Below are 143,337 nucleotides of genomic sequence, written 5' to 3'. Positions count from 1 at the left end.
ATGGCAAGCCACTCCAGTATTCTTGCCTGGAAAATCCCATGGACAGAGGAGCCTGGCGGGCTGCAGTCCGTGGGTCACAAGAGTCGGACACGTCTTAGCGACTGGACGGCCACCACCACCACAGAGGACTTCCCTGGTGGCCCACTGGTTGAGAACCTGCCTGTCGGTGCAGGGGACATGGGTCTGATCCTTGGTCCAGGAAGACCCAAGTGCTGCCAGGCGGTTAAACTGCGCACTGGAACCACCGAAGCCTGAACTGCGGAGCCTGCACGCTGCAACGAGAAGCTGCCACAGTGAGAAACCCATGCACCGCAGCGAGGGAGCAGCCCCGACTCCTGGAGAACGCCCTTGTGGCAGCCCCGAGACCTGGGCAGCCGTCAGCAGGGATTAAAGGCTAAACCCCACACAGAGCATCAGCCGGGGCCCTCTCCCAGCCCACCCCCACCCCCGGCTTACAGGAACATGGATCTTCAGGGTAGGTGCAGTGGTCTCTGTGACCTCAGATGAAACGCATCAGTTCCAAACCTCGATGTCCATGCTCACACCCCACGCTATCCTCTTTTCAGTGGGAATTGCACCTTCTTCTGAGTCGGAGGCAGTGGTGTGCTGGCAAGTGTTGAACAACGAGCTGTCTGGGCAGGAAGCCTCGAATCGTGCCATTTGCCGAATTCCATGGTGGCAGCGCTCCCACCGCAGCCAACTTCAGGCTGAAACCGGAGGTCAGCTCTCCCAGCCCACTGTGAGCTGGCCCAGAACACCGTGGGAAAGGGCTCCAGAACCAAGAGACACACGTAGAGGGTGCCGGCCCGCTGTGGCCCCCTTGCCTGGCAGTGCGGTAAAGCCACTCTTCTCTACTTTCCCCCCAAGGCTCCCAAATGTGTTTCTGAGAGCTACTCCTAGAACTGCCTTCTCACCGTGCCTCCATTCCAAAGGCAGCACCTTCAGCACGAGGCTAAAGAGACTTTTGGCTTCATGAAAACGTCCAGGGATGTAGAGATCACGGCGTAAAGAACGCAGCCTTGGGACAAGGGTTATGCACACTTATTATGTGTTTTTAATGGGCGTCCCAGGTGGCACAATGGTAAAGAATCTGCCTGCCCATGAGAAGATGTAGGTTTAGTCCCTGGGTCAGGAAAATCCCCTGGAAGAGGAAATGGCAACCCACTCCAGTATTCTTGCCTGGAGAATCCCATGAGCAGAGGAGCCTGGCGGGCTACAGTCCATGGGGTTGCAAAGAGTCAGACATGACCGAGCACGCACGTGTGCATATATTTTCTTGATATCAGTCACCATAAGAAAGGCATTTGTGGAAATAAACACATGTCCGTGTCCATGTCCATGCATGTGTGTAATAATGGGATATTATAATACAATCAATTGATTGGAAATCTCATTGTTCCCGCTTCTCTCCTGGTTCCACCTCCTGACATTCGAGTTAGGAGAAAGAGGCTCAGTTGTGTGGGATGGAGGGGATCTCCGTGCTGCCGAGTCTCAGGTCCCAGATAGTAAGGAGAACACCTTCAATACTGACAGGTGTGCTCAGGATAATTTACAGGTAGAGCCACGCACTTTTAGTTACCCCCGATGGATGAGGACGACAGAAAAGTGTTTCAAGGTAGCGTTCAGAGTCTTTTTTTTTTTTTTTTAATTTTCTGGCCATGCCAAACACAAGTGGGATCTTAGTTCCCAGACCAGGAATTGAACCCGTGCCCCCTGCAGTGAAGAGTCTTAGCTAGTGAAATACCAGGGAAGTCCAGAGGCATCTTTTAAATCAATTTGATTGAGACTTGGGCTTCCCTGGTGGCTCAGTGGTGAAGCCACTGCCAATGCGTGAGCTACGGGAGGCCAGCGTTCGATCCCTGGGTCGGGAAGACCCCCTGGAGAAGGAAATGGCAACCCAGTCCAGTATCCTTGTCTGGGAGATCCCATGGACAGAGGGGCCTGACAAGCTACAGTCCATGAGGTTGCACAGAATCGGATATGACCGAAGTGAAGGGACTGTAAGCATTTTTGTGTGCCCTTAAGTTTTCTTTGAAGACACAGTTTTTATTGACTGTATAGTATTCTATCCAATATTTTTGTGCTAAACTATATTAAATTAGTTATGTGCACTACAGTCCATGGGGTTGCAAAGAGTCAGACACGACTGAGCAACTGAACTGAACTGATATTGAACTAATTCCCTATTTTCAGGCATTTAGGTTGTTCTTAAGTTTAAAATCATCGTGATATATGAAATAGATGAATAATAAGGCCCTACTGTGTTTAGCACAGGGAGTTCTTCTCAGGACTCTATGAAGACCTATCCAGGGAAAGAACCTTCTGAAGAACAGATGTGTGGATGAATATGACTGAGTCACTTTCTGTACACCTGAAACTAACTCAGCATTGTCATCAATAATGCTCTGATAAAAATTTTTAAAAATAAACAAAATTATCATGAAGAACTCCATGGTTAGTATCTTCATATGTGAATCTTCATAATGATTTTCTTTTTATTTTCTTAAGAGATAGCCCTAAGAGTGAGCGTGGCTAAATGAAGGAATGTGAATAGTTTAATTCAGATTGGCAAACTGTCCCCAGTGGCTTTGAGTCAGAGCTCCTGCTTTTCATATTCTCTACAACATTGAGTATTTAAGTGAAAACAATAGAATCTCATTGTTATTTTCAGTTCAGTTCAGTTGCTCAGTCGTGTCCGTCTCTTTGGACCCCACGAATCGCAGCACGCCAGGCCTCCCTGTCCATCACCAACTCCCGGAGTTCACTCAGACTCACGTCCATCGAGTCAGTGATGCCATCCAGCCACCTCATCCTCTGTCGTCCCCTTCTCCTCCTGCCCCCAATCCCTCCCAGCATCAGAGTCTTTTCCAATGAGTCAACTCTTCGCATCAGGTGGCCAAAGTACTGGAGCTTCAGCTTCAGCATCATTACTTCCAAAGAAATCCCAGGGCTGATCTCCTTTAGAATGGACTGGTTGGATCTCCTTACAGTCCAAGGGACTCTCAAGAGTCTTCTCCAACACCACAGTTCAAAAGCATCCATTCTTCAGCGCTCAGCCTTCTTCACAGTCCAACTCTCACATCCATACATGACCACTGGAAAAGCCATAGCCTTGACTAGACGGACCTTAGTCGGCAAAGTAATGTCTCTGCTTTTGAATATGCTATCTAGGTTGATCATAGCTTTCCTTCCAAGGGCTAAGCGTCTTTTAGTTTCATGGCTGCAGTCACCATCTGCAGTCATTTTGGAGCCCCCAAAAATAAAGTCTGACACTATTTCCACTGTTTCGCCATCTATTTGCCGTGAGGTGATGGGACCAGATGCCATGATCTTCATTTTCTGAATGTTGAGCTTTAAGCCAACTTTTTCACTCTCCTCTTTCACTTTCCTCAAGAGACTTTTTAGTTCCTCTTCACTTTCTGCCATAAGGGTGGTGTCATCTGCATATCTGAGGTGATTGATATTTCTCCCAGAAATCTTGATTCCAGCTTGTGCTTCTTCCAGCCCAGCGTTTCTCATGATGTACTCTGCATAGAAGTTAAATAAGCAGGGTGACAATATACAGCCTTGACATACTCCTTTTCCTATCTGGAACCAGTCTGTTGTTCCATGTCCAGTTCTAACTGTTGCTTCCTGACCTGCATACTGATTTCTCAAGAGGCAGGTCAGGTGGTCTGGTATTCCCATCTCTTTCAGAATTTTCCACAGTTTATTGTGATCCACACAGTCAAAGTCTTTGGCATAGTCAATAAAGCAGAAATAGATGTTTTTCTGAAACTCTCTTGTTTTTTCCATGATCCAGCGGATGTTGGCAATTTGGTCTCTGGTTCCTCTGCCTTTTCTGAAACCAGCTTGAACATCTGAAAGTTCACAGTTCACATATTGCTGAAGCCTGGCTTGGAGAATTTTGAGCATTACTTTACTAGCATGTGAGATGAGTGCAATTGTGTGGTAGTTTGAACATTCTTTGGCATTGCCTTTCTTTGGGATTGGAATGAAAACTGACCTTTTCCAGTCCTGTGGCCACTGCTGAGTTTTCCAAATTTGCTGGCATATTGAGTGCAGCACTTTCACAGCATCATCTTCCAGGATTTGAAATAGCTCAACTGGAATTCCATCTGGAATTTTTCATTTTCTCCTCATTCATTTTTAAGAGCTCTTTACATATGAAGGACATTTACTTTGTCATATATGTTGAAATATTTTCATTTTTAACCTATAGAATTGTACATATTTTTCTTTTTAATGATAGAAATTATTTTCTTTCACATTGAGAAATTTTACATTTAAAAAAGAATTGGAGTCTTTCACTCTGTCCATTACATGTTCTTAATATGTGTATACTTAGAAATGCTTTCCCACCTGGCCTTATAACTATTCACTAATATTTTCCCATTTCTCTTACCAAATTAAAAAGTAAATTATAAATGTAGGCATTTTTCCTTTTTTTTTTTTTTGTCTGCCTCTTTAAGACACTCCATTTTCTCAGTTGGTGTTTTCCTCCAGGACTACAATCAGGCTAGCACCTCCCTTGCAAACTAAACCCAAATCTTCAAAGGGCAGAGAAAAAGAAAGACCGCCTCCTTCTTATAGCAGCCAGTAGGAAAACTGGGGCATCAAAAGTCACGTCCATCTCTGGAGCTTCTCAGCCCAGCTTCTGGTCCTGCCGCTTCTACAGGAAGATGAAGAGTGGGCAATCCTGTCTCTCCCCGCCAGGGACGGCAGTTGGGGCTGACCAGAAGGTTGGGGCTGACCGCTCCCACTGGGTCTTAGGCCAGTGGCTTGTTCTCTCCAGTCACCACTGGCCCACCAGCCTCCCAGGTCAAGTCTCAAGCGGGGTAGCAGAAACAGGAGAAAAAGAGCAAGCGTGCTTCAAGCACTGTGTGACGTCCTTCAATCGTATATCCACCTGTCATCTGCCCTCTGTCTATCTTCTGTTTATGTCAAGTATCTATTGTCTGTCTACCATCTCTCAATTATCTATCCATCTATCTATATCTAGGAATGCCAGACCACCTGACCTGCCTCTTGAAAAACCTATTGCAGGTCAGGAAGCAACAGTTAGAACTGGACATGGAACAACAGGCTGGTTCCAAACAGAAAAAGGAGTACATCAAGGCTGTATATTGTCACCCTGCTTATTTAACTTATATGCAGAGTACATCATGAGAAACGCTGGACTGGAAGAAGCACAAGCTGGAATCAAGATTGCTGGGAGAAATAACAATAACCTCAAATAGGCAGAAACTGAAGAGGAACTAAAAAGCCTCTTGAGGAAAGTGAAAGAGGAGAGTGAAAAAGTTGGCTTAAAGCTCAACATTCAGAAAATGAAGATCATGGCATCTGGTCCCATCACTTCATGGCAAATAGATGGGGAAACAGTGGAAATAGTGTCAGACTTCATTTTTTGAGCTTCAAAATCACTGCAGATGGTGATTGCAGCCATGAAATTAAAAGACGCTTACTCCTTGGAAGGAAAGTTATGACCAACCTAGATCGCATATTCAAAAGCAGAGACATTACTTTCCCGACTAAGGTCCGTCTAGTCAAGGCTATGGTTTTTCCAGTGGTCATATATGGATGTGAGAGTTGGACTGTGAAGAACGCTGGGGGCCGAAGAATTGATGCTTTTGAACTGTGGTGTTGGAGAAGAGTCTTGAGAGTCCCTTGGACTGCAAGGAGATCCAACCAGTCCATTCTGAAGGAGATCAACCCTGGGATTTCCTTGGAAGGAATGATGCTAAAGCTGAAGCTCCAGTACTTTGGCCACCTGATGCGAAGAGTTGACTCATTGGAAAAGACTCTGATGCTGGGAGGGATTGGGGGCAGGAGGAGAAGGGGACGACCGAGGATGAGATGGCTGGATGGCATTGCCGACTCGATGGGCGTGAGTCTGAGTGAACTCCGGGAGTTGGTGATGGACAGGGAGGCCTGGCGTGCTGCGACTCATGGGGTCGCAAAGAGTCGGACACGACTGAGCGACTGAACTGAGCTGAACTGATCGGGATCTGTCTACTATCTATTGAGAGGTCGCCACTTTACCCGTGCCAGCACAGCTACACCGTGTGGTCAGCTATACCCAAGGCTGTGAGATGCTGGGTAAGATGAATGGACTCGGGTCTGGGAGGTCCTCAGACAGGACCAGTCCAGCGGAAGGATGCCCCAAAGAGACACAGGTGTGCCCGAGGGCAGAGGCAGAGGCCCAGGTGAGGGTGAGCGGTGGGAAGGCGGGCTCAGACAGGTCCATGGGCCTTGAGTGTCACTCAGCACCTCCCAGAGAGAGTGAACGAGGCAGGGGGAATGTCCTCCTGGCCCCGCCGCTTTCACGTGACCCAAGCCCTTTTCAACACTCACTTCCTAGCCCCCCACCCCCCAACACCAGGGGGTTAGGACCACTTTGGATAAGCCAGAAATCACTTCTCCCAGGAACAAAGCAGGGAGCAGAGGCTTGGGAGATATTGCATTGCCAGATTCCCACCGAGGAGTCGAATTCAAGCTGGTTTCCCTTCAGCGGCGAGAGGGACAGATGGGGGCTGTGGCTCGCTGCCTGAGACCCTAACGTCTTGTACCCCTAACTGTTGTTGTTCAGTTGCTCAGTCGTGTCCAGCTCTTTGCGACCCCATGGACTGCAGCATGCGGGACTTCCCTGTCCTTCACCATCTCCCCGAGTTTGCTCACATTCAGGCTTGTTGAGTTGGTGATGCCATCCAACCATCTCATCCTCTGTCGTCCCCTTCTCCTTCCCTCAGTCTTTCCCAGCATCAGGGTCTTTTTCAGTGAGTCGGCTCTTTGCATCAGATAACCATAGTTTTGGAGTTTCAGGTTCAGCATCAGTTCTTCCAATGAATATTCAGGGTTGATTTCCTTTAGAACGGACTGGTTGGATCTCCTTGCTGTCTAAAGGACTCTCAAGAGTCTTCGCAAGCACCACAGTTCAAAAGCATCAATTCCTCGGTGCTCAGCCTTCTTTAGGGTCCAACTATCACACCCTACGTAACTACTGGAAAAACCATAACTGTGATTCTGCAGACCTTTGTTGGCAAAATGATGTCTTTGCTTTTAATACACTGTGTAGGTTTGTCATAGATTTTCTTCCAAGAAGCAAGCGTCTTCTAATTTCGTGGCTGCAGTCACTGTCTGCAGTGATTTTGGAGTCCAAGAAAAGAAAATCTGTCACTGTGTTGCAGGAAGGGGCACCCATTTCAGGGCCCGAAACTGGGCTCTTGTCTAATGCTCGGAAATGAATTGTCCGAGGAGACACATGTGCTGACAAAGCAAGAGATTTTATTGGGAAAGGGCGCCCGGGTGGAGAGCAGGAGGGTGAGGGAACCCAGGAGAGCTGCTCTGCCGCGTGGCTCACAGTGTCGGGCTTTATGGTGATGGGATTAGTTTCCGGGTGGTCTTTGGCCAGTCACTCTAATTCAGTCTTTCCTGGTGGCGCACACATCGCTCAGCCAAGATGGATGCTAGCGAGAGGGATTCTGGGAAGTGGACGGACACGCGGTGTCTCCTCTCGACCTTTCCCGACTCTTCCGGTTGGTGGTGGCTGATTAGTTCCGTATTCCTTATCAGGATCTCCTGTCATAAAACAACTCATGCAAACGGTTACTACAGTGCTTGGCCAGGGCGGGCGGCTTCAGTCAGTGTGCTTCCCCGAACAACTGCTTCCACTGTTTCCCCTTCTATTTGCTGTGAGGTGACCAGATGCCATGATCTTAGTTTTTTGAATGTTGAGTTTCAAGCCAGCGTTTCTGCTCTCCTCTTGCACCCCTAACTGTGCGCACCCCTAACTGTGTGCACCCCTAACTGTGCGCACCCCTAACTGTGCGCAACCCTAACTGTGCTGGCTTTTACCTCCTGCAGCACCTTGCTTTGCTGAGGCCTCTCAAGGCTCGGAGCAGGCCTGGCAGGAGCTGCAAGCAGAGATGCTGCTTTGGGGTCCTCCAGCCCTGCTCCGAGGCGCGCTCTGTTCCCGGTGGGGCAGCCGGACTCTCATTCTAGGTCTTCCAAGCCCAGGGGCCAGACAGCTGAGCAGCCTCTTATTAAACCTCAAAGAGTTCTTTGTTCTACAGCTGAGGGCCGAAAATACAGGGCAGCATCTCTCAGCTGGTTGCTTGGAGGTTGCTGGGAGAATCCCTCAGCAAGAGAAAAAGGGGTTTGGACCAAGATCACAAGGAGAAGCCAGTTCTTCTCTGCTCTCTGTCCTTCGCCTGGAGAGAGGCTCTGGCCACTTCCATTGAAAGAAAAGAAAAAAGAAAAAAAGCTGAAGAAACAGAGCTTCAGCCTTGCTTTTGGTGCTCATCAATACAGCAGCTGCGGGGACTTTAAAACTGCCTGACACTTGGGCACCACCCCCAGGGACTCAGACTTAATTGACGTGGGGGTGGGACTCCCCCGGGGGATTTGATGTGCTCCGAGGTTGAGGGCCACTGCCTCGTAACTGTGCTTTTACTGTTTACCTTTAATGATGATGGTGGAGGGGTGGATACCCTTTTTCCTCCTTGGCGGGGTGGAGATCAAAAGTCTACCTTTGAGGCCCATGATCAAGGGGTCCTTTGACCTGCTCTGGCCCACAGCGGTTTTATTTTCTGTAATCAGCACCTTCCAGTGCAGGGCCCGAGGGCAGCAGATGCAAACCTAAGTCTCACTAAAGCAGCTGAAAAGCAGAGACATCACTTGGCCAACAAAGGTCTGTTTAGTCGAAGCCATGGTTTTTATCATAGTCATCTATGGCTATGAGAGTTGGATCAGAAAGGCTGAGCTCTGAAGAATCGATGCTTTCAGATTGTGGTGCTGGAGGAGACTCTTGAGAGTCCCTTGGACAGCAAGGAGATCGAACCAGTCCATCCTAAAGGAAATCAACCCTGAATATTCATTGGAAGGACTGATGCTGAAGCTGAAACTCCAAAACTTTGGTTATCTGATGCAAAGAGCCGACTCACTGAAAAAGACCCTGATGCTGGGAAAGACTGAGGGAAAGAGGAGGAGGGGACGACAGAGGATGAGATGGTTGGATGGCGTCACCAACTCGACGGACATGAGTTTGAACGAACTCCAAGAGGCAGGGAAGTCTGATGTGCTGCAGTCCGTGGACCGCAAGGAGTCAGACGCGACTGAAGGACTGATCAACAGAAGCGCCTCCCTGCCCCTGAGCTGTTGGTGGCTTTCTCTCCACTGATCACAAGCCCTAATTAGAACTTCCCAGGTGTGGGTCCTCCAGCCAAGCTCTCCTTGACCAGTCTAAAACCCCTTCCTTCCCCACCTTCCTTCCTCCAGGGTTTTCTCTGCCCTTCTCTGGACGTTTTAGCCTCCACTGGAGCCTCCATTGGTCAGCAGTCTGTAGGAAACAGAATCTCTTTGAGGCGGTGGGGGCCTTTCAGTCTCCCAGGAACCCTCCCAGGGCTCTTCACCAAGCATTCCTCCTTCTTTCTTTTTTTTTTTTTTTTTTGGCCAGGCCCTGTGGCTTCCGGGATTGTGTTTCCCCACCAGGGGTGGAACCCAGGCCCCGAGCCGTGGGAGCGCAGTCTTACCCACTGGGCCGCCAGGGATGTCCACACGCTCGGCATGTTTGTATGCGCTTGGTCACGTCTGACTCTTCGTGACTCCATGGGCTGCAGCCCGCCAGGCCCCCCGTCCGTGGGATTCTCTGGGCAAGAACACTGGAGCGGTTGCCATGTCCTTCTTCAGGGCATCTTCTTGACCCAGGGATGGAACCCACGCCTCCTGCGGCTCCTACACTGGCAGGCGGGTTCTTCACCACTAGCGCCACCTGGGAAGTCCAGGTGGTCACTGAACATTCTTCACTGATCTGATTCTGATGCTAATTTTCCTCGCGTTAATTGGCTCTTTCCTGCTTTAGTTTCCTTATCTGTAAACTGGGAATGACCCTCACTTTGAGGAGCTGATGCGATGAGGAAGTAAAACAGACAGAACACTTATTCCAGGCCATTTTCTCAGTGCTTTCCCTTATATATATATATATAATAGTATATATTTTCTTTATTATAGATTTATTGATGGATACTATATTATTTTATTTATTTAATATATATTATCTATTTATTATTGGAGAAGGAAATGGCAACCCACTCCAGTGTTCTTGCCTGGAGAATCCCACGGACGGGGGAGCCTGGCAGGCTCTCTTGGCGTATGTTATATTGTATATATACTTCCACTTCTTTATTTTCGGCCGTGCTGGCTCTCTGCTGCTGTGAGCGCTTTCTGCTGCTTGTGGTGAGTGGGGCGGCTCTTCCTCGCGCGGCGCAGGCTCCCTCTGCGGAACTTGGCCTCCAGACGCAGGGGCTCAGGGGCGGCAGTGCGGGGGCTCAGGAGCACAGGCTCAGTCGTGGCACCGCGGGCTTAGTTGCTCCCAGGAAAGGGGATCTTCCCGGACCAGAGGTCAGACCAGAATCTCCCGCAGTGGCGGGCGGATTCTTTACCACTGAGCCGCCAGGAAAGCCCCTAAGAGCTTCATTTAGATTCACCACCAGGCCCTCAGGTCCTGTCCTTAGCCCACGTGACAGCGTCTCCCTTCCGTCTTCCTCTGTCCCCTGAAGGACCGCGGGCATCCTTACCCAAGGCTGCGTTGTCAGCTGGATGGGGTGGGGAGGGCTTTAGAAACGGGGCCTCCTCCCTCCCACCACCCCTCCCCCAAGTCGCCCCATCTCGCCCTCGTCCCCGCCTTTCTGGATTAAGCCCGGGGGTTGCGCTTCTCTTCTGAGAAGGCTTATCAAGGCATCGCCAAGGGTTTCTGGAAACATCTCACCCGCGAGATGACACCTGCTCCCACCTGGAGCCACCTCAACTCAGAGAGGACGCCCGGGAGGGAGGCCCTTCCTCGGACCAGACCTGCCGCTGGGTTGGTGCAACCCCGCGCCCTCCGGCCCTCCCTCTCCAGCCCACTGTCTTCTGATCAGAAACTCCGATGGAGACACTCTGATCTGGGCCGCGGCCAGGCGGGAGGAGGCACAGGTCCCCGAGGGGCCACCACACCTCACGGGATCGGTGAACAGAGGCACTTGCCCGCGGCCCGGGGCACCACGAGAAATTCAGGAAAGGCTTCAGCGAGGTGTCACGACCGTGGGAAGCACGGGCAGACAGAAGGGCGGCGTCCGGGCTCAGCAAGGAGCGGGGACAAAGGCCTGGAGGTGGGAGGGCCCGGAGACCTTCAGGACACACAGGGTCTGCAGGGGCGCGGGGCTGCCAGCCAGGAGCGGCGAGCAGGCGGGAGACCCGGCCAGCGCCTCTTTATACGGGAATCTCAGCTATGATACAGATGAACCCCTCTGTGAGACGGAAACAGAATCCCGGCCTCCAGAACAGCCGTGGGGTGCCAGAGGCTTGGAGGGCGAGGATAGGGCTCGAAGACGCCAACTGTCACACACCGGATGGACAATGTGTGGCACAGGGGACTGTAGTCAATATCCTGGGATAAACCATAGTGGAAAAGGAAAATAAAGAATGCTATCAGTTCAGTTCAGTTCAGTCGCTCAGTCGTGTCCGACTCTTTGCGACCCCATGAATCACAGCACGCCAGGCCTCCCTGTCCATCACCAACTCCCGGAGTTCACTCAGACTCACGCCCATCGAGTCAGCAATGCCATCCAGCCATCTCATCCTTGGTCGTCCCCTTCTCCTCCTGCCCCCAATCCCTCCCAGGATCAGAGTCTTTTCCAATGAGTCAACTCTTCGCATCAGGTGGCCAAAGTACTGGAGCTTCAGCTTTAGCATCATTCCTTCCAAGGAAATCCCAGGGTTGATCTCCTTCAGAATGGACTGGTTGGATCTCCTTGCAGTCCAAGGGACTCTCAAGACTCTTCTCCAACACCACAGTTCAAACGCATCAATTCTTCGGCCCTCAGCCTTCTTCACAGTCCAACTCTCACATCCATACAGGACCCCTGGAAAAACCATAGCCTTGACTAGGCAGACCTTAGTCAGCAAAGTAATGTCTCTGCTTTTGAATATACTGTCTAGGTTGGTCATAACTTTTCTTCCAAGGAGTAAGCGTCTTTTAATCTCATGGCTGCAGTTACCATCTGCAGTGATTTTGGAGCCCAGAAAATAAAGTCTGACACGGTTTCCACTGTTTCGCCATCTATTTGCCATGAGGTGATGGGACCAGATGCCATGATCTTCATTTTCTGAATGTTGAGCTTTAGGCCAACTTTTTCACTCTCCTCTTTCACTTTCATCACGAGGCTTTTTAGTTCCTCTTCACTTTCTGCCATAAGGGTGGTATCATCTGCCTATCTGAGGTGATTGATATTTCTCCCGGCAATCTTGATTCCAGTTTGTGTTTCTTCCAGTCCAGCGTTTCCCATGATGTACTCTGCATTTAAGTTAAATAAGCAGGGTGACAATATACAGCCTTGACGTACTCCTTTTCCTATCTGGAACCAGTCTGTTGTTCCATGTCCAGTTCTAACTGTTGCTTCCTGACCTGCATACAGATTTCTCAAGAGGCAGGTCAAGTGGTCTTGGTATTCCCATCTCTTTCAGAATGTTCCACAGTTTATTGTGATCCACACAGTCAAAGGCTTTGGCATAGTCAATAAAGCAGAAATAGATGTTTTTCTGAAACTCTCTTGCTTTTTCCATGATCCAGCGGATGTTGGCAATTTGATCTCTGGTTCCTCTGCCTTTTCTAAAACCAGCTTGAACATCAGGGATTTCATGGTTCACATATTGCTGAAGTCTGGCTTGGAGAATTTTGAGCATTACTTTACTAGCATGTGAGATGAGTGCAATTGTGCAATAGTTTGAGCATTCTTTGGCATTGCCTTTCTTTGGAATTGGAATGAAAACTGACCTTTTCCAGTCCTGTGGCCACTGCTGAGTTTTCCAAATTTGCTGGCATATTGAGTGCAGCACTTTCACAGCATCATCTTTCAGGATTGAAACAGCTCAACGGGAATTCCATCACCTCCACTAGCTTTGTTTGTAGTGATGCTTTCTAAGGCCCACTTGACTTCACATTCAAGGATGTCTGGCTCTAGATTAGTGATCACATCATCATGATTATCTGGGTTGTGAAGATCTTTTCTGTACAGATCTTCCGTGTATTCTTGCCACCTCTTCTTAATATCTTCTATACATACACGTTAAAAAAGTAAGTTGCAGACTGGCTTCTTAAAGAAGACATACCGCAGGACTTCCCTGGGGGTCCAGGGTTAGGAAGCCACGCTTGCACTGCAGGGGCACAGGTTCACAGCCAGCATTAGAAACCACAGGGAGGAGAGAGCCAGCACATCGCTCGCGGTGCTAAGCACGAGAGTTTCCGTGTGAGTTTCATCTGCGGAAGCACAGAGCTGCAGGCTGGACGCCTCCACCCTGACCATGCACTTCCCGCTGGGGGTGGTCGCTGTGGGTGGGACGCTGCTGCGGGGTGGGGGTCCCTACGCGTGGAGGAGGGCCTGGGGTGACCCCCAGCTCCAGGTCCACTTGCGGCTGCTCTGCCTGGTGCAGGAGGCGGTGGGGGAAGGGGTGAGCCCGCCCTAGGCTGCTGGCCTTTCCCGAGGCTGTTGGCTTCTGAAAGCTCAGCTGCAGCCTGCTGGGCAGCGACTCTCGCTGAGTGCAAAGCAGGTTCGCGGGAGGGAGGGTGGGCGTGTGGACCGGCTGCTCAATTAAAACAGGGAGGGGCTGACAGGAGGCCCTCTGAATGTCTGATCTCTCACTCTGCTCACTTTCTAACTCGAGAGGGAAGACACCTCCTACTCTGCCTTCTCCCACCTCTTCTTTCACCAGCCTGGCAGGTGCCACTGGTGTCTGTCCGTCCTCCCCGAGGGCTCCCTTCCCGTGTCTGGGAAGTCCTGGATTCAGGGTGCCGTTTGTTGGGGGGATTCACCGCTCACCCCCTTAAATGATCGCGGTCTTAATCGTCTAAAGTGTTTTGAAAGTGTATCCAGCTTCCCTGCACACGACATGAAAGCATCCCACGGCAAAGTCTGGAAAACCTCTGGGCGAAAGTGGAAGCGGGGTGAGAGTGGATTGTCATTGGCTTCTCTAGCGGCTCTTCCCAACCCAGGGATGGAACCTGCGTCTCCTGCGTTGTAGGTGGATTCTTTACCACTGAGCCCCCAGGGCAGAGCTTCCTCTGCTGTCTGTCAAACCTGTGACCGATTTACAAGATCGTAATTGAAGCACAAGGGTTATCTCTCCTAGGGATATCTGTGCAGCGTGGGGGTGTTTCTTTAATTTTCTACTTTGGAAATAATTATAGATCCAGAAGAACTTGTAAAAGAAAGAAAGAAAGCCATAGGAGGTCCTGTGCACGTTCAGCCAGCTTTCCCCAGTGGCTGCACCTTGGATAAGCGCAGTAATATGTCAGTGTCAGGAAGGTGGCATCCGTGCCATCTGGGAAGCAGATCTTGCCCGTTTTGCTCTCGTTCTGTGTGTGTCCTTCTCTGCAATTTTTTCGCGTGCCTAGGTCAGTGCAGCCAGCGCCTCCACCAAGATACAGGCCCGCTCCACCACCCCAAGGCTCTCTGGTGTCCCCCCTTTACATCAAGGCTCACCCTCTGTCCCATCCCTACCTTCTGGCAACTAGTAATCTGTTCCCCATCTCTGTAACTTCGTTATATCAAGAGTATCCCATATAAACAGAATCGCAGTATATAACCCACTACAACTGGGAGTTTTCAGCTCAGCGTAATTCCCTCAAGATCCATCCAATCTGTTTGCACATCCATCTTTCATTCCTTTTTGTCACCGAGCTGTCTTCCAGGTGTTGGACATACAAGTCACCCATGGAAGGACACTTGGGTGGTTTCCAGCTTTGTGTTGTTACAAACAAACCTGCTATGAACTTCGTGTGCAAGTGTTTGGGTGAACATGATTTTCAAGTCTGAGTTGAACACCCAAAGTTATCACTGGTGGGTGGGATGTGTATATGTGAACAGGGATCGATGCCTGTGAAAGCCTGGAGCAAGGAGGTCAGACACAGCAGGGGAGGGGCAACATTTCTGAGCACCGGGTCCTGCTGGAACTTGTCCAATTACATCACGGGCTATGGACTTCATGAAGATGGTGGGAGGTGCCTGGAATGTTCCAGAACCAGGTTTCTGGAATCCCTGTCTTGGACCCTAAAACATGGGCCTGCTACTCAGGGGACCCAGCAAATGAGAGATGGAGGCAGCCCTCAGCCCAGCCCCTCTAACCCTCCCCACATCTCCGTTCATCCACACGGCTCTCGTTTTATCCGAGAAGGGCCCTGGCTGTCCCCCGGTCACCTGCTGGTCCCACCACCATCTCCGTCATCGGCTGCACCCAAGGCCCTCTCTCCTTCCGTCTCCTCGTCTGAATTCCAGCCCTCCCTCCTGGAACCCTGCCCCGTCATTCCCAGCCATTCCTGATTGCTCTGTGCCTTGATCTTGTACTGGAAATAGTGAGTGGCTTTCAAACATTCTTTGAGTCACAGATCCCTTTGTTCAAAGGAAATTGTACCCAGACATATACACAAACACACCCGATCAAGGCGGAGCCCTCAGATTAAAGCTGGTGCGGGGCTGAGGAGCCTCCGCTTCCGTGCACACTCCTGGCCCTCCTGCCCACCCCTCCTGCCCCTGGGAAAGCCCGGGTGCTTCGAAGCTTGCAGGCCACGCGGCAGCACATGGCAGGCAGCACGGTTCTAGGGCTTCACCCTCGTTCTGACCTCCGGCTCCTCCAGGACTCTTTCTCGGGCTTCTCCTGCTCAGACGGCAGTGTCTCTCACTGACCTCCTGTCTGTCCTGCTGGCGACCCGCCGTGCTGGGGTTGCTGGGTGAGCTTAAAGGCCGCTGCCAGGTGCCTGCAGCCCTCGTGCCAGGGCAGAGAGCCCCCGCTGATGATGGCTGAGGGCCCTGGGCTGGGCTCAAAACCTGCAGGGGCCTCAGTTGACCTTCGTCTATAACAAGGCACTTAGCTGAGGTGGTGCATAGTAGCCGTCTGGGGCTTCCCGGGTGGCTCAGCGGTAAAGAACCTGCCTACCGTGCTGGAGACGCAGGTTTGATCCCTGGGTCAGGAAGATCCCCCTGGAGAAACGAATGGCTACCCATTCCAGTATTCTTGCCCAGACAGAGACGCCTGGGGGGCTATGGTCTATAGGGTCACACAGAGACACGCCTGAGCACGGCACACAGAAGCCGTCCGCATGGGTCTCACTCTACTTTCACAAAGATGCATCGGATGCTCACTGGGCACGGTGCTGGAGGCGCATCAGGAGCTGGGCCTGGGGAGGAAGACGAGGCCCCCGCCCCAGAGGAAGAGGAAGACCGGCTAGGCTGCTGAGGCGGGGAGGAGGCGTGCCCTGCGCCCAGCGGTCGGCAGGAGGCCGCGGACCGACTGCAGGACCAGAGCAGGACGAGGGGCGCCGTGCCCCATGCCAGCCCCACAGCCCGCTGGTTCTCACGGCCCCACCACGCCGGTCCACCCCCGCCTGTGCCGAGCGCATCCCACACCTCTGCGCTTCACACCCTGCCGAGGGGACCCCATCCTCCCGGCCCCACGCGAGCCCCGCAGCCGGGCCGGTTCTCTGCCCCACCACGCCGGTCCACCCCCGCCTGTGCCAGGTGCGGTGCGCGCCTCCGCGCTTCACGCCGGCCAACGAGCACGGCCCTGGGGGACCACGTTCAGGGGAGAAGACGGAGCCTCAGCCTCTCTGAGCAGCTCAGCGGGAGCCACACGGGAGCCCTCAGCGGGAGCTGAGAGCCTCTGGGGCTTGACCTCCTGGGTTTCTGCCCCCGGGGCTCACACTGAGCCCCTGCTGGTGACTCGGGCTGACTAAATGGTCTTCATTGCTCCCTTTCCGGCCTGCTCACTCCGGGTGAAGCCTGGGCCTCTCACCCCCACGGCCCCACCCCCGACCCTTTCTGCAGAGTGTGAAGCCCCCACCAGGGCATCGCACAGCTGCTGCAGGAGGCTCCCGTGTCCGGCTCCCGGGCCGCCGGGCGTGTGCTGTTCCCGCAGTAAATCAGCACGGGTGGGTGGTCACGTGGGCAGCTCCCACACTGTCATCTGCACCCCACCCCGGTTATTTTTAACACGTTCTTTACCACTGTGGGCAACCCGGCTCACGGGCAGCGGAAGAGGTGGCGCAGGACGGGAGAGATGTGGGGAGGCGAACCTCGCAGGGAAGCCCTGAGCCAGGGCACCGAGCCGGCCTTGAGCCCTGACCGTCCTGTCGACCTGCAGGCTCTGCAGGCCCCGGGCTCGGGGACAGTGAGGCCGCCCTGGGCCTCCCCGAGGGGCGGAGTCAGGAAGCACAACAGACAAGACGGACAAGGGACTGCTTGCTGTTCAGCTGCCAAGTCGTGTCTGCGACCCCTTGGGCTGCAGCCCGCCAGGCTCCTCCGTCCAGGGGGTGCTCCAGGCAAGAACGCTGGAGTGGGCTGCTGTGTCCTCCAGAGGATCGTCCCGACCCAGGGATTGAACCCGCGTCTCCTGCAGTGCCACGTGGATTCTTTACCGCTGTGCCACTAGGGAAGCCGTAAGCAGGTAAGTACAGGCATGTTACAGAGTGCTGAGCGCTCTGGAGCCCAGAACAGACAGGCAGGATGGAGGAACGGGGTTGGGAGGGTCGGGAGGCCTTTGTGGCGTGACAGTGTTATAAAGGGGGGTCAGTTATAACATTACCGTAATGAATAAGGGAGGCCTTGTGCAGAAGGTGTCATCCGAACAAAGATCGATGGTGGTGGATGAGTTCATCATCCAGATTTCCGGGGAAGAACATTCTAGAAAGAGGGACCAGCCAGCACCGAGGCCTCAGGAACTCCTTCCTGATGGACTGGAAGCAGCTGGAGGGCAGGTCTGGCTTCCTCGCTGGGCGACCCTCCAGCCTGGACAGGGTGCCGGGTCCGGGGCAGGCGCTGGGGAGTTTGCTGGAGGAGAGAACCAGGCTCTCCCAGGGCCAGAGAGGAGCATGTGGGGCACGCAGGGAGCCTCGGGCTGGGGTCCCCAGAGCGCAGACCCCAGTCTGGTCCCCACCCCCCGGGCCCCCCATCCATGCTCTCTTGATCCCCTCACGTTGCACCTTCTGACTTGGAGCCTTATCACGTCGCCCCTGTGTGGGAGCCAAGCTAAACAAATCTGGGGACTCGTGCGCTTTTCTTCATATTTCCTCATGAGTCAGTCTCTCCAGCGTTTTAATCACTTCTCCCCTGTGAATGGTTGGCAAGGAGAGGGCGCCCAGCTCTCAGCTCCCGGCTGAGATCCAGCGGCCCGGCGGTACAGGGCACCCACCCCAGCTGCAGCTCCAGCGCCTCCTCCCAGAGGGTGCCCGCCGACCTCACAAGACGGTGAAACAGCCCCAGACCGAGGGTCCAGAGGGGTCCCCGCCAGGAGAGGGGGCAGAGGTTGTAAGATCAACCCGCTCCTTCAAAGCTCCAACCAAGGGCTCAAGGAGAAGCCGCAGAAAGCAGGCGCACAAACACATCTTTATGGTGCAAGCGTCCAAGCTCCAGGGCACCCAAGGAGGCGGCAGTGCCATCCGCCTTGCTGACAAGGGAGGGGGAAGGTCATGGGGCATCTTAGTGGGGTTAAGGGCTGCCCAAGGTGGTAAAGAATCCGTCTGCAAAGCAGGAGACGCCGGAGAAGCGGGTTCAGTCTCTGGGTAGGGAAGATCCCCTGGAGGAGGAGATGGCAACCCACTCCAGTGTTCTGGCCTGGGGAAATCCCACGGACAGAGCCCCCCCCCAGTGGGCTACAGTCCATGGGGTCGCAAAGGAGTCAGACACGACTGAGCATGCACAGTGTGGGGCTAAGGCAGAGGATTTGGAGATGGACAGACGAGGGTTCTGAACCTGCGGTTTGGATGGGGCTCCGTGAGGAAGTCCCGCCCCTGGTCCAGGTGGCGTCCCTGGGCTGGGTTTCACCGAGAGCTGGAGGATCCGCTTCAATGGTGCACTCAAATATCTGGCAGGCTGGTGCTGCTAACACCTGGGCGCTCCCCGGACCTGAGGACCAAGGCCTGGGTCCTTCTCCACCTGGGCCTCTCCCCGGGGGTCTGTTTCCCCAGCACAGCGCAGAGGCTCCACGGACGAGCGTCCCAGGAGGCAGAGCCACGTCGACGCCGTGTCACCTTCTGTGAACGGCTCTGTGCTGGGCTGTGCAGTGGAACAGCCACTGCCCAGGTGTGGCCCCTGTACACCTGAAACGTGGCTGGTGCGACTGCAGACGTGAGTTTTTAATTTTATTTGGTTTTAATTAAACGTGAAGAGCCACACGCGGCAGGCAGCTGCCGTACTGGACTCTCCTCATTGGAGTCGCCTCATGGACTCTCCTAACTCACAGGCCGTGGAGACGCTGCTCAGGTTTGGTCTCGGGTCTGACTCCATGAGCAAGACTCATCTCACCTCAGCCACGTGAGTAGAGAAAGAAGGTTCTGTGTTGGGGGGCGGGGAGCCCCCTGGCAGACGGGACTCCATCCTGGCCCGCCGCCGCGTGTCCAGGCCCCGAAGGAGGCTGCAGGGCTGGGGGCAGCAGGAAGGGCTGCTCATTCACCAAACGGCCATGCAGACCTTGGTTCCGGCACCGGGTCAGCTGCTGGGAACACACAGAAATCCTCAACAGCAAGGGAGGGAGACCGGCTGCTTCCCTGTCTCACAGGGAGGCTCCTCGCGGAGGCGCAACCGCAGAGCAGGGGACCAGCCCCCAACAGAGCCGGCTGCACAGCGTCAGGGCCGCGCTGTGCCTTAAGTCAGCGAGAGGCAAGCCCCGCTCTTCCATAGCTCGTGCGTTACTCGTATGCCAAGAAGTGACCTCTGTGTTTCCCCCTCCTGAAGGGACCATGAAGATATTGCTTCAGTTCTAGTTTAAAAAAACCAGGGCACAAGATCCCAGTCTCGGGACCATGAAGATATTGCTTCAGTTCTAGTTTAAAAAAACCAGGGCACAAGGTCCCAGTCTCGGCAAGGGGCCAGAGCAGGGCAGGCGCTGGGCGGGAGCTGTCTGAAAATAGAGAGGTGGCTGGTGGACCAGCGTCTCTAACGTTCCGGGGGGACTGTGCGCGCTCCTAGAGACTCGCTCAGATCCCACTTCCCCAAGAGTCTGGCTGCAGGCCCGCCACCCCACGAGTGGCCGGGAGCACCTTCTCCAGTCACGCCTGGCCAGTGGACGGCTGGTGGCCGCCTTGCCTCCTGGACCGCTCTCCTGTCCCGGGCCTGTCCGCTCAGCGCCCAGCACCCCCTTGGCTCATCCCGCCCAAGCCCTCCGTGGTGTCAGAGTGTGGGGTTGGCTCCTTCCTTCTCCCAGAAACCCGCCCTGGGCTTGGTGAGCCTGGATCTCTGTACCATGGGCTCCCCCCAGCCCTAGGCAGGGGGTGGTCCGAAGAATGTTTCTCCTCCTTGGGGGGTGTTTACCAACTCTGAACTGCGAATCCTCCGCAGGCCTGGAGGTAGGTCCTTGCTGGCCCCAGCTTATAGGTGGGAGAACAGAGCCGCTCAGACGCAGGGAGCTCACGCAGGGTCACGGTTCATGAGGGAGAACTGGGTCGGAAACCAGGCACTTGCCGGGTCCATGAGCCGGCCCGCTCACTGGTCCTAGCAGACCCCCTCCCTCCGGGTAGGTACGGTCTGAGCCCCGGTTCACAGATGGGGTCGGGGAATGTCTCCTGGTGTCGAGAAACCAGCGCCCAGGTGCGTGGGACCTGGAGCCCGGTCTGGGCTCTGCCCCTGCTGTGCCACGTGACCTTGTGAGGGTCACCCGCCCTCTGCACTTCAGTGGCGTCACACTCACCCTGCCTAACTGCGGCCGTTGCTTTTGAGCTTCTGCCCCACGTGGGGCCTGGCACTGCTCACCCTACACACGCTGGTACTTAATCCTCCAACAGCTCTGGGGCTGAGGACACGGGGTCCGACCCAGGGGACCCAGTTGTTTAGTCACTAAGTCGTGTCCGACTCTTTTGCGACCCCATGGACTGTAGCCCGCCAGGCTCCTCTGTCCAGGGGATTTCCTAGGCAAGAATACTGGAGCGGGTTGCCATTTCCTTCTCCCAGGGATCTCTCCGACCCAGGGATCGAACCCGAGTCTCCTGCACTGCCAGGCGGGTTCTTTACCACCGAGCCACCTGGGAAGCCCCGGGTACCCAGAGGACCCTGCAGGGCCCTGTGTAGCGGGGGAGTCGGAACGTGAACCCAAGTCTGCTTGGTTCCAAAGTCGCTCAGTTTACCTCCGTCTGACAGTGAGACTCTTGTGAAGGAGCAGGTCTCAAAACTGGAACCTGGCTGTGCCTCCAGGCGGGGGCAGTGGGGGGAGGGTGGGGCTCGACTCCAGTGCTCAGCCTGGGGATGCCTTCAGGGCTGCAGGGTGTGCAGAGCGACAGCCACCTAACCTCGTGGTCTCTCCCCAGTGAAGGCTAAGAGGTCTTTAGGGATGGGTGGGGGACAAAGGGGGGGAGTGAGGACGGAGACCCTAGACAGACCGTGGGCCCCGAAGCTGGAGGGGTGGCGAGACAGACCCTAGAACGGAGCCCCTTCTCGTCCTCCCCTACCCTGCGCTCCCCCACCCCCAGCTATTGCAGGGGTTCACGGAGCCCCTCTTGCCTCTTGGGTGATGGATGATGCTTTCTGCTTGGGGCCTACCCCTCCACCCTCCGATTTTCTATTCTGAAGCCCCTTCAACTGCAGAGAGAATTTACTTTATCTCTTGAGGACACTAAAACCTGGAACAAACAGTCTCTGATAATAAATGTCTTTTTTTTTTTTTTTTTGCAGAGGGAACCAAAACCCTCTGGGCACGTTCCCAGCATCCTGGACACCCTCTGGCTCCCCCGCTCAGCCTGGGGCGCTGGGCGGCTCAGGAGAGGGAAGCCAGGAGTGCTGGGCTTGGCCGGGGTGGGTCCCAGCCCTTCCTGGATTGATGGAGGTCAGTCCAGGTGATTGCCTGACTCAGAGCTCGAACCCGAGCCTCCTGCACCCCAGGAGGTCCTTTACCGCTGAGCCACTGGGGGAGCCCCCAAAACTCATCATCACCCTTCAGTAGTAAAAGGGGGGCGTTCTCATCCCAGCACGGCAGAGCAGCGCCTTGGTGACCGTGCTGCAGACACTGTTCCAGCAACCCCGGGCGGGCATGCCCTTACCACCTCCAGGGCAAGCTGAGGTCCTGCGGCAGTTTTTGAGGAGATGAGACTGGAACCCAGGCCCGCTTGCTTCCAAGTCCATGCTCAGCGTTGGCCAAGACCAAGACAGCCCTCCTCCCACCAGCCGTCCTGGAAGTGTCCTTTTCATCTGTGGTCCCTTCCTCCCGGTTGGTAAATCCGGGCGGCGCGCTTGTTCACACTGAGAACATCCGGCTTGCCCAGTCCTGTGCAGTGTGACCCTCAGCAAGTTTCTGTTTGATCCCAGATGCCTCATCTGTGAAGCAGAAACAAGTTCCGCATCCCAGGGCCGTTCAGAGGATGAAAGAGCTCGTGAGAACACAGGTCGAGCCAAGAGGCCCACATTGCTCAGCGGTGTTTGGAGTGAGCGGCCCTTTCCATCAGCCAAGCCTGTGCTGCCAACAGGACATTCTGGGAGGGGATCCGAGGGTGAAGGCCCCCTCACTCCCAGCCCAGAAGTGGCCGCTTGACCTCAAGTCCAGGTCGGCCAGCACCAGGGGGTGGGTGCAGGGGTGGGAGTGAGGGAGAGCCTGATCCTCGGGTTCTTAAATCCAGGGTGGGGTGGGGGGTCAGATGGGGGTTCCCCAGCTGAGCTGGAGCTGGGGCTCCTTCCCCCAAATCTGAGTACGGCCTTCTTTCTGCTTAAGTCGTTGCTGGTCCCTGGGCTTCAAGCCAGGGACCTTGTTGGGGTCCTTTCTGCCCCACCGGCCTTCCCCAGCAGAGCCTGGTGTACAGTGGGCACTCAGAGAGGATGAGGTACAGGGTACATGTAGAGGACGCGTGTGCAGAATGTAGGGGGCACCCAAGGAGGATGGCATGCTTGCTGCGTCACTCAGGGGTTGCCTCAAATCTCGGCCACAAGACTGCTGAGTGGGAGGGATGTCAAGGTAACTCAGCCTTACGTTGGGATTAAAATACACACAACACTATATATAAGCTAGATAATCCACAAGGACCTACAGCATTGCAGGGGAATGATATTTCACAGTCGATAATAACCTATATGGGAATGAAATCTGAAAAAGAACAGATGAACACAGATACACAGGCTACCCTGGAGGCCCAGTGGCAAAGAACCCGCCTTCCAACACAGGAGACGTGGGTTTAGACGGTAAAGAATCGGCCTGCAGTGCAGGAGAAACGGGTTCGATCCCATAGTTGGGAGGATCCCCTGGAGGAGGGCATGGCAACCCACTCCAGTGTCTTGCCTGGAAGATCCCATGGACAGCGGAGCCTGGCGGGCTGCAGCCCCTGGGGTCACAAAGAGTCAGACGTGACTTGACAACTAAACCAACAGCAATGCATGTATGTACATATAAGAATATACATGTAACTGAATCGCTTTGCTATACGCTGAAATTAACAGGATATTGCAAATCTAATATACTGCAATATACAATTTTTTTAAAATAATAAAATAAAACATAACTGCCCAAAGTTAAACAAGGAAAAGCAACTCAGGCTTACCTCGGGCCTTGGAGGACTCAGGGAAGCCTTGCTTTCCCCGCCCAGCTGTGGGCTTCACACCTTGATGAGCAGATGCTAATTAGCATGGTCGGGCAGGCACGACCTCCATGGCCTCCGCCCTCCCCACCCTCCTCCTCCGCGTTTAGCTTCCCCGGAATCCCGAGAACAAAGTGCCCCTGTCTTTGGTTGGAGAGCCCACTGCTCCGGCCTCCCGAGGGCAACCGCACCCCCCCTCCAGCCCCTCTGCAGGAACCCCCTGTAGAAGAGGCCTCCTTGTGACCTTTCACCTTTTGGCCTCGGGGTGAAGGACCATTAACTGGACTGCCTTCCCCAGTCTTTTGCAGACGACAGTCCTTTGTCTGGGACTTCTTCCCCATCTGTCCTCGGGGAAGAAAACCCGTGGAGACGGCTCCAATCTGCGTCCCGGCTCGGGGCCGCCGTCTTGGTTTCCCAGGGGCGCTGGTGGTGAAGGGCCCGCCTGCTGTGCAGGAGACCTGAGAGACGTCGGTGCGATCCCTGCGTCGGGAAGATCCCCTGCAGAAGGGCATGGCAACCCACTCCAGTGTCCTTGCCTGGAGAATCCCATGGACAGAGGAGCCTGGCGGGCTGCAGGCTGCGACCCCATGGGGTCGCAGAGAGTAGTCGTGTTCATTGCTACTATAATTGATCACATTCTTGCATGGGTGTGGTCTCCTTAGGTCTTCAGAGAGGTAATGTTTCTTGCCCAAGGTCACCCAGCGAGCAGGTGGCCGAGAAAGGACTGGCTGCTGGTCCTGTGACATTCTGGCTCATCTCCGTGTGTGTCAGCAGGCTGCCAGGTGAGACGCAGGAAGGGCTTGGGGACGACTCAGAGGGAAGCTCTGGATTTGCCCTGTTTCTCTCTCCACATTGCTTACTAGGCAGGATGTCTAGATGAAACTAAAGCGAGACAGTTACTATTTATGTGCATGGAGTTTCATCTTTTTCCAGACACTTTACATAAGCTATAATGTTGGTTACAATGTAGTCCTCATGGGAAATCTTATATATATATATATATACGTCTAAAAACTATTTATTTATTTGGCTGCGCTGGGTCTTAGTTGCGGCATGTGGGATCCAATTCCCCGACCAGGGGTTGAACTTGGGCCCCTGCACTGGAAGGGTGGAGTCTTATGCGCTGGAATCCCCAGCGCAGCTATTACTGAATCTCTTCTAACGTTCTGATGAGCTGGATCCACCACCCCAAGAAGCCAGAGCAGACTTGAGGAAGTCAGGATGCCACCCTCAGCACAAGAGGAGCCTCGCCCTGGGCACCAGCCGCCTCTCTTTTAAGTGCGGCCACTCCAGGCGCCCAGTGCCCTCACCACGCTGGCACTGGGCAGCGTGAGGAGAGGAGCCCCAGTCTGCTTGGCTTCTCTGCCCAATGAGAGCCGGGGGCCCAGCACACAGGCTCGGGGGCCGAGACCAAGTCCTCTCCTGAAGAGTGAGCCAACTCATCTGGGTATTCGAGCTGCTTCACCCGAGGTCACTTATCTCTGAGTTGGAGCAGCTGCCCCGCAGAGCAGAGGGCCCCGCGTGCTCCAGGCCTGGCTGGCGTGTCTGCCCTCGCGTGTGGCCGGCACTGCTGGCCCGAGTGCCTGGTTTCCAGGCAAGTCCGCGTGACTGCTGCTGGGCCACGTTCTTGTTCTGTGTTTCAGAGCTCTGTCCCGTCACCCCAAGTGTCGTGCAGCCTGGAGTGTGTGTGTGTGTGTGTGTGTGTGTGTGTGTTTGGAAGACATGAATTAGCTTTTCTCTCCCTAAGAAACCTAGTCCTCTGACAACTCAGCAACAAAAAGCCTCAAACAACCATATTAAAAATGGGCAAATAGATTAACATACACACACTATCATATATAAAATAAACAACCAGCAGGCACCTACTGGATCGCACAGGGGACTCTACTCGACACTCCGTAATGGCCTAAATGAGTAAAGAGGCTGAAAAACGCGTGCATGTGTATAACTGACTCACTTTACTGGACACTTGAAACTAACACAACATTGTAAATCGACTGGACACCAGGATAAAATAAAAATCAAATTATAAAAAGGGCAAAGGATGCAAATAGGTATTTCTCCAAAGGAGACATACAAAGAGCCAGCAAGCATATGAAAAGATGCTCAGCGTCGCTAATCGTCAGGAAATGCCGTCAAAATCACAGTGAAATACCGCTTCATGCCCATTCGAATGCTGTTACAGTAAAAGCAAAAACCACAACACAGAAAATGACTGATGCTGATGAGGATGGAGACAGATTGGGGTCTTGCGCGTTGCTTGTGGGAGAGTCAAATGGTACACTCGCTATGGAGAAGCAGTATGGTGGCGCCTCCAAAATTAAACAAAGGGTGACCGGATGCCCAGAAAGCATATCAAAGCAGAGACAACAGTTTGCTGACAAAGGTCGGTATAGTCAAGGCTATGGTTTTTCTAGTAGTCACATATGGATGGGAGAGCTGGACCATAAAGAAGGCTGAGTGCCCCAAAATTGGTGCTTTTGATCTGCGGTGTTGGAGAAGACTCTTGAGAGTCTTTTGAACAGCAAGGAGATCAAACCAGTCCATCCTAAAGGAAATCAGACCTGAATAGGCATTGGAAGGACTGATGCTGAAGCTGAAACTCCTCTACTTTGGCCACCTGATGCGAAGAACTGACTCATTGGAAAAGACCCTGATGCTGGGGAAGATTGCAGCCAGGAGGAGAAGGGGACGACAGAGGACGAGATGGTTGGATGGCCTCACCAACTCAAAGGACATAAGTCTGAGTAAGCTCTGGGCGATGGTGAAGGACAGGGAAGCCTGGCGTCCTGCAGCCATGGGGTCACGAGGAATGACACGACTGAGCGACTGAACAGCAATGGTCCGATAACTTTCCTTCCAGGCGTACAAAGGAGTTGGAAGCAGGCATTCGTGTGCCCGGAGAAGGCAATGGCAGCCCACTCCAGTGTTCTTGCCTGGAGAATCCCAAGGACGGGGGAGTCTGGTGGGCTGCCGTCTGTGGGGTCGCACAGAGTCGGACACAACTGAAGCTACTCAGCATAGCACTCGTGTGCCCACGTTCATAGCAGCGTAAGTCGCAATAGTGGAAACAACTCGAGTGCCCTTCGACGGACGAGTGAGCAAAATGCGGTCCGTACACACGATGGAAAGTCTTGGGAGGAATGACACCCTGACCTTGGCGCCAACACGGATAAGCCTTGAAGACATTCTGCAAAGCAACATGAGGCAGATATGGAGGGCCAAGTATTATAGGATTCCGCTTCCCTGACGTCCCGAGTGTAGGCAAGTTCACAGCGGGCAGAAAGCAGAGCAGTGGGCGCGGAGCTTCAGTCGAGGAAGATGAGAAAGTTTCCATCCTGGAAACGGATGGTCGTGACGACTGTACAACTTGTGGCTGTACTTAAAGCCACAGAACCATACACTTTTAAATGGCCAAAATGACCGTCACAACGTTGTAAAGCAGTTAACCTCCAATTTAAAAAACAGTAAAAAAAAAAAAAAGGCTAAAATGGTCAATTTTACGTTATGTGTTTTACCACATTGAAAAAAGAGCTGTGTGCTCAGCTGTATCCTACTCTTTGTGACCCCATGGACTGTGGCCCACCAGGTTCCTCTGTCTGTGGGATTCTCCAGGCAGGAGTACTGAAGTGGGCTGTCATTTCCTTCTCCAGGGGATCTTCCCCACCCAGGGATCGAACCCAGGTCTTCCGCATCAGCAGGCAGATTCTTTACCACTGAGCCTTAACCACTGGACGGCTAGGGAATTCGCTGGGATACTTGCTTCTTAACAGGAGTTCGTGAAAATCCGTGGTATAAACAGAGAAGAGTGCCCGGAGCGGCTCTGCAGAAGCGCTCCTCCACACCTGGGAAAACAACCCTGGGCCGCTGGCAGGGCCTAGAGGCGGCCTCCCAGCCAGGGGTGTGTGTGGGGACTCACAGGGGCTGTCCCCTGGCCGAGGTGAGAAATCTGACTAGTTGCAGTTGGTGCCCGAGGTCAGAGAAGACTCTCCGCTTCCAGGGAAGAGCAGAGAAAGTGTGCTGAAATCCCCGGGGGGTTGTCTTTAGTGGAATGAAATGGGTTGATGGGAAAAGCGTCAGGGCCTGGGCGCCAAGCCAGCACCTCACCCCCACTGGGAGCCCACAGGCTTCCCAGGGAGTCGGGGCAGCCCCCACCTCCACCCTTGCCTTTTGGAGACAAAAATCAAGTTCGGAAGGCGCGACTGAAGATAGAGCTTCCACAACAGAGTCATTTCTGAACGAGACTGGCGCGACAGTGGGGAATGTGCAAAGGGCTTCGATCTGAATTCCTCTCGAAGTATTCGGCGGGGATTGTTTTTCACTTTCTCCCACAAAAGGCACTTTTCAACTCCAGGAGAGCAAAAAAGATCAGCTGGGATCAGGACCAGGTAATTTCTTCATTGGGAGCAAAAGCTGCTTTTGAGTTTTAGGATCTAAGGCACTTTGGAGAATGAGTGTGAACATTCAGTGGGTTTGGGTTTTTTTTTCTTAAGAAAACCTGAAATCCTGTTCTCTGCGTCTGCCTGTCCATCGCTGCCCTGTGAATAGGTTCAGCAACACCACCTTTCTAGAGTCTGTATATATGCATTAATTTGCGATATTTGTGTTTCTCTTGCTGACTTAACTTCTCTCCGTAAAATAGGCTCTATGACTCAGGGAGCTCAAACCCACTGTTCTGTGAGCACCGAGAGGGGTGGGACGGGGTGGGAGGTTCAGGAGGGAGGGGACGTGTGTATGCTTATGGCTGACTCATAATGTACGGCAGAAACTGGCACGGTATTGTAAAGCAGCTAGCCTTCAACTAAAGGTTTTTTTAAAAAATAGTGGCAACTATGTCATCAGGTGGTGTTTGGATGGCCTGAGACAGCCCTTGTAAAGCCTTTGGGGCAGTCAGACCAGGTGGACCTCCACCGAGCGTCAGCTCTCGTCGTCACCACCCCAGGGGGCTGCCCCGCCCCGCGGCTCCTTTAGTGGTCCCCACTCTTCGCCCCCAGCACACGCCGCCTTACGGGACACATGGCTCCTGAAAGCTGGGCAGGACCATGGCTGGCCCCGCACGCCCGCGTGCATGCTGAATCTCTTCAGTCGTGTCTGACTCTTTGCAAACCCATGGACCATACGTAGCCCGCCAGGCCCCTCTGTCAGGGGACTGTCCAGGCAGGAACACTGGGGTGGGCTGCCATTCCCTTCTCCAGGGGATCTTCCTGGCCCGGGAGTGGCCCGGGTCTCAGGCCTCCTGCTCGGCCACCGGGAGGCTCCTTAGCCCCCTTACTCCCTCAGGCGCGTTTGCCTCTGTCCGTTAGCTGCAGCTCACTTGTGACACGTGGACCTCGTCTCCTGACCCGGGGGGAGCCTGGGCCCCCTGCGCTGGGAGCACAGTCTTAGCCACTGGGCCACAAGGGGAGTCCCAGCTAATTCTTTCTACATCAGCAAAACGTCTCAGCCCAGCCCGCTCGACCTCGCCGTGAATTCCAGATGAGAAGATCTGATCTGACGCAGTCTGATACAGTCGGGTTGCTCTGGACCGCTAGGGCCTCGGAGCATCTAAGTCCAGTGGTCCCTGCCCAGAGCGGCCGCCTCCCTTGTCCCTGCACAGCTGCTCAGAGCCTTTGCATCGTCCACCACCCAGCCGTGGTCGCTCACTGTCAGCAGACACGCTTCCCTCCGACTTCTTTGAGAAGATCCAGGTTACCAGCTGAGGTCTCTCAAAGGCTTGCCTTCGCCCCATGCACGCAGTTCAGCCTCAAGTTGCCCCCTCTTGCTCCCGTGGCTTCAGAAGGAAGATGCTCACGCTGCCCTCTGCAGCCTGAGCCCGTCCCCACCACCCACTGAGGGTCCTAAAGGTCTCTTGTAAACACACCCAAGCCTTATCGTCTTAAAACAGCAGCAGCCGCACCCCCAGGCTCCAGTCCGCCTCTCCGTCCACGGCTCCAGCTCTCTCCATCCTCCCCGCCGGTCTTCTTGAAAACTGTCCCCCCGCCGCTGCTCTGAATCACCTCCCGTCTCCGGCAAGGACCGCACCCTGGCCGCCGGCCCCACCTCCTCACTGAAACGCCCGCCAAAGGGGCCAGGGAATTTTCTGTTGCAAAATCCCATGGGCGCTGTTTTATGCCGATCCCTCCAGGTCTGCTGTCTTTGCTTTCTTTTTTTCTTTCTTTTTTAATTATCAAAGATTATTATTGTACAATATTGAGACGCATAGAACAAAATACAGTTATTGGAGGACACTTTCTCCCACCGTCTTGAGTATCCACCTCTCCTTAAGAAGCTTTCCCTTCCCTTCCCTTCCAGTTTCCCTCCCACTTTGGCTCCCACTGGCTCTCCTGGTTTTCTTCGCGTCCCTCAAGGGACTTCATACTTGCTCTGTCTTCCATTGGATCACTTCCTCCCAGGCCATGCATCTGACTCCAGAGCTCTCGCGACCGCACGAGTGCACCCCGCTCCTGGTGATCCCTGTCTGTCTTCCTGGCTCAGTAAAATGTCGCTCAGTCGTGTCCGACTCTTCACGACCCCGTGGACTGCAGCCTACCAGGCTCCTCTGTCCATGTGATTTTCCAGGCAAGAGTACTGGAGTGGGTTGCCATTTCCTTCTCCAGGAGATCTTCCCAACCCAGGGATCGAACCCAGGTCTCCCGCGTTGTAGGCAGACGCTTTACCATCTGAGCCACCGGGGGATTCAGAGTGGTCCCCAGGTCCTACCTTAGCGCAGCCTGCAGCCCAGCAGATGTCTCCCGTGTCCTGCTCGAAACACGGCTTCTCACACAGCTCCGCGCCCTCCTCCACGCGCCCACACCTCTCATGGGCCAGCATCACCAGCGCAGGCCCCCAGCGGCTCTCCACTCGCGGCCCCTCCCCTGCAGCCAAGGCCGTCGCCCCGGCAGCCCCATCCCCACGGGGTGACCCCGACAACTTCCCCGCCCTGCTCTCTGCTGGCAGACCTGCCCACAGCCAGCCCCCATCCTGCACGGTGGAGAACTCGAGTCTGTCCGCCTCAGAGCCCCGGTGGCCGGCAGAGTCTGGTGGCCTGATTCCTCGGCGTGCGTTGTCGTCCCACAGTCTCCAGGTTCCCGCCTCCCTCCTTCTCTCTGCTTCCAGTCCTCACGAGCACCCTTTCTTATCTCCACTCTCTCCTCAGCCCCCTCCTCCCAGAAGCCTTCCCGGGCCTCCTCCAGGCCCCGGTGCCGGCCGGGCGTGTCTTAACCACCGCACTCACCACATGGCTTTGCCACTGGCGACTCCTCTCTCCCACTTTCCCGGAACCTGTGTTCCCGCTGACACCTGAAGCTCGAGGGTCCTTTCACTGTTTCGTTATCTGAGCCAACGCCTTCCCGCTTTTGCTGAAGTCAGTATAAACTGGATTCTCTCTGATCTGAACTGAGACTCATGTGATCTGGCCCATGATGCAGCGAGGCTCAGCCAGGGAGACTGGATTCTCCCTTCTTTCTTTTTAATGCTTATTTTCAGGGAGATTGTGTTTTCAAGCCCTCCTATACCCGGTGGACCTTTCTGGTCTTTATGGAGTGGCTGACAATGGCAGAGTCTGTGCAGGTTCAGGTACCGATGACCTCCTCGATTATTTAAAAGGCAGGGTGAGCCTCGGAGGCTGTCAGGGAGCTCTCCTGACCCTGAGGTCCCAGAAGTCTGAAACGCTGCTCAAAGATGGTAATTTCATCCCTCCAATTAATGCTGCAAAACTCTCATCTGGATATGGGTCAACTGCCAGCAAAAGCTTAAACGCTGGCTCTGCTTTGGTGTCAGATTGTAAATTCTCCCCTTTCATCTTCCGCTGCCAGTCCGTCTGTTTTCCATTTCTCCTGATTTCTTTCTTTGGGCTTTTGATCTGTTTTCTATTGTTATCACTGAGGCATTTCATGCCTGGACTTTCCAAGTCTGTGTAATCCAACCAGGAAAGCATCTGGGATCCCGGCTCGTGCGTGGCTGCCATTGCCCCGGGGTGGGGACTGCGTGCTTGCGGGATTGCCCCACACCTTCTTTCCTGGAGGCCGGTCTTCCTCCGAGCCTTAGCCCCAGGATTTTCCAGGGAGCTTTCCAAGATGGGCAGGACGTGAGACAAGCTCTCCGGGCGTTCGCATCTGTCTCTTCTCTCCCTCGCTCCACCACCGGTGGTCCTCACACCCTTCTGGGCTCATGTTTCCAGATCCTGGAACATCCCCTCGAGCCACCCAGGCCTCGGAAGACCTGTGTCAGATCTGGCTTGAAGTCCTTGAATTCTGTTGCGTACTCATCATTGGCACCCACTCCCGTGCTCTTGCCTGGAGAATCCCATGGACGGAGGAGCCTGGTGGGCTACAGTCCATGGGGTCGCAAAGAGTCGGACACGACTGAGCGACTTAACTAACTAACTAACTCATCATTTAGTCATCAAGTAACCTCATTGCTGTCGTTAAGTAGCTCAGTTGTGTCCAACTCTTTGCGACCCCATGGACTGCAGCCCGCCAGGCTCCTTCACAGTAAACTCTTTCCCTGTCTCCTAAAGTTTGCTCAGATTCATGTCCACTGACTCAGTAATGCCATCCAACCATCTCATCCTCTGTCGTCCCCTTCTCCTCCCACCCTCAGTCTTTCCCAGCATCACGGTCTTTTCAAATGAGTCAGCTCTTTGCATCACGTGGCCAAAGTACTGGAGTTTCAGCTTCAACATCATTCCTTCCAATGAATGTTCAGGACTGATTTCCTTTAGGATAGACTGGTTGGATCTCTTTGCAATCCAAGGGACTCTGAAGAGTCTTCTCCAGTCCCAGAATTCAAAAGTATGAGTTCTTTGGTGCTCAGCCTTCTTTACGGTCCAGCCTCTCGGAGTGTCAGTTTCACTAGAACAAAGGAGGGATGATGGTTTTAAAGCATCGGATTGTTGTAAGGATCGAATTCAATACAATAATTCACAGAAAACACGGGCACCGTGTAGTAGCTGCTATCATGTTTGGGGTCAGAACCATTCGTTAGGTAGGTTCTTGGTACCATGTCATTTAGCCCCAGGAGCCCTCTCAGGAGTCTCATGACTCCCACGTGACAGATGAGAAAACCGGGGCTCCAGGGAGTCCACACCAAAGGGCGCCGCTCTCCTCTGCCCGACACATGGCAGACATGGACGCACGTCCAACGGAGGAGTGGATGTGACGCTGTTTCTCTCCTGTCTCCACACCCAAGAGGCTGCGGCCTTTTCAGGTGCGCTGTGAGCACCTGATGCTGAAACAGCAGCTGTTCACTCAGCCCCAAGATCCCATTTCACACCTGTGACAACAACGTCCAAAAGGAATGGGAACCGAATTAAAAATGGAAGACAGACGTGTGCCTTGGGTCCGGCAGCAGCTCTGGGCTCGGATGTGCCTTGACGCCTTCTCTCTCCACCTCTGTCTTGACTGCATTCTCTCTGTGGTGGCAAGATGTTCCTGGAAGGGCTGGGCATCCCCATCTTGCCCGACAAAGCCCAGGAGGCCTACTGGTCCTCCTCAATCAGGTGCCCGTCTCCAGGATGAGCAGCAGGGCCCAGCCGGGGCATGAGTCCCCTGGGCATGGGGATGGTGTCACCCCCATCCCACCCACCTTAACCCGGGTGGTTCAGCACCTCTGCCCCTCCCAGCTGTGTGTCCTTGGACAAGCTGCTTAATGTCTCTGTGCCTGTCTGTTCCCATCTGTAAAGTGGGAACAGTGATAACAATTCACTCCACAGAACGGCTTTGAATATTAAATGAATCAATATTTATGAACACTGGAATTGCACCTGGTACATGGTAAGCATTATACATTTGTGTTAATAGGGCTTGTGGTCATGGTAACTATAAGTCCTTATTGCAAATTCCTGGGGAAGAATTCAGATTGTTCATCATCACGTTTTATGAACCTCATTTTCATTTTTAGAAAGTCACAAATGTAACAATTAGGGTGCGTGTTCAGTCGTGTCTGACTCTTTGCAAACCCATGGGCTGTCTCCCGCGAGGCTCCTCTGTTCATGGGGTTTCCTTAAGCAAGGACACTGGAGTGGTCCTCCTCCAGGGGGTCGTCCCGACTCAAGGAGGGACACTTTGTCTCCCGTGTTGCAGCTCCTGAGAGGGCCACTGGGTAGATACCACTTTACACAAAATTGGTGCACGGAGGAAATTCAGAAACGCTTTCTTCATTTCTGATTAACCGTCTACGCTTCTCTGCAACCCGGACAGTCTTTCAAGTTAATAAAACACCAAACACAACTGGAAATGTTCTGAGGGGGTTCATTTCAAGGAATCAGGAGATGAATTGTTTTTTCTTAAAAGAAAGATGCACCTCACTTTGTTGGGTAAGTTTGTAAGCCCCTCTGCCCACGCAAGGGCCATTGTAGAAGCAGGGACGTTTCAAATGTGCCATGTGAGCAACAGGGAGCCCTTTCTAGAACATTCTCCTTTCTAGATATTCATTATCTAGAGATAATGAAACACTAGAAACATCATTCTTCTACCCAGGTTCCAGCACCAAGAACAGCAAAACCTCATTCGTGAAGACCCTCTCTTCGCGCGAGAGCGGCCGCCTGTGCGGGCCTGGGAGGAGCTTCGCTGTGTTCGGGTTTGGGTTTGGTTTTTCCACTTTGCGGCTGTCTCACCATCACTGTGAGCATCCATCAGCCTCTCTAACTCTCCTCCTGTCCCTCCAGAATCTTGACCCGAGCTCCTCACCTTGGCTGGGAGCCTCAGCTTTGCTGTCTGGACCTTGGACAAGCTCTGTCCTTAGGGCAGGGTCAGTACCCAAACCTGGACTCTGATTGCTCTCAGCCTCTGACGCCAAACCTGGGCTGCTTGCCCAAGGGGACACGGGGTTAGATCTCCCTTCAGGATGAGGGGGGCCCCAAGGCGGGTGCGGGAGGCCACACGGAGCCCCCTCCCTCCACAGGGCTGGGCCAGAGTCCCCTCTCCCAGCCAAGCCACTCCCATGATTAGGGTGCTTCAAAGGGGCTTGAAAACATTTCTATTTAACTCGAAAGCATCAAAAAAGCCATGTCCATAATCCCACTAATCAATCATGTACATTATTTACCTGAAGCCAATGCCCCTTCCATTTTTCATCCGTAAAAGTATTTGTTTTTTCTGCAGTTGTGATGGTGGAACATATATATTTCATTCAACATTATTTCCTGTATATTTTCCCCGGGTTCTACCTATAGCCCATCTTTATTATTTTTGCAGCAGCCTAATATACCACTGCATTAATTACCCTGAAATGTACCTCATGTTCCACTATAACTGGACATTTCTTTTGCTATTAATTCTTGCTTTTACGAGGAGGTAATAAACATCTGCGTAGACATAGCCCCCTCCCCTTTTTTTCTTGTTTTGAATTATTTCCCTCCAGTAAATTCCCAGGAGTGGGATTACTGGGTCAAAGGAGATGAACATTTTTATGGCTTCTGATATATAAGGCCGAATTATTTTCCAAAATGACTGTATCAGCTTTCAGAGGCCTGAGAGATGCGTAAGTCCATTTCAACGAGGGTGGGGGCGAGACTTCACATTTTCAAAGCGAAGCTTGTTACTTTTGCTTTTCTCCCTCCTGCGCAGAAGGGGGGGCTTTTAACCCACGGCCGTCCTCCGGCTTTGCTTCAAGTGGTTTCCGTTTACAAATGCTGTTTCAACATCTCTCAGGCTCTCGTTGGTTGATCTTTTTCACATGCCTCTAGTCTGTTGTCAGAAGGTCCGAATGTGGGCTTGGGGGTGGCTGGGCGGGGGTGCGTCTGGGAGAGAATGGCGCCGGCGTCCGTGGGCTGCGGTGATGCAGTCCACGTGGGGAGGACTGGAGGCTGAGACGGCGACGGCGCTCAGGCCTCTGGGCAGGTGCACGGTGGCGGTGCCTCGTAGAGACCGGGGCCGGAGGAGGAAGGCCTGGGGTCGGAGCTCGTCTTAATGGGAAGCGTGGCTGGAGGCAGGACCACCAGGTGGGGGGCGGATGGGATGTCCATCTCAGAGGAAGACAGTTAGCGACCCAGTCGAAGCCGACAGGACATGTTTTTTGTCCCTTACCTGCCATTCTATTCCCAACTCTGTCTCACCCAGGCTCTCACCCTAGATCCCACCAAGAACAGATTGAGGATTTCCCCAGCGGTACGGTGGATAGGCATCTGCCTGCCCATGCAGCGGACACGGGTTCGATCCCTGGTCTGGGAAGATTCCCCCTGCCTTGGAGCAGCTGAGCCTGGACGCCACGACTACTGGGCCCACAGGCAGCAAGAACTGAAGCCTGTGGGCCTAGTGCCTGAGCTCGGCAGCAGGAAGAGTCTCCGCAACGGGACCGTGATGGAGAGCGGCCCCTGCCCATCCCAGCTGGAGAGAGCCCAAGCAGCAGCAAAGACCCAGCGTGACTGAAGATGAGTGAGATCAATCAACTAAAAAAAAAAAAAGAAAATGACTTCTCTCTTTAACTGAACACCTCTCGCTCAGTTAAATTTGGAACTAGGATGGAGTCACCACTGCTTGTTCCTCCTCCGGGTGATGCTGACACAGGAGTGTTGTGGGTTTTCCCGAGGCAAATGCATCAGCTAAGTGTGCGTGCAGCTGCTGTGACCTTATTAACCACACTCCTGAAGAATCCCTTGGAACCTCGGGCACTTTTCCTTCTGTCTTTGGCCCAAATGAAGGTGTGTGAACAACTCCTTGCCTCTGAGCTCCTAAATGAGCCCCACAGCCTCTGCCCGCAACGCTGCAATGCTATCGAAATGGGACTTGTTCTCTTTGATCTCCGCTGGTTCCTAAATCCTGCAGTTGTATGTTGGAACATCAATAGAAATGGGGTTTCAAGCTTCCTCTTTCATTATCTTTCTCAAAGATTAAAAAGAGAGAGAGAAAGAAAAAGCAAAAGGGAGAAAGAGGTCCTAAGCTTTGTAGATGAGGCAACATTTAAGAGTCATTTCTTTATCTGATGACATCAGAGGACACGGTTGTTTAGAAATACAAGTCCATTCTCATCTCCCCATTTGAAAGCAGGCTTTTCTTAAAAATAAATAAGAAGGCACACACCTAAGCCTACCCTGCCCGCCCTCTCCTGCAAGGGCTGGCAGCCCCCGCTCCGTCCACGCTTGTGTGGACGGAACGTGTCTGGGTCTTCTCAAGCTCTGGAGGTGAGTCTGAGAGCTTCTAGGCCCAGGAGACACTCAATCCTTCCAAGGAACAAGCCTACTTTTCGAAAAAGGAACTTTCTGTTCTTGGCAGTGCAGGGAGAAGAGACTTCTAGATTAGAATAATTAAATATCTGACCCATGACTCCCCACATGCCTGTGCCTTCTTGGGCTTTGATGTGGGCAGCTTACTGTCGGATGGAAAAGTACAGATTCTTCTCAAAGCCTTCCGCATCTGGGAGTGAGGGCAGCTCAGAGGGAGGAACGCCAGGGTCTCTGGCTTGAAAACAAACAGACGGGACCCTGGCCTGAGTCTCCGGGCAGTGGGAATGTGGGAAGCAGGAATCTTAAGGCCCTAACGCCTTCCCTTAGTCCTTACATGGCTCATACAGCCTAACCGATGCCAGCCAGGGATCTTGGCCTCCTTAATCAAATCAATAGAAATTGATAAGTGCCCAGACAAGAAATCCAGGCAGTATAAGGGGAAATATGCATTTCAGGCGGTGATGGGTGCTATCATGTATTGACTAGTGTATGAATCGATGTTCGTAACTGCAACCAGCAAAATTCACCCCAGAGAATTTAAACAGAAAAGGTATTCAGTAAAGGACACTCAGGCTTCCCTGGCGGCTCAGACGGTAAAGAATCTGCCTGCTATGCAGGAGACCTGGGTTTGATCCCTGGGTTGGGAAGATCCCCTGGAGGAGGAAATGGCAACCCACTCCAGAATTCCTGCCTGGGAAATCCCATGGAGAGAGGAGCCTGGTGAGCTGCAGTCCATGGGGTCACAAAGAATCAGACATGACTGAGCAACTCACTCACAAAAGATATTCATAAAAACCGGGGTGGTCCAGAGACCTGGGCTGGGGGCTGTGCCCCGATGCAACGCCCACATGGCCCTCAGACAGCTCCAGGCGACTCCTGGCCCCTCCCTGGACGATATGCGGTGGAGCCCAGGCCTCCACTGCAGACGCAGCCTCTGCCTCCAGCAGCTCAGTGTCCAGGTGTCCACCCTGAAATCAGACATCTGCGCAGCCGGCCTGACCCCCTGGGTGCTGCCTAGCTCTTGGAGTCACTCCTCAACCTGAATCTCAGTTAGGAGTTTCTGACTGGCTGAGCCTAGGTCACGTGATCAGGCCTGCTGCCAAGAAGGCGGGGGGTTCTGTACCTGTACCATCAAGGGGAAAGCAGCCCAAAGCCGGGGCTATGTGCGAGGCGGAGAAAGTGGGGAAGTGTGAGTCACTCTGCCGTGTCTGACTCTTTGCCACCCCCTGGACCTTAGCCCGCCAGGCTCTTCTGTCCATGGGATTCTCCAGGCGAGAATACTGGAGTGGGTGCCATTTCCTCCTCCAGGGGATCTTTCTGACCCAGGGATCGCACCCGGGTCTCCTGCATTGCAGGCGGATTTACAATCTGAGCCGGGAGGGAAGCCCCAAAGGCGGGGGGTTGCTTAAAAGGGCTCCTGTCCATGCAGGAAGCTGCAGGGCGGTTAGGAGCCTGGGAGGGGCTCTGCGTGTTGTTAGGGACAGCTGAACGGAGACCCCTGCAGCCTCCCCAAGTACTCAGGGCTCGATTTGAGGGGTAGAATTCTCTGTTTCCAGCTTTAATGAAAAACACAGGACTATAGAACCAAAGATGAACTATTCTTTTTTTTTCAGACTCTAAATAGAAATTGTTTCCATCCTTCACCTTGTTTCTCACCAGTTGGCTTTGTTTTCCCTCTTGAACTTATTTTTAAAAACCAGACAGCAATAAACACACAGAGGAGCAGATGGGGGGGTGCGGGGCTGGGGCTCAGGGCGCCTCAGGCCTCCCCTCACCCTAGCACCCCGGCTCGAGTCTCAGCTGCTTCCGCCAGAACTCAGTACCTCTCTTTCCGTCAGGCAGGACGGTGGTGTGAACTGGGTCCCCGGTGGTGGCTGGGGCTGGGGACGAACAGCACAAAGCCGCGCTTCTTCCTGCCCAGCACACACCGTCAGGAGCACCGCGAAGGTCGGCGCTGCCAGCCCCATGAGTGCGCAGGGGGTGAGCGGTGGGGACCTGGGCAGCCCCACACGACGGAGACCTGGCATCCTCGCAAAGCTGCACAAGACAGAGCGTGGTTATTTGTTTTTGTTTTTTTTTTAATTTAAACTATCTATTTTTAATTGGAGGACAGTTGCTCTGTTGGTTTCTGCCAGGCATCAACATGACTCAGCCGTGGACACACACGTGTCCCCTCCCCATCCCACCCCCAGGCTGTCAGAGCACCGGATTTGAGCTCCCTGGGCCACAGAGCAAATTCCCGCTGGCTGTCTGATTTTACATACCGTAATGTATACGTTCAGCGCTTCTCTCTCCACGGGCCCCACCCTCTCCTTCCCCGCTGTGCCCACAAGTCTGTTCCCCAGAAGACAGAGCCCGCTGCTGAGCGGACCCCACACTGGGGGTGAGCACAGGGATGGATAGCACCCGAGCCTGGAATCTGGCTGCGGGCCACTGGGTCGGACTCACCCTTCAGACCCCATCCGTGCGAGAGCGAACAGCTCCGTCTGGGACGGGCTGAAGCAAAGCAGTGGAGGCGGGAAATGACAGACGACCTACAGCCCGGATTCCCTAGAGAAGCCTGCAGAGTCTGGAGGACACCCAGAAGACACTGTCAGAGCCTCACGGGCCGCACGGCCGCCAGGGAATGGTGCATGTATTCATTTCTTTTCCCCGGTTCGTCTCACGTTGGCCTGTTCATGACACCAAGGTCACCCCAGCACCTAAGAATGTGATGGGGAGTGAAATGGAGGGCAGAGTGGAACCAGGTAGTGGTCTTACAGCAACCACTTAAAAAGTTACTCTGGGAGGACTCCCTGGTAGTCCAGGGTGAGGTTGGGTGGTTGTGCTCACTGCCGAGAGCGCAAGATCAATCCCTGGTCAGGAAACTAAGGTTCCCCAAGCCATGTGTCATAGCCAAACACCAAACCAACCAACCAACCAACCAATGTGCATTGTGCTCTGAAAGTGTTACAGAATGTGTGGACCCAGTTCTAAGGCCCCTCTCGTGTAAGTGATGGGCCAGAAGCTAAATTCACACTGAAGATGGCTCTGACTTCATCACAGTCCTTCTCGCTGAACGAACCAGTTTGCCTGGGGCATCGCTCAGGACAGGGCCTGAGCCTGTCTTTTCCATCCAAAGGTGCCCCCAGCAGGTGCTGGTGAATGCTTTACAACAGACTCTGTGGGGGAAAAGCATAAATAATAATAATTTATGCCTGCGTGCTCAGTCGCTCAGTCGTGTCCGGCTCTGCGACCCCAGGCACAGTAGCCCGCCAGGCTCCTCTGTCCATGGGATCCTCCAGGCTAGAATACTGGAATCTTTCCAACCCAGGGATCAAACCCAGGTCTTTTGGATTTGCAGCTGGATTCTTTACCACTGCACCAGCTGGGAAGCCCAATAATAATTATATTGATATTTAGATGTACAGGAAATTCACAAAATAAATACTTTTTTTTAACTGCCTAATTTAAAAATATTTTTAACTTAAGTGAGAGAGAAGAGAGATGAATTAGAAGTTTGGGATTAACATATACACACTATAAAATAACCAGCAGGGCCTACTACACAGCACAGGGGACTATACTCAATATTTTGTAATAACCTATGAGAGAAAAGAATCTGAAAAAAACGAGATATGTACAAGTCAATATAGACACTAGCTATAGCTTAACCAAGACCATTCTGTCGTTTTTGAGATTGCACCCAAGTACTGCATTTCAGACTCTTTTGTTGACTATGAGGGCTACTCCATTTCTTCTAAGGGATTCTTGCCCACAGCAGTAAATATAACGGTCATCTGAGTTACATTCTCCCATTCCCATTCATTTTGGTTCACTGATTCCTAAGATGTCGATGTTCACTCTTGCCATCTTCTGCTTGACTGTGTCCAACCTACCTTCATTTGTAACATTTCAGGTTCCTATGCAATATTGTTCTTCACAACATCGGACCTGACTTTCACCACCAGACACATCCGCAACCATGTCGGCTCTGCTTTGGCTCAGCTGCTTCATTCTTTCCTTTCTCTGCCCTCTCCCAGTAGCACACTGGACATCTTCTGAGCTGGGGGGCTCATCTTCTGGTGTCCACATCTTTTTGCCCTTTCATACTGTTCATGAGGCTCTCGCAGCAACGATACAGCAGTGGCCTGCCATTCCCGCTCCCAGCGGAGCACGTTTCGTCCGAACTCCTCACTATGACCCGTCGGTCTTGGGTGGCCCTGCCTGGCACAGCTCATAGCTTCTCTGAGTTACACAAGCCCCTTCTCCATGACAAGGCTGTGATCCATGAAGAGGGGAGAAACTAGAAATGTACGTAAAACTGAATGGGGAATCAACTGTACTTACAAAAAAATGAAAAAGAATGCTCCTTATTTCTATCTTTAAAACCTTAAATAGCGGTTTTGTTTCACAGTGAATTTGCAAAACTCCTGAAAGTGTAGTAGTGGATGGCCCAGCTCTAGTGGAGGCGCCCCAGAGCTCAGCAGGGGGCCCAGTGCAGAAGACACTCTGAGCACGTGCTGCCTGTCACCCGGATGCCTTCAGAACGGGCTGTCTCTGCCTCTGAGGGCCTGGGCAGGTCACTTCCTCTCCTCTGCGTCTCCATCTCAGGCAAGAGGCTATTAGTGCCTACTTCTTAGAGGTGCTGGGAGACTTAATTAAGGCTCGCTAAGTGCTTTGAAATCCACGGATGAAAGGCCCGGTGGGGGAGAGCTGTGTTATTATTCCACATACCATCTTAAGGAGCGGATGTGATGATACCCACCTGGCACTTTTCATCTTCAAAGTGTCCCCCAGACATTAGCCGATTACACGTCACGGCTCCCTGCCCCGTCAGTGGGTGTCCCCCGGAGGGGGACCCCTCGGGGAGGAGGAGACCCCTTCTCCACCCCAGCCTCTGGGGAGCACCTCTGCAGCACCTCTGGCCCATCCTGGGCTGGCCTGCAGCCATGGCTCCTCTTCTCCCACGCAGCCTTTGAAACCACCTTGCATCTTTCACAGTGTGCAGGATGCCGCCCATCGAATGTCTTTCGTTCTAGGATTCGTTCCCTCCATCTGAGCACCTTGAAGTCTGTGAGCATCTCAACGTGTTCATCATTCAGGTGGAAGTGCTGTCCCCACTGGTGCAGAAAATAATAGTGTCACACAACCATCAGATGTCAACCATTGTTGAAACATGCTTTTGCCGTTCATTCCAGAACTCGTGGGCTTCCCTGGTGGCTCAGACAGCAAAGAATCTGCCTGTAATGCAGGACACCTGGCTTCAGTCCCTGGGTCGGGAAGATCCCCTGCAGAAGGGAATGGCAGCCTCCTCCAGAATGCTTGCCTGGAAATTCCCATGAACAGAGGAAGCCTGGTGTCACAAAGAGTCAGACATGACTTAGTGACTGAACAAATAGAACCTATAGCTTTGTGAGTTATTTCCTGCTAATTATTTTTACTTAATTCTTACTTTAATTGTCTTTTATTCTTAGCTTTTAAGGTGCTGAAACTTTTATTTCTTCAAAAATGTTTACCTAGAACATTTAAGTGGAATAATTTTATAGAATCACATAATTTTCAATATTTATGAGATTCATAGGAATCCAATTTAAAAATAAAAGAGTCAGGTTACAAGCATAAAATTCTAACTAGTGAAAATTTTTGGATTTTGCACAAAGACTGAAATTAGTAAATTTTCTAAATTCCTTATATAGTCCTTATATAATTATTAATATCCAAATTCATACTTGAAAATATATAAATATAAGCACAGGTTCATAGCTAAGTTACTTGTTTTGTAAATGAAGGAAATGGCAACCCACTCCAGTCCTCTTGCCTGGAAAATCCCATGGACGGAGAAGCCTGGTGGGCTACAGTCCATGGGGTCGCAAAGAGTCGGACACGACTGAGCGAGACTGAGTGAGCGAAAGTCTTTAAATTTAGTTTCTGGCTAATTTTTTATAAAAATCTCTCTGACCCCATTCTCACTATAACAGGAACAGAGGGGCACTGTATTAGGTAGAAATGCAGATAACTGAAATACAGAAACGGCAACAATGACCCTATGTCTCAATTGTCTGTGCTATTCACAGTATAATGGTTACAGAAATGACACGCTTTGAACTTTAAGCTGCGTCATCCGCATTTTCCCCCATTACTCCCTGAGTCCAGAGAGTCCAGAGAGCCATACACTTTGTCTGTAGCCTTTGCCAGTTTCCATGCTATAAACACGCAGAGATCAGGGCCAATAGCTCATTCCTGTATTTCTTTCTACACTTTTCTCCTTTCTTTATTGGAAACATTTCCTTCCTCTGACTATAAAAATAACTTATGCCCATGGTAGAAAAATCAGAAAGCAGAGAAACCAGGATAATGTAAAATGCCAGCTGTCAATAATCCAATTTGATCATCACTATAATCACAATGACCGCAATAACGCGTATGCTTCTACGTTACCTAAGTAAGCCACGCGAAGAGCCACCTGATGCGAAGGCTGACTCATTGGAAAAGCCCCTGGTGCTGGGAAAGATTGAAGGTGGGAGGAGAAGGGGACGACAGAGGATGAGATGGCTGGATGGCATCACTGACTCGATGAACGTGAGTCTGAGTGAGCTCCGGGAGTTGGTGATGAACAGGGAGGCCTGGCGCACTGCAATTCATGGGGTCGCAGAGAGTCGGACACAACAGAGCCACAAAAAAACAGCAACAAAGTTGTGTTGATTATAAAATATGGACAAAAAGAAGGGAAATGTCTACAGGTGACTTTCTGATGAATTTTCTGCTGTCACATATTGGTCTTTATTTCTGTCTGGAAATAGGCATATCTATGGCTTCCCTTGTAGCTCAGTCGGCAAAGAATCTGCCTGCAGTGCAGGAGACCGGGGTTCGATCCCTGAATTGGGAAGATCCCCTGGAGAAGGAAGTGGCAACCCACTCCAGTATCCTTGCCTGGAAAATCTCATGGACACTGGAACCTAGTGGGCTACAGTCCAAGGGGTCGCAAAGAGTCGGACACGATTGAGCGACGAGGCACATATGTGCTGATATCTATATACATAGAAAATTGGAAAAATAAGAGGGCGTGTAGTTCCTCCTGATTTTTAAGCTTAACTTGTGTGCATTTCAGCAGTGTTTCCGTAGCTCATCACCCCTCTGCTCTGTGACCTGGAAATCCCATCCTTGGGTGCCTGCCCGTATTCCTTTGTTAGGGCTGCCGTAACAGACTGGCACAGATGGAGTGGATGAGGCACCAGAAGAGTGTTTTCTCCCAGGTCTGCAGGTTGGAAGTCCAAGGTCAGGGTCGGCTGACGTGTCTCTCCTGAGGCCGGCCAGGCCCTTCTCCTCAGCTTGTAGACGGCCAGCTTTCTCAGGTTGCACCCTGAGGAAGTGGTAAGGCCAGGACGGGAAGCCCAACAATCTGCTTGAGAGGCCATACGCTCACCGCCCCGCTACACTGCTTCCCCTGCCAACTAGTAAGCGGCCCCCGGGAAGCAGGTTGAGGTTCGTTGTGTTTATCTAGCTGTCTTCCTGCTGCGGACGCTTCCTTAGGCACAAAGAGAGCGGCAGTGGATGCTTCTGCACGCCCATCTTTTCCTTTCCCTCAGTCTAGCACTCCAGTGCTCTTGCCTGGAGGATCCCAGGGACGGGGGAGCCTGGTGGGCTGCCGTCTACGGGGTCGCGCAGAGTCGGACACGACTGAAGTGACTTAGCAGCAGCAGCAGAGCCCAGAACACACTCTACTGGGTCCAGCCGTTGGAACACATTAAGAGCTCTTGCTCTAAATCACTAATCTGTTCTCCTGGTAGACCAAACTAGTTCATGCACCTGCAATCAGTTGCTAACATTTCTCCATAATTTTAATGCGTCCCACTTTTTGGCCATCCAGAAAAGTCCTGGTCCTCACTCTTTTTGTCGGCTGATTTGTGCTCTGAAAAATTAAAATGGAAATTCTATCTATCTATCCACTGTTGTGCAGTTGTTCAGTCATGTCCAACTCTTTGTGACCCGATGGGCTGCAGCACGACAGGCTTCCCTGTCCTCCACCATATCCCAAGTTTGTTCAGGGTCACGTCCACTGAGTCGGTGATGCCATTCAACCATCTCATCCTCTGTCGTCCCCTTCTCCTCCTGCCCTCAATCTTTTCCAGCATCAGGGTCTTTTCCAGTGAGTCAGTGATGCCATCCAACCATCTCGTCCTCTGTCATCCCTTTCTCCGCTAAATGTAAACGTGTGTGTGCACACACAGGAGATGTCCTTCCAGACAGGCCTTCTACCCCTGCTTCCAGTTCATCTTCGAATGAAAAGCCAGGAAATGACTTTCTGAATGATCAGCACCAGAATTCCCAGGCGTTGTAGTGGCTTCTTAGAACTTTAACAATTTGGTTCCAAGAGAACAATGGCCCTTTAGTCACAAGAAGACTTGATGTCCAAGGGATCTGTAGGTATTTTAAGGTACATTTTTTTCTAGTTGTTCACCTTCAGGCCTATCCTTCGAGGTTATCTAGTCTCACTTCTTGGTTAGTGAGACCCGAGAAACTCTTTTTTTGCTCACAAGGAACTTGCTTATAAAACATGTAATGGTGGCTGTGTGTACATGCTTTGGTTTAACACGAGTTAAACTTAAAAATCAGGAAAACACACTCTGTGTTTTCAGTTTTGTGTGTATATAGATATTAACATATTGCTGCTTAGTCACTTAGTTGTGTCTGACTCTTTACTGATTGTTCAGGCTTCTCATCCTGCTTTGCCATTTTCCTCCTCCAGAGGATCTTCCCCACCCAGGGACTGAGCCCACACCTGTGTCTCCTGCAGAGCAGGTGGATTCTTTACCTGCTGAGCATCAGAGAAGCCACAGTGGTGGCTGTATTGGGGTTCAAATCACACACAACAGATGCCTGACCCATCGAGCCACTGAATTCAAGAAGTTACATGTATACTAGCCTGTGCTCCACAAAGTGCCGAACAACTCTGCGGTGTTTTGTTCAGTCATGTATTCAGACACACTGACTGGTCATCCTCTGACTCTCGGGTAGATGATAAACAGCCAGTGGGCTGGGCTTCTCATCCTGCTTTGACAACAAACAGGTCCCAGAAGATGCTGGAGCCCAAGTGAGGAGAGGAACGGCCTGACGTTTGAGTGGGGAACATCAAAATCCCAGAACACACGACTTTCGCGGTAACAGATAATCACCCTATAAAATGCATTGTAAAAATAGCTGCATGCCGTCTTACCACCAGTTGCTTTGAATAAATAACACCTCTTTCTCTTTCCCAAGTTCCAAACTGAGAGAGAGACAGACAAGTCAGGGAGCTGGAAAGAATCTGACGAAAGCTGGATTAGAAGCGGAGGCCAGGCTTGGGGGCCACAACCAGCTTGCTAATCGACCTTCCCGCACTAGACACCGCCACCCACTGCGAGACCCCCACCTGCCTCGGCTAAGAGCCTTCTTGGGGGCGAGAAGGAAGCAAACGCAGCGCCCCTACCATCCTGGCAGAGGGGAACCTGGGAGGTGGAGCCGAGCACCCCAGGTCCTTGGCCTACCTCTCTGATCAGACCAGCAAGTCCTACAGCCGCTAGGAGGGGCCTGAGAACTGAGGCCTGAAGCCAGGGGGGCGGCTCCTCTGACTGCACCCCAGGGTGTTCCGGACACCGTGTTCCAGAGAGAGTCGTGACTCTTGTTTTCTTTTAATTAAAAAACATTAAAAAAATTTTTTTTCCCACTATGCGTATGGAATGTTAGTCCCCCGACCAGGGTTCAAACCTTTGCCGCCTGCAATGGAAGCAGAGTCTTAACCACTGGACTGCAGGGAAGCCCAAGGGTCTCGTGTGGGTCACCAGCCTCGTCAAACACATCAGAGCTGCCTCATTCATTGCACGGGTGATGCTGCTGCTTGGATCGACCTCTGAAAATACTTTACAAGTCACACTTTCTGATTTCCAAAGAGGTGTCTATATGTGTGTGTGCGTACGCGCATGTATACATGTCCTGGCCACAGCTATTGCCAACTTTCAACCATTTATCTAAAATTTATCTATTTACTTGTAAGAACCTTCACATCCTTAGGCCTCTGAGTTCCAGTAAATTCCTTTCTCCTTTCAGGGCTCTTTTCCACAAAGAGAAGTTGGTGGTGGTGCTGCTGGCCATTGTGGCCGGAGGGTCTTCCTTTATCATCTTCTTACGGGAAGAACTCCCAGAGGATGAGATAAGCATCGGAGGCTGGGCTCGGTCCCCACCCTCCCGGGACCCCACCCCTAGGCCGCCAGCATCACAAGCAGGATTCAGGCGTGCTCCTGGGTCACAGCTCGCACCATCCGGATGTCTCACGAAGAGCCGCAGCAAGAAACGGGACATCTGCCGGTGTCAAGGGTCGAGGGCAGGGACTGGCAACCCTTCCCAGCAAAGGATCGGAGAGTCAATCTTTGCAGCTTTGTGGGCTACATGGTCTCTGCCCCAGCAACTCAGATCTGCCGCGGCAGCGGGCAGTAGGAAGGCAGCCACCGACGATATGTAAACAAACGTGCCTGGCTGTGTTCCAATAAAACTTTATTTACAAAAACAGCCGGCCAGCTGGCTCTGGCCCGTGGGCTGCAGTTGGCCCATCCCGGCTCAGGCCCTGGGTGACTCTTTTCCAAGCACAGTTGACTGAGACTATAACAGCCCCGGCGGCGAGGGGGGCCAGTCCCAGCTCTGCCGCTGACCAGCGACTTCGGGGCAGTCACTGACCGTGCCTGGGGCAGCTCGGCTCCCCTCCTGCGTCGGCGTCTGCAAGCGGGCACACTCCGGGGCTGCGTCTGGCCCGCAGATGTGGGTTATTTGGCTCGTGTAGTATCCAAAACATTTTGAATTCGTTTCCAACATTTCAGATGGGGGAGATTTCAAACGAAAATCCAGATTTCTGGCTGCTCTTGAAATATCAGAAAATCTGGCACCGGGGCGCACATGCCCTGTGCCGGCCCTCGCCCGGGGCTGCGAGCCGGGTCTGGCTCCGGGAGGGTGTGCACCCTGGAGGGAGGCAGTCCCCGCGGGCCCGCCCGCCCTCCGCAGGCGTCGTGGTCTGTGACGCCCCAGGAGACCCCCGTGCCTTCGAGCTCAACAGTCTAGAGCTTGCTGATTAGCGCCACCGCTCCCCCGACCCCCGCCCCGTGTCTCCACTTTCCCTAAACTCCTTCGTCTCCGAGATCCACGCAGTGCCCGCCTAGACAAGCCTGTGCATCCCGGTTCGTCAGCTGCACCTCGGGCTCGAGGCCACGGTGTGCGCTCCATCAGTGCGGCAGAGTGACTCCCCGCCACACCGGGATCGCCTGGTCAGCCGGGCCCCCCTCCCTGGGGTCGGCAGGGGGTGAATTTTTCTGACAACGAGAGCCACCTATCCTCCACCAATGATGCCTGCCCAGTATGCGCTGCCCTGACAAATCACCAGGGCTGACTGATGAACAACAGCAACGGCTCTCTCGCAGTTCTGGAGACTGGAAGTCCAAGATGAGGGTCGGGCTCCGGGGAAGGCTCCCTGCCAGGACGCCATCTACATACATCAGTGTGGATCAGCCATACTATACACCTGTCCCCTCCCTCCAGACACTCACGCCCTCCTCCGGCTCCATCCCACCCCTCTAGGTTGTCACAGAGCCTCAGTTTGATCTCCCTGGTCATACAGCAAATCCCCACTGTTTTACATAAGTTGGTGTATATGTCTCCACGCTGCTCTCTCCATGGTCCCACCCTCTCCTCCCTCAACAGCCAAGGCTCTGTTGGACTTGACTCTGTGTCATCTGTGTTCAGTTCAGTGGCTCAGTCGTGTCTGACTCTTTGCGACCCCATGAATCGCAGCATGCCAGGTCTCCCTGTCCATCACCAACTCTCGGAGTTTACCCAAACTCATGTCCATTGAGTTGGTGATGCCATCTAACCATCTCATCCTCTGTCATCCTCTTCTCCTCCCGCCTTTAATCTTTTCCAGCATAAGGGTCTCTTCCAGTGAGTCAGTTCTTCTCATCAGGTGGCCAAAGTATTGGAGTTTCAGCTTCAGCATCAGTCCTTCCAATGAACATTCAGGACTGATCTCCTTTAGGATGGACTGGTTGGATCTCCTTGCAGTTCAAGGGACTCTCAAGAGTCTTCTCCAACACCACAGTTCAGAAGCATCAATTCTTTGGTGCTCTCCTTTCTTTATAGTCAAACTCTCACATCCATACATGACTACTGGAAAAAACAAAGATTTGACTAGATGGACCTTTGTTGGCAAAGTAATGTCTGCTTTTTAATATGCTGTCTAGGGTGGTCATAGCTTTTCTTCCAAGGAACAAGTGTCTTAATTTCATGGCTGCAGTCACCACGGCAGTGATTTTGAAGCCCCCCAAAATGAAGCCTCTCCCTGTTTCCACTGTTGCCCCATCTATTTGCCATGAGGTGATGGGGCAGATGCCATGATCTCAGTTTTCTGAACGTTGAGCTTTAAGCCAACGTTTTCACCGTGTTAGGGCTGTACCATCTCCCCCCTCGGTTCTGATGGGCAGACGCGCCTCCACCTTTGTACTTTTTGCAAACCACTGCCTGAGAATCATCAGCAACAAGTCCCATCCCTTCCCTGAATCCTAGGAACTCTCCAGTGGAGTGTAAGGGAGTGACTGGGTGTGCCCCAACCGTATAATGCAATCTCAACTTTTAAAAATTAAGACTAGTTTAAAACCTTAAAACCAACAGGCTGCTCACGGGCATACTCTTCCAAATTGCAACCTGCCAGAGACCACCAGCAGTGTCTTAGCTTATTGTTCCTGGGCCTATATTTGAACTTCTTGTCAATGTGTCGTTCATTAGAAGGGATGAGCTGGTCTTTTTCTAAATTCAGGCCTGGCAAATTGCTCACACAAAGCTGTGCAGAACTCCTGCAAACAGAGGCGGGGCGTGGGCACAGCTGCCGCAAGCATGTGCTTACTTGGTATTTACTTGTTTTCAGTTGCACAATAGTAAGTAAACTTCTAACGTGTCATCCTGACAATAGTGTACTATGGGTTTTTACACCTAGTCAAAGTTGAGACTGTTTCCTCTCTCGCATCTGTATCTATGACAAAGAATGGAAGCCAAGATCAGATCTGTATGTACTTCAAACTGGAAATGAAATTCCAACTGCTTCTTGTTTGAGTCTTCAGTTTAATCAAAGAGTATTTGGGGACGCAGCGGGAAGGAGAGGGCGGGGCGAACTGAGAGATAGCACGGGCACACACACTGCTGCGTGTGGAATAGTGGCCGGCAGGAGGCCGGGGCGCCAGCCGGGGAGCCCAGCCCAGGGGGCCCAGCCCGGGGGGCCCAGCCTGGGAAGCTCAGCCCAGGAGGTTGGCTCGACAGCCAGGGAGCCCAGCCGGGGAGCCCAGCCCGGGGAGCCCAGCCCGGGAAGCTCAGCCTGGAAAGCTCAGCCAGGGAGCCCAGCCTGGGGAGCCCAGCCCGGGGGACCCAGTCGGGGAGCCCAGCCAGGGGAGCTCAGCCCAGGAGGTTGGTGCGCCAGCCGGGGAGCCCAGCCCAGGGAGCCCAGCCCAGGGAGCCCAGCCCCGGAAGCTCAGCCTGGGGAGCCCAGCCCGGGGAGCTCAGCCCAGGAGGTTGGTGCGCCAGCCGGGGAGCCCAGCCCGGGGAGCCCAGCCCGGGGAGCCCAGCCCGGGGAGCTCAGCCCAGGAGGTTGGTGCGCCAGCCGAGCCCAGCCCGGGGAGCTCAGCCCAGGAGGTTGGTGCGCCAGCCGAGCCCAGCCCGGGGAGCTCAGCCCAGGAGGTTGGTGCGCCAGCCGGGGAGCCCAGCCAGGGGAGCCCAGCCCGGGGGGCCCAGCCTGGGAAGCTCAGCCCAGGAGGTTGGCTCGACAGCCAGGGAGCCCAGCCGGGGAGCCCAGCCCGGGGAGCTCAGCCCAGGAGGCTGGCATGACAGCCCGGGGAGCTCAGCTCGGGGCTCCGTGATGACCTGCAGGGTGGGATGGGGGGGCAGTTCAGGAAGGAGGAGATATATGTGTACCTACAGCTGATTCACTTTGTTGTACAGAAACTAACACAACATTGTAAATCAATTGCACTCCAATTTAAAAAAAAAAGTATTCTGGTTAAAAGTGCTGATGCGTTTCAGCTTTGTCGAGTGCTTCTTCTGCATCTATTGAAAGTTCAGTTCAGTCGCTCAGTCGTGTCCGACTCTTTGCGACCCCATGCATCACAGCACGCCAGGCCTCCCTGTCTATCACCAACTCCCGGCGTTCACTCAGGCTCATGTCTATCAAGTCAGTGATGGCATCCTGCCATCTCAACCTCTATTGTCCCCTTCTCCTCCTGCCCCCAATCCCTCCCAGCATCAAAGTCTTCTCCAATGAGTCAACTCTTCACATGAGGTGCCCAAAGTACTGGAGTTTCAGCTTTAGCATCAGTCCTTCCAAAGAAATCCCTGGGTTGATCTCCTTTAGAATGGACTGCTTGGATCTCCTTGTAGTCCAAGGGACTCTCAAGAGTCTTCTCCAACACCACAGATCAAAAGCATCAATTCTTTGGCGCTCAGCCTTCTTCACAGTCCAACTCTCACATCCATACATGACCACAGGAAAAACCATAGCCTTGACTAGACGGACCTTAGTCAGCAAAGTAATGTCTCTGCTTTTGAATATGCTATCAGGTTGGTCATAACTTTTCTTCCAAGGAGTAAGCGTCTTTTAATTTCATGGCTGCAGTCACCATCTGCAGTGATTTTGGAGCCCCAGAAAATAAAGTCTAACACGGTTTTCACTGTTTCCCCATCTATTTGCCATGAAGTGATGGGACCAGATGCCATGATCTTCATTTTCTGAATGTTGGGCTTTAAGCCAACTTTTTCACTCTCCTCTTTTACTCTCATCAAGAGGCTTTTTAGTTCCTCTTCACTTTCTGCCATAAGGGTGGTATCATCTGCATATCTGAGGTTATTGATATTTCTCCCGGAAATCTTGATTCCAGCTTGTGTTTCTTCCAGCCCAGCATTTCTCATGATGTACTCTGCATATGAGTTAAATAAGCAGGGTGACAATATACAGCCTTGACATACTCCTTTTTCTATTTGGAACCAGTCTGTTGTTCCATGTCCAGTTCTAACTGTTGCTTCCTGACCTGCATACAGATTTCTCAAGAGGCAGGTCAGGTGGTCTGGTATTCCCATCTCTTCCAGAATTTTCCACAGTTTATTGTGATCCACACAGTCAAAGGCTTTGGTATAGTCCATAAAGCAGAAATAGATGTTTTTCTGGAACTCTCTTGCTTTTTCCATGATCCAACAGATGTTGGCAATTTGATCTCTGGTTCCTCTGCCTTTTCTAAAACCACCTTGAACATCAAGAAGTTCATGGTTCACGTATTGCTGAAGCCTGCCTTGGAGAATTTTGAGCATTACTTTACTAGCGTGTGAGATGAGTGCAATTGTGCAGTAGTTTGAGCATTCTTTGCCATTGCTTTTCTTTCGGATTGGAATGAAAACTGACCTTTTCCAGTCCTGTGGCCACTGCTGAGTTTTCCAATTTTGCTGGCATATTGAGCACAGCACTTTCACAGCATCATCTTTCAGGATTTGAAATAGTTCAAATGAAATTCCATCACCTCCACTAGCTTGGTTCATAGTGATGGTTTCTAAGGCCCACTTGACTTCACATTCCAGGCTGTCTGGCTCTAGATGAGTGATCACACCATCGTGATTATCCGGGACGTGAAGATCCTTTTTGTACAGTTCTGTGTATTCTTGCCACCTCTTCTTAATATCTTCTGCTTCTGTTAGGTCCATACCATTTCTGTCCTTTATCGAGCCTATCTTTGCATGAAATATTCCCTTGGTATCTCTAATTTTCTTGAAAAGATCTCTAGTCTTTCCCATTCTGTTCTTTTCCTCTATTTCTTTGCATTGATTGCTGAGGAAGGCCTTCTTATCTCTCCTTGCTATTCTTTGGAACTCTGCATTCAGATGCTTATATCTTTCCTTTTCTCCTTTGTTTTTTTGCTTCTCTTCTTTTCACAGCTCTTTGTAAGGCCTCTCCAGAGAGCCATTTTGCTTTTTTGCATTTCTTTTCCTTGGGGATGGTCTTGATCCCTGTCTCCTGTACAATGTCACGAACCTCAGTCCATAGTTTATCAGGCACTGTATATATCAGATCTAGGCCCTTAAATCTATTTCTCACTTCCACTGTATAATCATAAGGGATTTGATTGAGATCATACCTGAATGGTCTAGTGGTTTTCCCTACTTTCTTCAATTTGAGTCTGAATTTGGCAATAAGGAGTTCATGATCTGAGCCACAGTCAGCTCCTGGTCTTGTTTTTGTTGACTGTATAGAGCTTCTCCATCTTTGGCTGCAGAGAATATAATCAATCTGATTTTGGTGTTGACCATCTGGTGATTCCATGTGTAGAGTCTTCTCTTGTGTTGTTGGAAGCGGGTGTTTGCTATGACCAGTGCATTTTCTTGGCAAAACTCTATTAGTCTTTGCCCTGCTTCATTCCGTACTCCAAGGCCAAATTTGCCTGTTACTCCTGGTGTTTCTTGACTTCCTACTTTTGCATTCCAGTCCCCTGTAATGAAAAGGACATCTTTTTGGGGTGTTAGTTCTAAAAGGTCTTGTAGGTCTTCATAGAACCATTCAACTTCAGCTTCTTCAGCATTCCTTGTTGGGGCATAGACTTGGATAACTGTGATATTGAATGGTTTGCCTTGGAGATGAACAGAGATCATTCTGTCATTTTTGAGATTGCATCCAAGTACTGCATTTCAGACTCTTTTATTGACCATGATGGCTACTCCATTTCTTCTGTGGGATTCCTGCCCGCAGTAGTAGATATAATGGTCATCTGAGTTAAATTCACCCATTCCAGTCCATTTTAGTTCGCTGATTCCTAGAATGTTGACGTTCACCCTTGCCATCTCTCGTTTGACCACTTCCAATTTGCCTTGATTCATGGACCTGACATTCCAGGTTCCTATGCAATATTGCTCTTTACAGCATCAGATCTTGCTTCTATCACCAGTCACATCCACAGCTGGGTATTGTTTTTGCTTTGGCTCCATCCCTTCATTCTTTCTGGAGTCATTTCTCCACTGATCTCCAGTAGCATATTGGGCACCTAATAACCTGGGGAGTTCCTCTTTTGGTATCCTATCATTTTGCCTTTTCATACTGTTCATGGGGTTCTCAAGGCAAGAATACTGAAGTGGTTTGCCATTCCCTTCTCCAGTGGACCACATTCTGTCAGACCTGTCCACCATGACCCGCCCGTCTTGGGTTGGTTTCACCCCACAGGCATGGCTTGGTTTCATTGAGTTAGACAAGGCTGTGGTCCTAGTGTGATTAGATTGGCTAGTTTTCTGTGAGTATGGTTTCAGTGTGTCTGCCCTGTGATGCCCTCTTGCAACACCTACCATCTTACTTGGGTTTCTCTTACCTTGGGCGTGGGGTATCTCTTCACGGCTGCTCCAGCAAGGCACAGCCGCTGCTCCTTACCTTGGATGCGGGGCATCTCCTCCCGCCGCCCTTCCTGACCTTCAACGTGGAATGGCTCCTCTAGGCCCTCCTGCGCCCGGGCAGCCACCACTCCTTGGGCGTGGGGTTGCCCCACCCGGCCGCCGCCCCTAGCCTTGGGCGTGGGGTTGCTCCTTCCTGCTGCCGCCCTGGCCTCGGGCGCTGCCCCTGGCCTCGGACGCGGGGTGGCTCCTCTCGGTGTTCCTGCTGCCGCAGCCTGCAGGTTAAAAATGAGCAAAGGAGGCAGGAAGAGTCACTGAGGCCTTTCAGCCACCGTCAGAAAGCCTCCAGATCTCCACAGTTTACTCATTTCTTCCTGTGGGCCCATGAGGGGTAAAGCACTTGATACGTATTATCTCAATCCTCACAACAACCCAGAGAAGCAGGTATCATTATGATCACTCCTATTTGAAAGATGAAAAGATTTGTGAAAATTTTCCTTCATTCTATTAATAGAGTGAATTATATTAATTAGTTTTCAAATGTTGAACTGCAATCCTGGACAAACCAGACTTCGTCAACACGCATTACACCTCTTATGTGTGTCTGGATTTTATTTGCTAGTATTGGATTAGGATTTCTTGTATTGACCTGTATGAGAAATAACTTTATGAAAAAATGTTTTAAATAAAATCTCTGTCAAGTTTTGGCATGAAGGTTATGCTTGCCTCAGAAATGAGCCGGGAATTTTCTTCCTCCTCTAGTCTCCCAAATAACTTATATAATAGTTGTGTCATTCTTTCCTTAAATAAATGAAAGAATTCAAGTAGTAACAAAAAAGTATCCTGAAATTGCAAGGGGAATTGAGTCAAAAAACAAGTTTCTATCAACCTCTTACTTGTGTAAACTTTTGTGTTACTGCAAAACCAAAATAAAACTGTGGAAATCACTGACACATTGGTGACTGAGGCTGCCTTATGAATGAATTGGCATCTAGATCACAGACAGGCAGACTTTCCCTGTGAGGCCAGGTCATAAATCTTCTTGTTTTGCGGGACATACGGCTTCTGCCACAATCACTCAAGTCTGCCGTGCAGCACAAAAGCACCCACAGACAGTGAGAAGCGGCAGCATGTTTCTGGGCTAATAAAGCTTTATTTGTGCACCCTGACATTTGAATTTCATTCACGGGGTTGGTCAAAACGTTTGTTCAAATTTTTCCATACAATGCTACAGAAAAACCCAAACATATTTCCAAAATAGTATTTTCACATGTCATTTGTTCTTCTTCTGGTTTTTTCCAACTGATTAAAAATGTAGAAAATAGTCTTGATCCATGAGCCGGTCTCATACCTGTAACTCTCAGCTCAGCATTGTTTTCATCTACTGAGACAGCTGCGTGACGGTGAATTCTAGGCGACAGAGAGGGTGTGATTGGAAAGGGGCGAAGGTGTCTGGACTCCCAGCAAGCTCAAGTTTTTGACATAGAAAGTGACTCACACAAAACACAGTCATTCTCACTGGTATGATGAGACCACTGCATAATGGTTGTATAATGTATAATAGTCATGCTATTAATTTGACTGTATAAAATAATTATACTAATTTTATTCAAGTGGCACTTTTCTTTATTGGATACACTGAAGGTTAATGCAAGATTTTCTTAGAGAAAAATGACTGCATTGCTAAAAACATTTGACACCAGCTGCCTCCTCAGTGCTGTCTGCTGAAAGCCTGTGCAGCAATCGGAGGAAATATTCTGTCTGCCGTCCCCGTGGCACTGAGGCTCCTGTATTAGACAGCACTCAGCACGGGTTTCGATTTTTTTTTTTTACTTGTCCTTCCATTTTGCAATTTGTTATTTAAGCATGTTTGTCTGGGTTCAATTCTCAGTTGCCAACGGGTTGCTGTGTGACCTTGGACAACTTACTAGACTCCTCTGTGCCGTAGTGTCTTCATTTGTAAAATGTAAACAACGACAGTACCTACCTTATGCTGTGGTTGAGAGGATTCAATAAGATGCGCGAGCGCCGCCCCTGGTCTGCACTGGGTACTCAGGGACTTTCCATGTAAATTGTTTCTGTCGGCCCAGGGTAGCCTATGAGACCAGGGATTGAACCCAGGCCCCGGCAGTGAAAGCCTCAAGTCCTAACCACTGCACCACCACTGGGGATTCCTGCCACTGTAATTTTGGACAACTTCATCTTCAGAGCGATCCTCCGAGGTTTACAAAACAAGAAGTCCTGCCTTCCGCAGCTCATAAACGGTGTGCGTGCATGCTCAGTCGTGTAGGACCGTTTGTGACCCAGGGACTGTAGCCCACCCGCCAGGCTCCTCTGTCTGTGGGATTTCCCAGGCAAGAATGCTGGAGTGGGTTGCCATTTCCTCCTCCAGGGGATCTTCCCCACCCGGGGATAGAACTCGAGTCAGCTGCGTTGGTAGGCAGGTTCTTATCGCTGAACTGCCAAGGAAGTGTACAAGGAAAGAAAAAGCGAAAAGCTCACCTCCAGTTACAGGGAAGCCTTTACGAATGGACATGGACCATTGCTGACTTTCTAGAACTTTTCCCATGGCTGGCTTTCTCAGATGGGAAGGACACTAGTCCCAAAGGCCACCCCAGAGTCTACACACAATGCGTGTACTCCTTGGCCTGCAGTGGGTGGGGTTCAGATCGAGGGATAAAGGTCTTGGGGGGTTGAGATGGATATTTATGCCTCTGTCTGTCCTCGCCGCCTTTGATCTGCTATCCTGAATGGACAGGGCAGCCCCCATTGTTTGTGGGAGGGACAGAGCTGGTGTTTTATCAGATTACTACACACAGAATAGAAGGGTGGAGAGATGACAGGGCAGGTCTGGAATTCGGATGGGCTGGGTTTCTGGCCTTGTGGGAATGTGTCAAGTTGGAGCTTTGCTGGTGGGGGCTGGAAATGGGGTCCGGGGGATGGGCAGGGGTCTTGTGGCCCCTCCTGAGCACCGGAGGCTCAGCTGTGCGATTCAGCTCGCCTGTAGCCTGGGCTCGGCCACACGGGGCTCCTGGCTGGGCCGTGGGGTCTCTGCTGCGGGCTGGAGGGCCCGAGGAGAGATGAAAACGGCTCACTCCCATCAACAAAGCCCGGGACACCCTCCGCCCCCCAGCTGCTTCCACAAAGAGCTGGAGGAGCTCGGCGGGCAACTGCTGGTGGATTCCGCCCCGAGCGTGGCCCTGGCATATGGCATCGCCCCAGCTGGGCGCTGACCCTCCCGCCCCGGCGCCTGGACCCCCGCAGCCTGTCGTGGCAACAGCTGGGGGGCGGGGGCGTGAGGATCCAGCCTGGCCTGACGAGCAAGATGGATGGTCATGGGCGACGTGCCAGAGGCTCCCTCCCCACTTCTGTCTGGGGTCAGCCGAGGGGCTGGGGTCAAGGCCTGGGGAAAAGCAAGAATTCTCACTGGAGGGGCTTGGAGCCGATGAACTGGGGTACTGGGGATGGGGGTGCAGTTCAAACTGCACATGCCCCCAGCAGATGCTCCCCGACCTACCCCGCCCCACCCCCACCATGGAGCAGGCCAGCCAGAAGCTGGCCAGGGAAAGGGGGTTTTGCTGAAAATGTCTTAGAGGAAGGACTGATTAAAGTGACCCCTTTGGCCCTGGAGGAGCCAGGCCCCGTGGCTGGGCGGTGGACTCCTCCCCTCCCTGAGCCCTCCTCCTCTGGTAAGGAGGGATGCAGAGACTGTCAGGTGGCTTGCAGAGTCTGGGAGTGGTCCTCTCTCAGCTGGGAGGAGAGAGGTGCCGACCTTGATGCCTGGCCCTGTGCAGGCAACGCCCCCTGAGTCAGTGGCCCCCAGCACCAGCCTGGGTGTGCCCAGGAAGAACCTGCCTTCTGCTGTCAGAACCTCTCCAGCTCATGACTGTCAAAACCCCATATATTCAGTACCCAGCAGAGAGAAGACTGGATTCCTTTCTCGGTCACTTTTCAACTCAGAAATACCAAGAGCCATTTTTGGTACCTATATCGGAAACTTGAAGGCTGCGCTTCTTAATAATAAGTAGATGGACCATTCCCTGGGGTCGCTCCCAAGTTCACGCTCTGGTGAAAAGCCGTGAGCTGATCTGTCCTAAGCTGTAGGACTTGGTTGAGCTGACACTCTTGGAGGCATCAGGTACTTCCACAGGCAGGTAAACTTACCTTTGCTTAGTTGCAACCCTGGGTGTAATGGCTGGGCGCCTTTCCAGACGCTGATCCGTTTTGGATTCTTGTGTTTATACGCACATATTTGAAATCAGGGCCTGCATGAAAGTAGGTCAACTTCTGATAAACTGATCACCTCCAAATTAGAAGCCTCTGAAATTAGGACATCAAAACAGCCCTGCAACTAACGAAGAGGTCCAGTTGGAAAGAAGGTACAGAGAGTCAGCAGGAGGCATGGGACGCTGTCGGATCTCCTGGACGGAGCGCCTTAAATGGAAATTATCAAATGGGTCTTTAAAACATGCACCCTTTGGTTTGATCAGCCTACTGTAGATAACCTTTATTAAACCTGATCTGAAATTACAGCCACGGCCAGTGCTTCTTTGATGCTGTGGCTGTTTCATTTCCTGTTTATACTATGATACACGTTGCACTCGGAGATAAAGCACTTCTAAAGGATATTGAGACATAAAAGTCCCTTGGCTATTTGCTGGCACTGTTTTGATGTTTTCTTGCTCCCTAGAAATTAGCATATCCTTTTCAAAGTCTTCCTCTGATGAGAGTAATCCTTTGCCACGATGTATTTGCTGAAAGTCGTCAGTGATAGTGTATTATGTAAAGAGATGACACACAAAAGGAACAATGCTAGATTACTGATAATGAGGCAACCTGTGTAACGGTGGCTTGTGGCTTTTCTGAAACATATTCTGACACCCTAAATACAATGGGCTTCTATTAATGAGGATTTGATTCTTCTGAGATTTTCAAGAAACTTGCACAGAACAACTTTTTGAAGAAAACACTAGTAGGGCAAAGTTGAACATTTGTACTCATTGTACCAAGCTATGTTCTGTCAAGACATTTCATGGCCTTGGATGTAAAAAATGATTGTAGACTTTCTGTGCTCCATTTTCAGAGCTGAGAGTTAATAAGTATGGATGGATGTTAATGAGAGGGATGGAGATAATCTGGAAAAAGAGGTTTGGCCACATACCTAGAATTTTCGTTTAAATAAACAGGAGAAGAGAGAATGAGAGGAAGACAATTAGGAAGAAAGGAAGAGAGTAAGAAAGAAACAGGAAGACGAAGGAAGGTGAGAAAGAAAGATTCCTTCCAAGAGAGGCAGCAAGGAAAGAAACAGAGAGAGAAGGAAAAGAGGCAAGAAGGAAGCAAGAAGGAAGGCAGGGTGCTTAGAAGGAGGGACCATGGGAAAGTAAGAAGCAAAGATCTGGGAAAGAGGAAAGGAGGGGAGGTGAAGGGAAGAGAAGAAGCAAAGAAAGACAAACGTGAAATAGAAGGGAGGGAGGGAAACACTAAAGACCAGGAAGGGAGGAAAGAGAAACTAGAAGGCTGGGACAAAGAAGCCGGAAGAGCAGAAAAGGGGCGGGAGGGGGAGGAGAGAGCTCTGTCGTGCAGACACCGGAGACATGTCGTGCAGACATTCGTTCCGGGCAACGAATCCGGCCAACTTCACTTCAATTCAGAGAACGTCTAGGAAAAGCATTTTAAATGAACCTTATCTGAATCAATCAGCAGGCTTATCCTTAATCTAAAGTTAGTTATTCTGGGAGTTTAAACTGAAGTTCACTGAGCTACGGTCTGCGGGGTCATAGCCACCTGTAGGCAGAGCCGAATCCAGACTTTTGCCGACAAGGGCAGTCTTGAATTTTATTCTCTCTGTGAGGGTTCCAAGCCGGGGGACACTTGTACTTCCACACACGCTGTGTGTGGTTTAGCCACTAAGCCGTGTGCGACTCTTGTGACCTCGTGGACTGTGGCCGGCAAGGCTGCTCTGTCCATGGGCTCCACCAGGCAAGAACCCTGAAACATGTTAAAGAGCAAAGCAGACGGTCATCCTCTGGCCGCAGTCATCTTTCTCAGATGGTTCTTCCCACTCTGAAGCAACTGCCAGTTCATATGCAGCAGATACTGAAGGTCCCCGCAGCAGGCACGTTTCCTTAGAGATTTTCACGCTTGCAAAGGCACAGCGTCCCGGGCGCTCAGCTTTCTCTCTCCTCCAGGCACTGCACGTGTGCTGGATTTGCAGTTTAAGAATGAAAACTCTTTTCTTAATTACAGGCATACCGTTCTGAACAGTGGTTTAGAATATTTCTTTCTTGGACGTTTGGGTCCAATGTGGTTGTTAGAAGACCCAGGGGCAATGGAGGAGGCCAAGTGAAGGGGTGGCGTCGGCTCTGGGTACTACACCTCCAGATGCGGTCAGCTTCTGGACACCCAGGGACTACATGGGCACAAACTCACCTTTAAAAATGCAAGCCTAGGAAAAACTCAAAGAAAGATGGGGGTCGGGAAGGTGGGTGTCTGCTTCTGCCCCCATTTTGGGGCTTCCCAGGAGGCTCTGTAGTAAAGAATCCACCTGCAAGGCGAGAGACTTGGGTTTGATCCCTTGTTCAGAAAGATCCCCTGGAGAAGGGCGTGGCAACCCACCCCAGTATTCTTGCCTGGAGAATCCCATGGACAGAGGAGCCTGGCGGGCTACAGTCCATGGGTCACAAAGAGTCAGACACAACTTAGCAGCTAAACAACAAGGAAGATGGGGACCCTCTCGTGCCCGCCTCCGCCACCAATGTCATCATGAAGCACCCCTGATACTTGTCCTAGAGGAAGAAACCAGTTATGGGCGGTCTCAAGTAACTCAGCGACAAAAGGTCTGACTCAGCCTGCTCTTTGATCAAATACAGAGCCTGAAACGTGTTCCGTAAGGAAGAGTCTTTGTCCTGCATAGATATTCCCAGAAGTGAGAAGCTGGGAATCTGGGTGAAGCCAAGGAATGAAAGGATTTGTCTACTCACAGGGTTCAGCAGATCCTTGCTTTAGACCGGCGAGAGTGCTAGTTGCTCAGTCGTGTCTTTGTGACCCCATGGACCATAGCCCACCAGGATCCTCTGTCCATGGAATTCTCCAAGCAGGAATACTGGCGTGGGCTGCCATTCCCTTCTCTAGGGGATCTTCCTGACCCAGGGATCGAATCTGGGTGTCTTGCATTGCAGGCAGACTCTTTACCGACAGAACCACCAGGGTTTAACACAGAGGATGGAGTCTACACCATTCTAGTTGCTGACCTGACACTTCCAGGGCAAGAGACTGATATTCCACTCCTCCCCACCAGCTCCAAGTCTCCCCACATGCCCACTTTCCAGCTTGGAAAGACTTGTTCACCCCGCAGGGTTTTTTAATTAAGAATTCAGGCTTCTCCACCCACATCCGTCCAGCAGCAACAATCCTCATCTCGAGAGATCGATGACCAAGGGTGGCCCCGTAACTAACGTAGGCGACAGCGGTGCTTCTCAAACTTCCTGTGACTAGTTTGGTTTTCCTGTTTTGTTTTGATTTTCAGCGCGTGGTCCTGCTGCACAAGCCTAGCAGACAGCTGTCACCACCGTGACTCACTGTGAGAGCTGAGCAGTTCCAGAAACGTCTGTACACGGTTTAGCGACACAGCCCACTGATCTTCTGTTTGGCTGTCTTGGCGACATTAAATTGCTATAAAGTTTCTCAGTGCTCACTCTCAGTTTCCGTACTTACCTCATCAGGAGAGTTAATAACAGTTCGTGAATCGACATCAGATCGGGGGCCACACTTTAGGGGCCCTGGTCTAGGGCAGGCATTCCAGACCTTGTAATTATTACTTTATGGGTCACCAACTACTTGGTTACTTATAATAAAATGCATGTCTAATGGGCTTCCCAGGTGGCACAGTAGGTAAAGAATCCGCCGGCCAGTGCAGGAGACACAAGGGAGGTGAGCTCAGTCCTGGGTCGGGAAGATCCTCTGGAGGAGGAAATAGCAGCCCACTCCAGTATTCTTGCCTGGAGAATCCCATGGACAGAGGAGCCTGGCGGGCTACGTCTGTGGGGTTGCACTCGTGCGCGCATGCACACACACACACACTGTTGTTGATGGTGGAGGCAGCTGTAATGGTAGGGAATGCAATAGTTTCTCATTTTATCAATGAATTTGTATGGATTCCAAGCCAGTCATGAAGTATTAATATAACTACTGATGTATCATTGAGAGCTGTGGCAATTGTGAATTACTATAATGCTTGTGGGTCGTGATTTTGATCGGTATAGTTGTTTTTTTGTTTCTTTTGCCTGTGAATAATATTTGTAATTAGAAAGAGGAGAAGGAATGAGAAAAAAAAAAAAGCATGAGCAAAAATGATGCTATTTATATTAATGTCACATTGAAAACAAGTAAATTCTATGCGTAAGTTTAAGCCAAAATGCTAAGTTTATCTTTGCTCATCCTTCAATAATAATTCTCGCCTGACTGAAATGATCTGTGGAGGAGGGATATGGGGGAGAAAAATCAAAACTCTTTTTAAAAAATATTTTATAGTCTGCAAAATTATGTTAGCTTATTTTGTTCATTTTCCCTTTTAATGTGCCCAGTTTTGATGTCTTTGCCTTACACTTTCTCTCTTTCTCACAGGATGTTTCTGTGAGTGCCACGCCAGGCCCCCTGCAAGCTTTCTGCTTCCTCCCCTAGCATCGTCGCACGAGAGTGCACGTGGGGCTGAGAACACGCGCATCCCGCACGGCAGTGTGCCGTGAGCTGTGTCACGCCGTGTCTGGGGTCAGGACGCAGCCCTGGTTTGCAGGGCAGTCCTTTCCCAGCCGTCTGGGGCCAATAGAAGAGTGGACACAACCTCAGCGCTCCCGTTCCTCCTGGGCTGCGTCAGCCCGGCGGAGAGGCGGGGGCCGCTGAACAGTCCTGCCGCTGTTCAGAAAGGGAGCTTCCACGGGGACACAGGAAAAAGCAGGAAGCTGGCTGGGCCTGGCAGCCACGTTCCATGGACCTTTTTGTGAGCCACATCCCGGAGGACGTAACTGCAGTGAATTCTGCTCTGAATATCACTGATACCATAGGAGGCATGAGGGGAAAGGGTCCCAGCTGGACATTCGAATTTGAGGAAGTCAGGCCCTCCTCCACACACCTGTTCTCTCTTCCACATACACAACATCTTTGGGGGATGTGGAAAGAATATTAATGAGCTTAGGATCCATAAAGGACTTAGGGATGCTAGGAGGTGTGTACAAAGTGCACTTAGTGACCTTGTAGGCTTATTGAGCGGATGTGCTAATTAATGGACCAGGAGGCTTTGAAAATGGAAAACGTGATATTAGAATAATTGGCAAGTTCCTTCAGCCTCCTGCTTCAGCTTCCTCGTCTGCAGAGTGGGGATAATAACACACATCTCACTGGGGTGTCAGGGAGCCCCACGTTAATTCTGACCTGCCCTGTGCTTTCATATTCAGGAGCGACATTTACAATGTGGTGCAACTTAAAATCAAGATGTACCTGTGGTCCAGACTTTTCATTGATGTTGCCCTTCATTGCGTAGACTAAAGCTTGGATGATCTCTTTGCTTTGACAGTGATGAAGGAGAAAGAGGAATACTCTTCTGAAAACGTTTTGAGTTTACACAAATTTACTACAATTGCTTGAGAATGCAAGTGTTACTTTTAGCCTCTGGGAAGAGGAAAATCAGACAATGCAGACCAGAGTCACAGAGTGAAAGCGAAAGCGTCAGTCACTCAGTCGTGTCCAACTCGGGGCGACCCCGCAGGCTGTAGCCCGCCCGCCTCCTCTGTCCACAGGATTCTCCAGGCAAGAATGCCAGAGTGGGTAGCCATTCCCTTCTCCAAAGGATTTTCCTGACCCAGGGATCAAACCTGGGCCTCCCGCACTGCAGGCAGATTCTTTACTGTCTGAGCCACCAGGGAAGCTCTGAGGACATCCCACTAAACCCCTGGGGAGATGTCCACCCAAGTGTCAGCATCTTCAGTGAGGGAGAAGATCGATTTCATTTTTCTCCATGAAGTGTGGAAATTGAATATCTACGTCCCATATGTGGTCACTCACTCCACAGACTCCTCCAAGCCTTGGACACTTCTAGTTCACTGCTCTGCCATCCCCTGGGGAGGATCCTGAGACCCTTTCAGGAGGTCTCTGAGACAAGAACTATTTTTATGTGAGACCGAGACGTTACTTGCCTGTTTACTCTCACTCTCTCAAGGGCAGGGTTTCTGGAGGCCATATGATATGTGACGATACTACTGCTCTGAAGACTAATGGAATATGCACTTGTGTACACTTGTGTTTTTATCTTTTCTGTTTTAATTTAAAATACTGCAAATATCAAGGAGTATAACTTACATAGGCGAAAGCTTTTTAGTGTTTAAAAGCCTAAAAGGGGGTTCTGAAGCCAGAATGTTTAGGACCACTGCCCTATGGTGTGGTCCTTGTCCTCATGGACCAAAAGTGTTGCTATGGCTCTGCTCATCATATCTGCATTCCAGCCACAAAGGAGGAGGAAACTCCCTTCCTTCGAGAATGTTCCCAGCATCAGCACAAATCACTCCCTGTAGCTCATCAGCTATACCTCGGGCAACTGCAAGGGAAGGCGTAGTCTCTAGGCCACAAGCCCCGTTTAAAAGGCGGAGAGAAGATCTCATGCTTAAGGGAAAAAAGGCTGTTAGCAGCCTCTGCTACAGGTGAAATGTATAGAAACAGTATTCCTGCTCTTGAGATGTGGACACACCATCTGCAAAGCATAGATGGCCTTCCTCCCACCCCTGACAGATGGTCCTGGAGACCCTCAAGTATCTCAGAGCCCTACCCACACCCCCACATCTGGCCGCCCAGGTTGCTGTAATTTTCACTGACCCCTAAAACTTGGCTTAACCTGTGAGATGCTCTTCAAAGTTGAGCTTGAGGAACCTCTGTGACTTAGGACACATCTGAGTCTCTCAAGCTCAGTAAGAGCACGAAAGGAACTGTTATTTTCCCAAAGGGGGTCACAACGGAGCTTAGGGAGAAAGACCCAGGAGTGAACATCCTTTTATGTGATCAAGGACCTAGAAGGAAAAAGCAGTGCGTTAAGTAGAGCCTGAACTGGTTAACTGGGGAGGACAGGGCTAAGGAGACAAAGAGGGAGGGCTGCCTCGGCCCAGACGGACCAGATTGTTTTGCTTAGACTAGGTTTCTAACCTTCATCAGTCGCCACCTTGCAAACTCACACGGCTGCTGTTTATCACAGGCAGACGGCATGGAGAAGCACGGATTGTCCAGGGCAACCTGTTCTCACGTGGGAGCCAGCTCCGAGTGCGGCCCTGTGCGTGGCGCGCCCGCAGCATGCTCTTCACCCTGACGGTTCCAGCAAACTGGAACGTCTGTTCCAGAAGTCACATGGGGCCACCAGGCTGCTTGATTCAGGTGACACAAAGCTTTGTGTGTAGAATTCTCTTTCTCCTAGTGGATCCATTCAAAGCCTGCAGTCCTTTGGCCTGGAAGAAGAACCCAGTTTTCCCAACTTTTTGTTTGTTTTGCTAATATTTTTTTTTGAGGTTCTCATGAGAAGTGGCTGAAATGGACACGGTTCTTCGTGTTACTTAGAGGACCTGCCAGCACATTAGGGGCACGTAAAAGGCATGCGTGGATGTTCAGTCGTGTCTGACTCTCTGGAAGCCCATGGACTGCAGCAATCTAGGCTCCTCTGTTCTCCACTCTCTCCTGGAGTTTGCTCAAACTGATGCCCATTGAGTTGGTGATGCCATCCAACCATCTCATCCTCTGCAGCCTCTTTGATGAGAATTTCGTATTTTGCAATTCCACCATTTCCCTCTTCTTTCTTTTTACCAAAAATGAGCCGCCTTCTCTGTACCTCTGGGCCCATTTCTACTGAGAGACAGTCTTCCAAGAACGGTCACTGGGGGTCCCAGCGCAGGGCAGGCTTTGCGGCTTTCTTTCCGTCAGCCCATCCCAGCGTTGATGGGTCCTCTGGGGTGGTTTTGAGCCAGTTTGTTCTTGTTGTTTCGCTTTGTGAGACTGAAGCCTTAGCCTCCCCGCAATTTGAGTGTGGGCTGTGTTGGGCTTGACATTAGAGAAGCAAAAGCCTAAATGCTTTCAGAAAAATCCAAGCTCAAAGTCAGACTCTCTGAGCAGCGGGTGCAGGCTGCAAGAAGCCAAAAAGAAGACAAAAGCAAGCGGTTTCCTTCCGGCTTCCAAAGGAATGGCAATTATAGCATGTGTCCCCGCCCTGCCCCCATCCCAATCACATCCGAACAGCTCAGGCGTCTTGCTCAGGTAGCAAGATTTCCCCCCACTAACCCATCCCCGACTGGAGTCTTCGAACCTCTTTCAGAAGTCTTCTTTCAACCCGGACCATTCAATCCTGCTTTTATTCCCCGGCTTTTATCCGTGTAACCATGGCAGTGCTCTCCGGAGAAGAGAGGAAAATCAATGGCTGACCTGCCTGCAAGCCACACTCAGTTAACCTGGCTTGAAAGGGAAGAGCCCCCTGCGTTCAGGCCCCCCTCAGCCACCGCTGACACTCCACTTCTCTCTGGAAGGAAAGATGCCAGGACTTTGCAGCACGGAGGGAAAGCCCTGGGAGCTGCCGGACCAGAGAGCGTTCCCAAGGGCCTTGGGTGCTTCGGGACACATACCCTCGGGATGACATAGGAAATGAGGTCAGGTCGATTTTCTGGGTGGCTGCAGCCTTAGGCTGGGCCTGACTACGGAACCCAGGGCCGGTGGCCTCTCTAAAGCGAAAGGCTCCTCTTAGAGATGGCAGCAGTGGGTGGTGTCACTCACTCAGTTGTGTCCGACTCTTTGCGACCCCACGGACTGTAGCCCACCAGGCTCCTCTGTCCATGGGATTTCCCAGGCAGGAATTCTGGAGTGGGCTGCCATTTCCTCCTCCAGGGGATCTTCCCGACTCAGGGGCTGCCAGTCCCTCCTCCAGGGCATCTTCCCGACCCGGGGACTGAACCTGGGTCACCTGCATTGCAGGCGGATTCTTTACCGCCTGAGCCGCCAGGGAAGCCCGGGCAGGCTCTGTGTGCTGTATTCCGAAGGCCTGAGTTCAGCGTCCAGCTCTGTCAGTCTCTAAATGTGGAACTTCAGACCAGGAATCTAGCTTCATGAAGGCTCAGCCTCCTCATCGGGGAAAGGGGCTAATAACAATCCTGATGTCACAGGTTTGCCATCTTACCTGGAGGACTCACAAAGCTTGGCCTGGCTCCATACACAGGCCTGGAGGCCTGGGTTGGGGAGACGAGTGAGATTTGGTTTGGGGGTGCGGTGGGGGTGGACATAGCCTTGGCGACCCCGCCGCTCCCCAGTCCCTGCACTGAGGTGTCTGATGGAAGGCCACAGTTCTTTCCATCACCTCTTCCTTCTTATACTCAGTACAGGGAGCTCAGCCCGGCGCTCTGGGATGACCTGGAGGAGTGGGAGGAGGGGTGCAGGTGGGAGGAAGGCCCGAAACAGAAAGGATATATATACACACATGGCTGATTCACATTGTTGTTCAGCAGAAACTATCACAACATGGTAAAGGAACTATACCCCAATTTAAAAAAGAAATAAAAATACCCTTGATGACCAAAAAAAAAAAAGCCTGCCAGACTTTTCTAAGAGGAGTCCTTACAAGCCCTCTTAAAGAGTTCTTGTCAAGCTGGCACAGAGTTCTAAACCCTGCACTGAGCTACAAGGCTGAGTGCTCACAGACCATCCTCTGCAGTCCCCCTCCCGCTCCGCCCCTCCACTGACCCCACAGCCAAACCCCTCTCTCCCCATGCTCCAGTTCCACGTCCGCAGCCTCCATGAAGCCACATCATTGTTCTGGGATGACAGTACTCCCCTCCATGAGAAACTCCTGAATGCCCCTGCTTCCAAGGAGCCCGCCTGGATTGATCCCTGCTTTTGCTCATCTAGTTGGAATTCCCTTCGCCGTCTGTCTGCTTCACACCAGCTTGGTTCTTTGCTTATGTTTTCCCTCTATAGAGTTCCTGCCCGTGTGTCTCAGATCGTGAACTCCTGGAGGGCAGAGCCTCAGCTCTGTAATTTTCTGGGTTCACCTTTGATGGTGGGGATAAGATGCTGTGGCCTCAAGGGGTGCGTGGCTTTTGATGAGTGAAAATGAAAAGCAGGGGTTTCCACGCCCACGGTTACTTCCGGTCAGGGGTCTCCACGCCCACGGTTACTTCCGGTCAGGGGTCTCCACGCCCACGGTTACTTCCGATCAGGGGTCTCCACGCCCACTGTTACTTCCGGTCAGGGGTCTCCACGCCCACGGTTACTTCCGGTCAGGGGTCTCCACGCCCACGGTTACTTCCGGTCAGGGGACCGTCCTAATCCGCCATCACGCCTGCTGTTTCTCCAGCACTATCTCATTTCTGCCTAATCACGCACCTTGAAGCCCCGCTCCTGGAGCCCACCTAGCCCCTCAGCTGCTGATGTGCGCCCCTTGCCAGAGTCAGCATCTGTCTCGGGTCCATTTTAACCGCCGTTCACCCTCAGCTCCACCGGCCAGACTGCACACAGGAGCGCTCTCGCCCTGCCTCTCGGACTCTGAAGTTTCTATCCACCCGCCTGAACCAAGAGGTGGACTGTCTGGCTAGGGAAGGTGGGTGTAATGATGCTATCAAAGGGGACCTTGCAGCAGCCGCGGTCTGACATGACCCCACCCCTTCGCTGAGGACCGAGATGACGTGGCGAGGCCCCTCGCTTTGGTCTTAGCGGGGGAGGGGCCTCCCTTTGCCCTTTAATCTGGGGCTTTGCTGCATCACACACTTTGGCTGATAAAACGTTAGAGAACGCGACACAAGCAGAGGCTGAAAATGCATTCGTGCGGCCGATACTGCCCTCTGAGCCTCTGCTCTCCACGTGAGAAGCGTGACCTCTGGCTGACCCGGGCCCCAGAATGGACACACGCTGAGCAGATCTGAGCCCAACGCACGGTGAGAAGCTGAGCCTCAGCTTGAAGGAGAGCATTCCCGGCCCGATTCACCCCAGGCCACTCACGCCCCAGATGCCCCAAGATGGCTGAACACGAATAAACAGTTATTGGACTTCCCTTGTGGTCCAGGGGCTGGGAATCTGCCTGCCAATTAAAGACACAGGTTTAATCCCTGGTCCAGGAAAAATCCACATGCAGAGGGGTAACTGAGCCCAGGCGCCACGACTCCTGAGCCTGCGCCCTAGACCGCAGGGTCACTGCACTGAGCCTGCCCTCTAGAGCCCGAGCTCGGCAACAAGAGGATCCACCGTAATGAGACGCCCGCCCATCACAGCTAGAGAGTAGCCTCCACTTCCCACAACCAGAGAAAGCCCACACGCGGCAACAAAGGCCCAGGACCGCCAAAAATAAACAAACAATTTAAAAAAACAATGAACCCTTCTTGCTTTAGGCCACCGAGTTTCGGGTGTCTGGTTGTGCATCACTGTCGTGGTGGTAGCTGGCTGAGACGGATGGCAGATAGCTCACCCTTGCACATCAGCTCCGTTCGGTTGGCAGCGACTGAGGAGGTGCTCCGCTGGGTGAAGAAGGGAGACCAGTCGGGGTTCAGTGTGAAAGAATTCCAGGATCGATTAGTGATGTCTGCCACAGGAGGGGTCACGGCACAAGGGCCACATAGCTGCTGTGGGTCTAAAGGCTTCCTGATGGCTCGCCCTGGGGCCTCCTGAAGACACAGCGGAACGTGGAGTGTGGCCTGGTGGAAAGTACGAATGCACACGGGGTAGGAGCAGGCAGCGCGCAGGCTGGCGTTTGCATATTCATCTTTCAGGCTGTCCTGTGTGCAGGGCGCCAGCAACACATTCAGCTTCTTAGGAAAATGTACCTCTCCTATATAGGTGCTGCCTCTGAGTTACCAACTTGGTGTCTCTCACGCTAGGCAGATGGCCCCCAGCCTGGGGTCCATGGCGTAACACACACACCGTTTGGGGACTGGGTTTCAGCCTCCATTTGCTCTCTTGGATGAGCACTTTTGTGCAGTGCACAAACTGTACTACTGTACATGGTCGGCTGACAGGCACAAATGGGATGGAGATAAAAGAAAAAAAGAGGAAATGAGATGAAGAGAGACAAAAGTCTACTTTTCTCTAATGTCACCCCTGCCTAATTCCTTTGCTCTGGGGTTTCAAATGAGTCATCTTAGCACTATTTGACCTTGCGTTTCAGGCCCAAAGTGCTTGTATATTCTGAGTAGTTGGAAGACTGGCTTAATTGAAGTGGATTAGCCTACTAGCAGGCAGACGTGTTGTATTCCAGAACACGAAACTTCCAGCCCACTCAATTTCCAGTCTGGAAATGCTGGAAACTGTTAAACTGAGAACCAACTCCTTTAAATCTTTTGCTCACTCCTGCTTGCCAGGTACCTGGGAAAAGCAAACTGGTCGTGTAAAAGGATCCTCTTCTGCAAGGTAACAGAAAACTCGAGTAAAGACTGACCCTGGGAATTAGATCGCTGGAGTTTGAAGAGCCAAATAAAAAGGAGTCGCATCTGGTTCCATTTTTCTTGTGAAATTATCTCACACTGACCAAGTAGGTCCTTTCCTGAGTATATAAATACAGAAGACACACACATGGTTGTTATCAAACAGTATTGTGCAAAATTAAATGGGCTACTTTATGGTGAAATGGAGAAGAATGGCAGGCATTTCAAACACATGAGTTTCTCTTCGTTGGGTCTGGAAGTGATCACTCATGAAGACAGCTACTTTATCTGCTCCATTGTGGAGCGTTCTAGAAGGGACTTCAGGTATTGGGTTAAAACCAGCGACGTGGTCAAGCCCGAAACAGACCAGGGGCACGCAGAGCCCTGAGTGCCCAGTCCCTGGGGGAGGGCGCCCGCGTGAGAGATAGAGGCCACGCCGGCCCTGTGTCCCGAGCTGCTGCTTTGGGCGAGGGCCCTAATGTGCTGACCATATGTGAACTTGGGGCCAAAGGGGACAGACTGCCTGGGGATTTTCAATTATCTTTTGGTCTCAGAGACTCGCTGCATTGTTGCTACCTGGCTCGCATCCCCAGATGGTTCCAGGGAACGCACAGTAGATGAGAAGCAGAAACCAAGGAAAGAGTCCCAGCCCTTGCTCTGGCTGGGCTGGAAATTGCTCCGCTTGGAGCCAGAGGGCGGAATGCGCCAGGTGGGTGGGGCTGAGTGTCCCAGCCGGGCATTCTGCTGAGATGATCACAGTCCAGCAGCCGTTCCCAAAGCAGTGAACACCCCCCCACCCCCACCACAGGAAGTTTCCCACAGGACCTCTGCGAGCGAAAGGGTGGCGCGGGGAGGTGGGGTGGGGGTGAGGGCGGAGGGGAGGGGCGGTGGGGTAGAGCGAGCCAATGACCTGTGAAGCCATAAAAGCTTACGAGGTTGGGAGAAAGCAAGAGCCCACAAAGCCGCTTCCCCTACCACTCCGCCATGGGATTTCCAGATGTTCTCATTTTTACAGGCTGACTTGGAGGGTCAGGAGCTCGCAGTAAATGGGGATCCATGAATGGCGTGTCGGTGGGTCAGAAAGGAAGGGCGCTGTGAACCGTCCAGGGAGGAGAGCTGGGTCCTTCTCCAGAAGTCCGTTCTTTCACTCTCCTGTTTCCAAGCTTACTGCCCTGGTGAGATCCAACCCAGTTCTGCACATCAACCAAAATGGCCCCAGGGTCTCACCCTGGGACTCTGGGAGCCCTGGGTGAATGAAGACACAGGAGAAAATGTCACCAGCCTCTCAGAGTATGTGCAATCAGGGTTGAAATTCAGTTCTTGGAATTTTTGCATATACTTTTCTGGAACATTCAAGAGGACTGTGTGTAACAGGGAAAAGCATTGGAGAGGTGGGTCTTTTCTTCCATCCCAAAGGATGAAGATGGCATCTAGTGTCCTCCTTTGACACAGAAGGCAAAACGCAGAAGTGGATCAGATAAGACCTAGGGAAAGCAGAAGGTGGCCCACAGCCTTAACTAGAAGGCGAGAGACAGGAAAAACCCCATTTGTTAAGAGTTTAGACTGTTCTGAAAGGGTCTGGTGGGGCATTTGAAAGAAGGAATCTGCCTCATGGGATGGAGTTTTCCATTTCCAATGGTTGAGTGGTGATGTGATAGGGGAAACAGTATAGATTTCTTTCTCATTTAATTTTACTTACTTATTTTTCCCGTGCTGGGTCTCTGTTGCTGCATGCCAGCTTTCTCTAGTTGTGATGGGGGGCTGCTTCTTGCAGTGGCTTTTCTTGTTGCAGAGCATGCACTTCAGGTGCGCGGCCTTCAGTGCTCACAGCTCTGGGCTTTAGAACGCGGACTCAGCAGTGGTGGCACTGCAGCACGTGGAATCTTCCCAGACCAGGCATCAAGCCTGCATCCCTTGCCTTGGCAGATGGATTCTCAACCACTGGACCACCAGGGAAACCCCGCCATAGATTTCTTCAGGTAAAGAAACACGAACTTTAAATAAATTAAATAGAGCTGAGGAGTGTCACTCTTCTTGCAAGCTGGCTGGGGTGCTTGGAAACGCAGGGGCTGACAGCCTGTGGAGGATTGTGCAGTCAGCTGAACCCATGGCTTTGGGCCCCAGTGGTCCACAGACAAGCGTCACTCAGGCTGAAAGTCCTATCTTTCATCTATCACTTAGCAAGTTTCCTTTCCAACAAGCCAAGAGCATGGACCGTCTCTACCGATACTTGCCAAGTACACGCGACTTCCACTTTCCATTTTAGGGATAACCCTGAGATTCCTTTCATTTGCCTTTCATTTCCTTTGAAAGAAGAAATGGAGATGATAACCAAGGTCATGCTCTCCTGGGTGTGAATTAACGAGCTGTTTGCCAAAAGCTCGAAGCCTCAACCCCAAATACCTATGTAGAGCTGCGGTCACGCCACAGACAAAAGGAAAAGAGTAGGCAGAGAGGGGTGGAAGAACGCAGGTGGGGTCTGCAGAAAGGCTGCGCTGCAGGGCGAGGAGCCGGCCGTCCGCTTCGCCGCCCAGCGTCTGGCCCAGGTATCGGGCAGGCCGATGCCCTCGGACGCTCGGCAGTGGCTGCTGCCCTAGCCCTCCTTTCCCCAGGGCCTCTCTCCAGGACCTGGGTCCAGCGTGGGGTCCCCGCCTGCCCCAGTCTGACAAGTTTCCAACCTGCCCTGAGGACTTGAGGCTACTCCAAGGCTGAGAAGAAATAAAGGCTGGAAACCTTCAGGAAGAAAAGGGCCAGGTGATCCCACCTCGTTTCTTCAGCCTCTTCTTGGCATGAATTAAAGAAACTCTCTCCTTGAAGCTGCGGGTGTCTAAGGAGAACTTTGATTTTTCTAAACATTTACAATTCTCTTTTATGCAGTCAGAAAATGGGCGAGGAGATCGAAAATGTAAATCTTTAAGCAAACGTGTGTGTCAGAGAGATGCCAGACCCCTTCAGAGGAGCAGGTTATCCTAAAAGGCAGCCAGAGAGAGAAACCGAAGACCACGCCATGCGAACAGCTGGCCCCGCCCACCGGAAGGGGCGGGGCTTCTCCTGAGAGCCAATGGGAGGCCACGTCTTGCTACGACAAAGGACGAGGACTTCCGGAAGGTGCTGCCAGGGTCCTTTGGTCCAGATCTCACAGGCCCGCAAGAGTTAGAATGGTAGGGAGAGATGTATCTGCCTCTTCCCTCTCTCTTGTCTTGAAATTGGTGTCCTTGATCGTACGGTCTTTCCCCTGGGGACATCATTATAATGAACTGAACCTTCTCTGGAATCTCTTAGGAAGACAGGCTCAGGGAAAACTGTGCTGATCAACTTGGTTTTGTCTCTCTTTCTTCCTCCTTTAATCCTGTCTTCATCCCTTTTAATGAAATACCTCATGCAAACAATAATCAAACGGAAAATATAATGAATATCAATGAAATATAAAACGCTAGTGATAAATTTAACACGAGTCATGCCGACCTTAGAGGAATAAAGGGTTTACCTTCTACTGAAAAACCTAAGGAGGATGAGTAAATGGAGAGACAGCCTTTGCTCTTGGATGTGTGGGTGCAACACTGTGCTTCGTGGCTCCGTCGTGACTGTTTGCGACTCCATGGACTGTAGCCCGCCAGGCTCCTCTTTCTGTGGGGATTCTCCAGGCAAGAATACTGAAGTTGGTTGCCATGCCCTCCTCCAGGGGATCGTCCCAACTCAGGAATTGAACCGGGGTCTCCTGCATTACGGCGGATTCTTTGCCAGCTGAGCTACAAGGGAAGCTAGAGACAATATTGTTTAAGAGGTCCTTTATCCCTAGATTATTCTGAAAACTTAGCACTAAATAAAATCTCAATTATGAATGGAGAGAGTAGCATGGAAACATATACACTAACATGTGTAAACTAGATAGCCCGTGGGAATTTGCTGTATGACTCAGGGAACTCAAACCAGGGCTCTGTGACAACCGAGAGCGGTGGGATGGGGTGGGAGGGAGGCTCAAGAGTGAAGGGACATATGAGAACTATGGCTGATCCGTGCTGATGTATGGCAGCAACCAGCACAATATTGTAATTATCCTTAAGTTGAAAATAAAAATTTAAAAATCCCAGTGAGAGTTTTGGGTGCTTAATAAACCCTCTGAATCATGAGGAAGCATAGAAAGATGAGAATAACCAGGAAATCCTTCAAAACAAAAGATTATAGAAGGGTCAGTAGCCCTCTCAGATAATGCAGCATGCTATAAAATTACAGTGATGTACACAGTGTCGTACTAGGAAAGAAAAGGCAGATTAATGGGACAGACTAGAGGGTCCAAAATATACCAATGTAAGTTTCAAAGTTCAGACTCTGTTAAAGGGTATTTTCTAACGAGTGGAGTAAAATAATTTATTGAATGCTATTGGTGCAACTGGGTAGCCTTTTGGGGAAAAAAGTGCCATCTTTTCCCCAAATAAATTCCAGATGCTTTAAATGTAAAAAATAAAGCCTTAAAAGTACTAAAAGAAAGCACAGGTGAATATTTGTGACTCTTCGGATGGAAACTTCTAGGAATGGCGCATATGCTACAAACAATAAAGAAACAGATAGAAACGTGACAACATAAAAATTAAAACCTTCTGTATGACAAACACCGTAAACAAAGTAAACAGTAAAACACAAATAGGAAAACCATTTAGGACACAAGTCAGAGGGTTAATATCCCTAATACAGGGAGGAAAAAACAACTCTGCTTTCCTGGTGGCTCAGACAGTAAAGACTCTGCATGCAATATGGGAGACCTGAGTTTGATCCTTGGGTCAGGAAGATCCCCTGGAGAAGGGGGTGGCTACCCATGCCAATATCCTTGCCTAGAGAATTCCATGGACAGAGATGCCTGGTGGGCTACAGTCTATGGGGTCACAAAAAGTTGAACACTGAGTTGACTGAGTGACTAAAAATAAATAATTAAGAAACAAAAGGCTTCCCAGGTGACTCAGATGGTAAAGAATAGGCCTGCAATGCAGGAGAGTCAGGTTCAACCCTTGGGTCGGGAAGATTCCCTGGAGTAGGAAATGACAGTGCACTCCAGTATTCTTGCTGGGAAAATCCCACGGACAGGGCCTGGGGGACTTCAGTCCAGGGAGCCAGACATGATCGAGCAACTAAACAGCAGCAGTGAGCCCCTTTGGGGGCCCCTCCCCACCTGGGAGGCCCGGGAGCCTCCAGTGGAGGTGAGAGTGGCCCTCCGTCTTAAGGTGGATGAGCCCCTCCACCTCTGGGGCCTGAGAGATTCTGTGGACGGAGAACCCGTCTGCCCCTCCCCCCACCCCAGCACCCAGCACAGGCTCGAAACGCTAGGAATGAGCACGAGAGCAAGGAATGCATTTTTTAATCCACGAAGATTCTATTGTGTCATGTCCTATCCTTTCCTGGCTAACAGACTTTTTCCTGTTTAGCTATAAATATTGGGACAAGGATCTGAGTGGCCTGACATGGGTCAGTTGTTCACTTCTGGCCCAATAAGATGTAACGGGAATAGAGATGACTCATGATTGAAAGGGATTTGCCTTCATCACTTAGGAAAGGAGCATTTGTAGAGAGAAATGTTCCTATTAAGAGAAGAGGCCGGACTTCTCCGGCAGCCCAGTGGTTAAGATTCAGTGCTCCCAAAGCAGGGGGCACAGGTTCGATCCCTGTCAGGGAACTAAGATCCCATCACATGGGAGGAGGCCAAAGAGAGCGAGAGAGAGAAGAGTCATCCAGTCTTTAGTGAGAAATGCAGTCATAATTTAGGAAAGGGGGGACATTTTTAACCTGCCGGTGGATTAAAGTAAGCCAGGATGGTTACAATGGGAGTTCCAATTATATAACCTGTCCTCAGGGTTTCTCCCTCCCCCTTCAGCCTCCCCAAGTCATGACAGTAAAAACCGTCTCCACTGCCAGTTTTCCCTGGTTGGAGGCGGGGGAGCTGAGGAGGGCAAAACTGCCCACAGCTGAGAAACGGCTATCCTATCATTTCTGGGACAGACAGGTTTAAGACCTAGTTTCCACATATACGCCTAGACATAAGACCACTTACCCCCATTTTGGGTTCAGAAATTAAAGTCCTATTTGCAATGAATTTGTTAACTTTGCTTGTACATAAGTGCCATCAGCTCTTTGGTGTGCAATATCTTTTTTTCTCTGTTGCTTAAAACATAAAGCCCTGTTTAGGGAAACGGACGGCCCCTGTTGCCTGTCTTCCCGACACCCACGCTAAACCACCTTTCCCCAACCCACACCCCTCCCCTGGGACCACGGGCAGGCTGGAAACTCTGCGACGATGCTTTAAGGAAGCCAAGGGCTTCCTTGGATCCCACACGTTCTCTTTCTCTAAACTGACTTTTCCTTTAGACGAAGGACAGCCACCGGCTTCAGCTTCTCCACGAACCCTCTTGCAATTATTGAGCTTCGTTGAAAGACCAGCCGTCCACCATTTCTTTTCACTGCCTTAATTGGCAGGGCCTCCTGTCTGCACTATCTCTGGCAAGAGAGGAGCCCTCTGCCACGTGGAAAGATAAGAGGCAGTATGAGGAAACCGTCCCCAGCACACCAGAGCCTCCCAGGGCCTCTGGTGCATGACCAGCTCAAGCGGCCACTTGCTGACTGGTAATTAGCTCGGTCGAGGGCTGCATGGCAGTCGCAGAGAACTACAAAAGGCGTCTTTAGGGAAGCAGCCTCTTCCTTGAAGGAGAGGCGAGGAACCGTTCCAAGAGGAGCCGCTCAAGTCGTTCCTGTGGTCCTGCGTGATGGAGCTGAAGACTAGCGGAGGCAGGAAATAAGCAGCCACGTGTGCGCTCACAGGCACTCGCACGCTCACGCCCGGCCCAACTCATCTATGTTCTATATTAAAAGGCCTGCTGACCTCTGCAATTTCCTCCCCCTCAAACTCAGAGCAATGAATAGGATGCCTTCTGACTTGAAATGCAACAGGGAGCTTTGAAAAGAGGGAAAATTAGCAACATATGGGCTGAAGAACCCAAAAGGACCTGAAAGGAAAGGAAAAGCCTGAAAGGAATTTCAGACGGCACTGTGATCTGGGGGCCAGGGCTGGGATGGCTCCGTGGCCTCGTGTGGTTATGAAAGGCAGCCGGGGCCTCTGAGCCCACCCTGCCTGGGCTCCCTATCTGAGTCTTTTCTTCTTCTTCTCTTCCCCAGGCTCCACCAAACAGGAACGAACATTCTCCTGCTTGAAATGGTCTCCACTGAATCCTTTGGACATTCTGACTGATGCTGCAAAGATCAAGGAGACCCATTTTTCTCAAGCACGTGCCTTTCTCCTCTTTTCTTCAACACAGAGCAACGCGAGTCCTTGATCTTGTCCTCAGACCTTTGCTGAAATGGAAAAGAATGCAGGCAAGGCAGTAAAGCCTGTTCTGAGAGCCTGCGCTGCCCGGGGACATGGCTGTGGCTCTCAGTCTGCGGGGTTAGTCTGAGTTTTGTCCAGAGTTCGGCCAGAATCCAACTTCGTCTAGCCTGGGCAGAAAGATTCAGCTTCACGGAGCACACCATGGGAACGGTGGAACTGGCCCCAGGGTCAACTGGACCTAGAAGTTTAAACCCCTTCAGGATATCCTCACTCTCGAAGCTGGCCTCTTGCTTCTGTTTCCTTCCACACACTGGCCTCCTTCTACTGCATACTGGCTTTCTCCAGACAGCACAGAAATGTCCTCCAGTTCCCTGGGTTCCTCATGCACCAGCTTAGCAGTCCCATTGGAAAGAGACGTGTAAACTCTCACCTGCTCAATCATATAAAAATCTAGGGAAGGGCTCTGATTGGACAGCTGCTTGGGTCACGAGTCGCCCCTGGACCAATCACTGGCAGCTGAGGAGATGAGGCTCTCTGATTGGTCAGTTCTGGCTACTAGGCTTTTCCCTCTGTCTGGGGTTAGGATGGACCCTGAGAAGCACGTAGCAGGAGGCTGGGGGAGCAAGTCTGTCCATTACGCTGGTCTTCAGTTCCCCAGTGTATAGCTTCCTGGGGCTGCTGTAATACATGCACACAATCTGGGGGACTTGAAACAGCGGAAATGTATTCTCTCACAGTTCTGGGGCCAGAAGTCCAAAATCAAGGTGTCAGTGGGGCCATGCCCCCTTCAGAGGTTCTAGAAGAGACTCCTTTTCCAGCCTCTTCCGGCACGCGGTGGCCGTTGGCATTCCGCGACCTGCGGCTCCTCGCCCCGAGCTCTGCTCGTCTCGGCCTGGCCTTTTGCTCCCCTTGTCTGTGTCTTCTCCTCTTCCCATAGGGACACCTGTTGAATTTAGGGAGGCCCGGGTTCAATCCCTGGGTCAGGAAGATCCCCTGGAGAGGGAAATGGCAACCACTCCAGTATTCTTGCCTGGAGAATCGCATGGAGAGAGGAGCCTGGCAGGTACAGTCCATGGGGTCACAGAGTCAGACATGACTGAGCAACTAACACTTACTTACCTTGGATAATCTCAAGTCAAAATCCTTAACTTAACCATGTCTGCAAATATCTTTTTGCCAAGTAAGGTCACACTCACAGGTCCCTGGGGTCAAGACATGAATATACTCCTTGGAGCAGGGTGTTCACCATTCAAACCGTGCCCCCCAGTGAGAGAGCAGCCCCTGGGTCACCAGACACTACCCAGGTGATAGGAAGGTTCTGCCTTTTTCCTGGTGAGCAATCCAGGTCCCCAGAGAACCAGGATGCGAGCACAAGCCCAGAGCAGACAGCAAGTCAGGGGCAGAGAGGAGCCGGCCCAGTCCAAGAGGACAGAAGGACAGAGCCGCTTTCTCCTGAGAAGCAAATCTGGCTCCCATAGCGACTCTGGTTTCCTCCGAGGGCTTGCTCCTCCCCAACCCCTGGCTCCCCAGCACCTGACTAAGTGGTTGTCACTGAAGGTCAAAGGTCAACAGGCCCCTCCCAAGCCTGTGCCCACTGCTTGGCAGGCCTCTCTGGACTCCAGGTCCCTGACCCAGATGTTTGCCTTCCACACGGACTATAGACCTGGCTGCCTCCGAGCTGGGGTCACCCTTAAATTCCTCTCTTGCTCCAGCTCAGAGCTGCTACACCATCTGTGCGTATGTGTGTGTGAGATTTACTGATTTACTTGTGGATAAAATGGTGGCTCAGATGGTAAAGAATGTACCTGCAATGCAGGAGACCTGGGTTGAATCCCTGGGTCGGGAAGATCCCCTGGAGAAGGGAATGGCAACCCACTCCAGTATTCTTTCCTGGAGAATCCCATGGACAGAGGAGCCTGGAAGCCTATAGTCCCCGGGGTCACTAACAGTTGGACACAACTGAGTGGCTAACACTTTCACTTTCAAAATAGTTAAAACTTTTCAAAAGCAACCTAATTGAGATGTAGTTCATATACCATACAGTCCACTCACATAACAGCCTCCAATTCAGTGATTAGCGTATTCACGGAGTTGAGCAACCATCACCATAGTAGTTAATTAGGGGTCATTTTCATCACCTCTGAAAGGAATCTCCAAGCCTTTAACTGCTCCCTGCCTTCCACCCTCCTGGCAATTGCTAACCTACTCTGTCTTTATAGATGTTCCTATTCAGGACATTTCCTATAAGTGGAATCAAATACTACGTGGTCTTCTGTGTCTGGCTTCTTTCACTTAGGATCTGGGTCTCAAGGCTCACCCCTATTGTAGTATGTGTTGTGACTTCATTCTTTTTATTGCCAAATAATATTCCATTGTGTGGATATACCACACTCCTCTCATCTGTCCGTCAGTTGATACATTCAGGTTTTTTCCGTCTCTGGGCTCTTGTGAATAATGATGCTATAAACACTCATGGGCCGGCTTTTGTGTGGACATCTGTTTTCAGTTCCCTTAGGTGCATACCTGGCAGTGGAATTGCTGGGTCATGTGCTCACAAAAGCTTTTAAAACAAGATCAGAGCTGTGCAAGGCACTGATGGTGAAAACCTGAGCTGTCTCACGAGATGTTTATTTGTGGTCTGCAGATATTTAGTGTCTGGGGGAAGGATGAGGAGGGAGAGACAAGGGAGCCAGAGAAAGACTCAGAAGGACGTGTTCAAAGTGAACACAGAATGCCTGGCCGCATCTCTGTCTTCCCGCCATTCAGCCGACTTGGAGGAGGCGGATTTGGCGTTTTCATAAGCCCCCACCTCTGTTTCCACTCAGCGTGCTTTTCTTTTTCACTGCGGAGCTTTTTAAGGAAATATTAGAGGCGCCCAGAGCTGAGTTCCTGCAGAAGTCTCCTGGGGATGGTGCAGGAGCCCGTGGCCTGGTTGAGGGTCACCCTTGGCCCTTGCTCTAGAAGTGAGCATCTCACTTCTTGCTCCTTTCGAGCTTAGCCAGGGCTCATTGTCAGCCTCAGCGGCTTTGTGGCTGCCTGCTGGACCTCACGTCAGAGACCAGAAAAGAGGGGCCACAGGCAGGACTCAAGACAATTTTTTGCTTCAGATTTTTCTTTGAGTCCATGGTTTGCTCTTTTCTGTTTTATATTTGGGTGTGTGTGTGTGCTTTCTTCCAGTTCTATTGAGATATCGTTGACGTATTGCTTACTGTTTAGTCGTTAAGTTGTGTCCATCTCTTTTGTGACCCCATGGACTGTAGCCTGCCAAGCTCCTCTGTCCATGGGATTCTCTAGGCAAGAATACTGGAGTGAGTTGCCATTTCCTTCTCCAGGGGATCTTCCTGACCCAGGGACAGAACCCTCATCTCCTGCATTAGCAGGCAGGTTCTCTACCACTGAGCCATCAGGGAAACCCCTATCACTGACATACAATGATCGATACAACATCGTCTCAATCAAAGGCGTACAGCACGATGTCAGATTCACAGAGAGCATGAGACGGCTAAAGTGGATCTAGTGGTGAAAACCCATCACCATATGGACAAACACAGAGAAGAAAGCATATGCCTGCCTCGTAATCAGAGCTCTTTGGATCCACTCTCTTAACAACTTTCGTATATATCTTCCTGACCCAGGGATCAAACCCTTGTCTCTTGTGTCTCCTGCATTGGCAGGAGGATTCTTTACCACTGGCCCTACCTGGGAAGCCCAGTATAACAGATAGTAGTGTTAATTAAGTTTTCAGTTCAGTTCAGTTCAGTTCAGTCGTTCAGTCATGTCCGACTCTTTGCAATCCCCTGAATCACAACACACCAGGCCTCCCTGTTCATCACCAACTCCCTGAGTTCACCCAAACTCATGTCCATCGAGTCGGTGAGGCCATGCAGCCATCTCATCCTCTGTTGTCCCCTTCTCCTCCTGCCCCCAATCCCTCTCAGCATCAGGGTCTTTTCCAGGGAGCGAACGTTTCACATGAGGTGGCCAAAGTACTGGAGCTTCAGCCTCAGCACCAGTCTTTAGTTTTCTGTAAATAGGGGTCTTTTTCTGCATCCCTTCTAACCCCAAAGCTCTGACCACACTCTCCTCGGAGCAGACAGGGTAACCATCCTCACATAGTGTAACCAACACTCAGCTCCACATCTGCCGCTCCTGATGACATGCAGGTTGTCATGGAAATGTGTGGTCGTCAGACCCAGGCCACAGCATTCTGCTTCATCAGCTCCAATTTGTAGTGACTTTACCAACCAACACCTTTTCTTTTCTTTTCTCACTCTATTAGTTTTCCGAGACTGAACCCGTAAATCAGAAACGATGGGATTTTCCTGCTCCCCTGTGCCCTTGGAGGATGCCCGCCGTGTTTCTCTCCCCGCGCTCACCTCATGCGCCCCCCACACCGCTCAGTCTGTCTGTGCTGAGTTCTCCTGCTCCCTTCCTGCGGCTGCCCTCCTCAGAGGAAGCTGGTCGATACAGGAGCCAGGCAGAGGATGTGAGGCCCAGGACACAGGGGCGGCCTGGCCCCCTGGCGGGCAGGAGAGAAAGTAGAGGGGAGAGGCTTTAGGTGCCCAGTGCCAGAGGGCCTGGGAGCAGGGGGCAGGCCCGCAGTGGGACGGAGCAGGCGGCCAGCCCACCCGCCTCAGCCAGTCTCGGTCACCCTCCCTGTGCGATCTCAGAGCCGTCTCGGGAGATCGCTCCCCTCGTGAGGGCGTGGGCCGTGGGTACAGCCGACGCCCTTTTCTCACTCATAGTGTGAAGGGGACTGTGAAATGCTTTAGGACCCCAAACCTGGGAAAGTGATTCTGAGCTGGTAATCAGATAGAAACAGCCTCAGGACAGGAGGCAAGGGTCACGAGTCCTCTCTCAGCCAGTGATTAATGATGGCCTTACACAAACCTGTACGTCAGCTAATTTATCTGTAAAGGAGAGATAAAAAATAGGTATCTGTGTGCTTAGGTTGGTGGCAAACCACCCGTGAAACAGCAGATCAGGAAGGTAAAGAAAGGAATATCGGGTAACTCAGCCATGGTGGGATGGGTTGGAGGGGAGGGAAGAAGGGCAGGGCCCACCTTAGGGACTCACCTGGACACTCCCCTGCCCAAGGGGCCTGTCAGGACAGGCTGCCATGACAGAGATGATTCCATGGATGGTTGCTGAGGCTCAGGCAGACCAGAGGGGCCAGTCGCCACCTCCTGGCCCTCGGGCAGTGCTCTTTTGGATGGGGAGTTCCACCTGGGGGGGCAGGGGCAGGATGGAGGGGAGGGGCAGGGAGTGACCTACCACGGGGCTTGTCTTCGGCCCCATCCAGGGAGGAGGTGGCGCAGCTATTCCAGAGTCATGATATCAGGAGTGTTCTAAGAAATAAAAGGAGAAAACCAGGCTGCTCGCTAGGCTCTCTTAGAAGGGCTTTACCATTTAAGAAAGAACGCGGCAGGTCAGGAGCACCATTGGCCCCTGGGCACGGGGCCAAGGCAGGGCGGGACGGGGCCCCTGGGGTTCCCATGACTCGGCGGCAGGCCCGGCCTCACAGACGGGCATTGTTCTCTACGCCCCTCTGTTGTCCTTTCCCAGGCGCCAGGCGGGTGGAAACTGGGGAGGCACGGGCTACCCAGAGATAAGTCTTTTTATGAGCTTCCTGGTGTAGCGGCGAGAGGAGCTCAGCTGCCGGCCCCGGGCCGGGCCGCCGCCCCTACCTGCTCCTCCTCCGGGTCAGAGGGGCGGCGGGCGCCGACGCCCTCTGCAGCGGCTGTGCGGGGCGCCTGGCCGGGGTGCCTGGCCCAGGCTCCGGCGGGCGTGAGGAGGAAGCTGCGGTCCCCCCGCGGCGGCCGGCCCCGCCGTCCCAGCGAGCAAGCGCTTCAGAAGGCCCAGGTCCCTGGTGCCAGCGTCTGGACCAGCAGCTCATTTCCCAAGACGCCTCTGGAAACGTCTCCTGACTCCTCCAGGGAGGAGGAGAAAATTCTTCTAAACACCCAAGAAGATATCCACATGTTTCGTCTAAATTCCAAATGGACAGGAGAGGCTTGGAGGTGGACCCTTGAAACATTATTAGTCAGGACCAAGGAACTTTTAAGCAGGCAGTTTGAAACTTTTGCCTATTCTGAGTAATCAGGAGCGGGCTGGAGAGACAGACAGAGAGGTTACATCCACCAGCATCTTAGCTGTCCCTCCTGCATAACTAGAAAAAGCTATTTCTTGCTGTGTGAGGGTGTGTGGTTGGATGTCTGAACGTGACACGCATGGAGGCAGCCTTCACACGATGCTACTCTGACTCAGAAGCTAAGGGGACAAAGCCGACTCCCCAGGGGCAGCGACTCCAGGGAGGGAGGAGGGTGGAGGCCCAGCGATAAACGGACACAGCAACAGACCCTGAAACTCTGCGAACTGAGGAGACGCTGCGAAGTGCTCTGCAAGGACGGCCGTGAAGGGCGTGTTGCGCAGCGGCCGCGGGGCGCCCCGTCTCTCTGAGGAGGGGGCTCCAGAGGTGAGCCGGCAGCGGCTCTTCAGCCTCTTCCTTCCCGGCTGGCTTGATGCCGTCTCCCGGCGCTGCGGCGGAGCGCTGCCCTGACCCCGGGCCGCTTCTCCTCTCACGGCCGCGGTCGCACGCCGATCTTCACACGTGGAGCCGAGGGGCCGGACTCGGCCGCCCGCCCTCGGGCGCCGCCTCCTGCCGCAGCCCTCCCCCGTGTCAGCCCGCCCCGCTCCACCCGGCCCTGCCGTCTAGGAGCTCCGAGCAGTGTGTTCACTGCACACGGTGTGTGACCTGAGCTGGGGATCCGGAAGGCGGAGGAGAGCAGCCCTGGCCGGGCCGGCCCTAGGCCTCCTTCTAGAAGCTTCTGTTTCTCTGGTTGCTGGCGAAGCTGATCTACATTTCAGATGCACAGAAAGTGAGTCAGCGATACACGCCTACTCCTCTGATCCCCTCCCTTTATCGCTTATTACGATATCACAGTCATCCAGGTCTGTGCCCCAACCAGGAACGCTGAAGAAGCTGAAGTTGAACGGTTCTATGAACACTTACAAGACCTTTTAGAACTAACACCCCCCAAAAGATGTCCTTTTCATTATAGGGGACAGGAATGCAAAAGTAGGAAGTTAAGAACCACCTGCGGTAACAGGCAAATTTGGCCTTGGAATGCAGAATGAAGCAGGCCAAAGACTAACAGAGTTTTCCAAGAAAATGCACTGGTCATAGCAAACACCCTCTTCCAACAACACAAGAGAAGACTCTACACATGGACATCACCAGATGGTCAACACCGAAATCAGATTGATTATATTCTCTGCAGCCAAAGATGGAGAAGCTCTACACAGTCAGCAAAAACAAGACCGGGAGCTGACTGTGGCTCAGATCATGAACTCTTATTACCAAATTCACAGTCAAATTGAAGAAAGTAGGGAAAACCACTAGACCATTCAGGTATGACCTAAATCAAATCCCTTATGATTATACAGTGGAAGTGAGAAATAGATTTAAGGGCCTAGATCTGATAGATAGAGGGCCTGATGAACTATGGGATGAGGTTCGTGACACTGTACAGGAGACAGGGATCAAGACCATCCCCCATGGAAAAGAAATGCAAAAGAGCAAAATGGCTGTCTGGGGAGGCCTTACAAATAGCTGTGAAAAGAAGAGAGGCGAAAAGCAAAGGAGAAAAGGAAAGATATAAGCATCTGAATGCAGAGTTCCAAAGAATAGCAAGAAGAGATAAGAAAGCCTTCCTCAGCGATCAATGCAAAGAAATAGAGGAAAACAACAGAATGGGAAAGACTAGAGATCTTTTCAAGAAAATCAGAGATACCAAGGGAACATTTCATGCAAAGATAGGCTCGATAAAGGACAGAAATGGTCTGGACCTAACAGAAGCAGAGATATTAAGAAGAGGTGGCAAGAATACACAGAAGAACTGTACAAAAAAGATGTTCATGACCCAGATAATCACGATGGTGTTATCACTCATCTAGAGCCAGACATCTTGGAATGTGAAGTTAAGTGGGCCTTAGAAAGCATCACTATGAACAGAGATAGTGGAGGTGATGGAATTCCAGTTGAGCTATTTCAAATCCTGAAAGATGATGTAGTGAAAGTACTGCACTCAATATGCCAGCAAATTTGGAAAACTCAGCAGTGGCCACAGGACTGGAAAAGATCAGTTTTCATTCCAATCCCAAAGAAAAGCAACGCCAAAGAATGCTCAAACTACCACACAATTGAACTCATCTCACACGCTAGTAAAGTAATGCTCAAAATTCTCCAACCAGGCTTCAGCAATACGTGAACCATGAACTTCCTGATGTTCAAGCTGGTTTTAGAAAAGGCAGAGGAACCAGAGATCAAACTGCCAACATCCGCTGGATCATGGAAAAAGCAAGAGAGTTCCAGAAAAACATCTATTTCTGCTTTATGGACTATGCCAAAGCCTTTGACTGTGTGGATCACAATAAACTGTGGAACATTCTGAAAGAGATGGGAATACCAGACCACCTGACCTGCCTCTTGAGAAATCTGTATGCAGGTCAGGAAGCAACAGTTAGAACTGGACATGGAACAACAGACTGGTTCCAAATAGGAAAATGAGTACGTCGAGGCTGTATATTGTCACCCTGCTTATTTAACTTCTATGCAGAGTACATCCACTGTATAATCATTAGGGGATTTGATTTAGGTCATACCTGAATGGTCTAGCGGTTTTCCCTACTTTCTTCAATTTAAGTCTGAATTTCGCAATAAGGAGTTCATGATCTGAGCCACAGTCAGCTCCCGGTCTTGTTTTTGCTGACTGTGTAGAGCTTCTCCATCTTTGGCTGCAGAGAATATAATCAATCTGATTTCGGTGTTGACCATCTGGTGATGTCCATGTGTAGAGTCTTCTCTTGTGTTGTTGGAAGAGGGTGTTTGCTATGACCAGTGCATTTTCTTGGCAAAACTCTGTTAGTCTTTGGCCTGCTTCATTCTGCATTCCAAGGCCAAATTTGCCTGTTACCCCAGGTGGTTCTTAACTTCCTACTTTTGCATTCCAGTCCCCTGTAATGAAAAGGACATCTTTTTTGGGTGTTAGTTCTAAAAGGCCTTGTAGGTCTTCATAGAACTGTTCAACTTCAGCTTCTTCAGCATTCCTGGTTGGGGCATAGACTTGGATGACTGTGATATTGAATGGTTTGCCTTGGAGACGAAGAGAGATCATTCTGTCATTTTTGAGATTGCATCCAAGTACTGCATTTCAGACTCTTTTGTTGACCATGATGGCTACTCCATTTCTTCTGAGGGATTTCTGCCCGCAGTAGTAGATGTAATGGTCATCTGAGTTAAATTCACCCATTCCAGTCCATTTTAGTTCGCTGATTCCTAGAATGTCGACGTTCACCCTTGCCATCTCTTGTTTGACCACTTCCAATTTGCCTTGATTCATGGACCTGGCATTCCAGGTTCCTATGCAATATTGCTCTTTACAGCATCGGACCTTGCTTCTATCACCAGTCACATCCACAGCTGGGTATTGTTTTTGCTTTGGCTCCATCCCTTCATTCTTTCTGGAGTTATTTCTCCACTGATCTCCAGTAGCATATTGGGGACCTAATGACCTGGGGAGTTCCTCTTTTGGTATCCTATCATTTTGCCTTTTCATACTGTTCATGGGGTTCTCAAGGCAAGAATACTGAAGTGGTTTGCCATTCCCTTCTCCAGTGGACCACATTCTGTCAGACCTGTCCATGACCCGCCCGTCTTAGGTTGGTTTCACCCCGCAGGCATGGCTTAGTTTCATTGAGTTAGACAAGGCTGTGGTCCTAGTGTGATGAGACTGACTAGTTTTCTGTGAGTATGGTTTCAGTGTGTCTGCCCTCTGATGCCCCCCTGCAACACCTACCATCTTACTTGGGTTTCTCTTTCCTTGGGCGTGGGGTATCTCTTCACGGCTGCTCCAGAAAGCACAGCCGCTGCTTCTTACCTCGGACGAGGGGTATCTCCTCCCGCCGCCCTTCCTGACCTTCAACGTGGGATGGCTCCTCTAGGCCCTCCTGCGCCCGGGCAGCCGCCGCTCCTCGGGTTGCTCCTCCCGGCCGCGGGCCCTCGCCTCGGGCGTGGGTGGCTCCTCCCACATGGGTTCGTGACACTGTACAGGAGACAGGGATCAAGACCATCCCCACGGAAAATAAATGCAAAAGAGCAGCATGGCTGTCTGGGGAGGCCTTACAAATAGCTGCGGAAAGAAGAGAAGCAAAAAACAAAGGAGAAAAGGAAAGATATAAGCATCTGAATGCAGAGTTCCAAAGAATAGCAAGAAGACATAAGAAAGCCTTCTTCAGCGATCAATGCAAAGAAATAGAGGGAAAGAACAGAATGGGAAAGACTAGAGATCTCTTCAAGAAAATGAGAGACACCAAGGGAACATTTCATGCAAAGATGGGCTCAATAAAGGACAGAAACGGTATGGACCTAACAGAAGCAGAAGATATTAAGAAGAGGTGGCAAGAATACACAGTAGAACTGTACAAAAAAGATGTTCATGACCCAGATAATCACGATGATGTGATCACTAATCTAGAGCCAGACATCTTGGAATGTGAAGTTAAGTGGGCCTTAGGAAGCATCACTGTGAACAGAGATAGTGGAGGTGATGGAATTCCAGTTGAGCTGTTTCAAATCCTGAAAGATGATGCTGTGAAAGTGCTGTGCTCAATATGTCAGCAAGTTTGGAAAACTCAGCAGTGGCCACAAGACTGGAAAAGGTCAGTTTTCATTCCAATCCCAAAGAAAGGCAATGCCAAAGAATGCTCAAACTACCACACAATTGCACTCATCTCACATGCTAGTAAAGTAATGCTCAAAATTCTCCAAGCCAGGCTTCAGCAATACGTGAACCGTGAACTCCCTAATGTTCAAGCTGGTTTTAGAAAAGGCAGAGGAACCAGAGATCAAATTGCCAATATCCGCTGGATCATGGAAAAAGCAAGAGAGTTCCAGAAAAACATCTATTTCTGCTTTATGGACTATGCCAAAGCCTTTGACTATGTGGATCACAATAAACTGTGGAAAATTCTGAGAGAGATGGGAACCACCTGACCTGCCTCTTGAGAAATCTGTATGCAGGTCAGGAAGCAACAGTTAGAACTGGACATGGAACAACAGACTGGTTCCAAATAGGAAAACGAGTACGTCGAGGCTGTATATTGTCACCCTGCTTATTTAACTCATATGCAGAGTACATCATGAGAAATGCTGGGCTGGAAGAAACACAAGCTGGAATCAAGATTGCCAGGAGAAATATCAATAACTTCAGATAGGCAGATGACACCACCCTTATGGCAGAAAGTGAAGAGGAACTAAAAAGCCTCGTGATGAAAGTGAAAGAGGAGACTGAAAAAGTTGCCTTAAAGCTCAACATTCAGAAAACAAAGATCATGGCATCCGGTCCTATCACATCATGGGAAATAGATGGGGAAACAATGGAAACAGTGTCAGACTTTATTTTTCTGGGCTCCAAAATCACTGCAGATGGTGATTGCAGCCATGAAATTAAGACGCTTACTCCTTGGAAGGAAAGTTATGACCGACCTAGATAGAATGTTCAAAAGCAGAGACATTACTTTGCCAACAAAGGTCCATCTAGTCAAGGCTATGGTTTTTCCTGTGGTCGTGTGTAGATGTGAGAGTTGGACTGTGAAGAAGTCTGAGAGCCGAAGAATTGATGCTTTTGAACTGTGGTGTTGGAGAAGACTCTTGAGAGTCCTTTGGACTGCAAGGAGATCCAACCAGTCCATTCTGAAGATCAACCCTGGGATTTCTTTGGAAGGAATGATGCTAAAGCTGAAGCTCCAGTACTTTGGCCACCTCATGCGAAGAGTTGACTCATTGGAAAAGACTCTGATGCTGGGAGGGATTGGGGACAGGAGGAAAAGGGGACGACAGAGGATGAGATGGCTGGATGGCATCACTGACTCGATGGACGTGAGTCTGAGTGAATTCCAGGAGTTGGTGATGGAGAGCCAGGCCTGGCGTGCTGCCATTCATGGGGTCGCAAAGATCAGACACGACTGAGCGACTGGACTGGACTGAATACAGGTCCCTGCTGCTTATCTATTTTATATATAGCAGCTCCTGTCTCCCAATCCCAGACTCCTAATTTACTGTCCCTTCTTCCCCCTTTGGTAATAACCATAATTTTGATTTCCACATTTGTGAGTGTAGTTTTTTTGTAAATAAATTCACTTGCATTATTTTTTCAGATTCCACATATAAGTGATATCATAAAACATTTTGTGTTTCCATCTGACTGACTTCACTAACCTAGTATGATAGTTGCTACCTTCAGCATTATTCATGCTTTTCTATGGCAAATAATATTCCATTGTGTTCTGGATGTTATTTTTTAATAACTTAGAGTTTATCAAAATTAAAATATCTAGTCAGTGATAAGAGAATGAAAAAGCAAACTACAGATTAGGGGAAAATGTTTGCAAAAATATCTGATCTAGAAGTTATATACAAAAGATACAAACAACTCTTAAAACTTAGCAATAAGGAAATAAACAACCCAGTTTAAAAATGGGCAAAAGAGCTGAACAGATACCTCATGAAAAGAAGACATACAGGATGCTATTTGTTTTTAAGACAGCCCTGCTATGAACTACCTTTGTCTTCTTTTGTTCCTCTAGAACACAGTAGAAGAAAATCTCCCCATTACATGAGCATTCTAGTTTGCAAACCTTGCTACCTACTTGTGTGACTGCATGCTAAGTTGCTTCAGTGGTGTCCGACTCTTTGGGACCCCATGGACTGCAGCCCACCAAGCTCCTCTGTCCATGGGGTTCTCCAGGCAAGAAAACTGGAGTGGGTTGCCATCTCCTTCTCCAGGGGATCTTCCCAGCCCAGGAATTGAACCCATGTCTCATGTCTCCTGCATTGCAGGCGGGTTCTTTACCACAAGCACCACCTGGAAAACCCCTGCTACCTACTTGCTGTGGATCTAAATATCCTCTAATACAGGAACTCTGAGATCTCGATGATCTCAGTTTACCCCTATACCCGACACACTGCCTGCCCGAGTCTCCTTGAGCCGGGAGGACACAGCCTCACTCCAGAAAGAAGACCATCTTCTTCCTCCCCAGCCCCCCCCACTTCCTCCTTCCTGCTCTCCTCTTTCAGTGTCTCCACTTCTGCATACTTCCCCGATCAATGTATTGATTGTTGCCAGTTTTTGCACTTTTCATTAACAAAATTGCACTGTTTTGTCCTCTGTGACTTGCATCTCTTTGTTCATTTCTTTGTTCTTGAGATGTATTTGTATTCATGCCCTCCTCTGTGGTGCAGGCATTTTCTCCAACCAGTAGCATATCTTGATAGGAATACGCCGTGGTTTGTCTCTCCTGCCGCCAAGAGACACTAAGGCTGTTTTTCAGCTTCTGATTCTTGAGGGAAATGCTGCAACAACCATTCCTGTCCTTGTCTCCTGGGGCCCGAGTGGGAGTGACTCTCGGGTATATACAGAAGCGTGGCATCACTGGCTCAGAGGGCTGGGACCAGACTCAACTTTGTTAGAGAAGACAGAGCTCTATTCCACAGAGATTTCACCTGAGGAAACCTCTCTGTAGTTGGAGAAGCAGAACCCCACTCTGGTAGACTCGTGTCCTCTGTAGTCTTACAAAGAAAGTCATTGGTTTCTTCAAAGTAATTCTGCAACTTTAATAAATAGGAATCACCGTAACAAGATGCCCTTGGGTGTATATAGAAGGAGCTCACTTTGCAGGTTGTATTCATTAATACAGGTATTTCTAGCAAAGACTAGAATATCCCAACGAGAATCGACTGTGATGCACTCAATTGCAACGTGTCAGAGATAATGTCAAAAAGTGAAGGCACAAGTCTGTGACCTGGAAAGAAAGTCAGGGGCTTCCCTGGTGGTCTGGTGGCTGAGAAGCCGCCTTGCTGGGTGTCCTTGGGTGGCCTACTCACTACGAAAGAGCTGGGGCCCAGTTTGCAGGTGGATCGGCCTACACATTGGACGGGCGCCCTGGCAGCTCAGTCAGCGTGAATTTGCTGGAGGGGCCATCAGACCCCTGAGCACACTGACAAATGTCCACTTTGGAGCCCAGCTGTGGGGGCCGTGGGGTATTGTTCCACAGGTGGGTGGTGCTCTACCAGCCACCTGCTGGGACCTCCTCCTGAGCACAGGCCCTCCTCCTGCAGGTGGCGCATCCCACCGTTCTGTTCATAGCAGTAACACCTGAATCCACCACCGTGATTTTTATGTCTCTTGTTCTTGCTCATCAGGATACAAATAGGCATGCCTACACTCCTCCATATGCACAGAAGAGAATCAAGGCCATTGTTTGTCCTGAGTGGGTTTTAGACGCAGCATAAACCAGAGTGAATCTCAGTGACAGTGCTGTAGGGGACCCACGTGTGTGTCGAGTGCCCACGTGGGTGCTGCCATGATGATGTCCTTCACGCATGTCACCCGCCCAGCACATGTAGGAGATGCTCTTTCCCTGCTTCCACTTCCTGACGGATGCACCTGTCAGTCAATTTGTGAAACACTGCCATCAGCGCTACCTAACACATTTGCACAACCCACTGAGCGGGGAAGAAAGGATTATTTCCCGTGACGGAGGCTGAAGAAACCAAAGCCCGGAGAGGTCGACAGACTCACCCTGAGTCACGCAGCACAGCCTTTGCTCCCCTCCCACACCATGTGGGCTGGGTCACCCCGTCTTTGATGTCCACCCGTGCACCTTCAGAGTCCACGTGTGGCCACCGCAGAGCTGCTCCCTGTCCAGGGTCTGCCTCTGCTCAAAGTGACGGGCAGAACTGGCCCCCCACAGAGCGTGATGCCCCCCAGCCTTATCAGAGGCCTGACCCCAACAGTGTCCTCAAGGGGCTCAGTGCTACTTCTGGGAAAACCATTCGCATCCCAAGGGTGACATGATTGCAGCTTCCCCACCTTGTTCTGATTTCAGCTCTCTGCTCTTCTGCTGAAGGTAAATATCCTGAGAAAGCCCAGCTTCAACTGCACTGTCTCCGGGGATCTGTGTACCTTCAAGATAAGGTGAGTCTCCCATCATTTCTGTGATACTAATTACTGGTATTCACCCTCGAACACATCCCTGTGGCCAACCCCTCCCCACACTAGCTTCCTCCTGCACTGATTAAAATAAACCTCCTTGCTTAGGAAGCCACCAGCACTGTAGCGTTTATAGTCATTTTTTTCCCCTAGAAAACCTAATTTCCAGACGGCGTGCCTCACCCCAGCAGGCCTCTGTGTGGCTTAGACAAATAATGCAAAATCTCCAGCAACCCCTGCCAAGAGCGTGCTTCTACCACCGGCTCCCGTTTCATTTGCTTTGCTCGGCTTTGGTTTTCTTTTCCTTCTTCTTCTTTTTTTTTTTAATCCAACGAATCATTTTGGGGTGGTTTTGTGCGTCCCCTTCCCCACCCCCCACCTTGAGTTGTACACAGATTCTAAACTGTGAGCGACTCCTGCCCTAACTACTTACGAAAAACACTAAAACTCCCCGCCGCTTTGATGTCTGCCGAACGACAAAGGGGGAGAGTGACTCTGGGCCTCTGTAATCCTCGGTTTGTCACTAAGTTATGACGCCCAGCGGAGCAGAGTGACAGTGTGGATCAATCACGCCCTGCGCGCGGTGGGGGCTTGCCTGCCCCCCGCAGAGTCTCTGCAGTTTAATTAGCTTTTTTCACACCACCGTCGTGTACATCTGCAGCTTCAGCAAGAAAAAGAGACGGGAGAGGGTTCACTGGAGAGTGGGGGAGCTTGGGGAAAAAGTTCAGATTGTGGGGAAAAAAACGTCCGCAAGAAGAAACATCGGAGATCTTTGTAGTTTGGGCCTCAGAGGTGATGCTGAAATGCACAGTCTGGGGTACCCCGTGTTGTGAGAGGCGGACCCTGAAAACAGCTCCTCGAAGCTCTTTAGGGAGGAGGTGTCTGATGCCGTTTACAGGGCTTTTTTCTTCTTTGGGGGCTGGTCCTGTTTCTTCTCCAGCCTCTGCACCTCCCCGCCCCGTCCATCCTGCAGAGGTGCCTTGAGCCCTCGCCCTCCCCAAGCCCACCGAGACTCAGGAGGCCAGACCTTGACGGTGGCCGAGTTTTGCAAAACTTCGCATGAATCCTTTCGGTCGAGGGCTGACCCCGAGTGAAAAGCTTGTTCGTCTGTTCATTTTGCGGGCATGAACGATGCCAAGCCAAGGGGGAAGCCAGGACGGAGGCCGAGGAGGTTGGGAGTAATTGCCGGGGACCCCGGGGGTGAGAGCCATCCAGGCTGGCATCAGACGCGGAGGGACACTTCTGTCTCGGCCTGGGAGGGGGGCGGGCAGATGACCCCCAGGTGGTTCGCATCGGGTGGGGAGGTTCAGGAGGCCGTCTGCTCCCTGCAAAGCCCTCCGCCCGTGGAGGGGGCGGGAGACCCCAGTGGCCTTCCGGGCTCAGGGCAAAGTGGATTAGGGGCTGGGCATTTTCCTCCCAGAGTGGTCTTTCCTTGCCAGGCAGGGTGTGGGGTGAGGTGGCTCGGGGTCCCCTTGTCACCACCCAGCATCCTCTGTCCTGTGCCCCCCCCCCCAGGGAGGGGAGGGCAGGATGCATCTGAGCGGGCAGAGCCCGTCTGCAGGGCTCCCCAGGAACCCCGTCCACGCGTCTGGGGCGGGCTTTAGCAAAGCTTCCCCCGCTCTCCCTGTTCCTGTTGGTAACTCCTCGCCCGCTCAGTGGACTGCAGCACCGCCAGGCTCTGAGAAGACCCTGGCCCAGCCTGCAGCACCTCTTGCTCCACCTCGGTCACAGGGTCAGTGCTGGAAAGAGCGGCGCTTAGCAGGTTCCGAAAGGACAGAGGAGATATATCAACCAGTGCAGACTGCCAAGGCGAAGGGGCCAGTCTGAAAATGCTGCCCGCTGTGCCATTCCAGCTCCATGACGCTCCAGACAAGGCCAGACTATGGAAGCTTCCCTGGTGGGTCAGCGGTAGAGGAACCTGCCTTCCAACGCAGGAGACGCGGGTTTGATCCCTGGGTCGGGAAGATCTCCTGGAAAAGGGCATGGCAACCCACTGCAGTATTTTTGTCTGGAGAAACCCCTGGACAGAGGGGCCTGGCAGGCTACAGTCCATGGGGTCACAGGAGTCAGACACGACTGAGCGACTTTCACTCACATAGGCCCACACTTGACACTCACTTTCTATCTCTTTCTCTCACACTCACACACACAGGGGCCCCCCAAACCCAGGTTTCCAGGAATAGCACAAACGTTGTCAGGTGAAAGCACAGCTTTATGGAGTTGGTTTTTGTAAATTGCATGAAAAATATCAAGGTTAATCTTGTTCTATGCTGCTGCTGCTAAGTCACTTCAGTCGTGTCCCCATAGACGGCAGCCCACCAGGTTCCCCCATCCCTGGGATTCTCCAGCTGAGAACACTGGAGTGGGTTGCCATTTCCTTCTCCAAAGCATGGAAGTGAAAAGTGAAAGTGAAGGCGCTCAGTCGTGTCCGACTCTGTGCGACCCCATGGACTGCAGCCCACCAGGCTCCTCCATGGGATTTTCCAGGCGAGAGCACTGGAGCGGGCTGCCATCGCCTTCTCTGAATCTTGCCCTTATGTGTTTGTCCAGTTGACCCGACTGTGTGAGAACGCTATTCCTCTGCACCGATCTATGGTGCCACCTCAGTGGGCAAGCAGGTTTTCAGAGACGTGGGCATCTGTTTCGGGACTCTCTGTTGTTCGTTTGCTGTTTGCCTACAATCTCACCATCACCACAGTGTCTTGATTATAGCAACTAATGGCTTCATGTTTGGTAGAGCAAGTGGTTTCTCTCTGTCATTCTTTTCTAAGGTGGTCTTGACTATTCATGGCTATTTGTATTTCAATATACATTTGAGGATCATCTCGTCAATACACACACACACACACACACACACAATAGCTGTTGAGGTTTATATTGGGATTTCATTGAATCTAGAGCTTAATCTTTGGAGAACTGACGTTTTTATAGTATTGACTCTTCAATATATGAATATAGCATCAGTCAGTTCAGTTGCTCAGTCGTGTCCAACCCTTTGTGACCCCATGGACTGCAACACACCAGGCTTCCCTGTCCATCACCAACTCTTGGAGCTTGCTCAAACTCATGTCACTGAGTCGGTGATGCCATCCAACCATCTCATCCCGTCGTCCCCTTCACCTCCCACCTTCAATCTTTCCCAGCATCAGGGTCTTTTCCAATGAGTCAGTTCTTCACATCAGGTGGCCAAAGTATTGGAGTTTCAGCTTCAGCCTCAGTCCTTCCAATGAATATTCAGGACTGATTTCCTTTAGGATGGACTGGTTGGATCTCCTTGCAGTCCAAGGAACTAGCATGTTTCTCCATATATTAAGTCCTCTTCGATTCCCTCAACCACGCTTTTGTGACTTGTTAAGTTGTCTTGAATACTTTCACTAGCTTTAGCTCTAACAAAATATTTAATTATTTTATATTTTGATGTAAGTCCAATTAAATTCTATTACATTTTTAATAAAATAAAATTTTTGTTTTTTAAATTATTAATCAAGACTTTTATTTTCCAGTTGTTAGAAGTTCCAATTGTTGTAGAAATATAATTGATTTTGTATATTGATTCATATATTCAAATATTGCCCCAATTCCCTTAATATTTATTAATATTTTATTAGTTGTTAATAGTTTGTCAATATTTTTTGAGATTTTCTGCATACATAATTTTATTTACTGTTTGTACATATTCATGCTTCTACCGCTATTTCTTTTTTAATATTTTATTGTTTATTTGTTTATGGCTGCCCTGGGTCTAAGTCGCCGGATCTCCCATCTTCACCGCAGCGTGTGGGATCCAGTTCCCTGAGCAGGGTCGGACCCTGGGCCCCCTGCACCGGGAATGCTGAGACTTTGTCACGACCACCAGGGAGGTCCCCCATTACTTCTTTTTCTGGCCTGTTACAAGTTTTTCCAGTATAATGCTGAATAGAACGTTGGCACTACTTACTGACGTCTCTTTCCTGATCTCGGTTGGTGATTTTAATATTTCACTGTTAAGGATTATATTTGTGACAAGTTGTGAATTTGTTTTTAATTTGATTTTCGTAAATACCATTTTACCAGGTTAAGGAAGTTCTCTTCTATCCCGAGTTTATGAAGACTTTTATGTTTTTAGCCATAAATGGTTACAGGTGTGTGTGTGTGTGTCTGTGAGCTCAGTGACTCAGTTGCGTCTGACTCTTTGTGGCCCCATGGACTGTAGCCCACCAGGCTCCTCTGCCCATGGGATTTCCCAGACAAGAACACTGGAGTAGGTAGCCAATAAATAAATTTCCTCCATCTATTGAGACAATAGTAAATTTTTCTCATTTATTTTCTAGTATTTAAATCACAGTGATTAATTTTCTAATATCAAATGAACCTAACCCTACTGGAATTAATTCAACTTGGTGTCATATGTTGGCTATTTTTGTATCTCAGCACTTGGCTTTCCAACCTTCTGTCCAGAATTCGCATCTTTACTCATTAGATACATAGGCCTGTAGTTTTCCTTTCAGGTTTTGGTGTCAAGGATATGCTGTCCTCATAAACTGAGTTGAAAAACATTATATTTTTCTTATTTACTGCAGGAATTCATGTAAAATTGGTGTTATTCCTCCCTCAAATGTTTGAAAGAGTTTGCTAGTGAAGTCTTCTCAACCCAGATCTTTCATTGTGAAAACTTCTAAATCACAGATTAATTTTTTTAAGTTAATTTAGGACTGTTCATGTTTTTCAATTCTTCTAGTGTCTATTTTGGTAAGTTAAATTTTTCTAAAATCTTGTCCATTACATTTGAATTTATTGGCATAAAATTCTTTATAATATCTCCTCTTGTTAAAAACGCAGTGATGTCTCCCCTAAATTTAATTTCTGATACTGCCCAATATTTGTGCCTTCTCTTTTTTATTTGATTAATTTTACCAGAGAATTACTCTTGGAAGGGAACAACAGAGAAGGAGATGGTTGGATGGCATCACCGACTCGATGGACATAAATTTGAGCAAGCTCTGGGAGATGAAGAAGGACAGGGAAGCCTGGCGTGCTGCAGTCCACAGCATGACTAAGCAACTGAACAACAACATTCTTTTTAAAGAATCATCTTTGGTTTTATCAAGCCTCTATTTTGTTTGGTTTCTACTTTCTTGTTGTTCAGACCCTAACTTGTGTCTGGCCCTTTTGCAACGCCTTGGACTGAAGCTTGCCAGGCTCCTCTGTCCATGGGATTTCCCAGGCAAGAATACTGGCGTGGGTTGCCATTCCCTTCTCCGGGGGATCTTCCCGACTCCGGGACTGAAGCCATGTCTCCCGCATCGGCAGGAGAGTTCTTTGCCACTGAGCCATCAGGGAAGCCCCTCTGTTTCATTAATTTCTGAAAGCAGCTTTATTTCTCATTATGTTCTGCTTTGCAGGGGCTTATTTCCTGTTTTTTTCTAACTTAAGTTTGGTACTTAGATCACTAATTTTCAGGTGTTTAGTTTCCAAACGTATGAAACTAAAGCTGCGTGATTTCCTTTAAGCATCACTTGAGCTGCATCACACAAATTCTGTTATATTTCATTATCCTTCATTCTAAAGACTTTTTTTATTATTTCCATTGTGATTTATTCTTTTACTTATGGGTTAGTAGTAATATATTTTGTTTAACTTATGAACACATGGGGATATTCTACCCATTGTCTTGTTACTGATTTCTAGCTTAATGGCATTATAGCTAGTGGATTTACCATGCATGATTCCATAGTTTTAAACTTGTTTTATGGCCCAGCATACAGTCATTTTAAATCCTTTTTTTTTTCACAAATGCTTGAAAAAACCATGTGCTTCAAGTTGTTAATTCTAACATTTCACATATATACCCATTAAGTCACATTTGCTACTCATGTTGCTCAAATCTATCATATTCTTTCTGATTATTTCTCTGTTTTATTTGAGACATATTAAAATCTCCCTCTCCAATGGTAGGTGTTGCGAGAGGCATCAAGGGCGCAGACACACAAACCATAATCACAGAAAACTAGGCAATGTAATCACACAGACCACAGCCTGTCTAACTCAATGAAACCAAGCCATGCCTGCGGGGCAACCCAAGACGGGCAGGTCATGGTGGAGAGGTCTGACAGAGTGTGGTCCACTGGAGAAGGGAATGGCAAGCCACTTCAGTATTCTTGCCTTGAGAACCCCATGAACAGTATGAAAAGGCAAAATGATAGGATACCAAAAGAGGAACTCCCCAGGTCACTAGGTGCCCAATATGCTACTGGAGATCAGTGGAGAAATAACTCCAGAAAGAATGAAGGGATGGAGCCAAAGCAAAAACAATACCCAGTTGTGGATGTGACTGGTGATAGAAGCAAGGTCCGATGCTGTAAAGAGCAATATTGCATAGGCACCTGGAATGTCAGGTCCATGAATCAAGGCAAATTGGAAGTGGTCAAACAAGAGATGGCAAGAGTGAACGTCAACATTCTAGAAATCAGCGAACTAAAATGGACTGGAATGGGTGAATTTAACTCAGATGACCATTACATCTACTACTGTGGGCAGGAATCCCTCAGAAGAAATGGAGTAGCCATCATGGTCAACAAAAGAGTCTGAAATGCAGTACTTGGATGCAGTCTCAAAAATGACAGAATGACCTCTCTTCGTTTCCAAGGCAAACTATTCAGTATCACAGTCATCCAAGTCTATGCCCCAACAAGGAATGCTGAAGAAGCTGAAGTTGAATGGTTCTATGAAGACCTAAAAGACCTTTTAAAACTAACACCCAAAAAAGATGTCCTTTTCATTACAGGGGACTGGAATGCAAAAGTAGGAAGTTAAGAACCACCTGGGGTAACAGGCAAGTTTGGCCTTGGAATACAGAATGAAGTAGGGCAAAGGCTAATAGAGTTTTGCCAAGAGAACGCACTGGTCATAGCAAACACCCTCTTCCAACAACACAAGAGAAGACTCTACACATGGACATCACCAGATGGTCAACACTGAAATCAGATTGATTATATTCTCTGCAGCCAAAGATGGAGAAGCTCTATACAGTCAGCAAAAACAAGACCGGGAGCTGACTGTGGCTCAGATCATGAACTCCTTATTGCCAAATTCAGACTTAAATTGAAGAAAGTAGGGAAAACCGCTAGACCATTCAGGTATGACCTAAATCAAATCCCTTATGATTATACAGTGGAAGTAAGAAATAGATTTAAGGGCCTAGATCTGATAGAGTGCCTGATGAACTATGGACTGAGGTTCGTGACATTGTACAGGAGACAGGGATCAAGACCATCCCCATGGAAAAGAAATGCAAAAAAGCAACATGGCTGTCTGGGGAGGCCTTACAAATAGCTGTGAAAAGAAGAGAAGCAAAAAACAAAGGAGAAAAGGAAAGATATAAGCATATATAAGTTCCAAAGAATAGCAAGGAGAGATAAGAAGGCCTTCCTCTACGATCAATGCAAAGAAATAGAGGAAAAGAACAGAATGGGAAAGACTAGAGATCTCTTCAAGAAAATCAGAGATACCAAGGGAGCATTTCATGCAAAGATGGGCTCGATAAAGGACAGAAACGGTCTGGACCTAACAGAAGCAGAAGATATTAAGAAGAGGTGGCAAGAATACACAGAAGAACTGTACAAAAAAGATGTTCACAACGCAGATAATCACGATGGTGTGATCACTCACCTAGAGCCAGACATCCTGGAAAGTGAAGTCAAGTGGGCCTTAGAGTTCTAGTTGAGCTATTTCAAATCCTGAAAGATGATGCTGTGAAAGTACTGCACTCAATATGCCAGCAAATTTGGAAAACTCAGCAGTAGCCACAGGACTGGAAAAGGTCAGTTTTCACTCCAATCCCAAAGAAAGGCAATGCCAAAGAATGTTCAAACTACTGTACAATTGCACTCATCTCACACGCTAGTAAAGTAATGCTCCAAATTCTCCAAGCCAGGCTTCAGCAATATGTGAACCATGAACTTTCAGATGTTCAAGCTGGTTTCAGAAAAGGCAGAGGAACCAGAGATCAAATTGCCAACATCCGCTGGATCATCGAAAAAGCAAGAGAGTTCCAGAAAAACATCTATTTCTGCTTTATGGACTATGCCAAAGCCTTTGACTGTGTGGATCACAATAAACTGTGGAAAATTCTGAAAGAGATGGGAATGCCAGACTACCTGACCTGCCTCTTGAGAAATCTGTATGCAGGTCAGGAAGCAACAGTTAGAACTGGACATGGAACAACAGACTGGTTCCAAACAGAAAAAGGAGTACATCAAGGCTGTATATTGTCACCCTGCTTATTTAACTTATAATTCAGAGTACATTATGAGAAAAGCTGGGCTGGAAGAAGCACAAGCTGGAACCAAGATTGCCAGGAGAAATATCAATAACCTCAGATACGCAGATGACACCATCCTTATGGCAGAAAGTGAAGAGGAACTAAAAAGCCTCTTGATGAAAGTGAAAGAGGAGAGTGAAAAAGTTGACTTAAAGCCCAACATTCAGAAAACGAAGATCATAGCATCAGGTCCCATCACTTCATGGGAAATAGATGGGGAAACAGTGGAAACAGTGTCAGACTTTATTTTTCTGGGCTCCAAAACCACTGCATATGGTGACTGCAGCCATGAAATTAAAAGACGCTTACTCCTTGGAAGGAAAGTTATGACCACCCTAGATAGCATATTCAAAAGCAGAGACATTACTTTGCCAACAAATGTCCGTCTAGTCCGTCTATGGTTTTTCCAGTGGTCTTGTATGGATGTGAGAGTTGGACTGTGAAGAAGGTTGAGTGCTGAAGAACTGATGCTTTTGAACTGTGGTGTTAGAGAAGACTCTTGAGAGTCCCTTGGACTGCAAGGAGATCCAACCAGTCCATTCTCAAGGAGATCAGTCCTGGGTGTTCTTTGGAAGGACTAATGCTAAAGCTGAAACTCCAATACTTTGGCCACCTCATGCGAAGAGTTGACTCATTGGAAAAGACTCTGATGCTGGGAGGGGTTGGGGACAAGAAAAGGGGACGACAGAGGATGAGATAGCTGGATGGCATCACCAACTTGATGAACATGAGTTTAGGTGAACTCCAGGAGATGGTGATGAACAGGGAGGCCTGGTGTGCTGCGATTCATGGGGTCACAAAGAGTCGGACACGACTGAGCGACTGAACTGAAATGAACTGAAAATCTCTCTCTATGGCTATGAAGTTATCCATTTTTTCTTACAGTTCTGAAAATTGTTGCTTTCTGTATTTTGAAGTTATCTTGTTTGTGGCATGATAATTTAGAGTTCTTATATAATTTCCTTATGAATGGAAACTTTTAGTATTTTCAACAACTTTCTCTCTGGTGATGCTCTTTTCCCCTTAGTATCTACCTTGTTTTAATATAGTCATATGAGCTGTCTTTATTTATTTTTAATTGGAGGATAATTGCTTTTCAATATTGTCTTTGTTTCTGCCATACATCAAGATGAATCAGTCATAGGTATGCACATGTCCCCTCTCTCTTGAACCTCCCTTCCACCTCTCATAAATATTAATAAATATTAAATATCACACAAATATTAGTACAATAATAAAAATATTTTATTGAATTTCAGGAACTCAGTACTTTTAAATTTCAGACCTTTGCACACAAATCACCACTATATTTTCTAAAATAGTGGAGGTTAGGACTGGAAGATTGTCACTTGCCTTGAACTTTCTTTCCTTTTGTGTTTGGGTGGTTATCTTCTTCTGGAGAGCAGTTTCATTTTCATCCACGAGATGCCTGGGGCCACGAGCAACATGGCATCACCTCCATCCAGCTTCCATTGAGATGATTCTAGTGTGGAGAACAGCATCGCTGTGTCTCTACCTGTGACACCACTTTCTCTTTGCCTGCCTTCTGTCCATCACACTCGTAAGTTATCTTTCACAGCTTGAAGGCAGCTTCCGTGGTCTCCCATGCAAGAAAGACTCCCCAGCCGCCCCCACGGGGTGCCCACCCCTACCACTGCGCCCATCGCCCTGGTCTCAGCCATTGGTCCCTGTGTCTGTCTCCCCCAGCAGAGCAAGAGGCCTTTCTCTGCGGTCTTCTTATCGTCTTGATATCTATCTCCAGCAGCCAGCGCATAGTAGGTGCTCAAGGAAACACGCGCTCAACGCTGCACGAAGATGTGGAATCATCACCGTTTCCAAGAAAAGGAAACAAAGCCCAGAGGGCTGAGACAGCCCGCACAGGTCGGCCGGAGTCAGACGGGCTCAGAGCCAGGCCCCCCGACGCCCACGGCCGGCGCCGCCTCGCCGGCAGGGTGCACGCGGCCACTCGCGGAGGGCCGGCGCCCCCAGGACACCCCGCAGGCCCGGCGCTGCGCTCCCTGCCGCCCCCGCCACCGTGGCGGCTCTCCAGGGCCCCCTCCTCCCTCCAGCGAGGCTGACCCATCCACATCCAGGGAGGCTCCCGGACTCCGCTGTGGTCGGACCTGCCCACCGCCCTCTGCTCGATGGCCGTGGCCACGCTTACGGAGATGAGACCTCCCTCCCTCCAGAGTGACGGCTGAGCTGGGCCGAGAGCTCCAGGACTCACACCCAGCGGCCCGAGGCGTTGCCCTCGGAGGGAAGATGCTACGGCCCCAAACGGTCTGCTCTCCGCAGGACGTTTTGCTGGAAAGCCTCAGGTCCCGAAAGGGAGCCACTTAGACGGCTTTTGTGGGGTGGCTTTGTGTGTGTGTGTGTGTGTTTCTTGTCTTTTTTAACCTCCTGCTTCTGACTCCTGTCGGCGTCTCTCACTCACCCCGGAGCTTCCTTTCAACAGTGGTCATTCGTGGAGTCGGGGCTGCCCTTCCTGCTCTGACCAGTGGGAGAGCCAGCCGCCCCCTCTAATGAGGGCCCCCAGGCCCCGCTGCCCTCATTCTTGATACCCGGGGAGAGGATGAGCCAGCGAGCCGCAATTGGATCAGAAGGGCCCGCTGCTCAGACATCACAGCAGTGCTCAGAGAGCCAGGAAGTGGCAGAAAGAACAGGCCCAGCACAGAAGTGCTCGCTGTCCAGGGGCGGGACCAGCTCTGGGAACAAGGTCAGTGGGGAAGGGAAAAAAAATGTGTTTGAAAGGAATGGCCCAGGAAAAAAAAAGAAAATCCTCAAAAAGGGGGCCGAGGACTCAGAGTAGGGCCTGCCGCTTGGTTCCTGGCATATTTTCCTTGATACCTTCCCAGGAAGCACGATTTCTACCAGACTTCAATGCGCTGGAAAAGTGTGTGCAACCGATGAGAAGGAGGCTCAGGCGCTGTGAGTCACCGTCCTCGGCTCCGTGTGTGTTTGCTTTCAACGCCGGCTTCCTGCGGGACCACATGAATGGGGCCTTTCTGGTTCTTTGGCCTCTGCTGGAGCGGGGCGGGGTGGGGGCGCCCGGCCAGCCCGTTTCAAGGGAGCCGCTGAGAGCGGACCAGGTGGACCTGCGCTGCCTCGGCCTCGACGTCGAAGAAAACCAGCCGGGTTTAGCTAGTGCTAGCCCCCAGGGCATTGGGCAATTTCCTTAAGCACGCTGCGCCGCGGTGTCTTTACCTACAAAACGGGGACAAAGTCAGCTCCTTTGCAGAAGTGTTCCGACAATGACGATGCCCAGCCTGCTTCTCAAAGGGGCTCTCGAAGTCGCTTTCACTCTTCCTTCCCCCTGTGATTATTTATCACTGATAACGGGAATGTTAAAATCGATCCTCTCAGTTCTTGGGCCTCTGAGCTAATGGAATGGGTTCTTCTGAGTCTGCTTCCAGGTTCTTCGTGGGACAGACAGCCTTAGGTCTCAGCGGTGCTGCTGAATTCTGCTTTCTCACTGTGACGATTTTCTGTGGCAAACATTTCAATCTGACTTCCTCCTTAAAGAAAGAGTTTTTTCTTGTTGCTGTGGTGTGCCACTTTAAAAATCTTTATTGAATTTGTTACCATATCGCTTCTGTTTCATGGGGCATTTTTTGGTATGTGGGGTCTTAGGTCCCCGACCAGGGATCAACCTGCAGCCCCTGCGTCGGAAGGTGGAGACGTAAACACTGAACCCCGAGGAAAGCCCCTCATCTGGCTTCCTCTCGACACCCAGAGAGCTTTAGAACCATCCCTCTGTAGCTTCCCTTCTTTGTTCATGCTTTATATAATGCAACTCATCTGAACATCGCCCTAACAAAAATGCCTGCAAGATGGGGCTGTCCTGGTTTCCTGAGCATCTGCTGCGCGCCAGCCCCGGGCCAGCCCTTTCTACACTTTCACTCTGTTTAGGATTTAACCCTGCAGCAGCATTCCTGGCCTGTTCTCCCCACTCACACCCTGCTCTTTTATTTGGGGTATTTATTTCTTCCAAACACACCACCTAACTTACTTAATGTAGTTATTGATTGTTCAGCGTCAGTTGTCCCCTCCCCACCCCAGCCCCCATCAGAATGTAAGTTCACCACAGAGGGAGGGGGTCAGGAGAGAGGAGGCGCGGACTGAGAGTTTGGGATCAGCAGATGGAGCTTTAATTTATAGGATGGAAGAGCAACAAGGTCCTACTGTATAGTACGGGGAACTATATATATTCAATATCCTGTGATACACCATAAAGGGAAAAGATGCTTTAAAAAAATGCAATATATGGTTGACTGAATCACTTTGCTGTGCAACAGACTAACACAGCATTGTAACCAGCTGCGTGGTGGTGGTTTAGTCATGAGCTGTGTCCGACTCTTTGCGACCCCATGGACTGTAGCCCTCCAGGCTCCTCTGTCCGTGAGATTCTCCAGGCAAGAACACTGGAGTGGGCTGCCATTTCCTCCTCCAGGGGATCTTTCCGACCCAGGGATTGAACCCAGGTCTCTAGCATTGCAGGCAGATTCTTTGACATCCGAGACACCAGGGAAGCCCTTCTGCTTTAATAAAAATGAATAAATAGGCTTCACTGCACAGGAGAAACTAACACAACATTGTAACACAATTATACCCCAATCAAGCCATCAATGCATAAATACATAAGTTAAAAGAATGTGAGTCCACGAGGGTGGGCCAGTTTTTCGAAGGCAGCTTTAAGTTTAGAAGCGTGTTGGATTCACAGCGAAGTGGCAGAGCTCACAGCAAGAGGCCCTGCACGCCCAGACCCGGTGTCTCCTGCTGGAACTTCTTTCCTAGCTGTGCACTTCTACCGCAAGGAAACAGTGGGAGCAGGCAATGGCTACCCGCGCCAGCACTCTTGCCTGGAGAATCCCAGGGACGGCGGAGCCTGGCGGGCTGCTGTCCATGGAGTCACACAGAGTCAGACACGACTGAAGTGACTGAGCATTAGCAAGGAAGCAGTACTTTGCTATTAACGAAACTGCAGATTTTATCCAGCTTTCACTAATTTCTCCAAACATCTGGCCTCAGTTCCAGGGATCCACCCAGGGTCCCACGTGGCATTTAGCCATGAGGCACCCTTTCTCGGGCTTTCCTGGGTCTCGGTGACCTTGACCGTTCGGGGGCGTGCTGCTCTCTCCATATGGGTTTGCCTGACGTTTCTCTCTTGGTGAGACGGGGGTGATGGGTTTCGGAAGGAAGGCTATGTGGGTAAAGTGCGGTCATACCAAAGGCTGTACCATCAACGTGAGTTGGCACTGATGAGGTTGACCTTGGGACCCTGGCCGGAGGAGAGTTTGCCAGGCGTTGCTACCATACAGTTACATTTTCTTCTCTGTCCTCATAATCTAGTCATTGGAAGTAGGTCCCAAAACATAGCTGTTAGGGGTCACATATGTTCTCCCAAAAGTTCTGTGTTGAGGCCCTAACCTATAGTACTTCAGCATATAACTGTATTTGGAGATAAGATCTTTAAAGAGTCGATTTAGTTAAAATCAGGTCTTCGGGGTGGGCTTTAATCTCATAAAACTGGTGTCCTTGCACGCAGAGGACATTTGGACGTGACACACACGTTCACACAGAGAAAAGAGCAAGTGAAGACACAGCCAGAGGCAGGGAGAGGGGTCCCCGGAGAAACCAAACCTTGATCTTGGACTTCCAGCCTCCAGAGGTGTCAGCTTCCCTCATAGCTCAGTCAGCAAAGAATCTGCCTGCAGTGCAGGAGACCTGGGTTTGATCCCTGGGTTGGGAAGATCCCCTGGAGAAGGGAATGGCAACCCACTCCAGTGTTCTTGCCTGGAGAATCCCATGGGCAGAGGAGCCTGGCAGGCTACAGTCCATGGGGTCGCAAGAGTCAGACAGAACTGAGTGACTAAACCACCGCCGCCATTGCTTAAGCCACTCAGGGCTTTCCAGGGGGCACTAGTGGTAAAGAACCTACCTGCCAAGGCAGCAGATGTAATTGATGCGGTTCGATCCCTGGGTCAGGAAGATCCCTGGAGGAGAGCATGGCAACTCATTCCAGTATTCTTGCCTCAAGGATCCCGTGGACAGAGGAGCCTGGCAGACTACAGTCCACAGGGTTGCAAAGAGTCAGACACAACTTTAGCACACATGCACGCAAGCCCCTCGGTCTGTGGCATCCTGTCACGACAGTTCCAGAAAATGAGTATAACAGCCTCCACCCTCTGAGGTACATGGAAGCTGTTGCTAAGTCGTTTCAGTCGTGTCCAACTCTGTGCGACCCCAGAGACAGCAGCCCACCAGGCTCCCCCATCCCTGGGATTCTCCAGGCAAGAACACTGGCATGGGTTGCCATTTCCTTCTCCAATGCATGAAAGTAAGTGAAAGTGAAGTCGCGCAGTCGTGTCCGACTCTTCGCGACCCCATGGACCGCAGCCCACCAGGCTCCTCCAACCGTGAGATTTTCCAGGCAAGAGTACTGGAGTGGGGTGCCATTGCCTTCTCCAGTACATGGAAGAGTCATGTGCAAATTCCAAGAAAGGTCTTCAAGGGAGAGGATGTGCTCCCCCCTTTGTCTTTCGAGCTCTCTGCCGGCTGAAGGTGGATGTGACGGAAGAAACTCAGCAGCCATTTTAACCATGAGGTAAAACTACCTGTTGAGGGTGGTGAACAATAAAACAATGAGACTTGACTATCTTAAAGCACCCACTGGGGCGTGTACAGGAGAGAAACAAGCTCTCTCATTCACTCGCTGTTCCTGTGGGCTTTCTCTCTATGCAGCTGAGTCTAACGCTGAGTAACGTGAACTATGAGCGCAGAGTCCCCGCAACGCGGGAGCAACACACGTAGAAGGAACGGAAAGGAGGTCAGCACGGCTAGAGGGCAGAGCCCGGTCCTCTCCTCTCCCATTTTATGGGCAAAGCAACAGAGAGCCAGAAACCAGTCCGCTTGAGCTCAGACTCTAGTCTGAGCTCGCTTCTAATCAAGCCGATTGATTTCCAACAACAGTCTCCTCCATGCGCTCCCGCGCCGTCTGTGGCGCTCTGCTCTCCGCCCAACAGTTGCCGCGGCTCACGCCCTCCCGACACCACGAGGCAGAAATAGCATCGCCCCCTCGGCAGAGGAGAACCTGGAGGCTTAGCCCAAAGCCACAGAGCCGGCTGGTGACCGGGCAGGGAATTGGGGCCTGGGTCTGCCTGATTTCAAAGCCCCTTCTTTCCCTTCTCTCCCAAGTCCAGGGGAATTCTACTCAGCCGGTCCCCAGAATCAACCCAGATGTTTGTGTTTAGTGAGTCTCAGAAGGAATAGGGGAGTTTGAAAGCTCATTATTCTCAATTTTGTTATTTGTCAATCCAAGTCTGGGGAGTCAGCATGGACGAGGGCAGCTGCTTCGGCTTTCGTTTTCTGGATTTCCTCCTTAAAAATAGTTGGGATGCTATGCATTTAGAGCCTATGTTTCAAGCCTCCGGGGTCTAATGGGTACATCTTTGGGACAGAAGTGTGCATTAGTCAGGGTTCTCCGGAGAAACAGAGCCAAGAGGGAGGATAGATAGATAGGCAGACAGAAAGATAGAATAGGTAGATAGAAGGTGGACAGACAGGACAGATAGATGGATGGACAGGTAGACAGATGATGGAGAGAGAGAGAACAGGCAGATAGAAGATGGGTGGAAAGAGAGACAGATGGCAGGCAGGCAAGCAGACCCACAGATAGTTTGATTATTGTTATTGTTCAGTCGCTCAGTTCCGTCTCTTTTTCAACCCCATGAACTGTAGCCCACCAGGCTCCTCTGTCCGAGGGATTTCCCAGGCAAGAGTACTGGAGTGGGTTGCCACTCCCTTCTCCAGGGGAACTTCCTGACCCGGGGATCAAACTTGGGTCCCTTGCATTGCAGGCAGATTCTTGACTGCTGAGCCACTAGGGAAGCCCAGATCAATAGATGGGGGTTTATGATAGGGATTAGCTCACACATTTGTGGAGGCCTAGAAGTTCCACGGTCTGCCAGCTGCAAGCTGGAGAACCAGGAAAGCTAGTGGTGTGATGCAATCCACGTCCAAAGGCGCTGAGAACTGGGGCGGGGCCGACAGATGGTGTGATCTGAGCCTGAAAGCCTGTGTCTGAGGGCAGGAGAAGAAGCCTGTCCCAGCTCAGTAGGAGAGAAAGAGAATGCACCTTCCTCCTCCATTTGGTTCTATCAGGGACTTCAGTGGGCTGGGCGACATCCACCTGCCTTGGTGAGCGATTCAAACGCTCATCTCTTCTGGAAACGCCCTCACGTTCACAGCTACTGTTTTCCCAGGGCTCTGGGCGTCTCCTGACACGGCCGAGTTGACACATAAAATGAACCATGACAAGGTGCATCGGGGAAGGGGGATTTTTGTACAAAGTCATGGATTTCCGTGCCTGAGACACACACCAGCAGCAGTAGGCCAGCAGGACGTGCCGCCGTGAACAGGGGTGCCCGGCCCGGGGGAAATGCCGCGATGGTCACAGTGACCGGGACTCCCCGGACAAGTCGCTCTGAACACCAAGCAAGGTCGGGCCGACCGAGGTCTTAGGAGAGACGTCCAGGCAAGCCGCGTGCTCCCTCCCTGGAGCCATCCATCGCTCACTCACTCAGTGCAGGGGGCATGGATGCCACACAGGGTGCCCGCTGGGTGCCAGGGACGGATAAGGGAGACGTCAAGGCAAACCACGGCATGACAGTGTGGGATGGTCAGGGCGGGGAGGGCTGAGAATGCTCCCAAGAGTGGGGAGCGGAACTTTTCTTTAAAAAGCGATCTCTAAGAGGCAGAGGCATCTGGGCAGCAGGCCAGCCTGTGATGCGGCCACGGGGATGCGGGGCCTCAGGGTGCTGGCGGGCCGGCCTCCTGGGACCTCGGGGTGCCGGCGGGCCACCTCCTGGGCCTTTGCCCCGCCCACTTGTGCTGGTCTAAGACTCTCACTGTGTCCGCCCCAGGTGGGCTGAGGAGGTCTCGGGAAGTGGCTTGTCTTCCCAGAGTTGGTGCTTCCCATTCCCTGCCCGGGAACAAAGCGAGCCCACCCCCACCTCGAGGGAACACGTTGTTTATTTCCCGATTTCCTGACGGCCCACGTTCTCCTCCTCGCTCCTTGGGCCTCTCTCCCAAAAACCCCTTCTCCCCACTCCCGCTGGGTTGGGAGGAGAAGACGCTGACCTTCCAGCCCAGATGGTGACCCCTGGGCGGCTCCTGGCTCCTCAAGCTGGTGGGAGCCTGGCCAGGCCCGAGATCCCAATCCAGCCAGGCCCGGCGGCCGCAGGAGGTCCCTGCGGACCTGTGGGCGCTGGGGTCTCTTTGTTCTTCGAGCCCCCCTCCCCCAAGCTGGAGGAGGCTGTTACAGAGTGACTTAGCACACAAAAATTAAGGCAAAAATTACTGATGATGCCTCACCCAGGAGGAGAATGCACAGCATTTTATGCGTACTCTCTTCTTTCTCTCTCACTGTCTTTGCAGCGAAGTTGACATGGGAATGTTTTATTATTGATCAATGTACGCATACAGCTGTACAACACGTATTCATAGTATAAGTGATACGAAATATTACAAAATATGTTCGCTCTAACGTGCTTGTTGTTGTATGAGCAGTTTTCCTCTTTCGGCTAACAGCGCATCACAAGACAGCTGGTGTGAGGAGAGGGGCCACAGCAGAGAAGCAGGAGCTGGTCTGAAGCCCAGGCTCCTGACTTCATCGAAAGCCCAGCTCGCTTCTTTGCTCCGGGAGGTGCCTGTGAAGTGGCCCAGCGCAGCCTCAGACCTGCAGGAGGGAGCGCAGAGTGGTGTTGGGGGTTCTCTTCCTCCTCTGGCAACAGTGGAACTTCAGTCCGTCTCCTTCCGTCTCTAGAAGGCCGCTGATTCCTCCGGGTTTGTGGTTTGGGTTAGGCCTGCCCGGTAAGCTCAAGAGGCTCCAGCCTCCAGACCAAGCCTGTCCGGGGAAGGCAGCTGACCTTCTGTATTCCAGGACTGGGAAGAGAGGGTTCTTCTCGTAAGAACCCGCTGGGAGCACCGCAGCCTTCTCAGGCGAAGCCCGGAGCAGCAGCGTGGTGGACGGCCCGGCGCGGGCGGATGGGAGCGCGCGGGCCGCGGGGAGGAGGGCCTGTGGACCGCGCTTCAAGCCCGGGCCGGAAGCCGCGCCCCCACAGAGGAGGGCCCGGGCTCCAGGACCCGAGGTAGGGTTCTATCCAGCGGGCCTCAGGCCGCAGCACAGGGCCCTCCAGCGGGGGAGTGTGCCGCCATCGGCTCCATCAGCAGCCTGCCCCGGGTGGGGGCATTGCTGAGCCGTGACGGCTCCTGGATAAGGACAAAGCTGATCCGAGTAACGCCCTCCTCTGCGTCTCTCACTCATCCTTTCTGAGGAGCTCAAAGGATGTGACTGGTCCAGCCACGGGCTGAGGGACGTCTGTACCACTGCGCTGTGTTCAGGCGCAGCCTGGCGGATGGCCGTTGGCAGCCTTCACCTGTCCGGTCCTGCCTGCTGCATTTCGGAGACGAAATACGAAAGGGATCTGGAAATTGGTCTTTACAGGCAGTGATAAAGCTCCAGTTGGACCTGCATTTTGGCAAGATGTCATAGGAACCACAGGTAAGAGTGAGCAACCTAGATGTCCATCAACAGATGGATGGATAAAGAAGTTCTGGCACATACACGCAACGGAATATTACTCAGCCGCGAAAAGGAGCGAATCTGAGTCAGCTCTAGCGAGGCGGATGAACCTCAAGCCTGCGATACAAAGTGACGTAGGTCAGAAAGAGAAAAACAAGTACTGCACATTAACACACATATATGGGATCTAGAAAAATGGTCCTGATGAACCTATTTTCAGGGCAGCAATAGAGACGCAGACAGAGAGAACAGACGTGTGGGCACAGCGGGGGAAGGAGAGCACGGGGCGGACTAAGAGGAGCGCGGAGGCGTCTACCTCCCCGCATGTAAAACAGGCACAGCCAGCGGGGCTGCAAGCCGCTGCAGGACCAGGGGGCTCAACCAGTGACAGGCAGAGGGGTGGGGGGCGGGGGGCGGGAGGTTAAACAGGGAGGTGAGCTGTGTATACCCATGGCTGATTCAGGGGTGGGGGATGGGCGGGAGGTTAAACAGGGAGGTGACCTGTGTATACCTATGGCTGATTCAGGGGTGGGGGTGGGGGTGGGGGTGGGGGTGGGGGTGGGGGTGGGGGTGGGGGTGGGGGGGCCGGGAGGTTAAACGGGGAGATGACCTGTGTATACCCATGGCCGATTCAGGGGTGGGGGTGCGGCGGGGGGGGGCGGGAGGTTAAACGGGGAGATGACCTCTGTATACCCATGGCTGATTCATGTTGATGCATGGCAGAAGCCGACACAGCGTTGTGAAGCAGTTATTATCCTTCAATTAAAAATATGTAAATTTTAAAAGGACAGTGAGCGATGACATAGAAAGGATATGGTGAAATTGGAACCAACCTGCCTTGGGGGAAGTCAGGAACCAGAATAAGTGTGTCAAGATCAAGTCTCGAGCTGTAGAGGCTCTGTGTCTGGAGACCATTGCAATCACTACCAAGACCATTTTTTTAGCCACTAAATGGGAGCAGCTCGTGAGTCTGAGAATAAAAATGATACTGAGGTTAAGCTTTCTACGGAGTATCCACCCAGAGCATGACCATCACCGCAACATCTTAGGTCAGGAAACCCCAGTCAAGTTCCGATTCTGCTGTTTCCCAGCTATGTGACCCTAGACAAATCACTTCCTTTTTGTGAGAGTCAGTTTCCTAATTTATGCCACAAAGAGATTGAGCTAGTTCATTCCTGAGGGTTCTGGCTTAAGAATTCCAGTTGCCTTTGTTCTAGAACTTGTGGTTCAATCAAGTTGAGAAGAAGAAGAGACCCACCAAGAAGAGACCAAGTATTTTCATGAACCTTGAACTTCAGTCCCTGCATCTTCCTACAGGACTGACATACCGTCTTCAGTCAACAGTACCAGGATTTATCTTCCTGAGACTATGGCTCATGACAATTCAACTTCTCCTGAACGCCTACTGTTCTTGCCTCCCCGACCACCTCGATGACCTTCTTTGACGCACTATTCCCTGCCAGCTCTACCTGCCAGGAGTTCACTGTGTGGCAGGAGCTAGGAAGGCCCTCCAGCCCCCCGGCCTCTGTCTGCGTCCCATCTCAAGTGTGCCTGTTCTGGCTTGTTGTTGTTCAGTCGCTGAGTCGTGTCTGACTCTGAGACCCCATGGACTGTAGCCCACCAGGCTTCCCTGTTCTCCACTATCTCCAGGAGTCTGCTCAAATTCGTGTCCGTTCAGTCAGTGATGCTATCTAACCATCGCATCTACTTCTCTTCCTGCTCTCAGTCTTTCCCAGCATCAGGGTCTTTTCCAGTGAATGGGCTCTTTGTATCAGGTGGTCAAAGTATTGGAGCTTCAGCATCAGCCCTTGCAATGAATCAGCCCTGTTCTAATGACCACCCTTAACGGCCCAGTTCCCTCTACATCATCCCAAAGGTGTCCCGCCCTCAGGTTTCCAGCTTTAGGGACGGAGCAGGTGCAGGGGGTGGGTGGGGGATTTCCCTTCTGGACAGCCCTTCCCGCCCCAGAGATGTGTTTGAAAGGTGTCTGCATGTTGACTTGAACTCTGGGTCTCTGCACCACGTCCCCCTTGGCACTAATCAGCACACTAGGAAGAATGCTAATTCCCCACTCAGGACGAACCCCCTAAATGCCGGAACCCAGCGTTTGTGTATCTTCAGGGCGTCCCTTCTCGAAGCAAAGTAGCCCTCACACCTTCAGCTCTCCTTCGCTTGAAGAGTCTCCAGGACTCTCCCCGTACCTGCTGATGCCCCCCAGTGTGCCCCAGGCTCCGCACATCCCTCCTCGAGTGTTCCCCTGAACCCAGGTCAGAGCTCCAGCTGCGGCTGGCTGAGCCGGGCAGGCTCTGCTGCGTTTGACACTGGCTGAGGTTGCCTTTGCCTTCTGGCAGCCCCATCACCCCGTCGTCGCACACTGATCTGCAAACAGCTGAAACTGGACAGCGTGTTTTTCCTAATGTGTGCTCTTGTTAATCCCTTCTGTGCTTGGGTGGCGGATGTTTGTGGACCCGAGGATGCGATTGTCTATATGTCTGCCCACGAGCGCCTCTGTCCTGCTCTGCTGAGCTTCTTTAGAATCCCACATCGGTCGTCCAACGGTCCCTCTGGCTTTGGATCAATAGCCATGCTTTCTAGAGCTTGATCCAAGTCACTGATTAAAATTGCTGAGTAGAACAGGACCGACAATATATCCCCGTGCTACCGGAAATCTCTCCTGGGGTTAGAGATCACGCAGGGATAGTCCAGCTGCCAAACACAGCCTGCAGGATGTTTTGCTTGGCCTGCATGGTATTTTCTTTCTTGTTTTAACTTTGAATCAGTGGCCAACATCTGGGTTCCAGCTTCTCCAGAAAGACTGAATGTATCTCAACACTGGGTCCACAGCCAGCTTCTCCCGAAAGACTGAAGATAGCTCAACCCTGGGTCCACAGTCCAGCACGCCGACAACCAGCAGGCGTGACCAGAGCAGCCCTGGGTGGTTGCGTGTGCTGTGGACTGCACAGCCCCCTGGAGGTGTGTGGAGGCCCTCAGCCATCAGTGACGGGCTCTCCGTTCGTCTCTGTCCCCATCACTGTTTATCATCAAGCACCCCGCCAGCGCTACCCGAGGATGACCCTGTCTGACTCCTGAAGGCATTCAGGTAGCAGCCCCACCTCCCTGTTTCAGCTCGCTCTGAGTCCAAATCTGTCAGCTAGTCATAAATCCACCTGAATGTACCATCTCCCATGCCGTAGAGTCCCCCTCGGGCTTTATGAGAGGTCTTGCCAAACACTGTACAAAACCCAGTTTTCGGGGTTTCCTGCATCTCCTTGGTTTGCCAGATTAAGACGCAGAGACGAAATCGAGATGAGCTTGACTCATGGGATCGTGGGAACCTGCTCTAATTCTTCCGCCATCTCCGCGTGCCTTCCTAAGTGTGTACAAGCTGTCCTTTAAGACAGCGTTAGTGCTCTCCAGGGCTTCACTAGGAACTAGTCACCAGCCCGCAGAGCAGGCCCACCCCTCCTGTGACAGCTCGGCGTACACCGACCTCTTTAGTTTCAGGGGCTCATGGGGCTGGCCGTGATGTCTGGGTGACCTTCATTGTCACAAACCCTCCTGTGATCTCGGGAGGCGAACCACCGTGGCCACATGGGGTGAGAAATCCAGACAGAGAAGCGAGAGGAACACCTTCATTCCCTTTCCAGCGTACGTACTGGACCACCAGATTGAAAAAAGCAGGTCCGCCCTTTCAAACATGGTCCGGGTCTAATCATCACTTAAAGAAAGAAAAGCCCTTTTACTGATGTCACAGGGACAGTGAGAGGCCCACCAACCATCTACGCTTTCCCTTTTTTAAAAATTATCATTAAAAAATTTTTTTCAGCCACATCACTCAGCTTGTGGCATCTTATATTTCCCCAGCCAAGGACTGAACCCAGGCCCCGGCTGTGAAAGCCCAGGACCAGCAGGCTTCAGTGTGCTCAGGCGCTCCGACGTGTCTGCCTGTTTGCGACCCGACAGACTGTAGCCGGCCAGGCGCCTCCGTCCCCGGGGCTTCCCAGGCAAGAATACCGGCGTGGGCTGCCATTTCCTCATGCAGGGGCTCTTCCCGAGCCAGAGATGGAACCCACGTCTCCTGCGTCTCCTACATGGCAGGGGGGTTCTGTATCACTGAGCCCCCGAGGCCGCCCCACCCTCAGGCCGTTCCTGCACTTTCCCCGTTACACTCCCGGGTTGTGTCTGGGAGGGGCTGCCCTGTCAAACACTGCATCTCCAGCCCCTCTGCCTCTGGGCGGTGCCGGGTGACGAAGGCTTTCCAGTGGATGTGGAAGGCGGGACGCACAGCCCTTCCGGCCGAGGAGCTCAGGGTAAGTGCTCTTCCTGGGCCCGCCTTCCCCACCTCCACCAGTCCCTTGCCAAGGGCTCCGGGACCCTGGCCCAGGCTGCAGACCCGTCAGTCTCTTGAGAAAGGAAAACAGACTGTCCCTGAAGAGGCGGGAACAACAAAAACCCCCATGTGGTTACGGCTGGAGGAAGTTTAACCCGAGCATGCTGAGTAAGAGAACGTGCTTCCTTTCTGGGAGAGTCTAGGTGGAGAGGCCGGGCTCCCAGTGAAGCCCTCTTTTCCTCTTTATGAAGAAGAGCAGCTTCATCTCTGCAGAAAGAAGAGAGGAGGGGGCGGGGGGCACAGAGAGCCTCAGCCTCACTCCCTCAAAAAAGAAAGGAACCCAGATTTCAAAACACTCGGACTTATTTCTCTTTGCAAAGGCAACTTCAGAAATTGCCCACCCCTCTGTCACAGAAGGGAGCCGTTTGAAGCCACCCCCTCCGCGAGCCTACCTGCTGACTATTCAGGAAAAGAGGATATTGACATGACTCTTTAGAATATAAAGGCTTTGCAGTGTTTGGGTACAACCCTAGGACTCTCTTGCACCCACACACGATTAAAAATTTAGATGGCTAACTCTGAAACAATCAAACGCGTTAGATGCTTCTTAATGAGCCTCTATCTGAACGAAAGCGCTGCAAACTTCAGAACTGTGCTTCTGTGGAGATTCCGTTGTCTTTGATCTGGTAAAGTCACGGCAGGGTGGATATCTTTCAAGTTCACTTTTTGGTATAGCGGTCCTCCCAAAATATTGGGAGATATCTTTCTTAGCAAGCTGTGGAAGAAAACAATGGCACTGTCTCTTTCATTATCTGCAATTTGACAGGAGTGCAGTTTATTAAGTTGAAAAGAGGCAGAGAATTTGTCTGAAGCCCTGAGACTCTGGTGGGGACTGCCTCTCCTCTGTACCAGTGGGAGTTGGCGACATTTTGAACCTGCTCACCATTAAACGCCTTCCTGATGGTGGAAAAGCCTTTAAAGGGAAAGCGGATGCATTTATGATGTAAATTTGTTATTTTGACAGTCTTTGAAATCTGTCATATTCACATCCAATTTAATGCCTCACACCAAAAAAAGTCCCTTTTCTTTTAAAACACTTTTAAGATTTTTCAAAGCCATTTTCATGTAGCAAACTATTGTTATACCTAATACATCCTGAAAGTATTTTAGCCGAGGAACTTATAGGATTCTGTTTTAAGTCGTGTCGAGTTTTAAAACATGGCAGTCTTCAAATACACTTTGACCAGGATATCTCTTTTTGATTAGTTTAAAGCTGTTCTTGATTCCCAGGTACACGGGTATCCACCACATAGGCATGGATGGGTTTAGGCAATTGTTTAGCATAACAAAAGTTGGCCTTCTGAGGGGTCACCTCTGTTGTTGTAGACTTTGGGTGATGGAATCTTCTAGACCATTGACTACAGAGATCTCCTACAGGCTTCCTGAAGTATAGCTGAGGCCCTGGGGCAGTGGGCCTAAACCAGGGGCGAGTTTGTCCCCCAGGAAAAACGAAGCAACATCTGGAGACATTTTTGGTTGTCGCAGTTGAAAGAGAGGTGTCACGGCGTCCTGAGGGATGGCCAGGGGTGGTGCTAAACATCTTAGGGCCCACACCCCAGCCCCTCCCAGCAAAGAGTTCCATCCCCAAATGTCGATGGTGACGTGGCTGAGAAGCTCTGGGAGCAGGCAGTCTCGGGAAGGTCTCTTCCCGTGAGCGAGGTGTCTCCATAGCGACCCGCTACGCTAGCGCTCAGCAAGCTTGCATAGTGTGAGCACACCTGGGCTATGTTTTGACAAGCAGAGATCCTCAGACCCCCGCCACATCTCCTGAAACAGGTCCTCCAGGAGGGGAGGGGTGAGAATCCACACAGTTCAGGCGCTCCCCAGGTGATTCTGACGCCCGCAACCCACGGTGAGCATCTGGGGGCCACCACACTGGGCCAAAGGCATCTTTTCATTTTTAGAGCATCTCTGCCCGGCTCGGAGGATAACTGCCACTTTGCAGACACCTGGAGTGAGCGCGCCTACCGCTTTGCCAGATCATGACCTCTGACCACAGGGTGGCCGGCACAGACGGGAGCCTGAGTGCAGCAAAAAAAGAGAGCGCTCAATAAAACAGAGGCATCAGACAGTCTACCCCCAGAAGGCAGACACGCGCTCCCCAAGCACAGCACTCATCAGGGGTAGCTGGGCAGACAGGCAATAAACAACTGGGAGAAGACGCAAATCATTAAAACATCCGCTAGTGGGGAACACTGTGCGGAGATTTAAAATCGGGCGGCGGAGTGGATGGGTAGCTGTGTGAGTCTGCAGGGTTAGGAGGGTCTGCTTGGATGAGATCTGAACAATAAAGCAGCTGGTGGCGCCCGGAGGTCTGGAGGCGGGGGCTGCTCAGTCCTGCCACAGACCTCAGCCCTCCATAGACAGTGGTATTTACCACGGTGGTGCTTATAAGAGTCTGGTCATCACCTGCCTTGGAGAAGGAAATGGCACCCCACTCCAGTACTCTTGCCTGGGAAATCCCATGGATGGAGGAGCCTGGTGGGCTGCAGTCCATGGGGTCGCGAAGAGTCGGACACGACTGAGCGACTTCACTTTCACTTTTCACTTTCGTGCACCGGAGAGGGAAATGGTGCCCCACTCCAGTGTTCTTGCCTGGAGAATCCCAGGGACGGGAGCCTGGTGGGCTGCCGTCTATGGGGTCGCACAGAGTCGGACATGACTGAAGCGACTTAGCAGCAGCAGCATAACCTGCCTGGGGCTTCCTAGGTGCTGCTGGTGGTAAAGAACCCTCCTGCGAATGTAGGAGACGTAAGAGGTGCAGGTTCCATCCCTGGGTGGGGAAGACCCCCTGGAGGAGGGCATGGCACCCCACTCCAGTGTTCTTGCCTGGAGAATCCCATGGACAGAGGAGCCTGGCAGGCTACAGTCCATAGCGTTGCAAAGAGTCGGACACAACTTAGCATGCATGCACACACATTACCTGCTTTAGAAGCCCCAGGTCTTCCTAAAAATCCAGCTCACCGAGTCCCACCTGTGCAAACAAGATTCCACGGCGATGCGTGGAACCAGCTCTCTGGAGACACACATGTCTACAAAGCTTAAGAATCGCCACGTAGAGGAAAAGTGTTATGAGAGTGAAGATCTTTGTGAACTGGGAGGTGGGCGCCCTCTGAGCCTGCCTGGGCTCCCCTGATGGTGGGATGGAGGTGGGCACTGGGTGATTAGAGTTCTCTGTTCGTTTTTGATTGAATCCAAACCTCCTGTTTTTCAACTCAGCCTTCCACCCAAACAAACCTTCTCAGGCTGGCTAATCCCTATGACTGAGTGGATTTCAGCTGGATCCGCAATTCTTTATCAGTTGGCAAGACATTTCCATCTCCTACAGAGGTCTTCCTGCAGTTCAGCTTAAAGTGGCAAAGCCAAGAAGTCGGGAGAGAAAGCTTCAGAGTGTTTACAGACGCCTTATCGCCACCCGGGAAGGTGGGGGGGGGGGGGAGGGGGGCGGGCCTTGGGCAAAGGAACACATCTCTCCAAAGCAGTTCAGAACTGGCCTAATCTGCTGAAGCAATCAAACGGTGGCTTAAAAGATCTCTCCCACAAAGAGGGAAATTAAGTTTTCTGCCTTGTCAGTCACCCAGGATCGAGGCTGGGGGTTTCTGATTCATGGACTTGTCCTTCACAGGGTGCTAATTACAGGAAGAAGATGTGTGCAAGAAGATGTGTAAGGGTGTGCAAACACACACATGTGCAGGCATGTCATCTCTTGCTCTGTGTGTGCGCGCGCGCGTGCTCAGGCGTGTCCGACTCCTTGTGACCCCAGTGACTGGAGCCGCCAGGCTCCTCTGTCCACGGAATTCTCCAGGCAAGAACACTGGCACGCGTTGCTGTTCCCTTCTCCAGGGGATCTTCCTGACTCAGGGACCAAACCTGCGTCTCCTGCCTTGCAGGTGACTTCTTTACCGTCTGAGCCACCAGGGAAGCCGCATTATCTCGTGCACGGGTGTTTATATACACGAGTGGGTGTCCAGAGGATTAAGGGAATGAAGTGCCTTGCCTGCAACCACACTGGCAAAGGAAAATGCCCACTTTGGAAGCTGTCATCTCTATTTCTGAGTTGAATTGGATGTGTGAAGGGCAGAGGATTGATTTTACCAAGTCACCCACTGATACCTTTGATGGCCTGACACAGCCAAGAGACAGACACATCCGAGGGACAGACACACTTCCCTCTTCTGCTTTCTCACCTAGGAAGTTTCTCTTCTCCCAGATGCGTCTGCCTGGAGAAGGGAAACCGAGTGTCTCCAAGGTTCAGAAAGTCTGCCAGGAGGCCAACCTATCCACAGCTCGGAGGCACCAAGGACCCACTGGGATGCCCGGTGTCTCCCCAGCCTCACCCCAGGCTGTGAGCGTGGCCCAGAAGTGAAACCTTCCCTTTGGTGTCAGGGAGGCGCAGGCTGCTAGAACCAGGCCTGATGGACGTGGTCCTGGTTCAGAGCAGAGTCTGCTGCATAAAGCAATGTCACAGCGTGGGGAAGGGAGAAGGGACCCCAAGCTCAGCTAAACCACAGAGCACTTCCTTTCAGAGAGCGGACTCAATTGGGTTTCAGTATAGGGTTGTTGGGGTAGGGGGAGGGAAACAGTTACGGTCATCACTGGCTTTCCCACAGAAGGGGTGGCCTTCCTGTGTCAGCCGCTCAGCTCTGGGGGTCCCTGGATGAGCCGGCCCCAGCCCCCCACTTCCCGGAGCGCCCCTGTGCAGACCATCTAGAGATGCTGCGAGCCGAGCCACAGAGCCCGTTACGGGGTCTCAGCTCGGCCTCTCCTGGTCTCTTATGAGGGCTTTCATTTTCGGGCTGACTTTCCCCACGTTTTATGTGATCTTTATTTTCACCTTTTTAAAAAGCAGCTTTATTGCCGTTGGCTCACAGTGCTGTGTCAGCGTCTGTGCAGCAGTGACTCCGTCGTGTGTGTGCGCTCCCCTTGCCTTTCCTCGGCTGCGCAGGGTCTTCCTAGCTGTCAGTGGCCTTCCCCGAGTTGCAGCGGCCGGGGGCTGCTCTCCAGGTTCCAGGCGAGGGCTTCTCGCTGCCGCGGCTCCTCTCGCTGTGGCGCAGCGGCTCCAGGGCGCGCGGGCTCAGGAGCTGTGATGCACGGGCCTAGTTTGCCCCTGCGGCACATGGGATCTTCCCGGACCAGGGAATCGAACTGGTGCCCCTTGCTTTGCACGGCAGAGTCTTAACCACGAGACCACCAGGGTTACACATTCTTTTCCGGATTCTTTTCCATTATGGTTTATCATAGGACATTGACTGCAGTTCCCTGTGATATATAGCAGAGACGTTGCTTATCCATCGAATATGCCTGCGTTTGCATCTATTATCCCAGACTCCCGCCCCATCCCAACCCCACCTCCCTTTGCAACAATGTGGGTGGGCGTAGAGTTTATCATACTAAGTGAAGTGCGTCAGAAAGTGAGAGACAGACACACGCGGTGTCACTTACACGTGGGACCCAAACAGTGACACAGTGCTGGGTGTCCGCGCCGTGGGCTGCTGACAGAGCCCAGTGGGCCACGGCAAAACAGGAGGCGCTTCTTGGAGGGGGCATCTCCTTGTCCAGAGTCTTGGTGGGTCAACGGTAGGAGCAGGGGGCAAAGAGAAGGCTTAGAGCGTTCCTGCTCCGAGTGTTTCTGAATGCTAGGCAGAGGTGGGCACTCCCCAGGGTCTGCCAGAGCTCTGCACCCAAGCCTGCCTTGACTGGGGTGCAGGGGAGATGGAGAGAGAGGATGGGGGTGGGGAGAAGGCCCTGCGGCTGAGCCAGCGGAAAGGGCCTTCCGATCCCACCCTCTGCATTCATCCTCCCTTCTGAAGCCCAAGGTGGCTGAACTGAAAGCAAGAAGTGGGCTAGGGGGGAAGCTGGAGGCGCTTCCCCAGTGGATTAACAAGAACCTCCAGAAGAAAAACGTCTCAAAACTCAAACAGTTGCTGATCACCCAGATGGGGCTTTTGTATCCACACCGATGCCAGAGGCAAATGCAGACCATGCCTAATTATCTGAAAACAATTCTTTCCGGAATCACTCCAAAATGCAGTCTCTTTTTTTAGCTTTTGGGGGTTGGGGGTGAGAGTCCTCAGAGGAGAGGGTGGAGGGAGAGGGCGGTGTCGAAAGCAAGAAAAAAATCAGCCTTTTGAGATTCTTTTTCAAAGGGCACCCACTGTAATTAAAACTGCAAGGTGAACTCACTTCGATGTACAAGCGCTTTCATTCTTCAAGGGTGAGACTGTAATCTTTCCTCTTTCCCTGTTCTCTCATATATAAATATACATTTATACACACATACAAAAATTCTTCTGTATATAAATGTATATAAATATATACACATTTTTCCTCCCCATTTCTGGACCATTTGAGAGGAGATGGCAGATAGCATACTTCTTTACCCTTTTTAGGGTACATTTCCCAAAAGCAAGGACATTGTCTTATGTAACTACAGTAAATTACCAAATTTAGGAAATTTCCATTCAAACCAGGCTTTTATCTAATCTACAGTCCATGGCCCGTGTTCTGATTTCATCAGTCATCCCAATAATGTCCTTTCTTGTAATTACCCTCCAATTAAAAATAGAATAAAATAATAATGTCTTTCTGGCAATGTTTAACTTCTCGTTCATGCAGACAGTCTCTCAGTTGTGTCCAGCTCTTTGCGACCCAGTGAACTGTAGCCTGCCAGGCTCCTCTGTTCATGGAATTTCCCAGGCAAGAATACTGGGGTGGGTTGCCATTTCCTCCTCCAGGAGATCTTCCCGATCCAGGGATCGAACCCGAGTTCCTGCGTCTCCTGCGTGGGCAGGCAGATCCTTTACCGTCTGAGCCACCTGGGAAGCCCCAGATCCATCCAGAATCACAGGAAGCAAGAATGATTTTTCTGTCTTAATTGAACCCCATCAACATCCATTCTGTTTATATTTTCTCTGGTGCATTTCAGAAAGCATTCCAAACAGCATGCCAAAAAAGGGGGCACACGTACAAAGTAAGAGAAAATACAAATTAAAAATATGCCATGAAGGAGATCAAGCAGAAGGGAAGGAAAACCACAACCAGGAGCTAGATTACTTCAGAAAGAGACGTCACGCGAAACCCGTGATGGTTGCTGCCAGAGACGAAGCGCGCCTTCATCTTGAGCTTCCCAGCAGCCAAAGCAAGGAGAGAAACAAGATCAGCTGCAAAGGCAGCAGGGTGGTCCCAGCTGGGGGTTTCTGGCTCGTACAGCAGCCGTCTCCGGCACCTCCTCTCCTCCCGCCTCTCCTCCAAGCCCTCACCTCCCCGAAATCCAGGACCTCGGTGAATCAGCGCGATGCAGACTCCCTCCCTGGGTAGCTCTCCAGGTATTCTCGTTCTTTCATTCAGGACACGGCGGTCCTTCGTCACTTCCTGTAAATCAGCTGGACTTGCCAGTCGTCCACATACACGCGACTGTGCCTGGGATGACGACGTCTCTCCGGCTCGAGTAGAAGCTGCTGCAGGGCAGGGCTCGCATCCGCTCTGTCCCCTAGAACCGCCGAAAGCGCCTGACCCTGCTCCAGAGCTTTGGGGGATAAACGAGGGTCCCAGACTCGCCCTGCCGCCGCCGCACCCAGGGCCCGCTGCCTGTCGGTCTTCCCACGCCCGTGAAGCCCATAAACCCTGAAGGAGCCGGATCAGCGTCTCTGCTTGAACGTGGAATCCAGGCTCTCAGAGCACAGCTGGGCGGCCTGCGGACATCCGATAGGACGTGCTGACGGACGGGCGCGGGCCTGGCCGAGCAGGGCCGCGCGGGGAGGACGCCGCCCGCCCCTCTGCGCGCCGCGGAGAGCCGGCCCGGCCCGGCGGCGGGGCGGGGGGCCGGCGCCAGCCTTCCCCGTGAGCCGGGCGAGCCCCCGCGGAGCTCGGGCCCTCGGCAGGCGCCCGTGGCTGGAGCCCCTCCGGAGGCCGGGCTCCCGCGGGGGCCGCGTCACCCGCACTGGCCCCCGGGGGCCCGCGGGGCGCCCGCTCCCCCCGCACCCCCACGCCCCGCCACGCAGGGGCGGCCCCGGCTCCCCAGGACTCAGCCAAAGCCGCCCGCACATCTTTTATTAATATTAATTCTGAAAAAGTTTCTTTTCGGTGCTATTTACCATCTGCTTTTTCCCTTGGCTGAAAATAACTGGAGATGAAACGCCCGCCGCTCGGTCCCCCGCGTGGTCTCGGAAGGAACGCGGGGAAGAGACGAGACTCTGTTCTCTCCTCCAGCGAGGGGAGCTGGGCTCGCCTCTCCGCCTGGGTCCGGCACGGGCCCAGCGCCGGCCTTTCTCCTCGTCTCCTGGTCAGGGTCCCGGGAGGTTCGCGGGGGCGTGGGGCTGGGGCAGGCGTTGGCTCTTGGATTTCTATCAGCCGAGTTCCCCTGTGTTCCTGTTCTGACAACATCTGGCGTAGCTGATGTCCCAAGAAGTCTGCGCCATCTGTAAATATAAATAGCCTGGTCTTGATTCCATTAGAGGCCCATGAATGGAACAAACATATTTTGAACTGGCTCTGCCATGAGGAGTGAGCTGCCAGGATCCGGCTCTCCCTTTGGGGAGCGGAAGGGGAGGCTGGTGGGGGTGGGGGTGGTCCCTGCTTCCCGTGGGGCCAGACCTTCAGGCTTCCAGGCTGGTGGGCTCCAAGCCCCCCAGAGCTGTCCTCAGTCGTGGCACCCAGAGTCACTGTTGAAGGGAACCTACAGGCAGCCTCACTTGGTTGAGGACAGGGCAGCCCGTGATGTGGCGAGTTCATGGAGCAGGAGAGAAGCCAGTCTCTCTCGCCCCAGCGCTGCTTCTCAGGGTAGGTGTCCCAGGCTGCCCCCACCCCCGGAAGCCCCCAGAGATGGGAAGACCCCCGGGATCCTGCGCCCTGGTCATCCAGGGCACCATGGGCACCTCGCTGATGTGGCAAGCTCTCATCTTGGCAGCCTCATCCAGCTCCTCTGCCCTCGTCCCACCTGTGGGCACAAGTGGTGCTGAGTTTGCAGCAAGGGTCTCCCATCCCTCCGAGCGCTGGGCATGCCGCATCCCATAGACAGGAGGGATAAACAGCAAGGTCCCGCTCTACAGCGTGGAGAAATGTTCAGTAACTTGTGACAAACCATAACGGGAAAGAATGTAGAAGAGAATGTGTGTGTGTGTGTGTGTGTGTGTGTGTGTGTGTGTGTGTGTGTGTGTGAACTGAAGCATTTTTCTTTGTCTCTTGTAAATCAGGGCTTCCCTGGTGGCTACGAATCAGCCTGCCAATGCAGGAGAGAAGAGACTTGGGTTTGATCCTTGGGTCGGGAAGATCCCCTGAAGAAGGAAATGATAACCCACTCCAGTATTCTTGCCTGGAAATCCCCTGGGCAGAGAAGCCTGGTGGGCCACAGTCCGGGGGTTGTAGAGAGTCAGGCACCACGAAACTACCACCACATCGTAAATCAACTATCCTTCAATAAAAAAATATATTCATAAAAAAAACCCTGCAAATCCACACTAGGGTCAGAAAGGACTGTGTTTGCTGAGACGTGTGCTAAGTAGCATCTGTGTGTGTTCTGTCTCTGAAAGAGGCTTGAATCTCTTTCTCTCCATCACAGTGGACGAATTACTGGCTCCTCCAAAACACGATTCCTCTTCTGAGAAGGGGGTTGGTGGAGAGTTTCTCGGTATGTTAGTTTGCTCAGGCGACTTACGGGTCACCGCAGGCCCTGGGGGCCATGGCGGGGGTGGGGGGCGGAGGTAAACAGCACAAATGTATTTGCTCACAGTTCTGGAGGCTGGAAGTCCAAGATCAAGGTGTTGCCAGGGTTCTCCGAGGCCTCTCCCCGAGGCTTGCAGGTGGCCGCCTCGCCGCATCCTCCCGCAGCCATCCCGCCGCCTCCGTGTCCTCATTGCCTCTTCCCAGGAGGACACCGGCCGTGTTGGACGAGGACCCACCTCCTGACCTCCGCTGCCTTAGTGACCGTTTCAAAGGCCCCGTCTCGGGACCTCCTCGGTGGTCCACTGGATAGGAATCCGACTGCCAGGCCAGATTACAGACCCAGCAGGAGCAAGACAGGACGGAACGAATTGAGAGAGAATATTGAAATACATACACTAGGGCCTGTAAAATAGGCAGCTAGTGGGAAACTGCTGCATGACACAGGAGGCTGGTGCTCTGTGACCACCCATGGGGTGGGAAGGCTTCCCTGGTGGCTCAGATGGTAGGGAATCCCCTGCAATGCGGGAGACCTGGGTTTGATCCCTGGGTGGGGAAGATCCCTTGGAAGAGGGCATGGCAACCCCCTCCAGTGTTCTTGCCTGGAGAATCCCATGGACAGAGGAGCCTGGCAGGCTACAGTCCACAAGGCCGCAGAGAGCTGGACACAACTGAGAGACTAAGTGTTCACACACATGGGGTGGAAAGGAGATCCGGAAAGGAGGAGACATACGTACACCTACGGAGGGTTCCAGTCGGTAAATGGTAGACTCCAACACAAGACTGCAAAGCAATTATTCTCCAACTAAATATAGATAAGCCAAAAAGAAGAATCAGCCCACCAATGCAGGGGACACGGGTTCTACCCCTGGTCCAGGAAGATCCCCCATGCTGTGGAGCAACCAAGCCCGTGCGCACCACAGCTACTGCGTGTACGCTCTAGAGCCCAGAAGTGGTGACTGCTGAGCCCTCAGCAACCAAGACCCAGCACAGCCAAAAATAAATGAATAGACAAAAATGCTTTAAAATGAAATAAAGGCCCTGTCTCTGAACACAGTCACAGTCTGAGGTCCTGGGGGCCAGGACTTCAACATGTGAATGGGGGGAGGTACACAGGTCCACTTGTGAGCCCAGGGGCTACACTGGCGGCGGCGGGGGGCGGTTGTGCCACACTGCAGAAGACACATCGTCAAAAACGAATCTGGTGACACCTCAGTACCATCTGTCTCTTAACCAGCTTTCCTCGTTCGCTGTCGTCCACAAGCTTCACGCCATACAATGCAAGATGAGGGCGCTCCTGCAAAGGCGCCAGAGTTGGAAAACTGTCTGGAAGGTCATGAGACTGAGCTCAGATCCCAGCCAGAGCTCAAGCAAGTTGGGTGACTCCTGTGCCGGACCTCATCTGGGCAGGGCCAGCGGAGGACGGCAGGCATAGTGATGTGAGGTCATGATTATGCGAAGCTCTGAGCAGAGCGCTCGGAGCGTCGTGTGAGCATGACCACCCCGGGCTCTCGGGACGACTTCCGGTTGGCTCCTTGTGTGAAAGCCATGGATGGAAGACTGTGAAGCTAAGGTGGGTTTTGTGAGTTGGGTGATTCAGACTCTCCCTGGCTTTTTCCAGGAGAAATGGTTCCAGTCCCTTTAACCTCGCTGCACTGGCCCTTGTTTCCACTGCTTTGATCATTTCTGTGGCTCCGGCCTGGACACCTTCCAGCCTCTCCGGACCCTTTCAGAAGGGTGACACAGACTCAACTCAGAGGCCTAATGAGGGTCTGACTCACTCGGACCCTAGAAGGGGTCGACTCAGGGGCCCAGCACATCACGGGCCTTCACTGCCTGTGGGATCCAGGCAGCCTTGAAGAAGGCAAGGCGCTCTGTTGACAGCGACCAGATGCCCCGGAGTTTCCAGGATGGGCTTTCTGGAAATGCGTCAGATTTCAAAGATTCTGTTTGATGGTCCCCATAAACCTGTAACGTGTCCCAGAAGTTCTGACATCTCTGCTTCCTCACCACAGAGCCCAGAGGGCCTCTTACTAGGGGACGTGACACGAGAGTGTCCACCCAGCCCGGCGGGGGACAGAGGCCTTCCTGCTGCAGTGAGGCCATGCGTCGGCAACCCGAGGTTTCAAAGGCCTGGCCGTGCTGCAAACCGGGAGCCATTCCTCATGCCGGACCGCTCCGTGAGGCGTTTGCATTCAGAAACCGTGATCACGTGGACAGCAGCTGCCCCCAGGACCGCCCTCCTAACCCCGTGTCTGGCCCCAATCCTTAGTTCAGGACCAAGCGCCTCGTAGGTGCCTACCTGGCAGCCAGAGACTCACTGGGAGCCAGTCCTGCCTTCTTCCTCAGCATATGGTGGCTGAATTTAGCCCTGAATATTTCACCTTCTAATTGTACTATTGAATTTCATCCGGTTTTTGTAGGATCGTGTTTTCAATTTGTTATGGTTGTTTTGAATTTTATTCTTGGCTTTGTGAGTGGGAGCCACCCCACCAAATTTAGCATCATGTGAGGCTCTGATGAGCACAAGCTCCATCCTTTTGTTTAAGTCATTAGTAAAGATAGGCCCAGCACTTAATCCCCAGAGGAGCCGCGTCCTTTCAAGTCGATGCCACGGCACTGATTTCGCAATAAAGAGCGGCTTTTCTTTCTGGCCACAGAGCACACGTTCGTTGTAGAACATTTACAAAGTGCAGATAAGCCTGAGAAGGAAATGAAAATAGCTAGTGATCCCAGCGTGCAGGCACGGGTGCTGTCTTCTGCTGTGGGCCCTTCTCGTTAAACACGTATGTACATACATTCATCAACATGGATTAGAGGACGTACATTGAGCTTATTCGTGAACTTGATCGCATAGCATGATCAGAAAGCTAGTGACTATCCATACTCAACTACTCCACAGACGTCTCCAAATCAAGAGGATTTATACCTAATGCACGCACACACACACAGGCAACCCAACTACAGTTGACCCTTGAACAACATGGGTTTGAACTGCATGGATCCACTTCTACAGGATTTTATTTTCAATAGCAGACATCACAGTTCTCCACGGTCCACGGTTGGGTGAGTCTGAGGACGGGAGGACTCTGGGGTGGGGAGGAGCCCTAGACACAGAGCAGACACAGATAGGGAAGCAGAATTGTGAATGCTCAGATTCTCAACTGCGCGGTGGGCCAGCATCCCCCAAACCTGCCTTGTTCAGGAGTCAGCTGTGCACTCCATGAATAACCTCCAGGAGACGATCCAAGAAAACAAGGGTAGCTTTGTTCATTCCTTGGAGAAATGCTTTTCACTACACTGGCCTCTAGGAGATTCTCAAAGTGTGTAGACATACTAAAGGCTCTGAGAAGTCCCATGGTTAAAAAAAAAAAAAAAAACCCATGTAATTTTTTCAAACTCAGCCTTTCCCAAATTTAATTAGCTAGAAACCCTGTTTCTAGAGGTACCTATTACTATTCCTTCAAAAACCATTTGTAGTAATGCTGTTATTGATTAAATCTTGACATTAGGATGGACAGTAATAACAATTTTTAAAAGCTCTTGACTTCAAGTCAGGAGACCAGACCCCAGCTTTGCCTTTCATGAGCTTATGACCTTGGACAAGTTACTTTTGTCTGAGCCTCAGTTTAGCAAAGTGATTGGATTCCTCTGGTATGCCCAACCTGCCATGTTTTTCCCTGAACGCGAAGATGAGTGAAATTAAATCTGTCTGAGATAATGTGTTCTTCATGACGTCGTCTGGCTTTTCCCTCCTCTCACTGAAACACACATCCTCACGTGGGTGACCTCACTGGTCCTTAGACCCTCCCACGTCACGCAGTAGGAACTGAAGGGATTAATGTGCTGCCCGTGAGCACTGACCAGCATGGAATTAGGGTCTGGCCGAGGGCCCCTGCTCCTCACGAGGCCACCCCCTTGGGCCCCCACCGCAGATGGTTCTAGCATCTTCCAGGAAAGGCCCAGCCTGCTGCTCCTTGGGAAATAGGACTTACCTGCGCCTTTCCTTCTTTGGGGGTGGGCAGCCACCTGCCACATCCCACCCCTGGGCACCTTGGTCCTCTGTGACGCCGTAGGGTAGCAGTCCTGGCACGCACCAGCCCCTGGGAGACCCCTCGGTGCCTCCCTACAGGCCCTGCTGGTTTAGGGAACCCTGGCCCCGAGCTCCCAAGCCCGAAGCTCTACCGTGGAGACTACATCTAATCCCTGCTGGTATCCGTTTCTGTACCACAGAAGGAAAAGCGTCCTTCCTGTTCGCTGCCCTGTTTTCCTGGCTTCCTCTTCTTGTCTTTCATGGGAATGGGGGTAGGGGCAGTGGATAAGTCTGCACCAGCCTCTGCAGCCTGCCTATTCCATTTAACAAGAAAGAGCTGAGATTCCCTGAGTGCTTACTACGTGGCGGGCCCTGTTCATGTGGGCTCTTATCTCAAGGACGCTGTGAGGTATCACGTCTTCAATTTACAGATAAACCCATGGAAACAGAGAGGTTGAGTCGTTTGCCTGAAGCCGCCCAGCTTTAGGAGTTCGAGCTAGCATGCAAACCCGGACCACCCCTTCCTGCAGGGGTTGTGTGATTAATCCCTGTTACAGAGCCTCCCCCCGCTTCCTTCCCCAGGGGCTCAACTGGTAAAGAACCCGCCTGTCAATGCAAGAGATACAGGTTCAATCCCTGGATCAGGACGATCCCCTGGAGGAGAAAATGGCAACGCACTCCAGTATTCTTGCCCGGAGGATCCCATGAACAGAGGAGCCCAGCAGGTTGCAAAGAGTCAGGCAAGAGTGAGCATGCAGAGACCACTGCCCCGCTCTGCACAAACCTGCACCCTCCCCGGGTCCTCCAACACATCACACGTGGTCTGGCCCTCCCTCCCCAGGCCCTCCAACACATCACACGTGGTCTGGCCCTCCCTCCCCGGGCCCTCCAACACATCACACATGGTCTGGCCCTCCCAGGCTTCTCCCAGCCCCTGAAATGCCTGCTGCCGCCTCCTGCCAGGAAGACACGACCTGAGGAGCTGCCAGAGCATCCTGGGGGCCCGGTGGGCGAGGCCAAGAGAGCGGATGCTGGGGCTGAGGTTCCTGCAGCGCTCACAGAGCCACCTACCGGCCGCTCGAGAACAGGCGCGGGCTGAGAGGGCGGGCGGGCACGGCCGCCGGGCAGGCGCTGCGTCTGCTCTGCCCCTTCTCAGGCCAGACTGGCCCCAGGGAAGGCCTGGGAGGACCCAGCTCTCCTCCTCTCATCCTGCTCTGAGAACAAAGCCGAAGGAAAGGGGTGACTTTACGGCCAATCGTCCGTGCTGGACGGTGAGAGCCTGCTCACTGCTCAGGCTGTTGGGAGGAAGGCGGCAGGGCCTTTAGAGCCAAACCAGCCACACAATGGAGGGGCAGCACCCCCTTCGCGGGCGACTGGACCCGGAGCACACTGTTCAGAAGGACCGTCCTGCCTGGCAGCCCGTCTCCCTGAGTCAGGTTTACAGCCCCGTCTGCAGGGCCCGGCACCACGGGAGGCAGAGAAACGAGCCCCACCACCCTGCATAATTGCCATAATCCACCAGCACAAATATTGATCTGTAAGGCAGCCGGAGGAGAGATCCGCCACTTCCTAGGAAGCCACCAACCTAGGAGGCAGCTGGAGAGACGGCACCTCAGATGTTCTGCCAGAGAACCGGGGACTCCCCGCTGGCAATGCCCCTGACCTTTCCCCTCGCAGAGGAGAGCTCCAGGGCTGGGCAAGTGCCCACGGGTACCTGAGTCACAGCACACAGGTGGCAATGCATGCACCCAAAATACCCCCAGGTTCTCTCCTGCCGGACACCCACCTCCCATTTGATTTGTTCTTCTTATTTTAAAATTCTTTATTTTTGACAGCGCTGGGCCTTTATGGCTGTGCACAGACTTTCTCTAGCTGCAGTCCGCATGTGGGCTCTTCCTGGACCAGGGATTGAACCGTGTCCCCTACACTGGCAGGCAGATTCCTAACCGCTATACCACCAGGAAAGTCCTGATTTGTCCTTCTGAATGGGGGCCTTGTTCTCCACCCAGCATGTGTCAATCCTCAGATGTGTCTTGCACAGGGTTGGAGTTTTAGGAAATAGCGAGAGGCTTAGACGTGACCCCCAGCATCTCCGATGGGAGAGCGAGAACTCTCATTTTAAGATAATGGGACTAGTTATTCTCATGAGTATATTCCTAGAAGGCTTGTCCACAAAATTGACAAACCCTGTGCTTAAAGAGGGACTTCCCAGGTGGTGCTGGCGGTATCGAACATGCCTGCCCAGGCAGGAGACGCAAGAGATACTGGTTCAATCCCTGGGTCGGGAAGATCCCCTGGAGAAGGAAGTGGCGACCCACTCCAGTATTCTTGCTGGAGTACCCCACAGACAGAGGAGCCTGGCGGGCTACAATCCATGGGGTCACAAAGAGTTGGACAGGACCAAAGTCATCTAAACTCAGGGAAATCCAAGGAGTGATACCGTCATTAAAAAATACTAGATACCAGAACATCCTCAGGGTAGCCAGATGACTGTTCCCAAGTGCTCAGTGCAGACATGGTCTGATGAGAAAGGTGACCACAGATGGTGTAAACAGGGAAGGCTTCTCGGAGGAGGAGGGATTGGCAAGGGTCTTAAAGATGAATAGGCTTTGATGGGGGGATGATGCCAAGGGCAGGAGACCTGAGAGGAAATAAACCCATTTGTTTGGAACAGGAAGGAAAGCCTGTGACAGTAAGTCCCAGCCCCCGAGGTGGATTGCAGCCAGCTTGCAACAGGCTGTGAGTGCTCAGCTAAGGAGTCTGGGTGTCCGTGGGACAGTGAGGCAGCCACAGAAGGTCCTTGAACAGGGGAATAATAGGATCAGAGCAATGTACCTGGAAGACGGCAGAAGGAAAAGGGCTATGGAATCGGTGGAATGGGTCCAGAACGGCAGCACGGTAGAACCCGTGACGGGGGACACGAGAATGCAGACGCTGGGCGGGGGCGGGGGTCTCTGCCTGCCCAGCAGGTGTGGAGGAACAGGCCTGTTGGGCCCTTCTTCCCGGAGCTGGTGACAGAGTGAAGTTTCCGGCACAGGGTGTTTCTAAGTGGTGGGGGGGGGGGGGGGCCTGATGTGTCCAGGTGCAGATGGGGGCAGCAGGGGCAGGACAGAGGCAAGCCCAGCACGGTCACTGCTGAGGTCCCTGGAGCCCCAGTAGCAGAGGGTGTGCAGCTCAGTCGTGTCCGACTTTTCAAGACCCTTTGGACGGTAGCCCACCAGGCTCCTCTGTCCGTGGGATTCTCCCTGCAAGAATACCGGATCAGGTTGCCATTTTCTTCTCCAGGAGACCTTCCCGACCCAGGGACTGAACTCCAGTCTCCTGCATTGGCAGGCGGCTTCTCTACCACTGAGCCTTGGGGGAAAGACCCCGGAAAAGAGGAGGGACAGCTAACCTCACGCTCCCCAGCAGAAGCAGCGCTCAAGACTCATTGGTCCTAGAGGGATGGGATGGGTAGGTGCGAGGCAGGCTCAAGAGCAAGGGGACACAAGTATCCTTACAGTTGACTCGCATTGTTCTATGGCAGAAATCAACACAACACTGCAAAGCAATTATCTTCCGATTAAAAGTTGAAAAAAGACTCATGGGTCATTTTAAGTTTTCTAGGGGTCACATTTTAAAAAAGAAATACAGGAAATGGATGTTATATTTTAATTAGCCCCATAGATCCAGAAGATATTCATGTTCGTGGGTAATCAATGCTGTAAAATTCTTACTGAGAACTTTGGCACTTTTTTGGGTTTTGGGGGGTTTTTTTTGCTTTGTACTCTGAAATCGGTTGTGAATGAGGGCACCCCAGTTTGGACAAGCCCCATTCCAAGTGCCTGAGAGCCATGTGTGCCAGTAGCTACCACCTCGACCACACTGAGTTAACCTCGAAAGCATGGCTCTGCAAACCCCAGGCACTTTTGTTCCCCAAGAAGCTCCTGGTAAAGTCTGGGGGCAGTTTTGTTGTATCTGAGGATAGAGACCAAAGATGTGCTAAACCTCCATCAGGGCACCCGGCAGCCTTGCCCCAGCAGCAAAGAAAGATCTGGCCCAACCTGCTGACAGAGGCCGTGGGACCCTGGGAGCAAGTGGGCACTCAGGGCCAGGCTGTCAGGGCGATGCCACTGCAGACACTCCCGCTGGAGCGCGGGCCTCGCCTCAGACCGGGCAGGCTTCCAGGCGCCAGTGTCAGGCCTTCCTGGTGCTTTGTGATATGGCATGGACTACACCCTGAGCCACTCAGATAAGCCAGATTGTATTTAGAATGATTATAGCCCTGCAATTACCCTCACCCCACCCCACCCAAACCTCAGCATTGTGGTTGCTGGATTGCGTGGTTCCCGCTCAGGGCGACCGTGCAATGGACAACCGTGGGAACAGCCGCCCCGGCAGTTGTGCAGTGCACAACCTGTGCGACTGTATGTGGCCGCTCCACTCCCAGAAGCTGAGGGACCATGTCTCAGGGTAGTGGCAGGCTCCCCTTGCTTTCCTCGTGGCCGTCCCCCTGCTAAGGAGCCGCAGAGTCACAGAGCAACTGACGATGATTATGTAGTGAAAGACTCGCTCTCCCAATGTGGGAGCCACAGCCGAGAATCAGAAGCACTGCTGAGCGTCTGCCCAGGGCTCCTGCTCTTGCAACAAGGAAGCTGCTTTTTTAAAATAAGGACCACTTTCCCCCCACCCCCACCTTTTCTCCTTCTCTCCTTTCCTGCAAATATTTATTACAGGGCGAAGCTGTGAGCTCATAGAGAGTTGGGGTGGGTCTCTGAGCAGATTGAGGCAGAAGGCTTCCTGCTGGTTCCAACAGCATCTCTGCAGGAAATCAGGGTAAACTCAAGCAAACTGTTCTCGGTAGAACCAGCTCAGTTGATGTTCATAGGTGTTTTTTAATCCATCATCCAAAAATGAAGGCAGTTCTGAGCGAAGGTGGGAGCCTGTGCCGCGTTCTGACTGTGACCGCGGTCTGGGGCCAGTCTTCCTGGATCCGAGTGCAGGCTTCTCTGCCGGCTCGCTGTGCTGTCTCAGATGAGCTCCGCAGATTCTCCGTGTCTCGCCCCTGAGTGTAAGGCAGGATGATACTAAGGCCCCCCTCAGACGGTGGTTGTGGGAATTTCAGCATGTGACATTTAGAATCATGTTTACAACAGAGGAAGTTTCCAATAAATGTTAGCCTGCTTGGTAGGCAGGTTTGCTTAAACTCTTTATTTTGTATTGGGGTATTTATACCCAATTAACAATGTTGTGACAGTTCCAGGTGGACAGGGAAGTGACTCAGCCGTACGTACACATGTATCCACTCTTCCCCAAGCTCCCCTCCCACCCAGGCTGCCAGGTAACACTGAGCAGAGTCCCCTGTGCTGTACAGGAGGTCCTTGCTGGCCATCCATTTTAAACAGAGCCGTGTGTCCGTGTCCATCCCACACTTCCTAACTATCCCTTCCCTTCATCCTTTCCCCGACCCACCAACCATTAGTTCCTTCTCTAAACTGTAAATTTGCTTCTGTTTTGTCAGTAAGCTCATTGTCATCCTTTCTTTTCACATTCCGCATGTAAGGGATGCCGTACGGTATGTCCTTCTCCAGACAGACTTCTGTTTACTCCGTAATTGCTCAGTCTGTGATATGCTTATGTGGCCTGTGACTCCGGAAGCAGGGAGCCGGGTAGAAAGCAGGTTTTGCTGTTGCTGCTGTTTAGTAGGACTGTAGTCCGCCAAGCTCCTCTGTCCATGGGGTCCCCGGGCAAGAACCCTACTTGACCACTGTTTAGACGGCACCCTCTGGAAAACTGAGCAGGAAGCCAGAGGAGAAGTGCTGATGCTTCAACGGCAAGGTGGGCAGTGAGGGTGGGGGGAGGCAAAAAGGAGAGATGCGGAGCCGTGTCATAGCCGTGTCATAGGCGTGTCATAGGGTGCAGCGCCCTGGGGACACGCGGCCGCAGGCTGCTCGGCAGGTATGCTCCCCTGATGTGAGGAGGCTGGGGAGTGAGGTCCGACGCGGCAGGGGAGAAGCCGTGCCCACCCCAGGAAGGAGAGCTCCCTACGGCCAGTGTCAGAAAGCACCGCAACGGGTGGCTGAAGATCCCAGAAATTCACTCTGTCACCGTCCCGGAGGCCCGAAGTTCAAACGTGAGGTGTCGGCAGGGCCAGGCAGGAGGGGAGGAGACGGCCTTGCCCGTGTCCTAACTTCCTGGGGTGGCAGGAGGCTGGGAAGGCCCTGGCCCGTATCGCATGCCCCGTCTCTGCCCCCGTCTTCCTGGGCTGCTTCTCTGTGTGTTTCTGGGTCTCTTCTCGTGAGGACAGAGCCACACGGGACCCGGGGCCCTCCTGACCCAGCACGGCTGCGTCTTAACAAGTGACCTCATCAGCAACCTACTTCCAACGAGGCTCCATTCCGTGCTTCTGGGAGGGACTCAAGTGCTGAGGGAACCCTGTTCCCCAGCCCTGAGAGGGGCAGCAGGAAGAAGACAGGGAAAGCCAGACCACAGGAAAGCTCAGAATCCGGAAGAGCAGAGACGGGCTGGAGAGAAGAGGCTGGGCGTCCAGGAGCCTGCAGACCCCGGGCGTATCCTGAGCCAGAAGCAAGCCCCCACCCCCCGAGCAGGTCTCTGCTCCACAGAGACCCTGGGCCCCACGGGGCGGGCAGCGTGAAGGGATCCGGCTGAGCCGTGTGATACTGTGTTCTATAATCAGAAACGCACGCTTGGTCTTTGTCCTGCGCCTGGCACAGAGCTCCTAAAACTCTCTCAGTTTCATATAGTGAGCGCGACCAAGGGGTCTTGCGCTGTGTTAATGAAATGACTTTGGACTTGCACCCGAACGATGGGGGCTGGCTGCCTGGAGAACCAGCAGGGTGCATCCCACGCTCCCACCCCGGGAGGAGAGGGGCTGGAGGGCTGATCAGTGATTCTGCCACTTCTGCCCAGGTGATGCACACGCAGCCTGCTCCTGTATTCCTGCCTGGGAAACCCCATGGGCAGAGGAGTCTGGCCGGCTACGGTCCGTGGGGTCTCAAAGACTCGGACATAACTTACTGACTGAGCAAGCATGCCTAGGTAATGCAACCTCCATAAAAACCCCAAAGGGACGGGTTTGGGGAGCTGGTTGGTGAACAGGTGGAGATGAGGGTAGACTGTCTCGCTGAAGAGAGAACGAAAGCGTTCCCCATACCCTGCAGCCCCGTCTCTTGCATCGGTCTGTTCCCACATCATATGCTTCTACAACAGACCCGTGGTCTACTAAGTACATTGTCTCTCTGAGTCCTGTGAGTCTCTCTAGCAAATTAATTTAACCCAAGGAAGGGGTCGTTAGACCCTCAAACTGCAGCAAGTCGGTCAGACTCACCGGTAACAATTTGGACTTTCAAGCGGCGTCTGCAGGGCGGAGGTCTTCACGTACGCGGTGTGATGCTGTTGCCAGGTGGACAGTTCAGGGCTGAGCTGGGCGGGAGAAGTCCCAGCTGGCATTGCAGAGGGTCGCATGGTGGTGAAGGCGGTGGGAAACCCCCGTGTATTTTAATCGGTGTCAAAGTCTGCAGTAGGTTAAGCTGGGAAGACCTCAGGATGGTTCTGAGCTCTGAGCTAGGTCTTGACCACCCCATGGATGGGCGGGGAAGACGGGAGGGACACCCAAGATGGGCCCAGAGGGCCCAGGGCGCCATCAGGTTGTATGTTGGCTCCATACACATTTTCGACTCAGTTTTGATGGAGACGCCATGGCAGGAAGGGAGCTGTGCAGGGTGGACTCGGAGACCCAGGGCACGGGGTCCTATGGCCTGACCGGGCTGTGAGCCGACTAGAAGGTGCTGGCCCCCAAGAGGGGCCCCCGACCCCAGACAGCCCCTGGGCACCCCCAGCTCTTCACGGCAGCTTCTGCAGCACTTCCTGGAGGTGGACTTTCTGAGATGAAGCAACAGAGGATGGCGGCCCCTCGGCCCCTGGGGAGGCGGGGGCCAAAGCCTGGTCCCTGCCCTCCCCCACCCCAGCCTCCTCGACACCCTCGTCGCCACAGACGGGGGAGCCGCAGAGAGCGGCCCTGGAGGTTGCGGGGTCAGGAACTCTGGAAAGAACGCCAGGCCTGAGCGGGCTCTGCTGACACGACTTCAGATGCGGGTGGCTGGAAGCTGCAGAGGGGTTTCGATTAAAAGAGTTTCTGAAGAAGCTTCTTCAAGGTCAGCAACAGAGGGGCCAGGCACATGTCCTGCCTCTTGCCAAGGATTCCAGAGGCCAGGACCCTCTTCTGGGAGCCGAGGTTGCAGAGTTTCCCAGGGAGCCCCCTGAAGGGGGCAGATTCCATCTTTCCTCTTTCTCCGCCTCTAGAGTCAGAAGTCGAGGAGACCCCGGCGTCGGAGGGGAGAGAGCCGGACAGGGATACGAGTCCCACATCCCTGCCGATGAGCTGTGTGGTCTTAGGGCACTGACTTAGCCTCTCTGAGCCTGTTTCTCCACCTATAAAAGTAGATGTGAAGTGAGTTGAGGCGCAGAGTATAGCGCCAGGGTAGACGTGCAAAGTCATTTTTCTCTTCAAAAGATGGCTAACAGGGCAAGACTGTACCTGTGAGTCACTCTGCCAGCCAGGGCTGCCGGGCAGACTTCATGCATGAACGCAACATGCGTGCAGAGAGTTACTGCCCGCCGGCCACTGCCATGGACCCTAAGGATTTGCAGGGAACAAAACAAGGCCTTAAAAACTTATACTCGGCTGGAAGAAGACAAGCAAACAATCAGATCAATAAACACAGTCGGCCCTTCAACAACCCAGGTTCGAACTGTGCGGATCTGCTTGGAAGCAGATATTTTCTCAGTAAGCACTGCAGTGTGATACAATGGCGCTTGGTTGCATCCTCTAATATGGAACCTGGTTGTAGTGGTTTGACTGTAAAGTTAAATACAGCAGCACCCCACAACCCCGCATGGTTCAAGGGTCAAGAGTATTCACCACATCAATTAATGATAAGCTGTCTAACAGGTTGGTGATGCCGTCCAACCATCTCATCCTCCGTCCCCTTCTTTTCCTCCTGCCCTTAATCTTTCAGCATCAGGGTTTTTCCTAGTGAGTCAGTTCTTTATATCAGGTGGCTAAAGTATTGGAACTTCAGCTTCAGCATCAGTCCTTCCAATGAACATTCAGGATTTATCTCCTTTAGGAGTGACTGGTTGGATCTCCTTGCAGTCCAAGGGACCCTCAAGAGTCTTCTCCAACACCACAATTTGAAAGCATCAACTCTTCAGCGCTCAGCCGTCTTTATGGTCCAGCTCTCACGTTGGTACATGACTACTGGAAAAACCATAGCTTTGACTGTATGGATAGTATCACCAACTCAATGGAAGGACTGATGTTGAAGCTGAAATTCCAATACTTTGGCCACCTGATGCGAAGAGCTGACTCATTTGAAAAGACCCTGATGCTGGGAAAGATTGAAGGCAGGAGGAGAAGGGGGTGACAGAGGATGAGATGGCTGGATGGCATCACCGACTCAATGGACAGGAGTCTGGATAAACTCCGGGAGTTGGTGATGGACAGGGAGGCCCGGCATGCTGCAGTCCACGGGGTCCCAAAGAGTCGGACATGACTGAGCGACTGAACTGAACTGAACCAACTCAGCGGTGTGAGTTTGAGAAAACTCCAGGAAACAGTGAAGGACAGGGAAAGCGGGCGTGCTGCAGTCCCTGACATCACAGAGTCGGACAGGACCGAGCAGCTGAGCAATAACAAGTGTGATGAGCACTGAGAAAAAAGACAGCAGTCCACGGGGGCAGAAGGGTGGAACCTGGGACACAAAGGGGGACCTGGCTGGCACTTGATTGACCTGGTAGGATTTTAAATAGGACACCCGGACAGGTCTCAGACCAGATGGCCTTGAGAGAGGGAGCAGAATCAAGCCAGGCAAGAGTCGCTAGAGCTGCAAAGGCCCCAAGCCGACGCGCGGGCATCAGAGGCTGCACAGCAGCTGGGATGCCCAGAGCAGAGCGGGGAGCGGGCAGAAGGGAGGCGGGAAGGCACGAGACCCGCATCAGGCAAGGTCTTGTCACAAAGACCTTGGGTTCCATCCACAGCGAGATGGGAGCCTCCTTATCAGTCCTGTTTCTTCCACGTTCTTCGGGCTCTTCCCTGGGGCCAGGCCTGGGGCTGAGTGCTGCACATACACTTAGTTCTTAGAGAACCCCGTGGCGTGTGGCCACAAGCCTCAAGCCATAGGTGACAAAGGAGGCTTAGACTGGGAAGCCCGAGTTATTGCCCAGGACTCTGTCTTGGGTTATCTTTGCCACCAGGCCTCCAACTCTCTACCTCATTCCCTTTTTATCCAGAGAAGAGCGTGATGCCAAGACTCGTGAGAAGACAAACACAGACCGAAGCGAGGCACCCACAGGCTCTCGAATGCCAGGCGCTTGGAGCAAGACAAGGAACAGAATCTCCTCTGGAAGGAACCTACCCACTGACACCTTGACTTTAGACTTCTAGCTTCCAGGACTGTAGCAAGAATGAATTCCTCCTGTTTTCAGCCACCAGGTTGGAGATCATTTATCATGGCGGCTGTAAGTGATGAACACAGGTGTGTGCAACGTGATGTGACAAACCCTGAATTGAGAGCCAGGTGACCTCGTTTTGAGCTCTAGCTCAACACCTCCCGGCCAGTCTTCACTCAGCTCCTTCACCTTCACCCTGGCCTCAGTATTTTCCTCTGTAGAATGGGTACGCTGACACAGGCATCTAGCGTTGTAGTGAGAATGAAGTGAGAGCTAAGACCACTCAGGTTAGACCCAGCAGGCTGGACAGAGCTCCTAAATCGAGGAGGGGTCGGCTCGGGCGTGGGCGGGGGGAGGCAGTGAGCTGGACTCCCCGGTGCTCGGGCCACGCCTGGAAGCAGCAGCTCCCGGAGCTTGCCTCCAAGGGCTTCGGCAAACTGTTGGCGACGTGGCTTCTCACTGACATCACCTCCTGCAGAGGGAGGGTCCAGGCAGAAGCAGCCATTTGCAGAATGAGTCAGGGGGCCCTGGCAGCTGGACCTTCAGCCCGTCCTTCCTGCCAGGAGCCTGGGTGTGTGTGGGGAAGGGAGTCCTGTGCCAAGGGGAGTCTTAGGGCTTCAAAGCCAAAGAGAAGGCAATTAGGTTTATGGTGAAATTAGTCAGGAAACCATAAACCCAGGACATTGCCCCCGTACAGAAGATCCTTTTAGCACCAGCTCAGAGCACACGGAACCGCCTGGGACCTGGTTCCAACAAAACTGCCTCTTAAAAATAAGGTCAGAGTCTAGACAGGGTCACCATGACCTCCTCGCCACCCCTGGGCCTCCCTCTGTCATCAGGGTGGGGGCTGTGCTCAGTGATAAACCAAGGAACTCTGAGTCCGGGACCCCCAAGCCTAAGCAAGCCCCACCCTGGACCTGGCTCCCATTCAGCCCTCCCAGTGGAGGAGCATGGGAAGGAAGCTGGAGACAGCGCCGGGCACAGCCCACCAGGGCCGCCAAGAGTAAGCGCGACTCGCCCCCCGTGCTGGCTCTCGTAGCAGCGGAGACTGGGGAAACCAAGTCTAAGCGTCCAGAATGGGCTTTATTGTGGTCACGTTCCTGCATCACTCCGCTGCTGCTGCTGCTGGTTTAGTCAGCAAATCTTGTCTGAGTCTCTGGGACCCCATGGACTGTAGCCCAGCAGGCTCCCCTGTCCACGGGATGTCCCGAGAAAAAACACTGGAGTGGATGGCCATTTCCTTCTCTGGGGGATCTTCCCCAGCCAGGGACTGAAACTGGGTCTCCTTCATTGTAGGCAGATTCTTTACCAACTGAGCCACCAGGGCTCAACAGAGACCATAATCACCTGTAAAGCCTGAAATATTTACTATCTGGCCCATTAAGAAGTCTGCAGACCCCTGGGCCTATTTATCAGGGTTTATTTTGGTATAAATAGTCTGTTTAACCAGGAAGTAATTTTAAGACATTTGATTTAAAAGAAACAGACACCAGATGAACATGTAAATTATAGTGTGTACACACACGTACACGCACACGTACACACACACACACACATTGGAATATTATTCAGCTTTTGAAAAGAAGGAAATTCTATGCATGGTGCAGCATGAACTTTGAGGACACTACACTAAATGAAAAAGCCAGTCACAGAAGGACATATACTGGGGAATTCCCTGGTGTCCAGTGGTTAAGAGTCTGTGCTTCCACCACGGGGGCACGCATTCCGCTCCTAGTCAGGGGGCTAAGACCCCACATGCTGCGAATCACGGCCAGAAAGTAGAAAATAAGTAAACAGACAAAAGGGCACCAAAGGATCATTCCACTTAGGTGAGGCGCTCCGGCCCGTTCACCGTGACAAGCGTAGCGTCGTGACTGTCAGGACCTGGGGGGAGCGGGGAGTTGGCGCTTAATGGAGACAGAGTCTCCGTTTGGGAAGATGAGAAAGTTCTGGAGGTGAGTGATGGCCGTGGTTGCCCGACAATGTGAACTCATTTCATGCCACTGAACTTAAAAATGGTTAAGATGGTCGATTTTATGGTATGCATATTTTATTATAATTGTTAAAAAAAAAGAGAAACAGATAGGTGATGAAGTAGAAGGTAATTTTCCAGGAAGCTTTTTCTTTGGATAAATGGAATTTCTGGGCTTCCTCCATCCCCCGGGGTTCAGGACACACAGGAGGGTGGGAGCTGTCCGGGAGCTGTGGGCCCAGGCCTCGTGCCTGCCGCTCCAGGCCTCTGAGCAATGTTCTCTCTGGTCCAGGCGGGTGCCCTCAGCTCACGGGGCCGTGAAGGCAACTGAGCTCAGGCGGGCTTCTCAGGGGAGGGTGGCGCCCACACACCCCGGGAGGCGGCCTGCGGGGCATGGTGGGTGGGGGGGTCCCTTGGGGGTGAGGTCGGCAGGGAGGAGAGACCATGCAGGCCCCACGTCCACCCCATCCACAGGCTCCGAGACCTCCCGGGAGCAGGAGAGGAGATAACAGAGGTGGGCGTGGAAAGGCTTTCAGGAGTTGAAAGCACGTGATGATGGCCGGCTGTGTCCTCGGCCCCGCGGGGTCGCGTCTGTTTGGACAGGTGCTGCAGGGGGCAGCCTGGAGCAGAGCTCGGAGGGCCTCCGATCGCCCTGCTCCGAGACCTCCGGTTTGGCGGGGCTGATGAAGCGCTTGGCGGATCTGAGCCTGTTTTCCGGGGCGTAGATGGGGAAAGGGTCAGCTCTGGGGGTGACCCCGATGAATCCAGGAAAGGTTGTGAAAATCCACACTTGCTCCTTGAAAATGAACCTGGAGTCACAGCCCCCCAGCGTCAGCCAAGTCCTCCCTGCCCAGCCAGCCCACGGCCGGGGGTGATGCCCCCCGAGGCTGCTCCCAAGACGGCCTCTGCTCCATTCAGCCCAAGGGGGCTCCGCCCAGGATGGTGGTGAGTGAGGGCATCAGACACCTGCTCGGGACGCCGGGGACACACGCATCTGAGCAAACCTGCCCATCCAGGGCCCCCCGGCCTGGTGGACTGTTGAATGAAGCTGCGGAATCCCACCATCGG

This window comes from Capricornis sumatraensis, chromosome 8, assembly GCF_032405125.1.
Source record: "Capricornis sumatraensis isolate serow.1 chromosome 8, serow.2, whole genome shotgun sequence".
In the NCBI taxonomy this organism is placed as follows: Eukaryota; Metazoa; Chordata; class Mammalia; order Artiodactyla; family Bovidae; genus Capricornis; species Capricornis sumatraensis.
Note: the sequence above shows the minus strand (reverse complement) of the source record.